General features: G+C 45.5%; 1 protein-coding gene and 3 long non-coding RNA genes across 5 annotated transcripts; 3 read left to right on the top strand and 1 right to left on the bottom strand.

Annotated features, from left to right (window-relative positions):
- Nucleotides 1-1695: 1695 nt before the first annotated feature.
- Nucleotides 1696-6045, bottom strand: LOC141583322 (phospholipid phosphatase 2-like). The gene is made up of 3 exons (XM_074392554.1): nt 5949-6045; nt 2931-3229; nt 1696-2019 (listed from the first exon to the last, which is right to left on the bottom strand). The coding sequence occupies exons 1-3, from the start codon at nt 6043-6045 to the stop codon at nt 1696-1698; spliced, it is 720 nt and encodes a 239-aa protein (XP_074248655.1).
- Nucleotides 6046-28245: 22200 nt separating this feature from the next.
- On the top strand, nt 28246-82105 carry LOC141583315 (uncharacterized). Of its 2 annotated transcripts, XR_012515983.1 has the most exons (5): nt 28246-28348; nt 29458-29504; nt 75237-75332; nt 77634-77768; nt 80985-82105. It is a non-coding gene; the product is annotated as an uncharacterized LOC141583315 (long non-coding RNA). The 2 variants fall into 2 exon arrangements; XR_012515984.1 differs by lacking the exons at nt 28246-28348; nt 29458-29504 and adding an exon at nt 54797-54842.
- A 1376-nt stretch (nt 82106-83481) lies between these two features.
- LOC141583319 (uncharacterized) lies at nt 83482-85897 on the top strand. Its single transcript, XR_012515986.1, has 3 exons — nt 83482-83522; nt 84218-84242; nt 85847-85897. It is a non-coding gene; the product is annotated as an uncharacterized LOC141583319 (long non-coding RNA).
- A 1863-nt stretch (nt 85898-87760) lies between these two features.
- Nucleotides 87761-91487, top strand: LOC141583314 (uncharacterized). Its single transcript, XR_012515982.1, has 3 exons — nt 87761-87812; nt 88311-88335; nt 91421-91487. It is a non-coding gene; the product is annotated as an uncharacterized LOC141583314 (long non-coding RNA).
- The last annotated feature ends 52692 nt before the right edge of the window (nt 91488-144179 follow it).

Below are 144179 nucleotides of genomic sequence, written 5' to 3'. Positions count from 1 at the left end.
GCCGCCTGGCCTTGGGCGGGAGAACCCAGGTGCGCAAGGTTCAGAGGGGCTTTTCGTGTCCAGTTTCCCACACAGAGCTCTTCGTACTAGTCTCTGACCCTCAGCAGTCAGGAATGCAAACAGGAAGGATTTTACTCACCGTGGACACGGCCCAGAGTTGTCCCAAACCGAGGCTGTGCCCGCTACGTCTGTGCCGTGGAGAACGCAGCTCCGCAGATTGCCCTGAAGCGATGCGATGCACGCTCGGGCGCCCCCTGCTGGTGGTCAGGCGGTGGGGGCCCTCTTGCTTATGGTCCTGTGTCTGCACCCCTCCTGATGGCAGCTGGGGCCACTGCAAGCCCCTCTTGGAGTAAGAACCCCACCCTAAGGTCTGTGCTGAGGAGGACGCAGTTCCACCCTCACAATGCCCCCCAGTTCTGTAAGGAGGAGAACGCAACTCTGCAGACCGTTGTGACTCAATGCACGCTGGTGGTGTGACAGGATGTACATCGGTGGAGGAGCCTCAAGAATCTGAAAGGTGGGTGTGGGGGCCCCTACTGGGGGCCTGCACTGCAGGGCCCTCTTGCTCATGATGCTGTGCCCACGCCCCCTTCTGGCTAGATCCACTGCAGGGCCCTCTGACAGTGTGGTGACTGGCATCACCTGCTGGCAGCTGGAGCACTGCAGGGCCCTCTTGCTCAGTGTAGTGGCAATATGCCCGCTGCTGGCAAACAGGGCAGTGCTACATCCTCTTGCTCACAGTGTGGTGCCTGTGCTGCTGGGCACTCTTACTCTCGGTGGAGTGGGGTCACGCCCCCTGCTGGCCGCTGGGGCACTGCAAGACCCTCTTGCCCATAGCGTCCTGGCAACACTCCCGTGATGGCAACTAGAGCACTGCAGGGTTCTCTTGCTCATGGTGTGGTATTCGCTGGGATTATAAGTGTGTGCCACCATGCCTGGCTAATTTTGTATTTTTAGTACAGATAGGATTTCTCCACGTTGGCCAGGCTGGTCTCGAACTCCCAACCTCAGGTAATCTGCCAGCCTCAGCCTCCCAAAGTGTGGGGATTATAGGCATGAGCCACCTAGCTCGGCCTAATTTTTTGATTTGTCGTAGAGACAGGGTTTTGCCATGTTACCTATGCTGCGGGGTTTCCTTCTGATGAGATGAAAATATTCTGGAATTAGGTAGAGGAGATGGCTGTACAGCATTGTGAATGTACTAAAAATGAACTGTACACATTAAAATGGAAGAAATGGTGACTTATACAAATTTTATTTTTATTTATTTATTTATTTATTTATTTATTCTGGTCCGACATTACCCTAGGCTTGTCAGTCAATATTTTGATTTTTTTAAAAAGGACAATGATGAGTTGAAATGTTTAAGGGCCTATCAGTAGAAATGGTAAGAAGACAGCGCATGGCTGGGTGCGGTGGCTCACGCCTGTAATCCTAGCACTTTGGGAGGCCAAGGTGGGTGGATCACCTGCAGTCAGGAATTCAAGACCAGCCTGGCCACCATGGTGAAACCCTATCTTTAAAAAGAAAAAAAGACAGTGCAGAAGAGGGCAGGGCTGAGACTCAAGGGAGTCAAGGGAGACAGCACGTTCCCCGCGGCCTCCTGCTGTCTGTGGGGCGCCTGGAGCCCTGAGGCCCCGCTCCTGCCTGACCCCCCGCCTGCTGGCTGCTAACCATCTGGCTTCTGCGGCTTCTTCAGCTCCCACTGCCCTCAGAGTGAAGGCTGCTCGTCCACACCCACCTGGCCTCGGTGACGTCAGCAGCTTTTCCCCTGCACACGCTCTCCAGCTGCACATAGACCGAGCAGTTGACCCAGCTCCACTCGGGGTCACAGATGGCCAGGAAGCTGGGGTGCAGGTGGCCGATCGTGTACTTGGCCAGGTCCGTCAGAGACTGGCTCACAGCCGCCCCGAAGAGGAAGGTCCCCAGCACCTTGTACATGGCAGCCACATAATTATTGAAGTCAGAGCAGGAATAGAGCCTGTCTGTGAGCACCAGGTAGGCTTCTCCTGCCGAGACCTGCGTGTGGGGCAGCCGCGGTGACCAGAGGGGGTCCTGGTCAGCCCATGGGCCCTTAGTGGGCCTCAGTCCTCCCCACGGGCCTCCCCAAGGCTGCTGGAGAGCTGGGGACTCTAAAGGTGCCCAAGCTGGGCTCGGTGGCTCACGCCTGCCAGCCCAACACTGTGGGGGGCTGAGGCGGGAGGATCACCTGAGGTCGGGCATTCAAGACCAGCCTGACCAACATGATGAAACCTGTCTCTACTAAAAATACAAAAATTAACATGCCTGTAATCCCAGCTACTGGGGAGACTGAGGCAAGAGAATCACTTGAACCCAGGAGGCGGAGGTTACAGTGAGCGGAGATCCTGCCATTGCACTCCAGCCTGGGCAACAAGAGCAAAACTCCATCTCAAAACACAAAAGGGGGTTCCTCCTATTTTGTTGTTGTTGTTTTTTGTGTTTTTTATTTATTTATTTTTATTTTTATTTTTTTGAGAGGGAGTTTCGATCTTGTTACCCAGACTGGAGTGCAATGGCACGACCTCGGCTCACCGCAACCTCCGCCTCCTGGGTTCAGGCAATTCTCCTGCCTCAGCCTCCTGAGTAGCTGGGATTACAGGCACGCACCAACATGCCCAGCTAATTTTTTGTGTTTTTAGTAGAGACGGGGTTTCACCATGTTGACCAGGATGGTCTCGATCTCTCGACCTCGTGATCCACCCGCCTCGGCCTCCCAAAGTGCTGGGATTACAGGCTTGAGCCACCGTGCCCGGCCAAAAGGGGGTTCCTATTACCCACAAGTACCACTCGGGGCAAGGCTGTGTCCCCTAGCCCCCCACAGACCTCCAGGCCACCTCCATCAGGAACCCAGGGTTAGGCTGTACCCCATCCCGCCCCCTCCCTGTCCCTCTGAATCCCTCCTGTCTTACAAGAATGACAGTGGCTGTGATGGTGACCCCGGCCATGAGCCCAAGGGTGATGGTGTCTGGACGGTAGGGGTACCGGATGGAGTCATCCCCACAGTCAAATCCTCGGTTATACGGGGTGTTCACCAGCGACACAGAACAGCGAAGGACAGGGAGGCTGGAGGGGGAGAAGGGCCTGGGAGCTGTGAGGTTCTCAAACCAGCTGGGCCATGGGGCCCCCACACCCGCCTTGGCCTCGAGGCCTGCTCCCACCAACAAGGAAGAGCTTTTCTCACAGCACGTGGGAGGCCCAAGCGACACTCCTTTCCCATCACCCTCAGATGAGCACGAACTCCCCAGGCCCTCTCCCCGTCACACCCTCCCTCTGCTCCTTGAAAAACCGGGCAAGGACGGGCACCGTGGCTCAAGCCTGTAATCCCAGCACTTTGGGAGGCTGAGGCGGGTGGATCACGAGGTCAAGAGATCGAGACCATCCTGGTCAACATGGTGAAACCCCGTCTCTACTAAAAACACAAAAAAATCAGCTGGGCATGATGGTGCGTGCCTGTAATCCCAGCTACTCTGCAGGCTGAGGCAGAAGAATTGCCTGAACCGAGGAGGCGGAGGTTACAGTGAGCGGAGACCCTGCCATTGCACTCTAGCCTGGGTATCAAGAGCAAAACTCCGGCCCCAAAAACAAACAAACAAACAAAAAAAAAACGGGCAAACACTCACCTCTGGTCCTTTGCACAGGGACTTCTCTCTGCCCAGAATATCTTATTTTTATTTTTAAAAGTAGAGACTGCGGTCTGATGCTGACCAGGCCCGTCACAAACTCCCAGGCTAGAGCGACCCCCCAGCCTCAGCCTCCCAAAGTGCTGAGATTACAGGTGTGAGACAACGTGCTGGGCACCAAAGTGATTCTCACTTCCGCTCAGTTTCATCTCCCCTCCCGGCTGTCCCCACCAGCATCCCTCTCACAAAAGGAAAGGTCTGTTTAGCCATGCGTGGTGGCGTGTGCCTGTAATCCAGCTACTCGGGAGGCTGAGGCAGAAAAATTGCTTGAAACCGGAAAATGGAAGTTGCAGTGAGCTGGTCGTGCCACTACACTCCAGCCTGGCAACAGGGCGAGACTCTGTCTCAATTTATTAAAAGAAAATAAATAAATAAATAAATAAATAAAAATAAAAGGGAAGGTCTGCTCTTTCTCCCTATTGCCCCATGTGGAATTACGCAGTCACCTGTGGGACACTGGACTTAATCTCCCCGCCTCCACCCGCCAGCACCAGGAGGGGCCTATTGTATTCAGGACAGAGACCCTGGAGGCTGCTCAGAGCCTGGCCAGCGCAGATGTTTAATAAACATCTGTTAAAACAGGCAGGACTTATTTCAACCTAAGAGCTGGCCAGAGAAGTCAGGAAAGGGCGAAAGCAGGGGCACAGCGGAGGTGCCTTCCTGCTCGCCCCTGCCCACCACTGACCCTCGTGCCAGGGCACATGCCAGCCACATGGTAACTCAGGGACGAAAAGCACATTATTGTCAATTCCACACTTGCGGAAGGTGTCACACAGCACTGGGGCTCCCGGGGCCCTGCTGGGCTCAGGGTGGCCAGGGAAGCCGGAGTCAGCTACAGAGGGCAGGGCCCGGGGCAGCTCCCTGTTCCACACGGCAGGTGCACAACAAAAGCGCAGGGTGTCTACCCCAGAGAATAACGAAGGCAGGGCGTCTTTGGCCCAGCAGGGTAAGGACAAAAAAGCGTGGCTTTTCTGAATTCTGAGAGCCTGAGGAGGGACAGGGAGCCTCACACTCCTCCCTGCATGCCAGCTGCAAGGGTCCTAGGACATGGCACGCCTTCGATGCTGGCTGAGTCTGGGGAAATAAAGCAGTGAAGACAGCAGAGGTCTGCCTCACAGGGCAGAAAAGGCGGAGGGAATGCAGAACAGAACGGGCAGTGCAGGGGCCCAGAGCCGGGACGGTGCCTGGAGAGGCGAGCGCTGGGGCAGAGCGGGATGCCTTGTAAGAGCCCAGCTTCTGCTGGGGCACAAGGGCGGCTGGCGCTGCTGTGAGTGACGGCAGAGACCAGGGAGGAGGCTCCTGCAATTGCCCCGCGGTGGAAGGTCAGGGTCACAGGACACCAGCCCCTCCCAGGGGCTCTCAGCAGGCGGAGGCTCACACCGGTTGGCCTCCGTTTCCGACCTCCCTGCCCCAGTAACTCCAGCTAGAGACTCAGACACCCCCATGACAACCGGCCCCGGGCTTCCCTCTGCCTGGAAAGCTCACTCTGGGGTCCCCGGAAGAGGCACCTTCTCTTCCTTTGACCCCCGGGAGCCTTCTCGCCCTCACGCTGCCCCCACAGCCCTGTCTGGAACCTGTGGACTGCACTGTGACGGGCGGCAGCTTCCAGATGGAGGTGCCCTCGGCCTGGCCGCCACCCCTGGCACGCAGCAGCCACACCCAACCCCACCCCGGCGGCACCTCCTGGCTGTGCGGCCTCCAGCAGGCGACTCCGCGCGGCTGCCCCTCCCTCACAGGCCGTTTACGGAACCGTTTAGGTTATCTGCATGCTGCTGAGGGCCTGGCAACCAGAAAGTGCCACACACGTTTAAGTAACTGACAGCACAGCTGCTCAGGACATGGCACCCAGGGCTGGCAGACACCCCACAGGACATGGCACCCAGGGCTGGCAGACACCCCACAGGACATGGCGCCCAGGGCTGGCAGACACCCCACAGGACATGGCACCCAGGGCTGGCAGACTCCCCACAGGACATGGCGCCCAGGGCTGGCAGACACCTTACAGGACATGGCACCCAGGGCTGGCAGACACCCCACAGGACATGGCACCCAGGGCTGGCAGACACCCCACAGGACATGGCAACCAGGGCTGGCAGACTCCCCACAGGACATGGCGCCCAGGGCTGGCAGACACCCCACAGGACATGGCGCCCAGGGCTGGCAGACACCCCACTGGACATGGCACCCAGGGCTGGCAGACACCCCACGGGGACCTCGTGCTGTCCCTGGGCCCCAACAAGGGTCTACTTCGGAGTTCAGAGTGCTTGGCCAGAGAACCAGGAAACGCGCTGGGGAGGAGCGCACCCCTGGCCACCCCCCCGCGGTGACAGATCCGCGACGCCATTGTCCCTTCAGCCACAGAGCAAACACTTGGCCTTTGTTTCCGGGACCCTGGCGGGAGGCCTCCGGGCACTGCTTCCCCAACCTGGCCCAATAACCCGCGGGACAGGTTTCAGTCTCCCGAGGTCCCGAAGCGTGGGACTCAGCTTTTCTCTCCAAGTGTCTCCCCCGCCCGAGGCGCAGGGGTTCGAATCCCACCGACGCGCAGGGCCTATGCCTATCTAATTACTATTATTATTTTTGAAACAGAGTTTACTTCTCATTGTCCATGCTGGAGTGCAATCTCAGCTCACTGCAACCTCTGCTTCCCAGGTTGAACCAATTCTTCTGTCTCAGCCTCCCAAGTAGCTGCGATTACAGGCACATGCCACCATGCTTGCCTAATTTTGTCTTTTTAGTAGAGGTGGGATTTCTGCATGTTGGTCAGGCTGGTCTTGAACTCCTGACCTCGGGTGATCCATTCAACTCGGCCTCCCAAAGTGCTGAGATTACAGGGATGAGCTACCACACCGGGTTTTGGTTTTTGTTTGTTTTTTGAGATGGAGTCTTGCTCTGTCTCCTAGGCTGGAGTGCAGTGGGATGATCTCGGCTCACTACAACCTCCATCTCCCGGGTTCAAGCAATTCTCCTGCCTCCGCTTCCCGAGTAGCTGAGACTGTAGGCACATGCCACCACACTGGGCTAATTTTTGTAGTTTTAGTGGAGTGAGAGTTTCACCATGTTGGCCAGGCTTGTCTTGAAGTCCTGACCTCAGGTGATCCACCCGCCTCAGCCTCCCAAAGTGCTGGGATTACAGGCATGAACCACCTCAGCTGGCCACTATGCCTATCTCATTGTATTTCTAAAAGGAGAGGGAAGAAAAATAATTGTATTTCCATCCTCACAGTAACTCCATGAGGGAGATAATAACATTTACCTTTTACAAACGTGAAACAAAAGCTCCAGCTTTTTTTTTCTGAGAGTGTCTCACTTTGAAGCCCAAGCTTGAGTGCAGTGGCATGACCTTGGCTCACTGCAGTCTTGACCTCCGGGACTCAAGTGACCCTCCCACTTTAGCCTCCTGAGTAGCTGGGACTACAGGGGGACACTGCCACATCTGGAAAAATTTTTGAAATTTTTTGTAGAGATGGGGTCTTGCTATGTTGCCCAGGCTGCTCTCAAACTCCTGGGCTCAAGCAATCCTCCCATATCAACCTCCCAAGGTGCTGGGATGACAGGCATGGTCGCTCCAACTTTTTTTTTTTCCCCAAGGCCACATTAAGTTGTTAGCAGCTGAGTCAAAAGAGTCCTGGGGTCTGCTGACTCCTACTTCAGTGTTTCTTCAGCTAGACTACAGCCACTGTCATTCCTGGAAGTTGTCTGACAGTGGACTGAGATGGATTATTTGGGTGTGTAGCACAAACAGAGGAACATCTCTTAGGAGACCGAATCCTGAAGTTCTGATGGGGCCAGCATGTATTCTGGGGAAAGGTTCCATAGCTCCCATCCATGACCAGTGAATAGGAATTAGGTACCAGGCATGGTGGCTCAAGCCTGGAATCCCAGCACTTTGGGAGGCTGAGGTGGGTGGATCACTAGATCAGTTCAAGACCAGCCTGGCCAATATGGCAAAACCCTGTCTCTACTAAAAATACAAAAATTAGCTGGGCCTGGTGGTGGGTGCTTGTAATTCTAGCTACTCAGGAGGCTGAGACAACAGAATCGCTTCAACGCAGGAGGTGGAGATTGCAGTGAGCCGAGATTGCGCCACTGCACTCCAGCCTGGGTGACAAAACAACACTCAGTCTAAAAAAAGAAAATGCTGGGCATTGGCCAGGTACAGTGCGATGGCACACATCTGTAATCCTAGCAGTTGGGGAGGCTGTGGCAGGCAGATCACTTGAGGTCAGGAGTTCCAGACCAGCCTGACCTACATGGTGAAAGCCCATCTCTACTAAAAATATGAATATTAGCTGGGTGTGGTGGCAGTTGCCTATAATTCCACCTACTCAGAATGCTGAGGCAGGAGAATTGCATTAACCTGGGAGGCAGTTTGCAATGAGCTGAGATCATGCCACTGTACTCCAGCCTGGGCGACAGAGCAAGACTTCATCTCAAAAAAGAAAAAAAGTTGCGTGTGGTGGTGTGTGGTCTCAGCTACTTAGGAGGCTGCAGTGTGCAGACCACTTGAGCCCAGAAATTTGAGGCTTCAGGGAGCTATGTTGGAGTCACTGCACTCCAGACAGTGACAAAATGAGACCCCTATTTCTAAAAAACTCATTTAAAAAATTAACAAAGTAAGAGAGAAAATAGGATAGTATTCATCACCAATAAGAGATCAATCACATCACCCACTGAATCTTGCCAACACGATCAAACTCTAATCTAATGGGGTGAGCATAAATCCAGCTGCAAATACGCCACAAATACAAAAGACAGAAATGGGTTCACCTGCACCAGGGAAATCCAGACTTTGAGAAATGCTACAGGCCCAACAGTGTGGAGTCTTCCAAAATTCATAGAAAAGAAAAGGGATAGGCCAGGCAAGGAGGCTCACGCCTGTAATCCCAGCACTTTGGGGGGCCAAGGTGGGCAGATCACAAGGTCAGGAGTTTGAGACCAGCCAGACAACATGGAGAAACCCCATCTCTACCAAAAATACCAAAATTAGCCAGGTGTGGTAGCACATGCCTGTAATTCCAGCTATTCAGGAGGCTGAAGCAAGAGAATCACTTGAACCTGGGAGTCGGAGGTTGCAGTGAACTGAGATTGTGCCATTGCACTCTGGCCTGGGTGACAGAGCAAGACTCTGTCTCCAAAAAAAAAAAAAGGAAAAGGAATAGAGGAGAAACTTGTAGATTTTGTCTTTTTAAAAATTTTAGTTTTTGGCCAAGCATGGTTGTTCACACCTGTGATCCCAATCTTTGCACTTTGAGAGACTGAGGTGGGCAGATCACCTGAGGTCAGGAGTTTGAGGACAGCCAGGCCAACATGGTGAAACCCCGGCTCTATTAAAAGTACAAAAATTAGCTGGGCATGGTCCCATGTGCCTGTAATCTCAGCTACTTGGGAGGATGAAACAGAAGAATGACTTGAACCCAGGAGGCGAAGGTTGCAGTGAGGTGAGATCACACCACTGCACTGCAGCCTGGGTAGGGTAAAAAAAAGAAGAAGAAAATTAGGTTTTGTAGAGATAGAAGTCTCCCTGTGTTGTCCAGGTTGGTTTCAAACCTCTGAACTTAAATGATCCTATCACATCAGGATTACAGGTGTGAGGACTCACCCAGCCAACAAACTTGGGAGATTTAAAGAGGTTTAAAAGACATAACAATGCTGGGGAACAGTTATGGGCTAGAGATGCATACTAGGACGGCTCTACTCTAAAGAAACACAAAGACGCCAGGTGTGGTGGCTCACACCTGTAACGCCAAACATTTTGGGAGGCCGAGAAGGGAGGATCGCTTGTGCCCAGGAGTTTGGGACCAGCCTGGCAACATAGTAAGACCCTGTCTCTACAGGAAAAAAAAAAAAAAAAGTTTTTTTTAAAATTAACCAGGAATGGTGGCACACGACTATAGTCCCGGCTACTCAGGAGGCTGAGGGGAGACAATCACTTGAGCCCAAGAGGTCAAGGCTGCAGTGAGCCATGACCACACCACTGCACTCCAGCCTGGGTGACTGAGCAAGAACCTGCCTCAAAAAAAAGACGAACAGAAAGAAGTAATTACTGTGAATGTCAGGGCTGCGGAACACTTCTGGATAGAAGGGAGGGGCTGGCATTGCGCCCATCTCCAGCCCCTTCTGAAAGTACACAGTCTAGTGGGGAAGACAGCAGCACAAGCAGAGATTCAGGCCGCAGCACGAGGAAGTTCCCTTCCACCTTCCCGCCTCCTTGCCCTTTCCTTTGGGGAACGGGAGCATGATTTTCTTTCTTCTTTGCCTTTCTAACTAGATAGAGCTTCTGATGGGAGAATTCATATACAGGATGTATAGCATCAACATCCACAGCCAGCTGGAATTGACAGCTTTTTTGATACCCCAGTCAGGCACATCCCGGATTCCTCTGCTAAGTACATCTGGATGTTGCAGCTGTCCAGGATTCTCAGCCACATGCTCAGTGGCCACTCTCAGATCCCGGAAATCCCCTGACATTGCCCCCAAAAGGAGAGACACTCACTCACAATTCTGCATAGAAATTGAATCTAGCCGGGCGCAGTGGCTCAAGCCTGTAATCCCAGCACTTTGGGAGGCTGAGGCGGGTGGATCACGAGGTCAAGAGATCAAGACCATCCTGGTCAACATGGTGAAACCCCGTCTCTACTAAAAATACAAAAAATTAGCTGGGCATGGTGGCGTGTGCCTGTAATCCCAGCTACTCAGGAGGCTGAGGCAGGAGAATTGCCTGAACCCAGGAGGCAGAGGTTGCGGTGAGCCGAGATTGCGCCATTGCACTCCAGCCTGGGTAACAAGAGCGAAACTGTCTCAAAAAAAAAAAAAAAAAAAAAAGAAAAAGAAAAAGAAATTGAATCTATGTGTCTTTTTTTTTCTCTTTCTTTTCTTTTCTTTTTTTTTTTTTTTTTTTTTGAGAAAGAGCCACTCTGTTGATCAGACTGTAGTCCAATGGTGTGATCTCAGCTCACTGCAACCTCCACCTCCCAGGCTTAAGCAGTTCTCCTGCCTCAACCTCCCAAGTAGCTGGAGTTACAGGCACCTGCAACCATGCCTGGCTAATTTTGTATTTTTAGTGGAAACGGTTTCACCGCATTGGTCAGGCTGGTCTTGAACTCCTGGTCTCAAGTGATCTGCTCTCCTAGGTCTCTTAAAAAGCTGGAATTACAGGCATGAGCCACCATGCCTGGCCATTTCTGTGTCACCCCCCTAGGCCAGCCTCTGCATGTTCGGGCTTGAGGAGGCGGTGGCTGTCCAGTTGGCTGCCTGTCATCTTTAGTCTCTGTGTCTCCTCGATTTTTCTCAGCTGCCCACAAATTCATTTTCTTTTCTTTCTTTTGTTTTTCTCTTGAGATGGAGTTTTGCTGTCACCCAGGCTGGAGTGAAATGGCATGATCTCGGCTCATTGCAACCTCTGCCTCCCATGTTTGAGCAATTTTCCTGCCTCAGCCTCCCAAGTAGCTGGGACTACAGACAGTAAGTACGTCAGTAAATAAACAAATTCGAGTCTGCCTCTAAATAAATCGATTAATAGATAAATAACTCAATAAATACATAGCCTCGCTTGGAGGCTCATGCTTTTAATCATCCACCCATTGAGAGCTTGAGCCCATTATATCACCTGAGGTCAGGACACCGAGAGAAGCCTGTCCAAGATGGTGAAAGAAACCCTGTCTCTCTTTAGAAAAACAATCAAATGGAAACAATAGATACATATTGTAAGGCCGGTCCCTGCCAGCTCGGACACACCCATCCCTCTCCACACCTGAAAACATCACCACGCCGCGCTCGCCATCAAGCCCTGCACTCAGCATCTAGCCCGGCCACGTAGCTTCCCCAACGCCCGATTGGGCACTCCGCACCCCAATCTGCACTCAACACCAGACGCTGCACTCGGCACCTAGCCCACCAATGGAAAAGCCTGCCAAAATTTGAAAGAAGCACCGCCAAAAGCAGCCCAATAGCATTTTGCCCCGTCCAGCTCCCCCTGGGCAGCCCGGTCACCAGAAATCCCGACTACCAACAACAGCAGCTTGCCCGGTCCACATCCTATTCCCTCATAACCAATCAAGACACCCTCACTCGCTGTAAAAACCGCACGACTGGGGAAGTCAAGGGTGACTTCTCTGGCCCCTCTTTCCCGGACCACAGAACCTCGCCCAGTAGCTGAATAAATTCGCATTTAATTGTTCTCATACTGGCCTCACTTTCCTCATTTTAAACTCAGCAATAACCGTTACGATAAATAAATAAATAAAGGCTACACATGGCGGCTCAAGCCTGTACCCCCAGCACTTTCGGAGGCTGAAACCGAAGCATCATGAGTTCATGAGTTCAAGTGATCGACAACAACCCGGCCAACGCGATGAAACCCCGTCTCTACTAAAAACACGAAAATATTAACCCGGCAGGCGACCACATACTCAGGAAGCTGAGCAGGAAGATTCGCTTTAACCCAGGACGCAGAGGAAAAAAATTTAACTGACTCAGCATTCTGCACGACTGGGGAAGCCTCCGGAGGCCAGCATTCACAGGGACTGATAAAGGGGACGGAGAGCCAGACACCACCTCCCAAGGCTGTCGGAGGAAGACTGAATGAGGGAGGAACCAGCGAACACTTACATACCCATCAGATCTCGCGAGAACTCCCTCGCATACGGAAACTGCGCCAGTGATTTCATTATTACCACCACCTGGTCTCTGGCTTCACAGGTGAACACTATGGAGATCCCAAAGCAAGATGAGAGTTTGGGTAGGAGCACAGCCAAAATAAAGAGGTGGATCTCTTCCAATTAATAAAAAATAACAACGGAGGCACCAGCCAACTGACCCTTCTCCCTCACTCCGCCCCTATTCAGCAGGAAGTAGCCAGAAAGAAGCGACGTCTTGTATCATCAAAAGGGACCGAATGTAAGGCCGGTTGCCTCGCCGGGAGACCGGACACGCCCACCCATTCTGCACTCGGTACCTGACTCCGGACCCGGCACCCACCTCTGCACTTGGCACTGGCCTCTGCTCCCAGCACCTGGCTCAGCACACAGTTCCCCTGGAAAGCCCCAGCTGATGCAACCCTGGCCGGCTCTTGTATTAGAAAAGCCCGCCCCTTCCCAATCCCGCTCCCCTGGAGCCAATCAGAGCACCCAGCTGTTGCTCCTTACTCATAGCCCTAAAAACCCCATACCCCAAGAAGTCAACGCGACTTCTCTGGCCCCTTTCCCAGACCATAGAACCTCACCCAGGAGCTGAATAAACTGGCATTTAATTTTCTACTGGCCTCACTTTCCTCATTTTAAACTCGGCAATAACCCTTACAATAAGTACGTCAGTAAATAAACAAATGCGAGTCTGCCTCTAAATAAATCAATTAATAGGTAAATAAATCAATAAATACATAGCCTTGCTTGGTGGTTCATGCTTTCAATCATCCGCCCATTGGGAGCTTGAGCCCAGTATATCACCTGAGGTCAGGACATCGAGAGGAGCCTGGCCAAGATGCTGAAAGAAACCCTGTCTCTGTTTAGAAGAACAGTAAGATGGGCCGGGCCCGGTGACTCAAGCCTGTAATCCCAGCACTTTGGGAGGCTGAGGCCGGTGGATCACAAGGTCAAAAGATCGAGACCATCCTGGTCAACACGGTGAAACGCCGTCTCTACTAAAAATACAAAAAATTAGCTGGGCATGGTGGCGCATGCCTGTAATCCCAGCTACTCAGGAGGCTGCGGCAGAATTGCCTGAACCCAGGAGGTGGAGGTGGTGGTGAGCCGAGATCACGCCATTGCACTCCAGCCTGGGTAACGAGCGAAACTCCGCCTCAAGAAAAAAAAAAAATATGATAACAATAGATATATATTGTAAGGCTGGTCGACAGGAGCTCCAACACACCCATGCCTCTGCACGCCTGAAAACTACATCACCACTCCGCACTTGACATCAAGCCCTGCCCTCAGCATCTAGCGTCACCATGTAGATTCCTCAATGCTCGCTTTTTTTTTTTTTTTTTTTTTGAGACGAAGTTTCACTCTTGTTGCCCAGGCTGGAGTGCAGTGGCGTGATCTGGGCTCACCGCAACCTCCACCTCCTGGGTTCGGGCAATTCTCCTGCCTCAGCCTCCTGAGTAGCTGGGATTACAGGCACACACCACCATGCCCAGCTAATTTTTTGTATTTTTAGTAAAGACGGGGTTTCACCGTGTTGACCAGTGTGGTCTCGATCTCTTGACCTTGTGATCCACCCGCCTCGGCCTCCCAAAGTGCTGGGATTACAGGCTTGAGCCACCGCATCTGGCAAGATCTCATCTCTTAAAAACAAAAGGCCGGGCGCAGTGGCTCAAGCCTGTAATCCCAGCACTTTGGGAGGCCGAGGAGGTTGCGGTGAATGGAGATCGCGCCATTGCACTCCAGCCTGGGTAACAAGAGCGAAACTCCGTGTCAAAAAAAACAAAAAAAACAAAACAAAACAAAACAAAAAAAAGATTCTTGTTCTCTATGCAGTATAAAACACAAATAATATTTAAGGAAGAAAAAAGAAGAAAGAAAAAGAATAAAGAAGAAGAAAAAAAGATTCACAATGGCAAAAATCAGACATGGCATCAATTAAAAAAAAAAAAAAGAGCCTGAAAAACAACAAACACAATAATCTAGCCCTCCTTGCTTTTTTCATTATTAATGAATGTTCAAAACACTTAGAGAATTGTGGCAATTTGCACATTTTTTTGGTACCTACCTGTCAGAAAAACAAACTTGAGAGAAATGTATTTGCTGTATTATCATGCCATGTGCAACATGTGGCACTGAAACTTGCAAAGTATTTGTTGACTATGCATTCCCTCAATCCTGATACCAATACACAGCTTCCTTGACATGCAAACATATTAAAGCATTCTCAATGTCTACAAAATGAAACAGGAAACCATAAATACAAACTGAATAAATCGAAAGCTTGACAAGTTTAATTTTCTCCCAAATCTCAAATATTAAACCAACTTATACTAAAAATAAATACAATAATGATACAAGCACAAAGTAAAACCATAGTCTGTTACTCAACATTTTTCCTTGATTTACAACACATGGTTTGTTTTTGTTTTTAAGATGGAGTCTTACTCTGCCACTCAGGCTGGAGTGCAGTGGCACCATGTCAGATAACTGCAACCTCCATCCCGTGGGTTCAAGCAATTCTCCTTCCTCAGCCTCCCAGTGGCTAAGATTACAGGCACCCACCCATGACCGGCTACTTTTTATATCTGGAGCAGAGATTGGGTTTCACCATGTTGGCCAGGCTAGTCTCAAACTCCTGACCTCAGGTGATCCACCCACCTCAGCCTCTCAAAGTGCTGGGATTACAGACATGAGCCACCACACCTAGCCAACACATGGTTTTAATAAATACATAACCAAACCCTCGTTAACGTTCACAAAATTAAATTTTACCTAGACTACATTTTGTCTGATTAATTCAACACTTTTCCCTTGTTAAATAGTAAAACAAATGTCTCCATTGACCCTTTCTTCATGTGCTTGCTCTTGAAGCAGAAGGAGACATTGTCCATCCGCACAAACTCCTTCAATAGCATGATACTGAGAGCTATCCACACTGACAATGTTTTTTTTCTGAGATGGAGTCTTTGCTCTTGTGACCCAGGCTGGAGTACAACAGCACGATCTCAGCTCACTGCAGCCTCCACCTCCTGGGTTCAAGCCATTCTGCCTCAGCCTCCCGAGTAGCTGGGATTACAGGCACCCACCACCACATATGCTCATTTTTCTACTTTTTGTAGAGATAGGGTTTCGCCATGTTGGTGAGGCTGGTCTCGAACTCCTAACCTCATGATACGCCTGTCTCGGCCTCCCAAAGTGCTGGGATTATAGGCACCCACCACCACGTCCAACTCATTTTTGAATTTTTAGTTGAGACAAGAGTTTCACCATGTTGGCGAGGCTGGTCTCGAACTCCTGACCCCACGATCCGCCCACCTCTGCCTCCCAAAGTGCTGGGATTACAGGCATGAGCCACCAGGCCAGGCTCACTGACAACTCTGAGTACTGACATCTTATTAAAAATAACCTTTTTGCCGGGCGCGGTGGCTCACGTCTGTAATCCCAGCACTTTGGGAGGCCGAGGCGAGTGGATCACGAGGTCAAGAGATCGAGACCATCCTGGTCAACATGGTGAAACCGTCTCTACTAAAAATACAAAAAATTAGCTGGGCATGGTGGCACGTGCCTGTAATCCCAGCTACTCAGGAGGCTGAGGCAGAATTGCCTGAACCCAGGAGGCGGAGGTTGCGGTGTGCCGAGATTGCGCCATTGCACTCCAGCCTGGGTAACAAGAACGAAACTCTGTCTCAAAAATAAATAAATAAATAAATAAATAAATAAAATAACCTTTTTATTAAAAAGTCGTGCATTTGCTTGGTTTTTTACTGTGCTTTTAACATATGCTACTTTTTTTTCATTCTTAAAAGTTCTCTGTGATGTTAGCAGGCTGTGATTATTTCCATTTGAGAAATGATGAAACCAAGGCTCAGAAATGGAAATAAATTTTCTAAGGTCAAACAGCAAATAGGTGCAATGAACTGACAGCAAGTTTAGTATCCCAGACCCAGATCCCAAATATAACTGACCTCCTTACTAGGCTCTCCAGCTACCAAAAAAAAAGAAAAGAGGAAAAGAAAAAAGATCACACCAAAGCCCACTAGATAAGGAACAAATCTCTCCACTAAAGAATTCAGATCAGTTTTTAAGAAATGTAAGACACACAATCCCATGTTATTTAAGATGTCCCAGACTGGATGGAAAAAAAAAAATAGCACACTTAGAAATCCTTTCTTCATTATCCTAAAATCAGTAACAAAACTTAAAAACCCCAGAAAACTGAAAACCAGATTCATTTGATTCATTTAAGAGTACTGATGATCCAGGAGTGACCAACTTGGAAGAAAAAAAAAAAAAAGAAGTATTATTGATGAAATTCCCTTTCTAAAATAAAGAAACTCCTGGCCAGGCATGTGGCTATAATCCCAGCACTTTGGGAGACCTAGGTGGGTGGTCATTTGAGGTCAGGAGATTGGCCAACCTGGCCAACCTGGTGAAACCCCGCCTCTACTAAAAATACAAAAATTAGCCAGGCATGGCGGCAGGCGCCTATAATCCCAAGTACTTGGGAGGCTGAGGCAAGAGAATCGCTTGAGGCTGGGCGTGGTGGCTCATGCCTGTCATCCAAACACTTTGGAGGCCAAGGCGGGCGGATCATCTGAGGTCAGGAGTTCAAGACCAGCCTGGCTATCGTGGTGAAACCCCACCTTTAAAAAAAAGGGGGTGGGGGGAACCAGATGAAGGAATTTAAATGCCTCTTTAACTTTGCCTAACAGGAGAAAACATGGGGAGACAAGGATGCTCTGAAGGTGGGGCAAAGGGTCACTGCCCTCCACCAGCTCCAGGAGGATGTGCCCCCGACGCTGCTCCATCCCTCCACCCTCTGGGAGGCCACAGAAAAACCTACCCGCGAGTTTCTTCCCCAGAGCCCACGAGAGCAGGGCTGCAGCCGGCAAGGAATCCAACGCAGGAAACTCAAGCGCTCGGGGAGCCCGGCGCGCCCACCCCGCCGGCACAGCGGAAGTTGTGGAGGCCCCCGGCGCGCACACTGACCCAGCTGGACGCCGCGGGTCTCGGACTCACCGTTTCCCGGCTTGGCGCGGCGCTCCCACCTCGGAAACGCTGCGTGGACGTCCGGGTAAACCTTAACTCAGCGCGCCGCCGACGCGCCAGCCCGCGCCTACCGCGATGCTGACGCCCGGTCACGCCGACGCGCCGACCACGTCGCGGAGGTCCCCGACACTCCGCAGATGCCGCGGAAGCCGACCGAGCCGCGGAGCCCGCGGACGCCCCCGACGCGCGAACCTCAACGCCAACGCCGCCGACCCGCTGAACGCGCTGCGGCCGCCCACGACGAGCCTACCACGCCACTGACATCACCGACGTGCCGACTGCGCCGCCGGCGCCATCCGCGCCAGGGACGCCGCCGAAGCGCCTCGGAAGCCGCCGTCGCGCCGCAGACACCGCGGACGTTCCCAACACGCTGCAGACGGCCCCGACGCAGAGCGCGCCGCGGACGCCGTCAGCGCCTCGAACGCCTACCACGCGCCGACTGTGCCACCGACGCCACTCACGGTGTCAGCGCCTGGGCCGCTGCCGAACCGCTAACCGCGCCACGGATATCCCCGACGAGCCTACCGCGCTACCTACACTCCTGACCTGCTGACCGCCCCGCCGATGCTATCCGCGGACGCCGCCGTCGCGCCGCTGACGTCACAGATCCTGTGGACGCAGCCGACGCCGAACACGCCGTGAACGCCCCCACCCCGCCCCCGACGCGCGGACCTCGCGGCCGACGCCACTGACGCTGTCAGTGCCTGGACGCTACCAACGCACGGACCGCACCGCGGTCACCGCCGACCGCGCTGCCGGTGCCATCCGCGCCTGGGACTCCGCCGTCGCGCTTGGGACGCCGCGGACGGGCCAGCCGCGCAGCGGACGTCCCCAACACGCCGCAGACCCCGCGGACGCCCACGACGCTCCGACAGCGCCGCCGACGCCACTGAAGCTGTCAGCGCTTGGGACGCCGCCGTCGCGCCGCTGACGTCACTGACGCGCCGACTCCGCTCCGGACGCCACTGACCCTCTGGACGCGGGGACCACGCCGCTGACGCCCTCGACGCGCCGACGCCCGGGGATGCCGTCGAACCGCTGACCGCGCCGCCGACGCCCTCGAGGAGACTACCTCGCCGCCGACACTCCTGACGCGCAGACCGCGCCGCGGATGCCATCCGCGCCCGGGACGCCGCCTTCGCGCCGCCGACGCCGTTAGTGCATGGGACGCCGCCGACACGCCGAGCGCGGCATGAAGGCCGCAAACCCTCCGGACGCCGCTGACGCCGACCGCGCCGCGACGACCCTGACGCGCTGACCGTGAGTAATCGGTTTGGCTAAGATTCTTTTCTTTTCCTAACTTAATGAAAAAAACAGGCTTGGAATTTCTCTGAAAGGCTGAAGAACTGCCCTTACCTTATGTTGCGTTGAGGTCGTTGCTTTGCGGTCCCGATGTGGCCCAGAGAAGGTCCGTCCTTACTCTCCTCCTCGGACGGTCTGCGGGGATTCGGACATGCAGGAGGTCGCGGTTCGATCCTGCACGGCGGGCCACGTGCCAACAGCGCTTCCCCGTGCCTTTCCGGTCGGGGCCCCTCGCTGGGACGACGTCACCTGCGCGGACCGTCAGGAAGGGCGGCCGCGGGCGCGGAGTGACTCGCCACGCCGGGCCCGTGCGGGGGGTGGGTTAGATCAGTCTCACGAGCAGTCATTCTCCAGTTTGGAAACTTTATACTAATCGAAGAGTAAAATAATGTTGGGTTTGTTTTATTTATTCTTTATTTGCCTTTTTTAAAAAGTACTTTCGTCTAAGTTTTGTATTTTGGAAATTTCAAACCTACAGAAAAGGGGCAAGAATGGTATAGTGAAGACTCATATACATTTTTATTCAGACCAGTTATTAACATTCTGCCACATTTGCCTTATTTCTTTGTATGTACAGAAACATACGTGTGGATGTATTTTCTGAACCGTTGGAGAATTTCTTACAGAAATCATGACACTTTATGCTGCACACGTCGGTGTTTCCTAAGAACAAGGGCACTCTCCCACATAGCTACAATATAATTATCGTACTCAGAAAATTTAACTTCGATATAGGCTTAGTATCTACTATGCAGTCCACATTCAGAGTTCCTGTTGTACCAATAACGTTCTGTATAGCTACTTTGATTTCCCCCAATCCAGGGCTTATGCATTGTGCTCAGTTGTCATGTCTCTTAGTCTCTAATCTAAAACAGTTGTTTAGCTTTTATTTCTTTTTCTTTTTTTCTTTTTCTTTCTTTCTTTCTTTTTTTTTTTTTTTTGAGACAGAGTCTTGCTCTGTCACCAGGCTGGAGTGCAGTGGTGCAATCTAGGCTCACTGCAACCTTTGCCTCCTGGGTTCAAGCGATTCTTCCACTTCAGCCTCCCGAGTAGCTGGGACTAAAGGCGCGTGCCACCACACCGGCTAATTTTTGTATTTTTAGTAGAGACGGGGTTTCATCATAGCCAGGATGGTCTCGATCTCTTGACCTCGTGATCCGCCCACCTCGGCCTCCCAAAGTGCTGGGATTACAGGCGTGAGCTACCACGCCTGGCCTAGCTTTTTCTTTTCTTTTTCTTTTTTTTTTTTTTTTTGAGACGGAGTTTCACTCTTGTTACCCAGGCTGGAGTGCAATGGCGCGATCTCGGCTCACTGCAACCTCCGCCTCCTGGGCTCAGGCAATTCTCCTGCCTCAGCCTCCTGAGTAGCTGGGATTACAGGCACGCGCCACCACGCCCAGCTAGTTTTTTTTTTGTATTTTTAGTAGAGACGGGGTTTCGCCATGTTGACCAGAATGGTCTCGGTCTCTCGACCTCGTGATCCACCCGCCTCGGCCTCCCAAAGTGCTGGGATTACAGGCTTGAGCCACCGCGCCCGGCCCTAGCTTTTTCTTTTTAGCGAGACTGGCATTTTTGAAGAATTCAGGACGAATATTACTTTTTTTTTTTTTTTTCTTTTTGAGTCAGAATCTGTCATTGCCCAGTCTGGATTGCAGTGGTGCCATCTCAGCTCACTGCAGTCTCTGCTTCTCGGGTTCAAGCGATCTTCTCACCTCAGCCTCCCAAAGTGGAGCTAGAACTACAGGCATGCGTCACCATGCTTGGCTAGTTTCTTTGTTTTGTTTTGTTTTGTTTTGTTTTGTTAGAGATGGAGTTTCACTGTGTTGGCCAGGCTGGTCTAGAGCTCCTAGCCTCGAATGATCCACCTGCCTCAGCCTCCCAAAGTGCTGGGATTACAGGTGTGAGCCTGGATGACATCTTTCTTAGTGCATCACATCAGTGCATGATAATCAGTTTGTATCATCCGTGGTGATATGAAATTTAGTCATTTGGTTAAAGTTGTAGCTGCCAAATCTCTCCATTGTAAAAGTTTCATTTCTTCTTTATATGTAAGTCATCTGCTGGCTGAATTTGAGATGTTGACAGTTCTGTTTTCCAACAATCATTCACTCAGTGGCTGTAGTATCATTTGAGCCTTGCTTGAACCAACTCTTACATTGGTAGCTTAAAAATAGTGATTTTTTTCAGGGCTGAGAATGGTGGCTCATGCCTTTAATGCCAGCACTTTGGGAGGCCCAGGAAAGTGGATCACTTGAGCTCAGGAGTTCGAGGCCAGCCCGGGCAGTATGATGAAATTCCATCTCTACTAAAAATACAAAAATTAGTCGGGTGTGCTGGCACATGCCTGTAATCCCAGCTATGCAGGAGGCTGAGGCAGGAGAACCGCTTGAATTCGGGAGGCAGAAAGATTGCTCCACTGCATACCAGCCTTGTCGACAGAATGAGAGTCAGTCTCAAAAAAAAAATTACAATTTTCTGTTTGTAAAATTTCTTCTTTATTTCTTTGTGGATATTATTTTATAAAGAAGAGCTGTCCTTTCCCTGTCTGTGTACTCCATTTGTTTTTATCAATATGGATTTTCAAAAATCATTATATTACTGATTTTGGTCATTATTTCCTTGACTCCTTAAATTAACCCAGATTCGGTCAGTGGGAACCTCATCGAGCTGTTTCTCTGACCCTTTGCCATATCCCCATCGGTTTTTTTTGGTTTCTTTATTTTTTGTCCTTTCATAGTTTCTGGCACAGTAAGAAGTTCTATGATTACCTTTTACTTTACCTGCCTCAGTCCCAGGATCAGCCATTATCCTAAAGAGCTCCCTGGTTCCTTTTGGTGGGTAATGGCATTGACAAACTGTAATCTGGGCACAAGATTTCTTCATTGCCACATGAATACCTTTTGCTTCTAGGCCCTTTTAAGTGAACAGAGCTAGCAGTGAGTATTTTTAAGTATATATGTATGTACTTGTATACACATGAAGATTTGATACTGACTTCTCTAATTCGAATTTAACAGTATAGGTTCTTTTTTCCTTCATTTCACATTCGTATCTTCTTGAGAGCCCTGGTTACTTATAACGTCACTATATTTCAAAATATTTACACGTTTGCGGAGCAGTATACTATGCAAAAGTAGTTTCAGAATTACTACATAAATACCACTTATCAACAGTAAATGTATTCTGTAATGTTTACCTTTTTTTGTAAATCTTCTCATTCTTAAGGTAGTTTTGTGATTCTTTTTATCCTTAGGGTATTTTGCACTGACAATGTTCAGTTAGTGAGTTCAAAAATTATTTGGATTAATTTGTTTTATCTTCTGGGTGGCTTTATTATCTGTTTACCATATAGATTCATTTGTTGATGTTAGGATTGAATTTCGGTTTTTTATGTCCCATTAATTGACAAGCTGACTTACTTATTAGAAATTAAACGTTAACACAGTTCAAAACTCCAGTATATAAAATGATATACTCAGATGTCCCATCTCTTTCCCTATTCCCTCTCTCCTGTTTCCACTCATCTCCTGAAGGTAATCAGTTTCATTTCTGGGTTATTCTTCCTGTGTATCTTTTTGCAAAAATCGGCAAATGAATCATCTGTATATATATGATGTATATGTGTATATTCTTATTCCTCCTTTTCCTAATATAAAACCTATTACCTTACATGTATTCTTGAGCATGTAGCTTGTTTTCCTTAACATAGTCTCAGGATTTCTAAATCACTCCATATATGTTGATAAAAGATTGTCCTTACTCCTTTTTTACATCAGTATATAGTTCCATCTGTGAATATACTATACTTTATTCAATCTTTTCTTTATAGACTGCAGGATGACTGTGGTATTTAGCTCTTAGAAATAATGCTACAAAGAACAACCTGTGTATATGTTTTACTTTTTTCTAATTATTGGAATGTGTCCTCAGTAAATTCCTCAAAGAAGGCAGCTGATAACCACATTATATTCATAGCAGTTAAAACTAACACTCTATTTTCATTTTAGGAGACTTGAATACAGTGGCAGGGCTGGAAAAAGAACTGAGTAGTGCCAAAGAGGAACTTGAACTCATGGCTAAAAAAGAGAAAGTCAGGTGAGTTTTCTAGTCAAGTCTTAATTTTTAAATCCCTATTATTTTTACTTTCAAAATAGTTTATGTTTAAAAGTGTCTAATTCTCCAAGTAGAATATCTGAGTCCAAATGCCAGGTATGACTTTTTTCTTTTTTGGGAAAAATATGTTATTTTTTATATACATTATCTTAACAAGATGCTCCTGTTTTTGTATTGGGACCATTAAAACTTACTAAGTGCTGGAAAAACACAACTCTCACTCCCCATTGCTAATTGGGCTAAAACAACTGTAAAGGACGGGTGTGGTGGCTCGCGCCTGTAATCCTGGCACTTTGGGAGGCTGATGTGGGCTAATCACTTGAGGTCAGAATTTGGAGACCAGCCTGGCCAATAAGGCAAAACCCGTCTCTACTAAAAATACAAAAATTAGTCGGGTATGGTGGCAGGTGCTTGTAATCCCAGCTACTCAGGAGGCTGAGGCAGGAGAATCACTTGAACCTGGGAGGCAGAGGTTGCAGTGAGCTGAGATCATGCCATCGGACTCCAGCCTAGGAAAGGAGCAAAACTCCTCCTCTAAAAATAATAATAATGACAGTAAATAACTGGTATAAATAGGAAGGATTGTGTGATTGCTGCTTAGAGTTATGACATTAGACCCATGAAATTAGTTTTAGAAACATGAAAGGAGAAACTTGAGTATAGTCAATGTTTATTGAGTATTCATATGCAATGTACCGTGCTGGGTATTTAAATTAGCACTAATGCTTACAACTCTACATGAAGTAAATGATGTCGGCCCCATTATTACAGATGAAGAAGCTGAAACACTGATTTTGCTTATAGAATGAGAGTGGAGAATAGTCATGTAACTAATAAATGCCAAAGCTTTGATTCAAACTCCTGTCTTTTGTGACTTCACATAATTCCTAAGATTTATTTTTCCCATCTTATGCTTTAACTCTCTCGAGCATAGACTTTTCGTCAGTTATTTTAGAAGAGGCCTTTCAGCCTTAGAGATTCGCACCCTCCTACCTTTCCTATATATATATATTTTTTCTGTTCCTAGAACAGAAAAAGTCTGGTGTACCTACAGAGTCATGAGTGAGGAGTAAAATGGCTGATATTCAAGTTGGAAAAGCAGGCAGGAACCAGATCACTAGGTTTGTTAAAAGAATTAAATAGACAGGAAATATATATTTCCTAAATGTCTACACAGCTGGTTGCATATTCATCTGTGATGTTGAGGAAATAGGGCCACCGTGCAGAGTTACAGACTGAAACTAAAAGCTTGTTTGTTACTCTGGCATCTCTTTTAGAAGATCAGTCAGTGTCGTGGCTTCCTAAATTAACTTTAGCTAGCTAGTCTAAATAGCTCCTTAGATTTTTTTTCTACCTTTTGTCATAGTTAGATCTATAATATAGAATCTGTGTTTGTATTTGTGATGGAATTAATGTATTTTATCTTTTGATTTTATTACCATATTTCTGCTTACAAATAGACTCATGTTTTTGACTCAGTTTTTAGGATATGAGAATGTGTGGCACTGAAGAGATACCAGGTTTTAAATTCCCCTAGTCTCTTTTCCTTTTTGTGGTTCTGCCTTAGCCGTTATCTGATTATTCATGTCAGGTATTTTAGTTTCCACTTGCTATTCCTGTGTTTCTCACATATACCAAATCCAGAGTAATGTTACTTTTTGGTTCTGTCCTGTTTTCAGGATCATGAAATTCTAGTGCCTATGAATGGGTATTTTGAGGGGCTGATACTTAGCTATTGCTAACTAGCTTTAGTGGGTTTATTTAAAATAACTTGCCCTTACCATAAAGACAGTATGGATATGCAACATCTATTGAGAAGACGTGATAGCCTAGTGGCTCTGAGTCAGCTTCCCTGAGTTCATATTCTAGCTCACTAGCTAGCCCTGTGATTTGTGTTTTGTTTTGTTTTTTTTTTTAAAGATGGGGTTTCACCATGTTGGTCAGGCTGGTCTTGCAATGCCGACCTCAGGTGATCTACCTGCCTTGGCCTCCAAAGTGCTTGGATTACAGGCGTGAGTCACCATGCCTGTTCTTTTCTTTTCTTTTCTTTTCTTTTCTTTTTTTGGTAGCCCTGTGATTTTTGAACAAGTTTCTTAGTTTCTCTCAGTCTCAATCACCTTGTCTGTAAATTGAAGAGTAGAAGTCACCTTATGTATAAATCAAAAAGGAGTTACCTCAAAGGATTGTTGTGAGGATTCACTCCTTCATTCATTAGCTATGTGGGAACCTTCTCTCAGCTTGGGCTCGTGTTGGGGACGAGGTAGTGAATGAAATCTGCAAAGTCGCTGGCTCTATGTAGTTAATTTCCACTGGGGAGATACAGACAATAAACAGATATAATTATAGATGATAATAAGTGATAGGAGGGAAATGATAGAAAGTAGCGTGGATGGAGACCATCTTAAATAGGGGAGCCGAAGAAGGCTTCTCTGAGCAGATGACATGTAAACTGAAACCTGGGAATCAGAGACAGCCCTGGGAAAGATATTTCAGGCAAAGGGAGTAGTAGTTGTAAAGCCCTGAGTTAAGAGAACATCTGGTGTTCCTAGAACAGAAAAAGTCTAGTATACCTACAGAGTCATGTGTGAGAAGTAAAGTGGCAGATACTAAAGTGGGAAAAGTAGGCAGGAACCAGAGCACTAGGTTTGTTAAAAGAATTAACTATATACAAAGCATTTGTTAGAGAGCCAGTGACATAGTAAACGTTAGCAGGTATGGTTATTTGATTTTTTTTTTTTTTTTGAGACAGTCTTGCTCTGTCACCCAGGCTAGAGTGCAATGGCATGATCTCCGCTCACTGCAACCTCCACCTCCCAGGTTCAAGCAGTTCTGCCTCAGCCTCCTGAGTACCTGGGATTACTGGCATTCACCACCATGCCTGGCTAATCTTCGTATTTTTAGTAGAGATGGTGTTTTACCATTTGGGTCAGGCTGCTCTTGAACTCCTGACCTCATGATCCGCCCGCCTGGTTTTCCCAAAGTGCCAGGATTACAGGCGTGAGCCATGGCACCCAGGCTATGATAAGTTTTAATGAACTTTGTCATAACCACGTATTTGTCATTTTCTGTTGAGAACACTGAAAGTTCAGGGCATGTAGCACTAGCTTTTGGCAGGATTCCTTCAGAGGTGGTGGCATGTTCTTCCATCTGGAGGCATGTAATGTTTGGTGATCTCTTGTGATGTTAGCAGCTTTTGTGGTTTGATGCCTAATCCATTAATTCGTTAAGGGTTGCAAAATGGAGATATCCTAATGCTATCATTTTTTCCTCTATTAGCTGAAGTACTTATATTAAAAACTTCATCTCTTCTTGCTTCTACTAATGGTCACCATTCTTTTTAAGTAACATAATAAGCATGTTAAACAAATTTGGTGTGTTTTATGGTGCCAGTTAAGGTGGAAGATATCATTAAAAAGAACTATTACATCTTCCCGTAAAACATCCTTTGTTACCATACTACATGAATTTTTTTATTTGATCCTGTAGAGCCCTATTCTTGTCTCATTTTCTCTTGCATTACTGGCTGATAGTGATATGATATGCAAAAGCATTTGCCTCCGTGTTAAAATGTAAACATGCCAGATATTGTTCCCTTTATTCACAGTTGGAACTTTCTGCTCTACAGGCCATGATGGCTGTGCAAGAAGAAGAGCTGCAGGTGCAGGAAGAAGAGCCCCAGGTGCGAGAAGAGCCCCAGGTGTAGGAAGAGCTTCAGGTGTGGGAAGAAGAGCTTTAGATGCGGGAATTAGAGCTGCAGGTGTGAGAAGAAGAGCCCCAGGTACGGGAAGAAGGGCGCAGGTGCGGGAAGAAGAGCTGCAGGTGCAGGCTGCTGATACAGAGCCTCTGACCAGGAAAATACAGATTAAAGAAGACCTCATTAAGGTCCTTCAAAACTTTTTACAGATCACTGGAAATGTTCACATCTCAGATTACCTGTAGGGCATCTTCAGACACTATGCACACATTGAATCCCTTGCCCAGTGCCTATCAGTATCCCACTTGAAAGTACAGGCAGACTGTCCCAAGAACATTTGTTCCTCTGCTCCTCAACTGAATAATACTTTTATTACTATTTTCATGTTTACACTTACTTTTTGACTTCCAGGATCTGCAAATACAACTGGTTATCCTGAAGACATACCAGCTGTAGAACGCCTGACCAAAAAGTATTACTTCTTTGGCAAAAAGTTGCTTCAGTAGAATCCCAGGATCAAGAAATTTCAGGAAAACAAAGACAACAGGTAAGTCATTGGAATACAGACTCTCTCTCTCTCTCTCTCTCTCTCTCTCTGTCTCTCTCTCTCAATGTCTCTCTCTCTACACACACACGTGGAGTCTCACTGTGTCACCCAAGCTTGAGTGCAGTGGTACGACCATGGCTCACTGCAGCCTCAAACTCAGGCTCAAGGCATCTTCCTGCCTCAGCCTCCTGAGTAGCTGGAGCTGCAGGTGCATACCACCACACCCAGCACAAACCTTGTTTTTCTACTGTGAAATAAACCGTGGTATTGGTTTTTCATAAATGTTATTTCATCGGGAAACCTCTAAAGTTTCCTACTTTGATCAGTAGCAGTTGTAGATGCCTCTTTCTGATGTGTGGTTCTGTAAAGAGCAGTAGTTCTTCTGGACACATACCAATGGTTATCCCTCACACTCATGCATAAGTCATCTCCCTCTCAGCTGAATCTTTCTCCTCTCTGCATTTTACCATGTTAAAATCTCTCCCAGTTAAAAAAAGAGAAAGAAGCCCCTGCCTTTGCCCCAACTTTCTTCGTAGCTCCAGCCCTGTTTATCCTTTCTTTTCCAACAGACTTACTTGCTTGTACTTCCTGTCTCCATTAGCATCTCTCTCACTAACTACTCACCCCTCTCCGTTGTGGCTCTCAACTCTGCCTTAAACAACTCTGTTGGTTATACATGATCGTAGCTCGTTATCTTTATAGCACTGTTACACTCACAATGACACACGTCTATGATTAATGAATGTCTTTTTCCTCCACTAGATAGTAGGCTTTCCCTTAGAACATGGAACAGAGTCTTTCCCATAGAAGGTGCTCAATAAATATTGATTGAATGAATGAAGAATACTGGTAACCCCTATTATGTATGTTTCCCTCCTGCCTGTCCCGTTTCCCTCTTACTCCTTTCTCTCAGCTGCTTTCCTGTGCTGCTAGCTTCTCTCTCCTTTTTGTCCTTTTTGCTCCCATGTTTGAATTCCACCTTACAGGGTTTTAAAGATTTAAAAAATAGTGAATATGATATTGATTTGAAAACTGTACAATACTGTCAAAAGCTTAAGTACTAAGATAGCGGGCTTTTTATGTCATGGGATGTGCTGATGCATTTTCTTGTTTCTCAGGATGAACTGTGGCTTCCCGTCTCACTGTGCCATTTTTGTATTGCTTCTTCTCTCTTCTTCTCTCAGTTGCTGCTGATGCTAGAAGGACTAGTAGATGAACAGAGTCAGTTCAGTGAGGACTTAGAAGCAGAGAGACAGCTCTCTAGCAGTCTGGTGAAGTTCCATGCCCATCCAGAGAGGTAAGAGAATGGCTATTTTTCCTTTTATTCTTTGTTGAAATTTTTATTTATTTTACTATTGTATCCTTTTTATGCCTTTTCTTTTTTCTGAAGTGTAGATGATTATAATACTGAACAGGTTATAAAAAACAGGGACAATTACTGGGGCTACCCACATTGTCGTTTGTTTTATAGATTGCTCTGAGCCTCAGTGTCAAAATAAGTCAGGAATAGTGCCTGTTTCACACAGCGATTGCAGAGATTAAATGAGAAGACAGCTTTGGTGTCTAAAACAATGTGTTGCATATAGTCAGCACTCAATGTATGTTCCTTTCCTTTTGTGATCCATTTCCTGTTAAAGGCTGTTCTATTATAAAAGTAAGGCTACACCCTGTCTCTACTGAAAATACAAAATTTCGCAGGGCATGGTAGTGTGTGCCTGTAGTCCCAGCTACTCGGGAGCCTGAGGCAGGATAATTGTTTGAAACCGGGAGGCAGATGTTGCAGTGAGCCAAGATCCCGCCACTGCACTCCAACCTAGTGCCTGGTGACAGAGCAAGACTCTGTCTCAAACAAACAAACAAACAAACAAAATGAAAATGATACCCTAGGAGTATTTCTGGGAGCATTTAGGTTACACCTGTTGCTTTGGAACCTAGGAAGGGGGCTATGAAGCCAGAACCAAAAAAAAAAACAAAAACAAAAATAGCTGTAGAGGTCTGACTTGTTCCTGTTGTGTTTTAATAAAATAGAGATGAGAGGATGTGTGTCCATGGGCTTTATGGGCTGCATTTGTAACCATTGTTTCTTGCTCTGGTATTTAATGATTACTTTTCCCAGGAGACCAGTTTTTCCTGACTGTATCACAGCAAACATCTAAGCCTTGCTTTTTGATTGGTTAATATCTTTTGGGAATTGGGAATGCAAGAGTATTATCAGGTTTTGGCATTGTCTAAGATGAAAGATAACTGGTGAGACTCCCTCATGGTACTCTTTGACCATAGTTGTTTCTCTGAGACCGTCTCAGAATCTTCAGTCCCACACTCCATATGCCACACCCAGCAAAGCTTCCTGAGTTACTCACAGTCTTCAGCCACCAGGGGACTGACTTTTATTCTGTCTCCCTCCAGCTCCTCCTGAGGATTTCAGGAGCACCACCTCTGAGGATGATGACGAGGTAAGAACCCCTTTTTCTGTCCTGTAAAGAATGCCGTGTCAGGTGGGGATCGGGGAGGGAGAGCATCAGGATAAATAGCTAATGGATGCAGGGCTTAAACCTAGATGATGGGTTGATACATGCAGCAAAGCACCATAGCACATGTTCACCGATGTAATAAACCTGCACAGTCCTGCACATACATCCTGAGACTTAAACTTCAAAAGAAAACAAAATTAAAAAAGAATTGTTTCTTTCTTGATTTCTTTCCTTCTGTTAATTGTGACAGTCTGAGAAGGCACATTATGTACCACATGTCCAATTCTCTTTGTGGGAGTGGAATTCAGTGGGAGTGTCTTCCCATTGGATACGTGATGTATCTGAATGTTTTTAAATGACAGCATCCATTATCAACTCTAATGCAGAGGAATTTTCCTCAACACCAGTTTTCCTCTTCGGTTTAGGCATTGTGTGTTTGCCAATGTAAATAAACTTCATAGATAAATTCTGTGGGAAAGGGTCTTGTCTTTTCCACAGGTGTCCTCTGTACTACCATTTTTGATTCTTGGCCTTTGACTCAACCATTGTCTTACAACTAGTTTTCTGAAGTCATCAAGAGACTAACAGATCTGGGCAGGGGGCGGGGGTGCACAGAAGAATTAATCTGATCCTCATGGCGTCTTCTTTTGTCTAATTGCAGAGTTCATAACTCCCTGGTTATGGTATGTACCCTGAAGTAGCTCACTTGCTGAGGAACAAACTTGTTCGTTGTAATATATAGAAACCTGATTCTGGGTTCTGGTTAAAGAATATTGGGAGTCTAGTGAGAGCTAATAATTGTGCAAGTGTATAACTCTGATCAGAGGGGCTGTATGACTGCATGTGAACCCAGAGGACCAGCCAGGGGATGTGTGAGCCAACGTGGCTTCAGCTGGAGTAGAAGTGAGTGTACCTCTCTCTGACTTACTCTGATGTTGGTGGTTCTAAAGAGTGGATTCTGGAAAATCTCAACAGTGAAGAAGATGCCTTTCCAGGTAGGCAACAAGATTACAGGTGGAATCTAATAAAGCAGGTGCCCAGGAGACTTCAGCTTCTGCCTGCTGCTTGGGAGGCTTAGTGAACATGTAGAAAGAGAAGAAAAAGAACACATGGATGAAGTTTGTTCTTGTCAGAGATTAATGTCATAGTGGTGAGAAGTGCGAGTACCCTGTCTGTGATCACCTCTTCTTGCTTTATTATTTAAAGATGGTCTTTCTGAGGACACCTCTTTTCTGCCTCTGCTTCTGCCACTGCAAAATGTTAAAGCCTTTGGTTTGGGACACAGTTCTGTAGTTACTTAATCCTGGAGACAACAGTTCTTCCACAGTGTGCCCAGATGCTTGGGAGAAACTGATCCTCACCTTCTGAACTGTTAGGTTTCATGGCAGCACATTCATTTGTCTGTCCTTGCTGTTTACTCCTGATATCAAGGACTTTCTCTGGGCATGGGGGACGGGATGAAGATTCGCTCTGGGCTCATTGCAAAGCTCCAGTGTCTTGTAAATGGAGGAAGAAGCACAATCTTGAGCACACTGCTCAGTTTGTTTATTCAAATGAGGATATGCAGTTTTACCGTCATTTGTTAAAGAGGCCTTCCTTTTCCCATTTCTCGGCACCTTTGTGGAAGATCAGTTGACTGTGTATGTGTGCATTGGATTTTGGGCTCTCTATTCCGTATCTCTGATACTTACGGGTGCCCCCATGCTAGGACCCTGCTGTCTGAATTTCTCTATCTTTTCCTCTTGTAGATTTCAATCTCATGAATGCGTATCTTCCAACGCTATTCTTTTTCAACATTATTATGATTATTTGAAACATACGAGAATTCATAAAAAAATTTGGGTTATCTTTTCCGTTTCTGCACAGATGGCTGTTACCAGTTTGATAGTAGTTGTTGTGCATCTTTGGATCATTTTGTAGTATTGTGTATTAGGTTTTGTCTTCCTGTCTATGAATACAGGATGCCTTTTCATTTATTTGTACCTTCTCTACTTCTTTTCAGTCACATTCTGTTCTTACCAGGTTACGAGTATTTCATCTCATTGGTTAGATTTATTTCTAAGTATTCAATGGTTTCAGAGGTTATTATCCATGGAATTACATTTGTAATCTTACTATTGGATTATTTATATTGAATGCATATTAACACAACTGCCGTTTGAGTGAGTGTTAACCTTGTACTCTGCAATTTTGATGAATTTATTAGCATGAATAGTATTCTTGTAGACTATCTCTGATTTCCCATATGCAGAATGTTAAAGAAGTTCTCAGCTTCATACCTCTCTTCGCAAGTATATTTTTACTGTGAAGGCCTTTGAAATGTGAAGGAAAATGCACAAGAAAGAAACCTAATGTTGCTATTCCCATGGCTTCCCTCCTTTCATCAACCTAAATGTATGTTTAGTTCACAGTATTTGAGAGTGTGTTGCTTCTACTCATATCACAAGTTTTCCCAAATATCTAATAATAATATGTGTGTCTAGGCCAGTTTACCTACCAAAGCATAGACTTAAACATCCTTTTGAGGATTATTCAAAATTCCCTATGTACAGAGATATGAATAATATGCTTTCACCCAACCTATTACCCACCCTCCTTGGAAGGAAAGAATGCACAAATCAGGTCTCCCGTGACACTATCCAGAGCACTTTTCCAAGGCTAAGCTACAGTCATCTCCATAACTTGGCAACAGCCTCAAGTTTGAGCCACTTTTCATTTAAGAGAAAGAAATCATACAGGATTTGATATCACATGCTTAGAACCTTCCATTATGGTAGATAATTCTCCTCCCCAAGTAAACTGGTTACTATAGTGAAGTCAGTTAACATATCTATCATCTCATAGTTACCCATTTTTATTTGTTTTTGTGGCAAGAGCAGCTAAAATCTACTTATTTTGCAGGAATCCCAAATATAGTATAGTTTTATTAATTATAGTTGTCATGTACATCAGATCTCTGGAGTTGTTTATCCTATGTATCTGCTACTGTATAACTTCTAACATACATGTCTCCATCTCTACCTTTCCCATGTCCATGTTAACTCCTGTTTTATTCTTTCTGTATATTTGACTCTCTCTCTCTCTCTCTCTCTCTCTGGATTCTACCTACAAGTGAAGTGATGCAGTATTTGTCTTATGATGCAGTATTTGTCTTTCTGTGTCTGGGTTGCTTCACTTAGCAACATGTGCTCCGTGCTCTTCCATGTTGTGGCAAATGGCAGGATGTCTCTTTTTATAAAGATTGGATAATATTCTATTTATCCATTATTTCTCTGTTGACAGACACCCAAGTTGTTTCCATATCTTGGCTACTGTGAATAGTGCTGCAATACACATGGTAGCACAGATATATTTATGGCATGGTGATTATATGTCCTTTGGATGTGTGCCTAGAAGAGGGATTACTGGGGTACAGGTAGTTTTGTTTTTAATATCTTTTTTTAAATATGGAGATGGAGTCCCATTATGTTGCCCAGGCTGGTCTTGAACTCCCAGCCTCAAGCAGTCTTCCCACCTCAGCCTCCCAAAGTGCTAGAATTATAGGTGCAAACCAACTCACCTGGCTTATTTTAAACTTTATTTAGAACCTCCATATTCTGTTCATAATGGCTACACCAATCTACATTCCCACTAAAAAAATATATATATATTGTTTTGCAATGTATTTTTGGAGCAGAATAATATCTGCTTTTTGTGGCTTTGGGGAAACACAGCTGTTTTCTTTTTATTTTGCTGATGTTATTTTCAGCAGTATTAGGAGAGCAGTCTAGTTTCATTAACTAGCATCAAGAGTAAAAAGCTCAGTAATTACCATTTGCCATCTGTTAATCTCCTTCACTGAAGCATCTGTTTAGAACTATTTATCATGTGCAGTTGGGAATGTAGGGGGTTTTTGTTTATAGGTAAATGTTCTTTGTTGAATGTGGGTTTTATGAGTAGTGTTTTTATCCTTGGCTTGGCTTGCCTTTTTGTGTCTTTTGAAGAGCAAAAGTTTTACATTTTTGTGATGTCCAATTTATTTATTTATTTTTCCTTTTACAGTTCAGACTTTTAGTGCCCCGTTTAAGAAATCTTTGCCAAATCCAGGGTCATTAAAATTTCTTCTTACAGTTGCTTTGAGCAGTTTGGTGATTTGTTAGATTCATGATGTTGAGTTAATTTCTGTATATACAGCAAAGTAAGTGTCAAGGTGTTTTTGTTTTATTTTGTTTTATTTGTAGATGACTATTCCATTGTTCCAGCACATTTCATAAAAAGATTATTCTTTTCCTCATTTAGGGGATTTGTCATTTCAGCATTGCAGTTTTGTTGAAAATCAGTTGATTCTATATCTGTTGTGGCCTCTTTCTGGACCCTTTATTCTTTTCCATTGATCTAGATGTGTATTTGTACCAATACCATCAATACTGTAGTTACTGTAGCTTTGTTAACAAACCTTGAAACCCAGGTATTGGATATCCTCCACCTTTTTCTTTTTTAAAGTTGTTTTAGCTATTCTAGGTCTATTACATTCCCATATACATTTTTAAATTACTATGTCAATTTCTAAAAGCCCCGATAGAATTTTTATCATAATTGCATTGAGTGTATCCATCAGTTTTGTGAAAATTGACCTATTAGCAATATTGAACCTTCAAATCCAGGAATGCAGTATATCTCCCCATTTACTTCTTTAGTTCCTCTGTTTAGTTTCTCTCATTTCTTTACTGATATTTGGTGGCTTTCATCCTGTACATTTTTTTCTCAAATTTATCCCTATTTTTTGGTGCTATTATAAATAGTATTTTAAATTAAGTACGTGGAAAGATGTTCATCATTAGCCACTGGAAAAGGTAAATTAAAATCACAGTTAGATACCACTCCACTAAGGTTTCCCAGCTTCAGCACTGTTGACATTTTGAGCCTCACAATATTTCCTTGGTTGCAGGAAGGTGGGGGTTGGGGTGCTTGTCTTGTACATTGTAGGGTGTTTAGCTGCATCCTTGGTCTACCCATCAAATGGCAGTATTATTTCTTCCCTTACTCAAATTGTAAAAACCAATATGTCTCCAGACATTGCAAAGTGTGCCCTAGGAGGCACCCATTCACTACAGTGGTTAAAATTTTAAAAACTATTGGCAAGACTATGGAGCAACTGAAACTCACACAAGCTGCTTTTGAGAATGTAAAATAGTTTCAACTACTTTGAAAACAGCTTGGCAGTTTCTTTTTTTAATTTTGCTTTCAATTGACACTTAATTGTACACATGTATGGGGGTACTCTGTGATGTTTTTATACATGTATGCATTGTGCAATGATGAAATGGTATTTAAAATATCACCTCACTTATTTCTTTGTTGTAAGAATATTCAGAATTCTTTCTTCTAGTTATTTTGAAATATACACTGTGATGTTATTACTGATGTCTTCCTACTTTTGTGCTAATCAAAGCAGTTTGAAACTCAGCTCTATGCCCTTGAGCATGGCATTTAATTTTTCAGAGCTTTCTTTTACCCAAGGATAAAATAAGGATAATAACACCCACTGCACAGGGTCGTTGTGTGAGGATTAAACATGCATGTAAAAGTGTCTGTGTCAGGACTTGAACATGAGATAACCTCCGTCTAGGGGTCCTGATGTTCTCTGGTTCAGCCTCACCCTCGACTTACTCTCTGACCTTGAACAAGTGTCTGGGTCTCTCTGGGCCCTGTTTTCTCATCTGTAAAATGAATGAGGTTGGAATAAAGGATCCACAAGGTCCCTCTAGCCCTCTTGAGCTGTATGCTTTGAATCAGTCCCTTAAATGAAATGGACAGGTTGGGACTGGCAGGAGGGATAGGAGGATCTGATTGCTGAAAAGGAGCCCGGGGAGAAGGGAGGGCTTGCAGAGGTTCTGGCTGAGTCTGCTGTGTGCTTCACTGGAGAACATCCTCACATGTCAGGCAGCTCACACCTCAGCCATCTTAATGTTCCCTGCACCTCCAGGTTGATGTTGCCCCTGGCAACACCGACACAGTCTCTGTTCCCTTTGATGTGCTCACTCCCAGCATGGCTTAGTTGACAAGAAGTAGCAGGAGCGGCATTTTCCTGCACACAGTGATCCAGACGAAAGGGGGCCTTAAATCTATCATGAAGGTTAGGTTTGCAAGCCATGGGGCCCGTGAGGGACCTGAATGCCTGAGCTTTGAGAATCTTCCTATTTTGGCTGGAATTATGAGTTTAAACCTGCTGGAACTCAGGAGGTGCTGAGATGCCTGCAGAGGCCAGTATTCCTGGGAAGCACTGCTGTCCATGGACTAAAACATGGGGCACTTTTGTTCAGCAGAGAAGGGTTCAAGGGTCTATTGTGCCACTTGCTAATTTATGCCAATTTCTTAGTTTCTCTGAGACTCAGTTTATTTATTTATAAAAGGAAATCATAATATCTCCTGCAGTTTGCATTTGGGCTGCTTTGGTTCATCCAGCATCTCTTTCCCCCTCTGTTTTTGGCACCTATCACTCCTGTCTCCCTTCCTTTGGGAAAGTAAGCTTCCTGCACTCAGGCCCTGATAGTCTGACCAGATAGTCAGTGACTATCCCACCTCTCTCCTCAGAGAGAGGTATCAGCTTAGACTAAACCAATCACAGCAATCCATTCTCCCCAGGAAATAGTGATTGGTCCAAGAAGAACATGTGACCAAAATCAGCCTAATAGAATCCTTGACTGAAACTTTATCTATGGCTATAAGAGAGCGGTTCTTTCTTCCCTCTGGAGTCAGTAGATGGGATGAGCTAAGCTTGGAGCTGCCAGTAGTTATGATTTCCCTTCCAGCTTCCCTTTCTTGCCTCATGAGTAAATCCCATAGCAAAGAGAAAGATGCTCCTGCACAGAATCAAAATGTTGAGAAACATAAGGAGTATGAGCGATCCAGTGATATCATTGGAGCCTGTGAGTCCAACTGTGCCTGAGGCTATTCCCTGGTGACTCTCCCAGCTCTACAAGCAACTATATTCCGTCTTAGGTGAAAGCAGCTGGACTCTCTTGGTTGAAAGTCGAAGGCCCAGGGAATTTGGTAGCTTAGTAAATATTGCTTTTACTCTGGTGGCAGTCACTGCGTACCCTTCCACAGCTCTTTTCTCCCTAATCTCAGTTTCCTAGGGGAGTATCTGTCCCTCCCATTTGACCGAGAGCTCCTTTGGGGTGGTACAGGGTCTGACATGCCCAGCATTTACTTCCATCTCAGTGCCTGGGGCATAGAAGGTATAGGAAGTGCCCAGGACAAAAGAATCACTTGAACCTGGGAGGCGGAGTTTGCGTGAGCCGAGATTGTGCCACTGCAGTCCAGCCTGGCAACAGAACGAGACTCCGTCTCAAAAAATAACAAAAGAAAGTGCCCAGAGAATGTCTGATGATTGAGGGAGGGAGGAAGTGACTGAGTGTTGACCCAGGTCTGCCCCTTCCCATCCTGCATTCTGCTCAGGCCTCTCCTCCATGACTTCTCCCTAAACCACCCCTGTACCCATAGGATGGTTTACTGAGTGTTTGCCGTCCTCCTCCAGTATCCTCCAGCATCCTCCTCCAGGTTTGGATCTCTGCATTTGTCCCATCATCCTTAACACAGTTATTTATTAAGCACCTAGAGGTGCCGATCTAGGAACTTGGAGTACACTTGTGATCAAGATAGACTCCAGCCTACCTTCATGGAATTTGCAATGTGGCTGGGGATACCTATGAAGAACAAAGAAATAGACAATGCCAGGTCCTGAAGAGTCCTCTGCAAAAGCTAATGCAGGGGAAGGGGAGGGAGGGTGGCATGTTGGGGAGAAGCTGAGGAGTGAAGGAGACATCGCCTCCCCTGACCATGACTACATGCTCCTTGCATAAGCCTGCACCTGCGAACATGAAGTTGAATCCAGGAAAAAACAGGAGGAAATACCCTGACCTTCTCTCCTCCTGTCTTTTAGTCTCCTGGCAGCACCTCCCATTGGCTGAACCCAACAGAAGCCAGCTGTCACGAGAGTCCCTGACATAGTGCACACAGGGCAGCCTCCTTGGTGCAGAGCTGGACAGGAAGAGATGGGGAATGAACTAGGGTGTGAAGAACAACCAGCCAGGGATGATTAGCAGAATATTTCCTCCAAAGCTAGTGGCATTGCTTCAGCATGCTCATTACAGTCGGTTCCTTTGTATTTTGGTATGAATTGAATGTTTCACAAACGGTGTGAATCATTTATTTTATGAAACTATTTTAAAAAATAATCAGATGGCCTGGTGCTCAGGGGCAGAAAAAAGGTGACCTTGACATCATGACCCCACCTGGAAATTGGGTCTCAAAGCCACATTTGAGGCTAAGCAGGTGCAAGCTCCAGTGAAAGAGCAGAATTCAGGCACCCAGACACCCGAGTTCACGTTCTGCTTCAGCCACTCACCTGCAAGGTGACCTAGAGAAAGTCCCTCCTCTCCCAACCTCAGTTTCCCCAGCATACTTTAGTGATCGCTCATGGGCTTCTCAGCTCTGATGGGCCAAGAGCCCTCTGAGAAGTGAGAAGACACTAATACTGTCAGAAGCCCAGCGTTCACTGATTGTGGAAGACAGATGACTGAACGTACTTATACGGAGGAAGAAATTCAAATAAATGGCTCCTGCAGAGCACTTCAGGAGCATTTCCAAGATGATTAAAAGGCGATGATGAGCACTCTTATCAATGCCTGCCGGGACATGAGGGAAAACCAAGGGCAGGTGCTGCCACAGCAGTTTGTAGGGGGAAGGAAGGATCCCGGGAGCGGCAGCAAGTTGGGGAGGTGAGAGAGACTCAGCTGGCAGCTGGGCTGTGATACCAGCTGTAACCTTACTTCAGGATGTGACCTTTTGGCAAGCCCCTTTGCCTCTTAGGGCTTCAGTTTTCCCAGCTGTAAAATGAAGGGGTTGAACATGTCACTGCTGTGGCCCCTTTCAGCCCTGTGCGCATATGGGCCAATGGATCCAGCAGTAGGCAAAATGCTGGGGAACTGAAGTTTCCAGGTCTTTAGCCAGAGGGAAAGCTCCCCACTGGGTGAGGAGCACAGGCCCCCACAGGCTGAGCTGAAGGCCAGGCCCACTCCACGTTTTCTCCGTAACTTTGGGCAGGCTCCTTTCCTTCTCTGGGTCTTTGTTTCCTTCCCTGGAAAAGGAGATCATCATGGCGATATGATTGGGTTTGGATTTAGATCTCGTTGTACTTCTGTTTGTCCTATCTGTTATTTGTATACCTTTGTCCCTTTCTCTGCCTTCTTTTAGACTGAATATTATTTATGATTCCACTTTGTCTTCTGTGTTGGCTTGTTAATTATAACTACGTTTTGCATTTTAGTGGTTGCTTGAGTGTTTATAGTAGACATTGTTAGCACAGTCTGCCCAGGAGACATTATACTGTTTCTCACTTTAAGAACATTTACAGCAGTGTAATTCCACTTCTCCTTTCCCACCTTTGTACTATTGTTATATGTTTTACTTCTACGTAATTTGTAAATATTACACTACATTATTAATTTTGTTCAACAGGTCAGTATTTTTGTGTGTGTGCATGTGTGTGAATAAAAACTTGTTACTCTATATAGCTGAGCAGTATTGTATTACATGGCTATATTACCATTTGTATTCACCTATTGAAAGACATCTTGGTAGTTTCCAGTTTGGGGCAATTATGCATGTAGCTGCTATAAATATTTGTGTACATATTATTGTGTGAACAGAAGTATTCAATTTACTTGGGTAAATATCTATAAGGAGGATTTCTGGATTACATGGGAAATGTATGTTTAATTTTATAAGCAACTTGAAGACCCTCTTTTGCACACAGCCTTTACAGGATTTCAAATTTATGTATAGACTATGATAACTTTTAAAAGAGATGGCCAATTTTGCTAAAATTCAACACAGAATACAAGGATACCTTGACGTACTTTAACTGAATTTGATTTGGGATTTCAGGATATCTCCATGAAACAAATGTTATCTATTAAAATGTGCAAATGGCTATATTTTTGATACATAAATACATCTTTTTGTGAATGAATGAATGACAGTGGGAATGGAATGGACATGGTAATGAAGTTGAAGGAATGGATGTGAATAAGAGCTGAAATAGACACCTAAGGCTCTTGTATTAACTGAAGTAAGGAATATAGTGATAAAAGTAGAGTGGAGACTGTAACATGTGCCACCTGTGTAGTTACCTGAGAGTACTCTTGATTTCATGTGGATTCAAGTCACTGTTTAGGGTCATTTTGTTTCAGTTTAAAGGAATCCCATTTTACAGTAGATCTGCTAGGAATAGATTCTCTTCATTCTTGTGTATCTGGGAATGCCTTTGATTCCTCTTCATTTTTGAAGGTTAGTTTTCCTGGACATAGAATTCTTGATTAACCTTCCTCTTCTGTTCTTTGTATATGTCATCCTATGTCTCCTGAGATTTGTAGTTTTTTATGAGAAGTTAGCTACTAATCTTGTTGAGGATACTTTTGGCATGATAAATCATTTTTCTCTTGTTTTGAAGATTTCTTCTTTGTCTTTAAGCAGTTTGACTATGCTGTGTCTGTGTGTGTAGCTCTTTGAGTTTATCCTACTTGGAATTTGTTGGGCTTTATTTGATGTGTAGATTAACATTTTAAAATCAGATTTGAGAAGTTTGGGCCATTATTTCCATATATATGTGTGTGTGTGTATATATATATATATATATGTGTGTGTGTGTGTATATATATATATATATAGAGAGAGAGAGAGAGAAAGAGGAGAGAGAAATATGTATAAAGATATATATAAAGAAATATGTATAAAGACGTATATAAAAAGAAGTAAAGATATATAATATAAAGAAATATATAAATATATATGAAGATATATAAACAAATTTATTCTTTATATAATGTATATATTTAATATATATTTTAAATATGTATATTTATATATATAAACAAAGATTTATATAAATATACATTATATATATAAGTATATATTTATGTATGGTGAAACCCCATGTCTATATATAGTGAAACCCCATCTCTACTAAAATTATAAAGATTAGCTGGCCATAATGGCATGCACTGGTAATAATTGGGAGGCTGAGACAGGAGAATTGCTTCAGCCCAGGAGGTGGAGGTTGCAGTGAGTCGAGCTCATGCCACTGCACTCCATCCTGGGTGACAGACCGAAATTCTATCTCAAACAAAACAAAACAAAACGAAACAAAAACAAGACCAAAAAACCATGAGCCATCATTTAAGGTGCTTTGTTTTTTGTGGTGTGTTGTGCAGAGATTTCAGATGAACTTTGAACCAGTCAAGGTTTTTATGACTGCATTGTCCTAGCATGAAGACCAGAGGGCCAGAGCAGCCTGCTGACATGTGCTGAGTATTAGTTGATGAGCCTCTTTGAGGGGGCAGATTGTGCTGACACATGATGGCAAGAGTGGGTGAGAAGTGGGTTAGGCCATGCTCACACTTGGGAGCAGGACAGATATCAAGTGTTTTGTGAAAATGGAATGTCTACGAACTGGATTCTTGAAAAGTGAGCAGAGACAGGAGGGTACTTCCAAGTGTGGGGCATGCAGAACACAGGGACACCTACACAGTGTGTGGGCAGGGAGATGCCATGGGGGCAGCAGGAATGACTGAGTCCAGCTGCAGGATGGCCTTTGGCAAGCAGAGAAGAAACCCCTGCTCCTCAGAACCTGCTACTCTCACCTCAGTGTGATCCCACAGCCCCTGAGGCCAGGTCTGCACTGACAGATGACCCAGGGTAATCAGCCCAAGGCTGGCCTTGGACTTCTTGCTTTTTAGGTGTAAGGAATGAGGGTGGGGGAATCTGGGGCCACCCCTCTGTCAATCATCTGCCCTCAGAGACCCTGTCTGAGTCCCCTGACACACTGGTACCCCAACTTGTTCTCCATTCTTCTTTTCATTAAACTGCTAATCCGGACTCTTCACAGAGCCTGTTCTAGGCTTCCAGGAAAAGGAGGCAATTGGTATGGTCCTTGCCTTTCAGGTCCTCTGAGATCAATGCAGGAGCCTTTGCAGAAGCAGACGGGCATCCACAGTGTGGCGTGAGCAGCCCAGCACCAGAAACACTCTGGAGCACTCGCAAAGTACTAGGCAGTGTTCGCTGTGTGCTCATTATTTCACAGAACCCTCACTACAACATAGGTGCATCACAGAGCTTCCTGGGCCCATCCTCATTTGTAAATCGAGGTTATTTTATTTCTCCACATGGCCAGACTTTTTATCTTATACCTGCATGAGAATGCACTTCATCCATGAGAATATGCTCACAATGCAATACTTGGCCAATGCAAAAGGAAAGAAAAAGTGAGTGTATTAATGGTGTCTTCGAGTCCTGATTGACCAAAGCTCTTTGATTCTGGACTTTTCAGGAGTGGACAAAGTTGGGTCTCGGTCTGGGGAGAAGTGAGGCTCCTGTGGATGGCCCTGGAGCACATCTATCCAAGGAAACTGGAAGTTGTCTCGCTGAATACATTGAGTAATTTAGCTTCCACTTTGGTCGTCACCCCTTACCCAGCTTACAGCAAGGCTTCTTGGCCCCGAGTGTGATACACAGAGGCTCATCTCACCTGGTCCACCATGCTGCAGGCTTACTGCCATTATTTGGGGCTTTTATGAATCTTCATTCCAAGTCTTCTCCTTTGGCCACGAATGTGCTTTACTTGTTAGTACAGTTTCAGTTCCAGGGATGAAAATCTAACCCCTACAGGTTTAAACAAAAAGGAGAAGGAATGAGGCATATATTGGCATATTCAACTCTAACGTACAAGGGTTGATGACTTTCAGCACAGCTGAATCCAGTGGCTTGAGGGATATCATCTTATAACCTTGTCTTCCCATGTCTTGACCAGTGCTTCTATGTTGAGATATCCTCAGCCATGCTCTCCCCTCTGGTGAGAAATGCCATCCTATGGAAACCCCCACATTTATGCCACACTGGCTTCACCTTTCTCTTTCCCGATAATTTTATCAAAAGTTCTTGGTATGTGATATGGTCTGAGTGTGTGTCCCTTCCAAATCTCATGTTGAAATGTGATCCCCAGTTTTGGAGATGGGGCCTGGAGGGACCATGGAGGTGAATCTTCATGAATCACTTAGCTCCATCCCCATTACTGTGAGAGCTGATTGTTAAAAAGTCTGGGACCTCCTCCTCTTTCTCTTGCTTCCTCTCTCCATGTGACATATCTGCTCCCTCTTCACCATCTGTCATGAGTCAGAGCTTCCTGAGGCCTCACCAGAAGATGAGTAGATCGTGGGGCCATGCTTGTACAGCTTGCAGAACTGTGAGCCAAATAAACCTCACTTCTTTGTAAATTACCCATTTGCATTGCTCTTCCTTTATAGCAATGCAAAACAGATGAACAGAGTATGACTGTCCTGGCTTGGATCTTCTGCCTACTTCTCCATCCTTGCATTAGGCAGGGTGGTGGAATCACCAATGGGATGGGCAGGGGTGGTGAGCCCACTCTGGAGTCACAGGGTTGCATCAGCTCCACCTGGATGGATTGAGATCGGGAGTCATTTGTTTCACAAAGGAACATGAGAGTGATGTTCTACAGAGAAGGAGAATATATTGAGGATGCAAACAAACAAATCAAAAACAAATGCCCAAGGCATCTATTCCTTCTTTCTTCTTGACATCTGGATAAACCCTCGGGTCTCAAGTAGCTTTTATCACCATTCCTTCTGCCCCTGACTGACCGTGAGTTGTGGGAATGGTGGCAGGCTGTTCACACAGGCAAGTGCTCAGAGAGGGTGATTCATTAGTATTTGTCCACCTCAGGGTGGCAGGGGAGGGGGTAAGGTGACCAGCCATCCCAGTTAGGTCATATCTGAAGGGTTCTCTGGGATATGAAACTCTCAGTGTTAAAACCTGGACAGGTGGCCATCCTAGTTGGGGTGGCAGTGTGGTAACCTGTCTGGTGACAGGGCATGACCTGTGGGTGATGATGTTACAGGATCCTTGGGGTGTTGCTTTTTTGGGTGGAAACCTCTGTGGCTGATGGCACCTTTTCCCAAGTTTTGCTCAGGCCAGATGGACTCATTCCATCCATTCAGCCTGGCAGGCTGCACTTGGCTTATGCTATCAGCCTGGATCCCATGCCTGCCATCCCACTTGTCCCAGATACCTGCCAAGGGTGAGCCAGATGTGGAGCAGTGAGGAGTGTGTGAGCAACTGAGCATGGGGTCCAGCTGCTGCACAGAGTCAGGCATGCCAGCTGCTACAGTGAGGTGGGTAGCTCTAGGTGCCAGCACAGGTGCCCGCTCTTTACGAGGCTACAGCTGGACCGGGTGCTCCACAAGCAACTTCTACAGTTGCCACTGGGGAACATGGTGCTGTCCAAAAGTGTGGAGACTCCAGGAATGGCAGGGCCCCAAAGAGGGAGTCACAGCCCTTGCTCAGGGAGCTCCCAGATCTGGGCTCCCAAAAGGGCCAGCAATACGACAAGCAAGGAGTGTGTTTCAACCTTGTTTCTGTTAATAGCTCTTTCAGCTCTGCCATTTGGCAGGTCCTGAGTTCTTGTCCTGTGTCCAGGAAGAATGGGGTATGTGGACAGGTAGAGGGCGAGCAAGGAGAGAGGAGCTTTATTCAGTGGCAAAACAGCTCAGAGGAGGCCCTGGAATGGGTAGTCCCTCTCTGCAGGCAGGGTGGTCCTCATGTGTGTTCAGCTCTCAGTAGAGAGGAGGCCCTGGAGTGGGTAGCTTCTCTCTGCAGCTGGTCATTCCAATGTCTGCTCATCTCCAGCTGAGCCTGGGGCTTTTATGGGCCTCAAAGGGGAGAAAAGGCATGCTGATTGATCCATGGGTGACCATGGGTGGGCCTGAAAAAGGGACCACAAGTTTTTTTTCCAATCCATGTGACTGGCAGCCCATCTCTCAGCCTTCATGCCCTCATTGGCCTGAAGGTAGAGCCTCACCAGGGACCTGCCCCCTTCCACCCAGGAACCTGTATGCCTTCTGAAATTGGAGCCCAGGCTGTAGGTGCCAGGGGATGCCCTCAGGACAGTGTGAAGCTGCTCTCAGCCCCTCTCAGCTTCCCTCTTATGCTCTTTAGTGCCCAGAGTCTGGAAGGGGCCTAGTTGGCAGGGGTCTGGTGTGTCAGCACTGCCCTAAGCATGTGCACACCCAGTCAGGCTGTGACAGTGCCCAGGCTCAGGTTTGAACTTGCTCTGAGGTCAGAGTGGATGCTCACAGCAGGGAGAAGCCAGGCAGCAGGAGCAGGCACTTCTCAGTCTGCAAGAGCAGGGGACCTTCCCAGGCCCCCAAGAATGCAGAGATACCTGGGTCTACAACTGCGGTTTTGACACGGGCTCCTGCCTGCTTCATTGAGTGAGGCTTGGGTCTGCAGCTCTGACTTGGGAGGCCAGCTGCACCCAGGAGGGTGGGGCCTCTGCCAGCTTCCAGCCCCCTAAGAGCACAGGGAGGCCCAGGTCTGCAGCCATGACTTGGGTGGCTGCAGCTACACCTGGGGAGCTCCCCCCCCACCAACTGTGAAGGGGTGGGGCTCCCACTTGTCCCAGGCTCTTGCCAACTCCACAGAGTGTGAAACCCCAGCCATGCCTCTGCCTCAGCCTCCTGAGCATCTGGGGTTACAGGTGTGCATCATAACAGCTAGCTTTTTTTTTTTTTTGTATTTTGAGTAGAGATGGGGTTTTACCATGTTGACCAGGGTGGTATCAAACTCCTGACTTCAAGAGATCCTCCTGCCTCTGCCTCCCAAAGTGCTGGGATTACAGGCATGAGCCATTGTGCCTGGCCACTTGTCTCAAAACAAAACAAAAATACTCCCTGGGCTTTTCTTCAGGGAAGGCAGGAGAAAACTGTAAATTTTAGTTTTGCTATAATGTTCAGCTAAATTTAAAAATAAAATCATGGGCCGGGCGCGGTGGCTCAAGCCTGTAATCCCAGCACTTTGGGAGGCCGAGGCGGGTGGATCACGAGGTCAAGAGATCGAGACCATCCTGGTCAACATGGTGAAACCCCGTCTCTACTAAAAATACAAAAAAAAAAATTAGCTGGGCATGGTGGCACGTGCCTGTAATCCCAGCTACTCAGGAGGCTGAGGCAGGAGAATTGCCTGAACCCAGGAGGCGGAGGTTGCGGTGAGCCGAGATCGCGCCATTGCACTCCAGCCTGGGTAACAAGAGCGAAACTCCGTCTCAAAAAAAAAAAATAAAATAAAATAAAATAAAATAAAATCATGGAGCTAAAAAGATTGTTTCTGATGAATTCTGGTACAAAGCGGAATTACAGTGTTAAATGTTTGGTTTTAAAATATTAAGAGGCAAATAACCACACATTCTATCATTCCATTTGTTTATTTGTTTATTTTTGAAGTGGAGTCTCATTCTGTCACCTATGCTGGGGCACAGTGGCATGATATCAGCTCACTGCAACATCCAATTCCTGGGTTCAAGCAATTCTGCCTCAGCCTCCCAAGTAGCTGGGATTACAGGTGCCTGCCACCATGCTTGGCAATTTCAAACTTTAAAAATTTGTTAAGACTCATTTTATGGCCCAATGTATGATCTGTGTTGGAGAAAGTTCTTGTGCTCTTGAGAAGAATGTATTCTGCTGTTGAGTGAAATAATGCCTATTGGGTCTATTTGATCTATAGTTGATTCACATCTACTGTTTCCCTACTTAATTTCTGTTTGGATGGACTATCTAGTGTTGAAAGTGTAATATAATAGTCCCCTGCTGTTCCTATACTGCGGTAAGTTTCTACCATCAGTTTTGTTAATATTTGCTTTATATATTAGGTTCTTCAATGTTGTCATATATTTTACAATTGTGATAACCTCTTCATGAATTGCTCTCTTTATTATTATATAGTGATCTTGTCTCTTATGACAAAATCTGACCAAAATCTAATTGTCTGCAATAGGTATACCTGCCCTGTCCTCTTTTGCCTATAATTTGTGTGGAATATCTTTTCTTTTTCCTTTTTTTTTTGAGACAGAGTCTTACTCTGTTGCCTAGGCTACAGTACAGTGGCACAATCTCGGCTTGCTGCAATCTCTGCCTCCTGAACTCAAAGAGATTTTCCTGCCTCAGCCTCCTGAGTAGCTGAGACTACAGGTACCTACCACCATACCTGGCTAATATTTTTTGTATTTTTAGTAGAGACAAGGTTTCAGTGTGTTGGCCAGACTGATCTTGAACTCCTGACCTCAAGTGATCTGCTTGCCTCAGCTCTCCAAAGTGTTGGGATTACATGTGAGAGCCACCGCACCAAACTATCTTTTTCTATTATTTCATTTTTAGTCTAAGTATGTCCTTAAGGCAAAAGTGAGTCTCTTGTAAGCCACATATTGTTGAGAATTGTTTCTTTCTTTCTTCTGCTACTTTGTGTCTTTCGATTAGTGGGCTTAATCTATTTCCTTTTCCTTTTTCTTTCTTTTTTTTTTTTTTTTCTTTTTTGAGACAGAGTTTCACTCTTCTTGTCCAGGCTGGAGTGCAATGGCATGATCTTGGCTCTCCACAACCTCTGCCTCTCAGGTTCAAGCGATTTTCCTGCCTCAGCCTCCCAAGTAGCTGGGCCTACAGACATGTGCCACCACGCCAGGCTAATTTTTTGTATTTTTAGTAGTTAGGTTTTCATTGTGTTCGACAGGATGGTCTCAATCTCTTGACCTTGTGATCACCTGCCTCGACCTCCCAAAGTGCTGGGATTACAGGCATGAGCCACCATGCCCAGCTTATTCTATTTACTTTTAAAGTAATTTTTATAGATAAAGACTTACTATTATAAGTTCATTAATTGTTTTCTGACTGTTTTGTAGTTTCTTTGTTCCTCTCTTTGTCTTCCTTCGTGATTTGTTAGTATTTTTGTAGCGGTATGCTTTGATTTTTTTCTTTTTTGATTTTTGCTCTTGTCATCCATGCTGGAGTTCAATGATGCAATCTCAGTTCACTGCAACCTCTGCCTCCCTGGTTCAAGCAGTTCTTCTGCCTCAGCCTCCCAAATAGCTGGGATTGCAGGCATGTGCCACCACTCTCAGCTGATTTTTTATTTTTTTGAGATAGAGTCTTATTCTGTTGCTCAGGCTGAGTGCTGTGGTGAAATCTCACCTCACTGCAACCTCCACCTCATGGGTTCAAGTGATTCTCCTGCCTTAGACCCCTGAGTCCCTGGGATTACAGGGACCTGCCATAACTCCCGGTTAATATTTGTATTTTTAGTAGAGATGAGGTTTCATCATGTTGGTCAGTCTGGTCTCAAACTCTATCCTCAGATAATCCACCCACCTTGGCCTCCTAAAGTGCTGGGATTACATGTGTAAGGACCGTGCCTGGCCAAAAATCCCTTTAACTTGAAAAATAGAAAAGTCCTATCAATTTAGGAGGCTAAGGTGGGAGGATCTGTTGAGTCTAAGAGGTTGAGGCTGCAGTAAGCTTTGATCACTCCATTGCATTCCAGCATGGGTGACAGTGAGATCGTGTCTCAAAAATAACAAGGCTGGGCATGGTGACTCATACATATAATCCCAGCACTTTGGGTGGTTGACGCGGGTAGATCATTTGAGGTCAGGAGTTGGAGACCAGCTTTGTCAACGTGGTGAAACCCTGTCTCTACTAACAATGCAAAAATTAGCCAGGCATAGTGGCAGGCACCTGCAATCCCAGCTACTCAGGAGGCTGAAACAGAATTGCTTGAACTCGGGAGGTGGAGGTTGCAGTGAGCAGAGATCATACCATTGCACTCCAGCCTAGGCAAGAGTGAGACCCTGTCTCTAATATATAAAATGCTAGTCAGCCTTAAAAAGAAATTTTGTCACATTCTATAAGGATAAGCCTTGAGAATATTATGTTAACTGAAAGAAGTGAGTAACCAACTAACACATATTTTCAGTAGTGAAACACACAGAAACAGAAAGTAGAAGTGTGTTTGTCCAGGACTAGAGAGAAAATAAAATGGGCAAATGTTGATGTGCTTGAGTTTTAGATTTGAAATATGTAAGTCTGAAGGTCTTTTTTATAATAATGTAAATATGCATACCACTAGTGAAACATATAGTTACAAAAATTAAGATGGCAAATTTTGTTTTCACTGCAATTTTTTTTGGGGGGACAAAGTTTTGCTGTCACCCAGTTTGTGGTACAGTGGTGCAAGCATGATTCACTGCAACCTCAGGCTGTAGTACGGTGGTTTAATCACAGCTCATTGCAGCCTTGACTCTGCAGGTTCAAGCAATCCTCCCACCTCAGCCTCTAGAGTAACTGGGACTAGGCACACACCACCACAACTGGTGGGTTTTTGTATTTTATCTACATAAGTGGGGTTTCGCCATGTTGCCCAGGTACGTCTCAAACTCCTGAGCTCAAGTCATCTGCCCACCTCTGCCTCCCAAAGTGCTGGGATTACAAGTGCAAGCCACCGTGCCCAGCTTTCCTTTCTTGTTTTAAAGGCTGAAGCTGGGCGTGGTGGCTCACACTTGTAATCTCAGCACTTTGGGAAGCTGAGCTGGGTGAGCACAGGAATTTGGGGTCAGCCTGGCAAACATGGTGAAATTCCATCTCTGCTAAAAATACAAAAATTAGCCAGGCATGCTACTTAGGAGGCTGAGGCAGAGTTGCCTGCACCTAGGAGCTGGAGATTGCGGTGAGCAGAGCAGGCACCACTGCACTCCAGACTGGATGACAGGAGCCAAACTGCATCTCAAAAACAAAGAAACAAACAAACAGAGCTAACAAAAGCCTTACATTTCCAAGTAAAGGAAAAAATACCAGTGTCATAAAATGAGACTCTATACAAAATATTTTGGAATAAATCATATTATAATTTTGATATATGATGAAGAAAGTTGATGAAATTCTCATCACACCTTTTTGCCTGCAATAAACTTGAAGTTGGAAATGATTTTTTTTTTACTTTGAGGAAATTTATATTTTATTTAAAAATTAAATTATGTTAACATGTAATGGGTTTATTATTATTTTAAAGGAGTGAATAAAGTTTTTTTTAATGTCTCAGTTTCAATTGCTTTTTCAAAAAATTATACTTTTAAGTTATGGAGTGCATGTGCAGGTCATGCAGGATTGTTACATAGGCATACACATGCCATGGTGGTTTGCTGCATCTGTCCCCCCGTCACCTATATTAGGTATCTCTCATGATGTCATATCCCCAATCCCCCCCATCACCTGCTTTCCCTCCTCTAGCCCTCTCCATGCCCAAACAAGCCCCAGTGTATGATGTTTCCCTCTCTGTGTCCATGTGTTCCCATTGTTCAATACCCACTTATGAGTGAGAACATGTGGTGTTTGGTTTTCTGTTCTTGTGTCAGTTTGCAGAGAATGATGGTTTCCAGCTTCATCCGTGTCACTAGAAAAGACATGCACTCATCCTTTTTTATTGCTGCATAGTATTCCATGGTGTATATGTGCCACATTTTCTTTATCCAGTTTATCATTGATGGGCATTTGGGTTGGTTCCAAGTCTTTGCTATTGTAAACAGTGCCACAGTGAACATACGTGTGCCTGTCTTTATAATAGGATGATTTATAATCCTTTGGGTATACGCCAGTAATGGGATTGCTGGGTCAAATGTTGTTTCTATTTCTAGATCCTTGAGGAATCACCACACTGTCTTCCACAATGGTTGATCCAATTTACACTCCCACCAACAGTGTAAAAGTGTTTCTATTTTTCCACATCTTCTCCAGCGTCTGTTGTCTCCAGTTTTTTTTTTTTAATGATCGCCATTCTAACTGGTGTGAGATGGTATCTCAATGTGGTTTTGATTTGAATTTCTAATGACAAGTGATGATGAGCATTTTTTCATGTTTGTTTGCTATATAAATGTCTGCTTTTGAAAAGTGTCTGTTCATATCCTTCGCCCACTTTTTGTGGGGTTGTTTTTCTTGTAAATTTGTTTTAGTTCTTTGTAGATTTTGTATATTAGCCCTTTGTCAGATGGGTAGATTACAACAATTTTTTCCCATTCTGTTTGTTACTGGTTCATTCTAATGATTGTTTCTTTTGCTTTGCAGAAGCTCTTCAGTTTAATTTGATCCCATTTGTCTATTTGGCTTTTGTTGCCAATGCTTTTGGTGTTTTAGTCATGAAGTCCTTGCTTATGCCTGTGTCCTGAATGGTATTGCCTAAGTTTTCTTCTAGGGTTTTTATGGGATTTTTAGATTAAAATTTCCAAAATAAGATGGTAGGGGGAAAGTGTTTAGTAGATATAGTCTCCCAACACTGTATTCAAGGCATTGGCAATCATCAGTGTCTACATTTTATTTATTTAATTTTTTTGAGACAGAGTCTTTCTCTGTTGCCCAGGCTGGAGTGCAGCAGCACAATCTTGGCTCGCTACAAACTCTGCCTCCCTGGTTCAAGCAATTCTCCTGCCTCAGCCTCCCAAGGAGCTGGGATTACAGGCGCCCACCACCATCCTCAACTAATTTTTTTATATTTTTAGTAGAGATGTGGTTTCACCATGTTGGCTAAGCTGGTCTTGAACTCCTGGACCTCAGGTAATCCACCTATCTTGGCCTCCCAAAGTGCCAGGATTACAGGCATGAACTGCCGTGCCCAGCCTGGTGTCTACATTTTAAAACAAGTCTTCTTCTGATTATAAAAGAAATGTGTGCTCATTTGCAAAACTGTAAACTCACTCTTAATGCCAACACCTTTGGACAAGCATTGTTAACATTTTTGGCCCATTTATTCCCATTGTTCTTCTGTACCATGTTTTTAACCAAAACTGAAATCATACTATGATTGCAGTTTTGTTTGTATCTGCACTTAACTGGTACATTAGAAGTCACCAAATTAAGGTCACCAAAGCATTTTTTATCTGTTACCCTTAAACACTACATTTTATTTTACACTCTGATGGATAAAGACTTACTTTATTATACCAAGGTAGTAAAGGCAGAATGGGAGTGGAGACAGCATGATCTTTAGAAAATGTAGACTAAGTCACATCACTCACCTGTTTAAAACCCTTCAGTGGTTTCTATTAAATTCAGTATCAAACCCAAACTCCGCAGGGTGGCCCGTATGAGGTAGGCCCCAGCTCTCTGAACTCATCTCCTGCCACACCAGCCTCCTTCCTTCTCCAGTGAGCCCAGTTCATTCTGCTTTGAGGCTTTTGTACTGGCTGTTCCCATGCCCTGGCAGTTTTTCCACAGGTATTTCTCCATCTTATCACTTCATGTCATTCTGGTTCAGCCTAAATATAGCTCATCAGTGATATCTTTCTCAGTTGGGCATGGTGGCTCATGCCTGTAATTCCAGCAGTTTGAGAAGCCAAGGCAGGTGAGTCACTTGAAGTCAGGGATTCGAGACCAGCCTGGCGAACATGGTGAAGTCCCATCCCTATTAAAAATACAAAAATGAGGCCAGGCTCAGTGGCTCACACCTGTAATCCCAGCACTTTTGGAGGCCAAGGTGGGCAGATCACCTGAGGTCAGGAGTTCAAGACCAGCCTGGTCAACATGCTGAAACCGTCTCTACTAAAAATGCAAATATTAGCTGGGCGTGGTGGCAGGTGCCTGTAATCCCAGACCTCTCAGCCTTGCTGTTCTGTCACCACGCCCAGTTTAGGATTCATTCCTGGGGTCCAGGAACTGCATAACTGCTAGTTCCTCAGGCATTGGTGGGGTCCCTGACCAAAGCCCCAATGATGCCCTGGGCTGTGTGTCTGCAGTGGCCTGCCCTGGTGGAAGCCCAGTGGAGGGGCTCTGTTTCTTCAGTTCACTGCAGACCTGGGTGTTTCATGGTAGATAAAAATCAAGACTCCACATTCTTCTTCCAACACTTCCTCCTACCCCACAAAAATGAAATGAAACCACGAACAAGCCAAGGAGGAGAGCTGGAATCTGGCATCTATGAAAGACACACCTTGTTCTAGCCTCAAGACAGTTTCACACCAAATGGCTTTAAATTCCTTTCCAAAGCTCTGATGTCCAAATTGAAAAATAATTTTCCTTTTTCATCAAAAGCCAGCAGTTAAAGATGCAGAACCTGAAACTCCTAGGAGCTCATGAGTTCTCACATGTGCGCAAATGTTGCATGTGTCTGAACACACGCAGAGCAGAAATCTACCCATTATTTCTGGGAAGGTCATCTCAACTCTGTTGCAGAGGTTACTGTGGGTCACTTTAGAATGTAGTTATTACCACTAAACAGACTTCCAGCCACACACAGCTGGCGCTAAGCTGCTGGTCTCTGAGCCCAAGAAAGGCTCCTTTTTTTGCAGAAAACCGGCTCAGGGCCTGGGGGCGGCTGGTGCCCCAGTCTTGGCACAGAGGGAACTGCAGGCACTGCTTCACCCAGGAGCTAAGGGCTTCGACCCAAATGGAACAAAGGCACCTTCCTCACACAAGCCTCATCCAAGAAAAAAGAGCAGTGGGAAATGGTGGTGGGGTGGTGGCCGTGGCGCATGTGGACGAAGGCTAGGACACAAGCCCCTGCTCTCAGTGCCCTAGCCCATCAGGTTGGGAAGTCCCACGCTCTCCCTCGCTCTGAGGCCATCCCAGAACTACCTTTTGCTGCTTAGGCGCCTTCCGACCAAGTCTCTGATTTGCTCTAGTCGGGGGAGACCGCACCCAGGCAAACCCAGACTGCCCAGCGAAGACGGAGCCCACCCCTGCCTGGGCGCCAGACTCATCAGCTGCTTGGAGCTCAGGGACTAGGTCCCAGCCGGACTGCAGAGGCCTGTCGAGTTACACCTTGCATCCCAGCGCCCCAGGACCCCGGGTGGGTGGCAGCAAGGAGCAGGCGCCCAGGTAGGCTAGCACTCCGCGCTGAGGCCGAGATGGACAGAACCCAGGACTACTGCATGGAGGGCAAGGTGGTCGGGGCGGCCCCCAAGGTGCCCGGTGCTGGAGCCAACAGGTACCGGAGTCGTCTGCCGATTGCCCTCTTGAGTCCGAACACCAACACCGGGGCCCGCAACACCCGGAATTTCGGGCACCCTGGAGAGGGGCGAGGACCTAAGGAAGAGGAGAGGCGAGGGAACAGCGGTAAGCAGGTGAGCGGACGACCCTGCGGCGGCACTCACCTTTCGCTGGGCCGACACCCCGCAGCCCCGCGGTGAGGCACCTCCGCACCGCTCGGGGGGCTTCCTCCTATGCCCGCAGGGAGGGGGCGGCTCAGAACGGAGCTGGCAGCCCTCAGCCTCTTGCTCACACCCTCAGCCGGCAGCCGCTTTCCCATGGTGGCATCCTGGCTGCCACAGCGCCCCCGGGCCGCTCCCCACGCGCCCTCCGGTACCAGCACGAGACCCCTCGTCCACTCAGAGCGCGATCTGGGCTCGGCCTTCCTGTCCTCGTTCTCTGCTTCCGTCTGGGGACGTGTGCCCAGCACCCCCTGCACCCCGCGCTCCTCTACCTCCCCTGATCCCGCTGGCCGCTAGGGCTCAGCCCTTGTGCGCGGCTGCCTCGCTGAGCCCCGGAGCCCAATGGCCGAGGCCCGCCGGAGTTGCCTGCTTAGAAACTCCCTGCAGCTCTGGTCTCATCCCTGCAGCTCTGGCCCCGGGACCTTGGCGACCGCCGCAATACCGTCCCCGCTCTGCCTGCGCCCGAGTTCAGGAGCCGGGCTTCTGGGCTCACCTGGGCCGCCTGCGGTGGAGCCCCCACCACCACCCTCCGCCACTCCAATGGCTCCTTAGGTTTCAAAGCTGCACAACCTGAGGAACGCCTTGGCCGTGCGCACACACACAAGCACGCACGCACGCCCTTGCACAGCACACACAGGCAGACACGCGGGGGCGAGCAGACGGTGCTCCTTCCTTCCCTTCCCAAAGGAGCTGCCTACATTAACTCCAGTAAACTGCTCCTTGGCAGAGGACGACTCAATCCAGCGCCTGCTGCCTTCACTGCTTCGTCCCAGGAGCCCACACCCTAGGGTTGCTATCAGAACCTGAGCCCAGGAGGGAAAGTGGGGAGCCGAGGTGGAGGAGTCAATGGTCAAAACTTTGTGTGGGGGGGGGAGGATTCTGCGTGACCGCCCTGGCGACATCCAGGAGGCACGGCTGCCGCAGGGCATCGTCCACCCACCATGGATCCCATTCCCCCAGGACCTGAGAAGATGTGGCGGGGCCCCCACGGATGGGAGGGAGAGGGCTCTTGGGCACAGGTGTGAGCTACAAATTCGCAGACTGTCAACAGCCAGTCCTTGTGCCGACCTCTGCTGAGTCTGCCCAGACAGACCTCTCTCCCCCCTGCCCCAGGTCTCAAGAGCAACACATTTGCTTGGAGTCAGCAGTCACCTTTCCTAGTCCTCACTTGTCTGTCTCCCAGGAGCTGATGGAATACACAGTGCAACCAAGGTCTGTCTTGGGAAGAAAAAGAAGCAAGCAGCAAGGTGGGTCTCAGACTATTCCGTAGGCAGGTTAGACGCTTGCCAGTCTTTATCTGCTGCTCCCAAAAGTGTGCCAATAAAGAAGGAACAACAAACGTGGCTGAAGCAGGCTAGCTCTTCCTTACAGCACCCTCCTTTCCCGGGTCCCCAGTTTCTTGTCCCCTCTTGTGACAGAGAGACTGCTTACCAGCTCAGAGGCCTCCAGTTCCCAGAAGCAGAGAAAAGATACATGCGAAAATTCTCGCAGCAATCAGGAACAAAAGCAGGCAATGCTGCTCAAAACCTCTTATCCAAAGAGCTCAGCAATCACCTCTCCACTGTTTGGTTCAACTGCCAGGGAAATTTGGGCATTTTTTTCCTGCAAGCCCGCAGCACAATCAGGATCGTGTGTGTGTGTGTTTGTGTGTCTGTGTGTGTGTGTGCGCCTTTTGGCTTGACTTGTCGCCTGGGGGTAGTTTCACAGTCCCTGAAGCACTTGTGAGTGCCATGCCTTTGGCATTTAGCATTTGCTAACATATATTATCACCATCTTATATGGACCCTACTTCCCTAGTAATCTTTTTAAATGTTTTTTATTTGTTATTTTTGTAGGTACATGGTTGGTGTACCTACTTGTGGGGTACATGAGATGTTTTGATACAGGCATAAATTTGTAGTCATATATGTATATATTCATATATAAATTATTTTATATGGTGTTAATATAAATATTTATGAAAATAATATATAATAGGACATATTACATAATATATATTATATTCTATTATGGCACATGTATAATATAGGTTATAGTATATGTACTTTTTTTTTTTTTTTTTGAGACAGAGTTTCGCTCTTGTTACCCAGGCTGGAGTGCAATGGCGTGATCTCAGCTCACCGCAACCTCTGCCTCCTGGGCTCAGGCAATTCTCCTGCCTCAGCCTCCTAAGTAGCTGGGATTACAGGCACGCACCACCACGCCCAGCTAGTTTTTTGTATTTTTAGTAGAGATAGGGTTTCACCATGTTGACCCAGGATGGTCTCGATCTCTGGACCTCGTGATCCACCCGCCTTGGCCTCCCAAAGTGCTGGGATTACAGGCTTGAGCCACCGCGCCTGGCCTGTACTATTAATATATTTATACATAATATATGTAATATACATATATTGTATAATTATTATGATTATATTATATAATTCATCCAAACTAAGGAATCAGAGGGAAAGATCTTATGAAAAAGCTCATCATGGAGAACAGGATATCTATCCCCTCAAGTGTTTATTCTCTGAGTTACAAACAATCCAATTACACTCTTTAAGTTATTGTAAAATATACGGGTTATTATTGACTATAGCCACCCTGTTGTGCTACCAAATAGTAGGTCTTATGCATTCTTTTTAACTTTTTTTAACCTATTAACCATTCCTAGCTACCCAAGATCCTTGTCCCCCACCATACCCCCCCTCCACCCTTCCAGCTTCTGGTAACCATCTGTATGTCCATGAGTTCAATTGTTTTGATTTTTACATCCCATGAAGTGAAAACATGTGATGTTTGTCTTTCTGTGCCTGGCTTATTTTACTTAACATAATGATCTCCACTTCCATCCGTGTAGTTACAAATGACTGGATCTCATTCTTTTTTATGGCTGAATAGTGCTCCATTGTGTGCATATACCACATTTTCTTTATCCATTCATCTGTTGATGGACACCTGGGTTGCTTCCAAATCTTAATTATTGTAAACAGTGCTGCAAACAAACATCAGAGTGAGATGCCTCTTTGACATGCTAATGTCTTTTCTTTGGAGTGTACATCAGCAGTGGGATTGCTGGGTCATATGTTCCCTAGCAATATTGTAACTGAGATTTATCAGGCACCACTCTTAGGGACTTGCTGAGTGTCACTCCCCTACCCCAGCATGAAAACAGAAAAAATCTTTCTTTGAGTTCCTTCAAAGAAATTCCAGGTACCTAGCTAGTCCTGAGAAGTAAACCAGCAACTTTGCAAACAATAAGGTCATTGTAGCTTAAAACAATAGCCAAGGAAGTTAGAGTCAAGAAATGTTTTTGTTCCCTGTATCATTCTGTTCTCATGCTACTAATAAAGACATACCCAAGAGTGGGTAATTTAAAAGAAAAGGGGTTTAATGGACTCACAGTTCCACATGGCTGTGGAGGCCTCACAATCATGGCAGAAGGTAAATGAGAAGCAAAGTCACATCTTACATGACGTCAGGCAAGAGAGCTTGTGCAGGGGAACTCGCATTGATAAAACCATCAGATCTCGTAGGACTTATTCACTACCATTGGGGACACCTGATTCAATTAGTATGATTCAATTATCTCTCACCAGATCCCTCCCATGACACATGGGAATTACTGGAGCTACAAGTCAAGATGAGATTTGGGTGGGGACACAGTCAACCCAAATCACTCCCTATAGAATCTAAACATAACATCTTAGTGTGTGTCCTTGAGTTGTTTTTCAGAAACCTAGACTCCCATTAAACCGATCAACTAGCACATAGACCTCCGATAAAAAGGAAATGAGGACTAAACTCTGTGATTGGAGTTCTTGTTCTAAATTTCTTCCTGAGGGATCTGGAGGAAGCCACACTCACAGGCCAGAGTGAACATTCTTTTCTGCAGACCCCATATTTTTAGACAAAGCTTCACCTCCTTAACTAATCACAAATCAGAAAATCTTTTAACTCACCTGTGACATTTGTAGAGATGGGATCTCCTTATGTTTCCCAGGCTGGTCGCAAACTCCTGGCCTCAAGAAATCCTCCCTCCCCCACCTTCCAAAGTATTGGGATTACTAGTCCTAATGTGAGCCTAAGTGGGCCTCTGCTTCCAATTGTCTGCTTTTTTAGGTCAAACCAAATGTAGAGGCTTCATGTATTGATTTATGGCTTTGCGTGTCGCCTCTGCCTCCCACCTTTAAAAATCTTTCCCTGTAAGCCAACTGGGTGGTTGGAACTTGAGCATGAGCTGCCTGATTCTCCTTGCTTGGTGCCCTGCAAATAAATGCCTTCCTTTCTCCTCCTGCAAAACCTTGATGTGGATAGCTAGTCTTACTGTGCTGGGTGAGCAGCCCCAGTTCCTCTGAACAATGTGACATGCTTGAGCCACTGGTTGAGTTTTATGTACCTAGTTCAGAGATGTGCATAGAAGGTGATATGGTTTGGCTCTGTGTCCCCTCCCAAGTCACATCTTGACTTGTACTCCCATAATTACCACATGTTGTGGGATGGACCTGGTGGGAGATAATTAAATCGTGGGGGTAGTTTCTCCCATACTGTTTTCATGGTAGTGAATAAGTCTCATGAGACCTGATGGTTTTATAAGAGGAAATCCCTTTCACTTGGCTCTCTCACTCTGTCTCTTGTCTGCCGCCATGTGAGATGCACCTTTCACCTTCCACCATGATTGTGAGGCCTCCTAGCCATGTGGAACTGTGAGTTCCAGGGCCCCAATTCCGGCACCTGATTTAGAAGTGGCCAGCAACCTGGGGTGCTACTTGGTGGAGGGGAGCTGGGGCGACTGCAGCTGCATCTCTGTCTTCCAGTGCTGCCTCCAGATCTTCATGCCACAAACAGTGACCTGGGCCAAGTCACTTTCCTGAATGGTGTCTTTAGGAGGGCATGTTCCTGAACTGTGAGGGGTGGTTGTACGGCAACTCTCCACAAACTTTTCCTAGGAATAGGGTAGAGTGCATTGTGCCCCTTCTGGGTAGACGTAAGGCCCCAAGTGAGAATCCAGGCCTCAGTCAATATTCATGACCCAAGTGGAGACCTGGGTTCCAGGCAGACATCAGGTCTTAAGTGGACAGTCCTAGGTGAATGTTGGATATTAAACACCATGTTGACACTATGTCTTAGGTGTATACCAGTTCCCAGGTGGATTCCAGTTTCCAAATGGACATCAGGCACAAGGTGGACATCAAGTTCCCAGTTGACAAATAGGTTCCAGGTGGACACCAGGCTCCAGTTGAACATCAGGCCCAGGTGGATGCTCATGCCCCGTGCTCATACCTGGGCATCAGGTATACATGAGGCCCCAGGTGAATACTTGTGTTCCTCCTGGTAAACATTAGACCCCAAGTGGACACCCTGGCTCCAGGTGGATATATGGCCTCAGGTGGCCATCAGGTCTCAGGTGCACCCTGGACTTGAAATATACATCAGGCACCAGGGTTTATACCCAGGCCTCAGTTGGACAGAATGTCCCAGATGGACTCAGGCACAAGGAGGATACCAAGGCTTCAGGGGTATACCCAGGCCTCATGTGGCTATAAGGCCTTAGGTGAAAATCAGGCCCTAGTTGGGTACCTGGTCTTCAAGTGGACATAGTAATGCCCCAGGCAGACCCCAGGCTTTGGATGGATACCAGGATCCAGGTGAACACGAAGGCTCCAGGTGAACACCAAGCCCCAGGTGAACCCCAGACCTCAGGTGGACATTAGGCCTCTGGTGGAGACCTATACTACAGGTTGACATCAAGCCTCAAGTGACCACCAGACCCCTGGTGGTTATGTAGGTCCCAGGTGGATATCAGGCATCAGATTGATTCTCAGGGCTCAGGTGAATACCAGGCCACAGAATAATAATAGTCTCAAGGTGGATATAGCCTCCCAGTGAACACCATATCCCAGGTGGATACCCAGTCTGATGTCCACCTGCAGACCAGAGTTCATCTAGGGACTGATTTCTCTTTGGGGCCTGGGTATCTTTCTGGGACCTATAATCTGCCTGGGGTCTGGTGTTTACCTGGGGATGAGTATTTATCTTGGGTCTGATGTCTACCTGGGGCCTGATGTTCACCTGGGGCCTTCTGTTTACCTAGGGCCTGATTTCCATCTTGAGATTTGGTGTCTACCTGGGGCCTGTGTGACTTGGTGTCAACTGGGATATGGTGCCTGATGTACACCTTGAGTCTAGTGTTCCCTTGGGGCCTGATAGCTACCTTAGGCCTGTTGTTCACCTGGGGCCAGGTGTTGTGCTTGGCCCTAATGTCTGCTTGGAGCCTGGTTTACCAGGGGGTTTTGATTCCCACCTGGGGCCTGAGTCTGTAACCCTGCTGTGGCTTTGGATTCAATCTGCAGCCTGTTGTTCACCAGGCACCTAGGTACCACATGAGGCCTGGTGTCACCCTGGGGCCTGATGTTCATCTGGGGCCTGGTGTCGACCTGGGGTGTGGGTTTTTACCTGGACCCTAATAATTTAGATGTGCCCCGGTGTTTACCGAGTTCCTAGGTGTCAATTTTTGTGTTAATTTCCACCATGAGCCTGGTGTCCACCTGAAGCCTGGGTGTCACCTTAGGGACTGAAGTCTACCTGGGGTCTTGTGCTTATCTGGGGACTAGATGTCCACTTGGAGCCTAGGTATCCATCTAGGTCTGAATTTCACTTGGGGTCTGATGTCCATTTGGAGTGAAGTGTCCACTTGAGTCCTCATGTAAACCTGGGGCCCAGGTGTCGGCCTTAAGCCTGATATTCACCTGGGGGCCTATGTCCACAGTGGGACTGGCTATTCACCTGGTGCCTCATGTGCACATGGGGCCTGAGTGTTTACCTGTGGCCTGATACCTAGTTGGGGCTTGGGTATCCTCTTGGGGCCTGATGTGCCCCTATGACCTGGTGTGTAACTGGGACCTGGGTGTCAGCCTGGCACGTGAATTCAACATCCATTGGGGGCCTGGCATTTAGCTGGGCTTGATACCCACCTGAAGCCTGGGTGTTTAGGTGTGGCCTATTACCTTTCTGTGGCCTGGTGTTTATCTGGAGCCTGATGTTTACCAGACTACCTAGGTATCCACATGGGGTCAAATGTCTCTCTGGGTCTGATGTTAATTTGTTGTTTGGTGTTCACCAAGGGCTTGGGCATCCACCTGTTGACTGATGTTCAGCTGGGGCATAGATATTCACCTGAGGCCCAAGGGTCCACCTGGGGCCTTGTGTCTACCTGAGGCATAATAATCCCCATGGAGCCTGGTTTTTACTGGAGGCCTAGGTGTGAACCCATATCCTGTTCACCTTAGGCCAGGTGTTAACCTGGAGCCTGGGTGTCAACCTAGGGCCAGACATCCTCCTGGGGCACTGTATCCACTTGTAGATGGGATGTCCAGTTGAGTTCTGATGTCCACCTAAGGCCTGGTGGTGAAATGTAAAGGAGAGCCTGAAAAGCTATCAAGCCAAGTGAAACAAGGAGAGGAAGGTTATTCCATTCCGGCAATGAGAAGAATGTGAGCCCAGAGATGGAGCAATGAACAGCTCAGTATACATTGAAATCTGCAAGAGGGATGTAAGTTGTGCATGCACTGCAATACCAGACCAGGGACGGGAGGATGCATTTCAACCTGCCTTTCGCTTTCTCCTCTAACATCACAGGAAGTCAGACTTACTCTTTGTAGGTCAGAGTTGAGTGTTATGTAACATAAACACTTGCGGGAAATGAAGTGGAAACACTTTTCGTAGATATAAGAAGCAGCACTTGCAAAATTTAGAAATGTGAGGGAACATAAATTGGGAATGATTTTGTCTTTAAAACAATTAGTTCGTAATACTTTAGTTTCTTATTTATTTATTTATTTATTTATTTACTTTTGAGACAGAGTCTTGCTCTGTTGCCCAGGCTGGAGTGCAGTGGCATGATCTTGGCTCACTGCAACCTTCACTTTCTGGGTTCAAGTGATTCTCCTGCCTAAGCCTCCTGAGTAGTTGGGATTACAGGCACAAGCCACCACACCCAACTAATTTTTGTATTTTTAGTGGAGACAGGGTTTCCCCACGTTGGTCAGGCCTTGTGATCACCTGCCTTGGCCTCCCAAAGTCCTACGATTACAGGCGTGAGCCACTGTTCCTGGCCAATACTTTAGTTTCATACTGTTTATTTTATGCTATGGTTTAGCTTTTCATGCATTTATTTAACAAACATTTAAAGGAACAGTTAATATTTTTTCAAGTCAGGGATTATAGATAATGAAGAAAACATTTGTGTTGGATAAATACTTACATTTTTGTCTGTGTTACAAACCAGTTTTCCTTTCTTTCTTTCTTTTTTCCTTTTTTTTTTTTTAGACGGAGTCTTGCTCTGTCACCAGGGTGGAGTACAGTGGCGCAATCCCAGCTCACTGCAACCTCCGCTTCCTGGTTTCAAGCGATTCTTCCACCTCAGCCTCCCTAGTAGCTGGGACCACGGGCACATGACACCACACCTGGCTAATTTTTGTATTTTTAGTGGAGATGGGGTTTCACCATGTTGGCCAGGATGGTCTCGATCTCTTGACCTCCTGATCCACCCCCCTTAGCCTTCCAAAGTGCTGGGATTACAAGCGTGAGCCACCGCACCCAGCCCAGTTTTTCTTACTTTGTAATATATTTTTTTCAATTCTGTTTCAGACCACACATAAATTTCAGTGTTAGAACTAAGCGTATGTCTGATGATGATGAAAAGTGTGCAGTATTTAGCAATTCCTGGAGATCTAAAAGACATACAGGTTTTTGTAAGCTGGTTGGTTATTACATGAGTACTTATATTTGATGTGTTTAGATGAAGTGATTCTGCTTATGGCATGAGAACCAAGATCTTGTAGGGATAGCATTTCCAGGTGTCTAGTTACAATATATATGTATTTTTTTGCTTGGAGAACTGTTGTGTTCAGCTTTATCCGAGATATCTTTTCTGGGTTTATACCCAAAAGCACTGTACTGGGGTCTACATTACTTCAACACATGCAAGTGACGTGATAGGATATTTAATCTTTTTCATGTATGTTTACTAGAAGTCATTGAGTAGAGGAATTTTACCTCTCTGAATGGAAGGGGATTACAATATGAGCCGCCTTTAACTGTCCAGACTGGTGAGGATAACCACTTTCTGGTAACCACTTCATAGACTTCTGTTTCTTTCGTTCAGAGTACAATCTTAATTTGTAAATATATTTCAGTATATTTACTTTATTATGCCTGCTTACCCTACTAGATTGTGTAAGCTCCCTGAGATCAGGATCCATGCACATCTCTTGTCTCTCTTGTATCCCTGGCACAGTGCCTACCTCATAGTAAGCCCTTAATAAATACTTGTTGAATCAAACTCAAGTGATTACATAAACTACACACCCAATATGTGCCAAACATTTTATGAATGAAAGAGAAACATTGAGACAGCATTTTGTAATTGTATTGGTGTTTGAAGGAGTACTTGGTGAACACAGGTTTTGCTAGCACAACTTTCAGCACATACTGCATGAGTAAATCTGGGAGTATCTCTGTTTTCTCTCTCAGACATCCCCTAAAGCTATAGTGAAAATGTGCCTGTGGCAGAGATGCTAATTCCTCTTCCTGTGCTATTACTATTCCTCTCTTTCCCAGTACCTGCCTCAGTGGAATGTGTGTGCAGTTCAAGGTGTATGGGGCTGAGGAAGGTGGCACAACTTGTTCCATGAATGCAGTCTTCCAGCAGTCTCTATGCAGCCTGGGCTCCCTGAGGGGATTCCCTTCCTTTGTCCTGTTTGGTGTGATAGATGTGTATAGATGTGTATGTGTATTGTCTGAAAATTGTTTCAAACATTATTACTTTTAGAGTTTGCTAAAACTAGACATAACTTAGAAGTACTCTAGTAGTTTCTGAAATCTGTATAGACATGTTGTTCATGGTCACACATTTCAATAAATCTGCTGTTGTGATAAGCTGCCTGTATAACAGATGAACTTGACCTAATGTGATTTTTGAACTCCAGAGCTACTCTCAAATTAAGTTATATAAAATTACTAACATCGTATTTTTGAAGTATGTTCCAGCCTGGGCAACATAGTGAGACCTTATCTCTACAGAAAAATTAAAAAACTGACCAGGTGTGGTTGGCATGTCCCTGTAGTCCCAGCTGCTTAAGAGTTGGAAGGAAGAAGATTTCTTGAGCCCAGGAGTTCAGGGGCTGCTGCAGTCAGCTGTGATTGCACCACTGCCTTCCAGCATGGGGATCAGAACAAGACCCTGTCTCTAAAAACAAGAAAGTAATGTATAGGCTCGATCTCAGAAATTTTAAATGATGTGATAATAGCTTATGATATGGCAGTCAGTGATACTGAAAGTTTCTCATTTATGTTGTGTTGCACTTACCTGTTGAGGAGATCCTGGTATTAGACTGATTTTTCCTAATTGATCAGAGGCTCAAAGACATGATGCATTCATAATTATACCAGCTAGGAAGTATTGAAACTGAATATGTGTAGTTGTTGTCATGTTTGAGCATACATGAGCATTCCAAGAAAGCAATGTGGGTGCTCACGAGTACATCTGTCAAGGCTTTCTGTGAAGTCTGTGTACATACTTCTAACTTAAGTTTTATTATTCCTTATTAGTCATTACTTTTAGAGGATGATGACACAGACAATCCAGAGGACAGCATGTCCTACCACATGCAGTGTCCCTTTTGAATCTTCGATGGAAAGCAAGCTGCAGTGTAATGTGTCTGAGAACTTCTGGAAGGCATTTCACCTCATTACTCTTTAGATTTAAGGCTGCTGTATATTTTGAGTTTGGCTCCACTGTTTCCCTGGTGATAATCATTTTTGGTCTTTAACTCCAGACTAATTCCATCACCAAGAACCTATAAAAAGATTGTCTCTACCACTCTTCTTGAAATTGGTAGTTGGTTTCAAATGACTAGAATGTTGAGAACGGTCATTCATAATTCCTAGGGATTTGCTAATAGTAATTATATTCAGTATTTTTTATGATTTTTTTTTAGCTCTTGGAAATATTTGTTCAGATCTTTCCTCTAAAAGAACATTAATTTTCAATGCTGCTTTACTGTGTTTCACACATTGAAGGATGACCTTATGTTTTATTTCATAGGTTGGTTAGTTTCTAAGAGAGAAACCCCGCATCTCATGGCCTTAGATCTCATGCTCTACCTACTTATGGTAAAGGGTCCAGGGAAAAGCACAGATGGCTGAATAGAAGTACATCTTTCTTCAGTAAAAGCTTTCACATCCTAATAGTGAACTTGGTTGTGAGAAGCATTTAAGTGCTCTTTCACATTACCTTTCTATTGCATTTGGGAATTATTACTTTTTGTTTGTTTGTTTTCTTTTTAAAGTGTTTGCAGTTATCCACTTCGGGCCCACTCCAGGCCTTCACAGCTGTTCTCATTAGGCCCAGCCCAGTTATTCATAGCTGTTTTCCTTGGGCCCAGACAAATTGTACACATCAATCCTTTTGGGATGGAAGAAGTACTTGACTGTAACTGGGTTCACTGCCTCAGTGTGAGATGTCTTTGGGACCCAAGCTTCAGTGTCCTGCTCTGTAGCCATGTAACTAGCTGGCAGGTGAACCCCTAATCACAACAAAAAGAAGTCTTTCAGAAAACCAAGGTTTTAAGCTGAAAAAAGAAACCAGTCCACCCTGCTGTGCAACAGTGTAACCAGAAATCACATCTCTCATCTAGTTCTGATTTTGTACCCATTTGGAATCCTCCCACGCAGCCTCAGGTAGCCACCATTGAAGTTTCTGCATCTAGGAGATTGACCTTGTTACATCCCACATGCCATCTTTCTTTCTGTGCATGCTGATTTCATTCCACCTGGTGTCCTCCAGGGTTCTCCACCTTGCTGGAGAAGAAAACGAAACCTTCTACACTCACTTTGAAAAGAAAAACACTAGAGAAGACACACTGAAGAAACTCTATAGAAGCTCCCACCTCAGCAATCAGCACTGGGAACAGGAGCTGTTTCTTCCCCAGGATGCAACCCAAGTCACCTAAAAGCTTCCAGTGGCACCTGGTGGGTCCTGAGGGAAGGAGACTGTGAACACCTGAGCTGGACGTAAGAAGGAAAGCTATTTACACTTGGTCTGGGAACCTATAAGCATATCAGTGAACAACTAGGCTGGCCCCGGTTTGGATGGCTATGAAAATCTTGGCTCAACCCAATTCAGACAGCTGTGAATATCTGGGCTTGGCCCAAGAAGGAGAGCTATTGAGCCCTGCGCCGCATCCCCATAAGAAGGAATGTAAGTTCCTGGGCTGGCTCAGATGAGAACGGCTGTGAGCACCTGTGGGCTCCAATGAGGACAGCCGTGAACACCTGGGCTGCCCACTCTTAGACGGCTGTGAGCAACTGGACCGAGCCAGTGAGAACAGCTGTGAACCATGGGCTGTGCCAGCGCAGACAGGTTTGAAAACCTCATCTGCCCTGATGAGGACGTTGTGAACTCCTGGGCTCGGCCCCGTGAGTACAGCTGTGAACACTTGGACTGGCCTCAGTGAGGATGGCAAGGAAGACTTTTTGGAGACCTAGTAAGGACACCTGTGATCACCTGAGGTGGGCCTACTGAGGACAGCTGTGATCACTGGCTGACCCTGATTAGGAAGGCTGTGAACAGCAAACCTGGGCCACAGTAGAACAGCTGTGAATATCTGGTTGTCCCTGTGAGGATGGCTGTGAACACCTTGACTGAGCACAGTGAGGACAGCAGTGAATGCCTCATCTGGAGCTGGCGGGATGGCCATGAACACCTGAGCATTCACACCTTCCCTTCCCGCTGTTAGGAGTGGATGCTAGGTGGTTGTTAATGCCAGTTTACCCTGCTGTGTGACAGTACAACCAGAATTCATGCCTCTCATTTAAGCGTGACTCTCTAGTGATTGGTAGCCCTCCCCCGCAGCCTCAGGTAGACACCATTGAAGTTGCTGATTCTGGGAGATGAACTTGTTTAGATTTGACATGCCTTGTTTGTCTTTCTCTGCCTGTCTCATTTTGTTTGACCCAGTGTCCTCGTTTCTCTGCCTTGCCAGAAGTGAGGTGATGTTCTGAAGTTCGATGACTGAAGGGTACTCCGTGTGCATACATCCTGCAGTTTCTGCGTCCCTCCACCTGGGGAATGAACAGGTAGGCTGACCCCATTCCTTGGCTCTTGTGAGCAAATGCTTCATGAAACAGAGGAAGGCAGACATCTCCTTAGGGACTGGTTTCCTTTTCTGTAAATTTCTACCCAGTGCTGAGGTGGCTAAATGAACTGGTATTTGTAGTTTCAACTTTGTGAGAAACCTCCTACTTTATTTTTCCACAGCATATATAATACTTTACACTGCCCACAAGAGTGAAGTAGAGTTTTTCTTTCTGCAAGTCTATCCTGGCCCCTGCCTTGAAAAACTTGCATTGCCTTTTGGGTAATACTTATTCTCAGTGAGGTTTGCCCTCAGTGGGGCATGTGAGTGTCGCTTTGATTTCTTGGGGGATGACTAGTGATGTGGAGAAAATTTTCTTTTCCCTGTGAGTCAGTTTTATGTCTTCTCTTCAGCAATGCCCCTACTGTTCCTTTGGGCACTTCTGACTTGTGGATTGGGTTTTATCTTGTGGCTCAGTATCCCTTGTTTCTTGTGTATGTTAGTTAAGGGTTCCTTTCAGAGACCTGATGTTTCATAACGTTCTCCCAGTCGGTAGGAGGCCTTCTCATTGGGTTTATTGTTTTGCCTCTTTTGCAGAGTCCCTAAAGTTGTCCTTAGTTTCAGGTGTTTATATTTTCTTTTTTTTTTCCTCTTTCCTTTCTTCATTCACCATGTATCTTGCTTCTTAAAGCAGTGATTTCTGGGTCCTGTGAGGGGAAAGAGGAAGATGGCGAGGCTGTTGAACTGTCTGTGGGTATATTTTTCATAATTTGTTTTTGTTGCAGCTTGGGTGCTCGCATTCAAGTTGCCCCCAACTAAATACTCAGTGTGTTTTCCTTGGAGTTTTCTGGCTTCAGGATTTGACTTAAGTGTTCAGTTTATTGTGTGTTGATTTATTGGGTTCTGTGCAACACAAGGGTCCTGTTTCAGTTCTTTGCACATGAATACCCATGTTTCTCAATGGTTGTGTCTTTGGTGTGCTTTTGAATAATGTGTTGACTGTCTGTTGTTTTGGGTGTGTGTTGTGGCTCCCTTATTTTTTCCATTTGGTTATGGCTCCACTGAGAATGGCTGTGAACACCTGGGCTAGGCCCAACATGAATGGTTCTGTACGGTTGTGTGATAAGGATGACTGTAAACTGTGACATTCACCCAGACCAGGATGGCTATCAACACATGGGCTGGCCCTGGTGAGGACAACTGTGAATACCTCTCTTGAGCCCAATAAGAACAGCGATGACCACCTGGGCTAGGCCAAGTGAGGACAGCTGTTGATACCTGGACTAGCTGTAGTGAGGACCGCTGTGAAAACTTGAGCTGGAGGCTGGGCACGGTGGCTCATGCCTGTAATTCCAGCACTTTGGGAGGCAGAGGCAGGCAGATCACAAGGTCAGGAGTTCAAGACCAACCTGGCCAATATGGTGAAACCCTGTCTCTACTAAAAGTACAAAAATATAGCTTCGCATGGTGGCACATGCCTGTAATTCCAGCTACTCAGGAGGCTGAGGCAGGAGAATCACTTGAACCCGGGAGGCGGAGGTTGTAGTGACCTGAGATTGTACCACTGCACTCCAGCCTGGGTGACAGAGCGAGATTCAGTCTCAAAAAAAAAAAAAAGAAAAGAAAAAAAGAAAACAAACAAACAAAAAAAGAAAACCTGAGCTGGGCCCAAAGAAAACAGCTCTGAAAACCTGGATTGGACCTAACTGAGGATGGCTGTGAATACCTGAGCCTGCCCCAATGAGGACAGATGTGATCACCTGGGCCGTCCTCATGAGGGTAGCCCTAATATTATACCTTGGCTGGATTCAGAGAGCAAAAATGTGAATGTCTAAGGTGTCCCTGACAAGGTCTACTGTGAACGCCCAGGCTGGCTCCCGTAAGGATGGCTGTAAGTACTTGAGCAGGGCACAATAAGATGGCTATGAACACTTGGACTTGCCACGAAAAGGACCACTATAAACGCCTGGGCTGGGCCCAGCGAAAATGACTAGAAACACTGGAATTGGGTCAGCTGAGGACGACTGTGAATGCTTAGGCTGGACCCGGTTAAGAGCTGGGAACTTCTGGCTTGGGAATAATGAGGATATCTATGAAAACCTGGACTTTGCCCAGAGAGGATGGTCATGAAAGCCTGGGCTGACCCCTAGCAGAAGGGCTTGGAACACATTGGATGGCCTCTATGAGGGTGACCAGTAATACCTTGGCTAGCCCCGATTACCACAGTTGTGAACAAATTGACTAGTTCTGATGAGGATGACTATGAATATCGAGGCTGCTGCCAATGTGGATGGCTGTGACCACGTAGGCTGGCCTTAATGAAGACCACTGTGAACACCTGTAAAGGCCCAGATGCGAACAGCAATGAACACCTGGGCTGCTCCCAATGAAGCTAGCTTTGAACAGCTGGGCTGGGCCAAGTGTAGACAGTAGTGGAAACCTGATTTGGCTCAGATGAAGATGGCTATGAGCACCTTGCCAGGCCCAGTGAGAGTGACTATATAATACCTTGGCTGGTACCAATTATGATTGTGAACACCTTGGCTGCCACCAGTGAGGATAGCTGTGAACACCTCAGCTGACGTCATGTAGATGGCTGTGACCACCTAAACTGGCCCTCGTGAGGACCTCTTTGAAAACTTAAACTTGATTCATTAAGGCCAGCTGGAAACACCTGGGCAGGTCCTCAGGTAAATGGGTCTGAACAGTTGGACTCTCCCCAGTGAGGACCGCTATAAACAACTGTGCCAGGACTATTAAGGAAGACGATTAACACCTGAACTGGGAACAGATGATGGCAGCGAACACTTGTCCTGATGAGGACAGCTGTGGTGAGCACCGAGGCAAGGCACAATGAGAACAGCTGTTAACACCTGGTCTTGGAGCCTGTGAGCATGACAGTGAACACTTAGCCCTGGAGAGGATGGCTGTAATCTTCGAAGCTTGGCCCAATGAGGACAGCAGTCCGCGTTTAGGCTGGCCGCAGTGAAGACAGCTGTTAACGCCTGGGCTAGGTCCCCATGAGGAGGACTGTCAGTAGCTGGCCTGGCTCAGAGGAGGACGGCTGTGAGGACCTGTGCTGGCTCCACTGAGGACAGCTGTGAACACCTGTGCTTAGCCCAGTGAGGCTCGCTCTGATCACCTGGGCTGGCCATTGTTAGAACAGCTGCGATCACCAAAACTGGGCTGAAGATGGTTGAAAACACCTCAGCAGAGCTAATGAGGACGGCTATAAATACCGGGTTTTGCCCAGTGAGGATGGCTGTGAGTAACTGGGCTGGCCCTGATTAGGACGGAGTGAAGACCTGGGCTGGGCCCAATGGGAACAGCATTGAACACCTGGGCTGACCTTGATGTGGTCGGCTGTGCACACCTTGGCTGGGTCCAGTGAGGATAGCTATTGACACCTAAGCAGGGCCTCAGTGAGGACCATGATGAACACCTAGATCAGGACAACTGAGGATAGCTGTGAACATCTGGGCTGAAGGCAATGTGGACAGCTTTTAACACCTGGGCTGGTCCCAGTGAACATAACTTTGAACACCTGGGCTGGCCTCAGTGAGGATGGCCCTGATGAATATCTGGGCTGCCTCCCATGAAGATGGCTAGGATCACCCGGGTTGTGCCCTGGGCTTGTCTGACCCCTAGTCTGTGTTGGGCTGGAACCTTCTCTAGAGGCTCCCAGCTCTCTTCCCTTCACCTTCCACCCCAGCAGACCCTCAGGCCTTTTTTGTGCTCACTCCTTAAGCTCCCCTTGGACTCTGCTACAGAGGCTTGGCTTGGCTGCCTTGCGAAGGTGGAGACACATCTGATCCAGTCACTGCGGGGGGTGCCCCATGTGGCAACTGCTCCGCTGGGGCTGTTTGGGGCCCAGGACCCTCAGAGCAGAAGACTGGGCTTGTGTGCAGAAGGCAGCCTTGGGGTGCTGACTCCCCCAGTGCCCAGTTTCTGACAAAACTTAGCCATGCCCTGATACCTACCCACCCATGTCAGAGGGTTCTGTGACTTCTAAGGGTGTCAGAGGCAGGTCCTGGTCATGGTTCCACCATGAGTGTGAGAGGAGATTTCTGGGTCTCCATTTTTTGGCACAGAATGGGGAGAGGGATGTCTGTGTTCGCCAGTGGGTGGCTCAGGTGGCGTCTTGGGGGAAGAAGCCTCCACGAAAAGAGGACTATGCAAAGATGGTGCCATCCAGGCCACCTGTCCTGGCTGGTGGCTCAGGAGGAGAGGTGACTGAAGAGTCCCTGCACCCCACATTGGTCCCCCCTGCTCTACATTTTGGGAAGAAGGAATTTGTCTGGGACTCACGCTGCACTGTCAAGATCATGACAGTTGTCCTCATTGGACACCAAGGAGGTAGCTGCCCTTGGCATTTATCGAGTGTCCAGTGTATGCACTAGGCTGTCCACGCATCTTCAGAAGCCAGCGTTTTCTTGATGGTTTGACAGAGAGGTGCTCAAACTGAGGGCACTAAAAATGGGACAGGCTGTCAGATTTTCCAGATGGAGGGATTGACTTGTTAGTGAAGTTGGGCTGTGGGGCCATGAGTTGAGGCAGTCGGCTCTCCAAATGAGGCTCCTGTGGACCACTCAGTCCAGCCTGCCCTAGGCCTTTGCTCCTCACTGGCTCAGTGCTGGGTATCAGGCCATGATAGGATGGGCAATCTGATGCCTCGGTGTGCCCCTTTTCTTTCATGGTTTAGACACAACTGCGCTGTATGACTGCTCCAATAGACATCATAAGACTGACAGAATGGAAGCTTTGTGACATCAAGGTACCAAATTGTAAACACCAGGCAAGGGTTGAGTCCCACACCCCTAAACTTAAGGAATAAACTGTTCTGACTGCCACAGGGTTTTCTTTTTCTTTAGCAGCTAAATAAGCACCGTTAAAACCATGATAGCTCAGCACCAGACACTGACTAACTGGCCCCTAACCCATGTTCTAGCAGCCATAACTATAGCTCTGATGGGACAGGAGATTGTTTTTAGTAACGTTCTTGTATGAAGAGACTACCCACCACGGACTGGCTGTGGCCAGTTGATAGAGGCTGTGCACTTGTGTGCCTTGTGTCCCGAAAAGACCTTTTGAGGTAGAGAGCCTAATTGTAATACATTTAAACACTGTCTTTACCTCAAAGCGAACATGGGTCATATGTTACATGCATGTTTGGTCTGTACATGTGCATCAGGACCACTGTCATGAATATTCATAGCTCCTCCTGTAACCTGCCGAAAGTTTCTATTTAGCCAGATTATCCAGAGTAAAGCTCCTGCCCCGACTCCCTTCCATGTGCTGTGCCAGGCTCTTCCCTTGGTGGGAGACGTGCTTCCCAGCCTGTGGGATGGCCCCTTTGTGGGCCGTGTGTAACCTTTTATAAGAAATAAAGTTTCTTGCTGAGCAGAAGCTCTTTAGTTCAATTAGGTCCAATACCAAGCCTCAGCAACACATGATTTACCCACATAGCAAGCCTTCACTTAAACTTGTGAATCTAAAGTAGAGGGAAAAAGCCCCCTCTCCATTTCCAAATTCATACATCATGTGATTGTTTAAGTTAACAGAGTGGGTGAAACGGTTTGTTCATAGAGCAACATTTCAGGTCTAAACTACCTTTTGTTACCTGTTATCCTGTAACACTGGTTAGTTTCCCTGAATGTTTGTATGTACTTGTCAGTCAACTTACAGTGGCTGTTGCAGAAGTAAAACCCACAGTTATCTTACCCTTGGCCTGTGCCATAAAATGACAGGCCCTTTTTCACATATTTGAGAGGTATTTTGGGATTTTTAAACTGGAATATGCATGTGGCTTTTAAAACATGTTTGCAGTTTTCATGCTATTCTCCTTTTGAGAAGTGGAGTCTGTGCTCTCACTCACTGGTTAACCAGACTTGACACTAGTGCTTACTTTTCACTGGCAGATGATGTCGAAGTGATGTTGTGTAACTTCTAAAATTATGTTAAAAATGCCATGAGCATCTGCCTGCTTCACTTGGGACACGCGCCAGTGTCTGAGTGTCCCGAGACTGCCTGCTGCTGGGAAGTCTGGTAAGTTCTCCAGCCAAGCCCAAGTTCCTCTGTGGACCTGAGCATGACGTCACGTCCAGATGATCAATCCCCTGTTGTGGATTCCATCCCAGTCCGTGAGACTTCTCTGCAGTCTCCAGGCATCAACATGCACCAATAAGCTATCTTTTCTGTGTTTTGCCTGAATTCCTGTCCCTGTGAAGCATTAGCAAATTGAAATGTTTGTTTTCTACCAGCATTTGGGGTATTAGTTTTTTGTTTAAAAAAAATCACAGTAAAGACATCAGGAATAACACACTTGCAGGTCATTCACTAGGTACAGAAGAATGCACACTGAAATCTGGACTTGTCTTTCCCTCTTCTGCAGCCTACCAGCTTCTGCGTCTGGAAGTAACAACAATGAAGTTTCTGCACATCTTTCTAGATTTATTAATTGAACGATCATGTAGCACTGACACCAAGACAAAACTTTGTAAAAGGGCTTTGACTATCAATGTAAAAGACTCATTTATTTTCATATACGGTGAACACTCAGGTGGCAGCAGGAAGGAAAGCCTTATGCTCATTCTTTTGTATTCTTCCTAATATATTCTGTTTTTAAAAATTTCCTTCCCATTTTGGCATTAAGAGATATAAATCTGTTGTCTAGATTTTTAATTAAGTTTTCTCTCTCACACACACAAAAGTGTATATTTATAAATGCACACCCCATTTTTCTATTCAGTTGTTGATAATTAAAATTCTCTATTTTCACAGGTATGTTCCTTCCCAAATCCTGTTAACCATCCCCTCAGTGAGATAATCTCTGAAAAAAAATTTCAGTATTGGCCGTGCATGGTGGCTCACACCTGTAATCCCAGCACTTTGGGAGGCTGAGGTGGGTAGATCACGAGGTCAGGAGTTCAAGACCAGCCTGACCAACATGGTGAAACCCCATCTCTACTAAAAATACAAAAATTAGCCAGATGTGGCGGCACACACCTGTAAACCCAGCTAATCAGGAAGCTGAGGCAGAAGAATCGCTTGAACCCAGGAGGTGGAGGTTGCAGTGAACTGAGATCGCACCATTGCACTCCAGCCTGGGTGACAGAGTGAGACTCTGTCTCAAAAAAAAAAAAAAAAAAGTATATCAATGCAGGTTTTTTTTTTTTAACCTAATCTATGACCCATTTGATTTAATAATTTTTAAAACCTATGATGAATCAACACTGATGGAAATTTATACTGCATTATTTTACATCTATTTTTTTTTTCTTTGAGACAGTCTTGTACTGTTGCCCAGGCTGGAGTGCAGGGGCGGGATCTCTGTTCACAGAAACCTTCGCCTTCTGGGTTCAAGCTGTTCTCCTGCCTCAGCCTCTGAAATAGCTGGGATTACAGGTACTTGCCACCACACCCAGCTAAATTGTGTGTGTGTGTGTGTGTGTGTGTGTGTGTGTGTGTGTGTGTATGTGTGTGTTTATTTTTAGTAGAGATGAGGTTTCCCAATGTTGGCCAGCCTGGTCTCGAACTCCCGACCTCAGGTGATCTGCCTGCCTTGGCCTTTCAAAGTTCTGGGATTACAGGTGTGAGCCACCATGCTTAGCCTCATTTCATATCATAATGGGTAGTATCAACCATTTTTTAAAAAAATTACAATTCTCATTTTCCAAAAATTTTATTTCTATTATGTTTTGGGAGTTTTTCAATTGCCTTCAAAGTGCTAATTCCCATGGCCAGAGCATAGGAATGTGTGTGATCAGGTGTTGACTGATGAACCAGAATGCATATTTGATCCTGGAGTTTGAGGTTATCAGAACTCTCCATTTAGAAAAGCATTCTTTATATATTTTCAAACAACCCATGCTGAACACACAGTGCCAATTTCTTATTCATCTGTCAATGAATATCCTGCCATATATATATACGTATATATGTATGTATATGTCAGAGAAATCTCTAGATAAACTTGAGATTCAGAAATCAGTATGCAAACTTAGTTGCACACAGAGAAAAAAGAAGGTGTTATATATGTAGTAGAAAAGCTTTTATACAATTACTAAGAATTACATTATCAGAGATTAACTTTAAAACTGAACTTACACATTTTAAATTTAATTTGGAGCTAGTTTAAAATTGTTGAACCTAGGACTGTGGTGACTCAAGAATAGTAGAAATGGGTAGGAATGACATTTCATATCAAACATGGAATCTCCCCTTATTCTCAGTGAATTAGGCTTTCCTCTCTTCACCCTGAAATTTTCACCATCAAATATATATTGGGAGGCAGATCTTTTTTTTCCTTTAATGTTTATTTCATACACACAGAATAATGTTGTGGGTCTGGGATTCAGTTTTGAAATGAAACATGCAGTCCAAGTGACCCCCCTGTCCATGTGAAAATGGTCTGGTCTAGATCAAGCAGTTGCGCCCCTTATTGTTACATGTATGTTTGCAAAAATTCTATGGTGATCTGTTGCTAAGGTGATCTGATGATGTAGGTCTTGCCTTTGATTTCAGGTGCTATTCTGGCAATCAAAGGTTGGCAGGTAAAAGCAACTTGGAAATTTTCTCTGGCTCGCAAGATGGGGAATGTTTCTAACTGTTGTCTCAGAGGTATGTATGTTCATTTCGGTCTCCTGACTGTAATTTCTTCAGGTGGGCCAGTTTTCCTGTATGTTAAATGTCATTCTGATTTTTAAAAATTTCCCCAATTCCTATTTGTCTACAGGTTTATAAATATGTTTTAGAGTTTTATTACTCAGTTTATATTTTTGATTCTATCAAGATATTTTATATATATTTTTCTCTAGGAATAAGTACTGTTTCCCATGCCAATTTTTTTTTTTTTTTTGTACACATGCTTCCATAGAGTAGATAGAGAAGACACACAATAACACCGCCTTCATCAGGATCTTGATACCAAATACAGTATGAGACATTCCATGAAACACCAAAGTCTTCTGAATACAGATGTCAAAATCTGAAAACAAATATTAGAGCAGTTTAAAATAGGAGATATTTAGAAAATACAAATAAATTTCATGATGGGAAACACTTTTGCCTAATTTAGAAGTTTTGAGGAATTCTTTTAATTTAAAATTTTTTTAAAAGATAAATCCAATCAAAAGGACATAAAAAGTTAAGAAATAGGAAACATTATTAGAAGTCATGTAAGATTTATGAGAATTTTACCTTGCAGTGAAAACTGCCTGGCATTAGATAAATTGGTTCATAAGGTCTTATTAAAATTAGCTATAATATTAAAAATACACTAATGCAAAACTAAACTTTTAGTTAAAAAAACTATTCTTAAGACAATAATTTGTTCTCAATGAGATTACAAGAGGTAATAATTTTTCATTCTCAAATCTGTTTCTTTTTAAAACTTCTCAGATTTATGCCTCAGAATTTCAACTTGTACCACATCCCTTTATAGATGTTTTACAGGTCACATATCATTGCCTTCTGTTTCTCTTCCCCTTAAAAACCTTGATCTTTTTACTTGGCTAGGATAACTGTCTTCTTCAAAGTTTCAGCAGCAGCTTTAACTTCCTTCCTCCACCCCACAGCCTTTTTGATAACTATGAATTGTTTCCTATGAACAGAAAACATCTCATGCTGATAGTAAGAGCCATGTATCTTTCTGTTGAAGCTGCTAAATTTTCTGTTTACATTCCTCTAATGTCAACCCATGGCTGAACACTATGTCTAAATAAGTTTGAGTACTCTTTTCATCATGTGTGACTTCTACATTATTTCAATATATTTTCTTGAGACACTGCCTACTCTCAGGTAGTCCTTAGTCCAGGCTGCTCAGATCATTGTGCAGAACAATAGCCAGTGAGACATTGGGGGTTAAATATTTAATTCACTAAATCACTGAAAAACCAACTTGGGTGGCCACATTTTCAGTTAATTCCCATTAACTGCTTGTGCAAGGTTGGTTAGTTGAAAGGAAGTTGATTCTTGGCACAGCCATTAGGTGGCAATTGGTTTGGAATGTCCTGAGATCTGAACTAGCTTGAGAGCCAAGCAGAACTTGGTACCTTGGGGTGGTCAGTTGGTTATGGAGGGGTGCTCACTGCCAGGCAGCTGATGGTTCTGGGCCCTGGGTAGGATGAACAGACATTTAAATTTGTTCCTCAGAAAGGCTTTGTTTGCAGAAAAGTGCCATATTTTAGCCCAGGAGTTAAAACCTAGAGACAGGAGTTTTGTTTAATGACTTGAGCTCTTCTCTGGACTCAGCCACCTCTTCTAGGACATCAGCCTTCCCGAAGAGTCCTTGGTGCAGAAGGATTGGGAAAGGGAGTGGAAAGAGCTCCAGGTTCAGGGTCCAGGCCATGATTTAGAGGCCTTAGTTGTTCAGGAATCTCTGTCCCGAGAAAACCAACCAAATACTTGTCCCAGATCTATCTTTCATCAGTGTCATGACTCTACACAGGTCGCTTCCAATCTCTTTATTTTACTTCCTTAAACTGTCAGCTCTGGGTGGCAGTTCCCCAAGTGCCTTCTCTATATTTACCACTACCAAGGGCTTGGCTTATTCTTCCAGACATAAAATAGTTGAACACTTTATGGCACTTAGAAAGCACTCACCTTCTTAAGGCTTTATGTCCATGTCACTATTTTTACCCTTTTAGCATAACATAGGCCATTACCAAGATTTCCCCATGCAGACCAGGGAGTGGAGGCACAAAGGGGTCTATAGAATTTCCTCAGGTTTGAGCAGCTTCTCAAAAGGCCTTGAGCTCAGATCTTATGTACCAGACCCTATGCTCTTGGTCACTCCAATATACTACCTTTCTATAATGTCTCATCTCAATACAGGTAATGCCTGTACAGTTATATGTGCAGCTTCTCTGATCTTCTGCAGCAAGATATCAACAACTGTCTTCATTTTAATTCCTTTCTTAGCATGTTGCATCGAGGAACAGGGAATGGATCCTGGGTTCACCGGAAAATCCACTGTCTGCTGCCACAGCCCTAAGAAGAGAATCCTTCGTCACTGGCCTCCCATCCGTTTACGCCGTAGAGTTGCATCAATGGAAGGTATTGTGGAAATTCATTCAATTCATTCGTGATATGATTTCTAGATTCTTCAGTGTCTCATGTTTAAGAAAATTATAAAATTGCTATGCTATATTCTTTATGTCATGTGTGCAAATTTAAATGTATTAAGACAATCACTAGGCTGGGCCCAGTGGCTCATGCTTATAATCCTAGCACTTTGGGAGGCTGAGGAGGGTGGATCATGAAGTCAGGAGTTCGAGACCAGCCTGGCTGATAAGGTGAAACCTTGTCTCTACTAAAAATACAAGAAAAAAAAAAATCTAGCTGGGTGTGGTTGTGTATGCCTGTATTCCCAGCTGCTCGAAAGGCTTAGGCAGAAGAATCGCTTGAACCCGGGAAGCCTCTTCCCGAGTTCCAGTGAGCCTAGATCATGCCACTGAACTGCAGGCTGGGCGACAGAGCAAGACTCAGTTTAAAAAAAAAAAAAGAAAAAAAAAGACACTTACTAGTACTACAGCTACAGGAATAAAAGTGCATTTCCATTCCAGGACTGGATTTCCTTTTAATAGTAAAGCACATCTCAGTGCAACTTGTAGACATTTTGCTGATTGTTAAACATCAAGTAAAAAGGACCTTTTCCTGAGACAGTGTTGCCAGGTATTTTAATTGATGGATGTCAGTTCAAACTGTTTTGAATTAACCTAAAAATGAGAGAAGTAGTACAGGAAATTTCCATATACTCACCTTCCTCAGTTTTCTTTTGTGATCACATCTTAAGTGAATGTGATAACACTTGTTACAATGTTACAGCTGAACCAATAGTTATACATTCTTACTAACGGAACTCCAGAGTTAGCATCTACTTTCACTCTGTGTTGTCCTGTCTGTGGGTTTTGACAATCTCATGATGTCATTTATCTCCCTGACAAAATAGTTTTATGTCCTAAACATGACCTGTGCTGCACCTATTAATGCCTGTCTTCTGAGGACTCCTGACAACCATGGATGCTAAGTTTCTGTTCTTAACCTATCTCCTTGACAGACACCAGCCCCCTGTCCCCAACACCCCAGGTTGCCTAAGGGATTTTTTTTTGGTGGAACCAACATATGGACAGTCTGTGTTTCCTAGATCACTAGAGGAAAAGTTTGGTTTCTACCAGTATTTGGGGGTATTAGGGGTGTGTTTGTGTGTGTGTTTGAGATGGAGTCTCACTCTATCGCCCAGGCTGGAGTGCAGTGGTGTGATCTTGGCTCACTGCAACCTCCTCCTCCCAGGTTTAAGCAGTTATCTCTCTTAGCTTCCCGAGTAGCTGGTATTACAGGAGTGTGCCACCATGCCTGACTAATTTGTTGTTGTTGTTGTTTTGTTTTGTTTCATTTTGTTTTTGAGATGGAGTCTCTCTTTGTTGCCAGGCTGGAGTGCAGTGGCCCAATCTCGGCTCACTGCAACCTCTGCCTCCCAGGTTTAAATGATTCTCCTGCCTCACCCTCCTGAGTAGCTGGGACTACAGGATTCTGCCACCAAGCCCCACTAATTTTTGCATTTTTAATAGAGATGAAGTTTCACCATGTTGGCCAGGATGGCCCTTGATCTCCCGACCTCGTGATCCGCCCACCTTGGCCTCCCAAAGTGCTGGGATTACAGGCATGAGCCACCACGCCTGGCCTTTTTTTGTATTTTTGGTAGAGATGTGGTTTTACCATCTTGGCCAGGCTGGTCTTGAACTCTGACCTCATGATCCACCTGTCTTAGCCTCCCAAATTGCTCAGATTTCAGGCACCCACCACCACTTCCGGAAAACCTTTTGTATTTTGAGTAGAAACGGAGTTTAACTATATTGGCCAGGCTGGTCTTGATCTCATGACATTGTGATCTACCAACCTTGGCCTCCCAAAGTGCTGGGATTACAGGCCTGAGCCACTGTGCCTGGCGTTTTTTTGTTTGTTTGTTTTTTGGTTTTTGTTTTTTTTTGACTTCCATAGACTAGATACTGAAGAAACCACTGAAACACCAACTTGGGTGCCACATTTTCAGTTAATTCCCATTAATTGCTTATTCAGTTGAAGGAAAGTTTATTCTTGGCACGGCCATCAGGTGGTATTTTGTTTGGAATATCCTAAGTTCTGAACTGGCTTGAGAGTCAAGCAGAACTCAGTCCCTTTGTGTGGTCAGTTGATCATGGAGGGGTGCTCATTGCCAGACAGCTGATGGTTCTGGGCTCTGGATGAACAGACATTTGAATTTGTTCCCCGAAAAGGCTTTGTTTGTAGGACAGTGCCGTATTTTAGCCTAGGAGTTAAAACCAAGAAACAGGAGTTTTGCTTAAAGAGTTGAGCTCTTCTCTGGACTCAGCCACCTCTTCCAGGACATTAGCCTTCCTGAAGAGCCCTTTGTGCTGGAGAATTCAGAAAGGGTGTGGTAAATGCTCCAGGTTCAGGGTCCAGGTTGTGATTTAGAGGCCTCAGGTGTTCAGGGATCTCTGTCCCCAGAAAACAAACCAAATACTTGTCCAAAATCTATCATTCATCAGTGTCGTGACTCAAGGCAGGTTGCTTCAAATCTCTTTATTTCACTTTCTTGAACTGTCAACTCTGGGTGGCAGCTCCTGCTCTGCCCATCTCTCTGGGCTGATGTGGACATCACAGGAAAGAACATAAATTTTTCACAATTTCTAAAACATGGACCCATGTCAAGAATGAAGAGAATTTTACCCTCCACTGTCCCGGAGTCCCCCAGGTGCCTTCTCTGTGTTTACCACTATCAAGGGCTTGGCTTATTCTTCCAGACACAAAATAGTTGAGCACTTTATGGCACTTAGAAAGCACTCACCTTCTTAAGGCTTTATGTCAACGTCACTATTTTTACCCTTTTAACATAACATAGGCCATTATCAACATTTCCCCATTCAGACCAGGGAGTGGAGGCACAGAGGGGTCTATAGGACTTCCTCAGGTTTGAGCAGCTTCTCAAAAGGCCTTGAGCTCAGATCTTATGTACCAGACCCTATGCTCTTGGTCACTCCAATATACTACCTTTCTGTAATGTCTCATCTCAATACAGGTATTTGCCTGCAGTTATAAGTGAAACCCGCAGTGCAAGTTCTTTCTGAAGCACAACTCAGATTCAGGGGGCTTTACTCTGCAGAAGATGAACAATGGGATTAAACATTTAAGCTGTGAATAAGTAAATGCTCATTTATTTGATCTTCTGCAGCAAGATATCAACAGCTATCTTTATTTAAATTCATTTCCCAGCATGTTCCATCCACGATGGGAGAGTGGATCCAGGGATCAGTGAAGAATCCACTATCCGTCACTGCAAGCCTAAGAAGGGAATTTTCTGTTGCTGGCTTCCCTGGTGTATGCGCCCTAGAGTTGCACCAATGGAAGGTATAATGGAAATTCAGTCACTCAGTTCATTCATGATACGATTTCTAGATTCTTCAGTGTCTCTCATTTCAGACAATTATAAAATTGCTACACTATATTCTTTATTTTATGTGTGCAAATTTACATGTATCAAGTCAATAACTAGTGCTACAACTACAGGAGTAAAGGTGTATTTTTTTTATTCCTGATTTGGGTTTACTTTTAATAATAAAGAACACCTGAGTTCAACTTGTAGACATTTTGCTGATTGTTAAACATTAAGTAAAAAGAATGTTTTTCTGAGACAATGTTGCCAGGTTTGTAAAATAATGGATATCGCTTGAAACTGTTTTGAATTAACCTAAAAATGGAGGAAGTGGTACATAAAATTTCCATATACTCACCTTCCTCAGGTTCCTTTTTGTGATGACATCTTATGTGAGTGTGATAACACTTGTGACAATGACTGTACCAATAGTGATACATTCTTATTAGTAATAGTCTAGGATTAGCATCAAGGTTCGTTCTGTGTTGCCTGGTCTATGGGTTCTGACAAACTCACAATGTGCTTTGTTACCCTGGCAGAATAATTTCACATCCTAAGCATAACCAATGCTGTACCTATTAATTCCTGTCTTTTTTCCTTATGATTCCTGAAAACCATGGATGATTTTACTGCCTGCATAGGTTTCCTTTTCCAGAATTTTATAGAGGTGGAATCATAGAGTATGTACCTCCTCATGACTAACTTACTTTACTTAGCAATGTACATGTAAGATCTTGTATATCTTTTTGAAACTTAACAGCTTAAAATTTGTTGTCAGTGAATAATATCTTATTGGGTTTGTCGAACAGTGTCAGTTGGTTCATTTACCTCCTGAAGACCATCTCAGCTGCTCCTTCCAATCTGGACAATTATGAATAAAGCTGCCCACATTCTTGGGCACATTTTATGATGAACATAATTTTTAAATTCAGCTGGGTAAATATGTAGAATTTTGATCACTTGCTGGTAAGACTATATTTTCCATTGTGAGAGTTAGGTAGAATTCAACTGTAAAATTGTATGGGCATGTTTTCTTAAAGTTATTACTTAGCGATTTAATTCTGTAATAAATCGAAGCCTACCCAGACTATCTATCTCTCCTTTGGGTGGTTATGGTAGTTGCTTCCTTTGAAGGCATTTGTCCATTTCATCTAAGCTAGAAAATCTGTGGGCATAGAGCAGGCATCCCCAAACTTTTTACACAGAGGGCCAGTTCACTGTCCCTCAGACCATTGGAGGGCCGCCACATACTGTGCTCCTCTCACTGACCACCAGTGAAAGAGGTGCCCCTTCCTGAAGTGCGGCGGGGGGGCCAGATAAATGGCCTCAGGGGGCCCCATGTGGCCCACGGGCTGTAGTTTGGGGACGCCTGGCGAAGACACTTGAAACTCGCCAGTGGCCTGCTTGGTTCTCTTCCAAGGGTACTGCGCTTCCTGTCAATCCTTCTGTAAATGTTTTTAATAAAGTTTCACTCCTACACTAAAAAAAATTGCAGGCATAGATTTGTTGAACTTATTCTGTTGTTATTTTCTTAATGTTCATGGGATCATCAGGAATATTAGTTATATTATTTGTAAATTGTGTCTTCTGTCTTTTCTTTGTGATTAGCCTGGCTGGAAGTTTACCAATTATATTGATCTTTTCTAAGAAGCACCTTTTGGTTTTGTGTTCTTTTTAAATTAATTCTATTACATTGATTTCTGCAACTACTGCTATATTTTGGGGGGGGGGGGTTGCCTGGTTTACATTACACTACACTTTTTTCTCTAGTTTCCTAAGGTGGAAAGTCAGACATCTGGATATGGATTATTTTTAGTTTACTGCACAGAATTGTGAATGGCACTAATGCCACTGAAGTGTGCACTTGATTATCAAAATAATAAATATTATGTATTTTGGCCACAATAATGATTTTAAAGCCAATAAAATGGATGATAAGTGCAGGAGGAACATATGTAGACCCAGGAAAGATGAATGACATAACATTTCAAGAACAAAAAAAAATGGACATTTACCAGGCCTCAAAATGCACAGGGGGATGATGGGACACTGTCCTGGAATCACCAGCGCATTTGTGTGTCGCCCTGTGTGAACACTGCCTACTTCACAGTGGTGAGGGGGCCAGAGAACCAGGCCCTGATCTGTGGCTTTCCTGATGGTCTTATTTACCTTCCCTCTTCACCAGGAATGGCGTCCCAGTGGCAGCCAAGTTTCTGTTCTTAACCTACCTCCTTCACATACACCGGCCCCCTGTCCCCAGCACCCCAGGCTGCCTAAGGGAGTCCTTCAGCGGAACAGACATGCTGACAGTTACTCTGTGTTTCCTAGATCACAATAAACAGGAGCCTTCATCTGAGGCTACCCCAGGCATTCACATGGTAAGTTCTTTTGTCTAAGATGGAAATTTTGTTACTCTTGCTTTTTAAAAATTTTATTTGATTTGACATATGAAAATCTTAACAAGTACATTATAGATGACTTACAGAATTTTTTAGTGGGAAAATGTGAGGGTTCATTACCAGGTAAGAAATGACCTCAGATGACATTCTTAGATAACACCTTCAGTTAGGAACTGTATGGCAGCAAGCATTTTTTTTTAGGGGAAATCATTCTTCTTAAATAATTGTAACTGTACAACCAAAACAGTCTTGAAACTTGCCTAAAAATCTTGTGCCTTTCCAGTATTATGTTGTAGGCTTTAATTTGCAGTCATTGCCTCAACCACTGTCTCCCATATGCTTTTCTTTTTTCCCCATATGCTTTTCTAATGCCAACAAGTAAAGAAAAGATCTATATGGTGAAACCCAATCTCTACTAAAAATAGAGAAATTAGCCAGGCATGGTGACCAGCAGCTCTCATCTCAACTACTGGGGAGGCTGAGGCACAGCAGGTTCACTCGAGCCCAGGAGTCAGAGGTTGCAGTGAGCCTAGTTTCTGACACTGCACTCCAGCGTGGGTGATAGAGTGAGATTCCATCTCAAGAAAAGAAAAGAAAAGAAAGAAAAACCCAATGCATACAGGACACAGCATGGTCTTAGCCTTATACTGTTTTTATTTCTTCTCTAAATGCAGGTGGATACAGCCACACAGACAAGCAGTACGTATTCTGGGATCACCCTGATGCTAAGGAAAAATTCTAGTGTTGAGAAAGGTGACACTTCCTTGCCCCCTTTTTCTGGAGAGCCACTCTGTTTTGAATTTCCTGCCAGAAATGAGTTTCAAGCAGTTTTGCCTTAAAAATTGTAGAATCCAGTCAAGAAATGGGACCATCTACTCTAGTGCCTGGAAGGAACAGTGCGTTTAGATAGAAGAGGGTGGTTGGTGTGCATCAGGGTTGGTAAGTATGGAGGATAGAGTCAATGCGGAGTGATTGTGACTGTCTCTGCAAGTTTGTGTGCTTTACCCAAGAAAACATGTTCTCATGTGCAAAGCACAACACAAAGATTAATATTCTAAAAACAAAACTTAATCACCACTCTATTTTTCCATAAATCAATCCATTCATTCTCCACCATAGCTGTAGCTGAAGGTGAGTTTAATATCCCCAGTCCTCATATGAAGATGATGTAGAGATGATTTTTTTTAAACTTTTGCTCACCTAAATGGAAATGGCAAAGATAAACTCGGGAATAGGTGGGAGACTGATGCTCTGGGCTGCTAGTTTGAAGTTATCACATGGCCCTGGTGTCACTTGTCAGAAGATCCTAGCATCTATGCGTGTTTGTGGAGGTATGTTGGCCTATAAAGATCTCAAGCACTGTGAATCACAGTAGAATGTTCTCAATGGTCAGGTGACCCAGAGTGTGAGTAGGTTCGTTGTACAGTGGACTTTGGTGTGGTCATTAATATGAAACACACAGAGACAGCTGCCAGGTCATTGGTCTTAAGTGATGGGCTATTTCTTAGTTGCTGGTGAAAAAAGGAGAACACATAGGGACATATCCTGTTGTATTTAGTGACATCGTCATCATGAAAACTAGAAATGCTCTAATTCAATAGTACACATACCCAAGACACAGCACCCAAAAAGATCTCAAGGAGAACTTTGGCTGTTAGCCTGATGCCAACCTCCTCTGCTGGATTCTACTGCACAGCTAGGTTAGAGGGGATCAGCGCCCCACCTGCTGCCACTCGTGAAGGGCTGTCCCAGTCCTGGAACCAGTGTGAGCATCAGCAGCAATGGACCCCATATCACGCCCAAGTGGTGATGAAAATAAAGGTAAAAACACAAATATCACCAGCTGAGTAGGGGTTATCTTTAAATGATAGGCTAATTGACTTACCAACTTTTGGCTTAACTTTTAAAACAAAGGGTTAATAAATACAATAGCAAATGTTGGCTAGAATTTGATATTCTATCTGAAAGTACAAAATCTTTCAGATGGGGCAATAGCCAGAGCAGCACCATTTGTGGATTCTAGGAGAAAATGACCCTATAAGGGATGAAGAAGGGAGGGCAAAATAGCTTAGGTCAGATTAGAAAGGAAGAGCCCTGAGAAGCTACAGGGAAGCACAGTCTACCATGTGTGCTGTTCTGTGGCTATTTAATACTGTGGTGGTCTGGAGCTACAAACCCAAAGGCCCAGATTCCCTTTCTTTCTGCTCCTGTCCTTTCCCTCCTTCACCAACATTATGGCAGGCCGCTGAATAGTTAATGAGCAACACCGCCAAAGTGCTGATGGTCACTTTGCATCCTTCTAGGGACTGCTCTTCAGCAGGAAGACACTTCCGTGAACGCTGCAGAGGGCCAGGTAAAATGGGATATGCATGACCGGCCACAGGATGTGTCTGAGTGAAACAGTTGCTTTCTTGACTTTATCTTCTTGAATTAGAATCAGAGAATCTTATATAAGATGTGAGAATTTTACAGTATAAACTGTACGTGACTTACAGAATTTCCCTTGTTGGAGGAGTTTTGAGTGACAGTCCCTTCTTGACTGAGAATCGATTTAACAGTGGGAGAAAATGATAGCATCAACCACACACTGTGAGGTCGCAAGTTTTTGCTTTACCTGGTCTGTTTTCTTTTGCGACAAAAATCACTTAATGGCCAAGCAATGTTGTTGGAAGGAAACATCAGCCAAAAAAACCTTGTCCTTAGCATGAGTCGGTTTGCCCTGTTCTTTTTGGTTTCATTGGTTCAACACCGGTTTCCATCTTGTTTTTTAATGTCACCAAGTGCAGGCAAGTCAGGACACAGCATGGTCTGATGCTCACAGCAATTTATTTTCTGTCATTACAGGAAGCTGCAGGACTGCAGCAAGCAGGTAAGTATTGGGGAACCAACGTCATACTGATGAGTAATCCAGAAGATGAGGAATGTGGCAGTGTCTCACTGGCTTTCCTGTAGTCAGGCAGCCTGAGTTGAGCTTCCTGTTGTAAATGAGGACTTAGACAGTGATGGGAGAAATGATTTTTCCAGATAAGACACAATGGCCACATTCTGCAGTCCCTGGGAGCAACTGCATTCTCTGAAGGTGGGGTGGGATCTTGTCCGTGGGGATGGCCCACATCTTTGTGAATTCATGTGGTGCCATGGTCACTGTGTCTTGGAGTGTGGGTGTTGGTTTCTGTACATACACATCCCCAGATTTGCTAGTGTTCACATTCTCCACAGGGATTCTCATCACTGTTGCAGTCTTAGTATAGGTACAGGAAAAAATCAACTTGTAAGCTTATGATGTGTGCACTTGATTGCATGCAAAGGACACTTTAATTAACCTAAAAGAAATTCTGTCAACAACAAGGCTGATTCCAAAGGCATACCAAAAGAACAGAGCTGTGTCAGGATCTCTGCTAATTTTATTTTTTTCATTCACGATTCCCTACTCTATTTGGTTTTCAAATAAACCTCACCTGTTTACAGGCCTTCCTATTTCCTCCTGGCATTGCAGTGGCTCACTCTAGCCATTTCCATTCTTCACAGGCCTTTTATACCAAAGCCCTCAGAATCAATCATCCGTGGCCCATCTTGAGCAGGGAGAGTGGGCTGGGACTCCTTTCTGTGCATTTAGACCCCGGTACAGCCTCATGCTATGGCCAGTTCTGTTGGGAAAGTGATAAGGCAGGAGCCTGAAGGCAGGGTTAGGTTGAAATCACAACAGCGTTCTTCACTGGGGCCTGATACTGCCCAGCAGCTAACGTGGCCCAGAATAGATAGTGCCCAGGTCATGCAGAGTTTGGGCCTTTTTTCCCTCAGCCTAGTCATGGTTGCTGTGTGCTCAGCTCAGAAACACAGCAATGAGAAGAGAACAAAGGAGTCTTCCCAGGGGCAGGGTGAGCAGAGTCACAGCCAGAGCACCACGACCTGTGGATTGCGGGTGGAAATGACTTTGAATGCGATGAAGAAGGGATGGCAAGATGGCTAAGGTCAGCTTAGAAAGGAGGAGACCTGAGAAGCTGCAGGGAAAAATAGCCTGCCCAGTGTCATGTGCTGTGTTTGCGATGGACTCTTTCATGTGGTGGTGGCCTGGAGCTACAGACCCAAAGGCCCTGATTCCCGTTTCTGCTCCTGTCCTTTTCCTGCCACCCTCCTCCTACCCCACATCATGGCATGCCCCTGAATTGCTAATGAGCAACAACATCAAGGTGCTGACGGTCGCTTTTTATCCTCCTAGGGCCTGCTCTTCAGCAGGAAGACACTTCTGGGGATGCTGCAGAGGACCAGGTATAATGGGATATGAATGTTGGGCCACATATTGTGTCTGAGTGAAACACTTGCTTGCTTGACTTTATCTTCTCAAATTAGGATCAGAGAATCTTATATAAGATAGGAGGATTTTACCATATAAATTGTAGATGACTTACAGAATTTCCTTGGTTGGGGGAGTTTTGAGCGAGAGTCTCTTCTTGACTGAGACTTGATTTAAGAGAGTGGGAGAAAATTACAGCATCAACCACACACTGTGTGGTCTCAAGTTTTTTGCCTTAGCAAGTCTGTTTTCTTTTTGGGACAAAAATCACTTAATGGCCAAGAAACATGGTTGGAAGGAAACATCGTCCAAGAAAAGCTTGTCTTTAGCATGAGTCGGTGTGCTCTGTTCTTATTTTGGATCTCTCTGATTGAACACTGGTTTCCGTCTAGTGTTTTAATGTCACCAAGTGCAGGAAAGTCAGGACACAGCATGGTCTGATGCTCACAGCAATTTATTTTCTGTCATTACAGGAAGGTGTGGGACTGCAGCAAGCGGGTAAGTATCGGGAACTAATGTCATACTGATGAGTGATCCAGAAGATGAGGAATGTGGCACTGTCTCACTGGTTTTCCTGTAGACAGGCAGACTGAGTTGAGCTTCCTGTTGTGAATGACGAATTAGGCAGCGATGGGAGAATTGATTTTTCCAGATAAGGAACAACGGCCACATTCTGCAGTCCCTGGGAGCAACTGCATTCTCTGCAGGTGGAGTGGGATCCTGTGCACGGGGCTGGCCCAGGTTTTGAGAATTCATGCGGTGCCATGGTCACTGTGTCTCGGAGTGTGTGTGCTGGTTTCCATATATACATATCCCCAGATTTCCTAGTGTTCACATTCTCCACAGGGATTTTCATCACCATCGTAGTCTTACTATCAGCAAGGAAAAAACTTGTAAGCTTACAATGTATGCAGTTGATTGCATGCAAAGGACACTTTAATTAACCCAAAAGAAGTTCCATCAACACCCAGGCCAATTCTCAAGGTGAACCAAAAGAACAGAACTGTGTCAGGGTCTCTGCTAACTGTATTTTTTCATTTACTAATCCCTGCTGTGCTTGGTTTTCAAATAAACCTCACGTGTTTATAGGCCTTCCTGTTTCCTCCTGGCATTGCAATGGCTCACTCTAGCCATTTCTGTTCTTCACAATCCTTTTCTACCAAAGCCCTCAGAATTGATCATCTGTAGCCCATCTTGAGTAGGGAACATGGGCCAGGGCTCCTTTCTCTGCATTTAGACCCTGGTACAGCCTCATGCTATGGCCAGTTCTGGTGGGAAACTCAGAACAGAGGAGCCTGCAGTCAGGGTTACGGTGAAATCACCCCAACTTTCTTCACTGAGGCCTCATACTCCCCATCAGCTAATGTGGCCCAGAATAGATTGTGCCGAGGTCATGTGGAGTTCCGGCATTTTCCACCTCAGCCGAGTTGTGGTTCCTGTGTTGTCAGCACAGAAACACAGCAGCGTGAAAGGAGAACCACGTGGTGTGCACAGGGTATGAGAGGCCGGGTGAGCACTTGCCATCCTAGTAAGATGAAGGGTGGGCATGCATTTCAGGTGGGGCAAAACAAATATGGCTGTGGAACTGCAGAGGCTCTGTGAGGTCCCCGTTGAACCCACTCTTGACAAAGGTTCTTGTTTACCTCTGAAGGCGCTTGGAAAAACCAGTCAAAGCAGTGGGTTTTCTTTAAATATGAATATCAACTGAGCCAAAGTATAGCTTGAGTTCTTTTCTTGGAGTATACATTTGGTGGAAACTTATTGTATATAAATCGACTTTGATGGTTGTATGGGTGTCAGTACCTATCCTACATTTTAAAACACTGAGGCTTCTGTGATTGTAAAATGTTTTACGTTAACCTCAGAAGCCATCTCCTCATAACCCAATTCCCCTAGTCCTCTTTAATCTCTAGAATATTCTTTGCTGTTTTTGTTGTTGTTGTTGTTGTTATTGTTGTTTGGTACACAGTGGGCTTTCTGCTGTGAGTGATTAAAGCTTGAGATCAGAGTTAGCAACATTATGGCTCTAAAAATTCATAGACAGCTGCGCAGGTTGCTCTATGAGAGAGAGAGCAGACTACGGCCTTGGCCTGGGTCTGCCAAGAAAAATGATTTAGAGAAATAGAAGGAAGGCGTGAGGGCAGCAAAGCCATGAAGGTGGAGGGGAAACAAAGGTGCAACATTAGGAGGGTGAGTTCTACACCATCACTTGAGCACAGCCGGAATGTTCAAACCTCATCTGAAGGCAGAGGTGAGATCCGACTTCATGGCGGGCCTGAATGGTGGGCATCTTCCTAAAAGCCTCAAAAGAGGAGCTACTTTGTTTCTTGTCTTCTCCATGTTTCTGTGTGTTGATGCAGGGGCACCACCAGAAATTACTGAGACAGTGAAATGGAGTGAGTTTATGAAATGTTCAACTTAGCCCAGAAATCAACGATCAGCAGGGGTGAACTTGAGGGTTAGGCCAGACACTTTAGGGTAGTTGCCCGGCTTGATCTCCCTGTGGTGACAAAGAATAACTTCTGGCAGTCACCTGACAGGTGGTCCTTGTGTAGCTAGATTCTTCTGCACAGCTGGGTTAGAGAGGATCAGTGTCCCACCTTCTGCCCCTCACGAAAGGCTGTCCTAGTCCTGGAACCAGTGTGAGTATGATCAGCAACGGACCTCATGTAACACAGATGAGTTGATGGAAATAAAGAGTGGAAAGACAAATATTACATGCTAAGTAGGGGTTTTCTTCAAATGATAGGATCATTGAATATTTTCATATTTTGTTTTAACTTTTTAATAAGGATTAATATATCACTGTTAGCTCTTAAAAATTGTTAGAAAGTGTAAATAAATAAATAAATACCATAGCATATGTTGGCCAGAATGTAGTATTGCCTCTGAATCAAGGTTGTTCCTTATCAAGTACAAAACGTTAGAGATGGAGTCATAGCCAGAGTCACACTACTTGTGAATTGTGGGAGGAAATGACTTTGGAAGAAATGAATAAGGGAGGGCAAGATGGCTCAGGTCAGATTAGAAAGGAGGAGCCCTGAGAAGCTGCTGGGAAACATCACCTGCCCTGGGTGGTGTGCCATGTTTGAGATGGACTATTTCACATTGTAGTGACCTGGAGCTACAAACCCAAAGGCTCTGATTCCCTTTCTTTTCTGCTCTTGTCCTTTCCCTGTGACCCTCCTTCTTCACCCACATCATGGCATGCCCCTGAATTGTTTTTTTTTTTTTTTTTTTTGAGACAGAGTTTCACTCTTGTTACCCAGGCTGGAGTGCAATGGCGCAATCTCGGCTCACTGCAACCTCTGCCTCCTGGGTTCAGTCAATTCTCCTGCCTCAGCCTCCTGAGTAGCTGGGATTACAGGCACACACCACCATGCCCAGCTAATTTTTTGTATTTTTAGTAGAGACGGGGTTTCACCATGTTGACCAGGATGGTCTCGATCTCTTGACCTCATGATCCACCTGCCTCGGCCTCCCAAAGTGCTGGGATAACAGGCTTGAGCCACCGCGCCCGGCCCCCTGAATTGTTAATGAGCAACACCACCAAGGAGCTGATGGTCACTTTGCATCCTTGTAGGGCCTGCTGTTCAGCAGGAAGAACCTTCTGGGGACTCTGCAGAGAACCAGGTAAAATGGGATATGAATCTAAGGGGTCTCAGTGAAACAGTTACTTTCTTGACTTTGTCTTCGAGAATTAGGATCAGAAAATCTTATATAAGATATGAGATTTTTGCCATATAAATTGCAGAAGATTTACAGAATTTCCTTGGTTAGGGGAGTTTTGAGCGACAGTCTCTTCTTGACAGAGACTCGATTTAAGACAGTGAGAGAAAATGACAGCATGAACCACACACTGTGTGGTCACAAGCTTTTTGCCTTAGCAAGTCCATTTTCTTTTTGGGACAAAAATCACTTAATGGCCAAGCAATATTGTTGGAAAGAAACATCGTCCAAGAAACCTTGTCTTCAGCATGAGTTGGTGTGCTCTGTTCTTTTGGGTTTCTTTGACTGCAGAAAACTCAGGACACAGCATGGTCTGATGCTCATAACAATTAAGTTTCTGTCATTACAGGAAGCTGTGGCACTGCAGCAAGCCGGTAAGTGTTGGGGAACCCCTGTCATAGCGGTGAGTAATCCAGAAGATGAGGAATGTGGCACTGTGTCGCTGGCTTTTCTGTAGACAGGCAGGCTGAGTTGAGCTTCCTTTTGTGAAAGCGGATGTAGGCAGCCATGGAAGAAATGATTTTATGAGATAAGGAACAACGGTCCCATTCTACAGTCCCTGGGTGCACCTGTGTTCTCTGAATGTGGGGTGGGATTCTGTGCATGGGACCGGCCCAGGTCTTTTGTGAATTCATGCAAAGCCATGGTCAGTGTGTCTCGGGGTGTGTGTTTTGGTTTCCATACATATAGATCCCCAGATTTTCTGGTATTCGTGTTCTTTACAGGGATTTTATCAGCACCGTATTCTTACTATAGTCACAGAAAAAGGTCAACTTGGGAGCTTATGATGTGTGCAGTTGATTGCATGCAAAAGACACTTTAATTAACCCAGAAAATGTTCTGTCCATGCCCAGGCCAATTCTCAAGGCATATGAAAAGAACAGAATGATGTAAGGATCTCCGCTCATTTTAATTTTTTCATTCCCAATTTCCTGCTGTGCTTGGTTTTCAAATAAACCTCATCCATTTACAGGCTTTTCTGTTTCCTCCTGGAAACAGAAATGGCTCACTCCAGCCATTTCCATTCTTCTCAAGCCTTTTCCACCAAAGGCCTCAGAATTGATTGATTGTCCACAGCCCATCTTGAGCAGGGAGAGTGGGCCGGGGCTCATTTCTGTGCAGTTAGACCCTGGTACAGCCTCATGCTATGGCCAGTTCTGGTGAGAAATGGGGAAGAGTGGAGCCTGCAAGCAGGGTGAGGGTGCAATCACCCCAACTTTCTTCATTGAGACCTTATACTGCCCATCGGCTAATGTGGCCAAGAATTGAGAGTGCCAGGGATATGTGGAGGTCCAGACTTTTCTCCCTCAGCCTAGTCCTGGTTGCTCTGCTCAGCTCAGGAACACAGGAAAGAGAGGTGACAGCCATGTGGTTTGCAGAGGGTCTGAGAGGCAGGGTGAGCAACTTGCCTTCCTATCAGGATGGACGGTGGTCATGCCTTGCAGGTTTAGAAAAAGAAACATGGCTGTGGAACCGCAGAGGCTCCATGAGGTACCCATTGCACGCACTCTTGAGAAATGTTCGTGCTTTCCTCTGAAGGCCCTTGCAAACAACAAGGGGAAGCATTGGGCTTTGGTTAAATATGAGTATCTGCAGAGCCAAAGTATAGCTTGAGTTTCTTCTAGGAATATGCATTTGGTGGAAACTTATTTTCTGTAAATTGGATTTGATAGCTGTGTAGGGATAAGTATTTACTCCACATTTTAAAACCCTGAGGCATTTGTGATTTTAAAATGTTTCTCACTAACCTCAGAAGCCATCTCCTCATTACCTCATTTCCCTATTCCTCTTTAATCCGTAGAAAATCCTTTGCTTTCGTTACATGTTGTTGTTGTTGTTGTTATTGTGGATGTTGTTGTTTGACATCCAGTGGGCTTTCTGCTGTGAGTGATTAAAGGTTGAGATGAGCGTTAGCAACATTGAGGCTCTAAGAATTCATAGACAGCTGCCCAGCTTTCTCTGTGAGAAAGAGAGAGCAGGCTGTGGCCTTGGCCTGAGCCTGCCAGGAAACATGATTTAGAGGAATAGAAGGAAGGAGTGAGGGCAGCAAAGCCATGAAGGTGGAGGGGAGGCCAAGGTGCAACATCAGGAGAGTGAGTTCTACACCATCACCTGGACCCTGCTGGAATGTTCAATCCTCATCTGAAGGCGGAGATGGGCTCTGACTTCGTGGCCAGTCTGAATTTCAGCTATCATTCTAAAAGCAGGGAGAGAGGAGCAGCTTTGTGTCTTGTCTTCTCCATGTTTCTGTGTGTTGATGGCAGAGTCCCGGCCAATAATTAGTGAGACAGTGAACAGAAGTGTGTTCTTGAAATGGACAGCTTGGCCCAGAGACGACATGATCAGTAGGGACAAACTTGAGGGTCATGCCAGACACTTGAGGGTAGTTGCCTGGCTTGATCTCCCTGTGGTGGCACAAAGAGTAGCTTCTGGCGGTGACCTGACTGGTCATCCTTGTGTAGCTAGATTCTTCAGCACAGCTGGGTTAGAAGGGATCACTGTCTCACCTTGTGCCACTCAAGAAAGGTTCCAGTCCTGGAGCCTGTGTACGAAAAGAACAGAATGATCAGCCACACACCCCTTGGAACACCCATGAGCTGATGAAATAAAGAGTGGAAAGACAAATACCACATGCTGATTAGGGATATTCTTGAAGTGATAGGATCATTGAGCATTTTCATATTTCAGATTAACTTTTTACTTAGGATTAGTAAATACAATAGCACTATTATCTTACAAAATAAAATTGTTAGAAAGGAAATATAAATAAGTAAATGAATATATAAATAAATACTGTACCATATGTTGGCCAGAATGTAATATTGTCTCTGAAGCAAGGTTGTTCCTTATCAAGTACACAATCTTGTAGGTGGGGTGATGGCCAGAGCAGCACCACTTGTGAATTGTGAGAGAAAATGACTTTGCGAGGGATGAAGAAGGGAGGGCAAGATGGCTCAGGTCAGATGGTCCTGAGAAGCTGCAGGAAAGCAGTGCCTGCCCTGGGTGGTATGCCATGTTTGAGATGGACTATTTTACATTGTGGTGGCCTAGAGCTACAAACCCAAAGGCCCTAATTTTCTTTCTTTTCTGCTCCTGTCATTTTTCTTCCACCCTCCTCCCTCACCCAAATCATGGCATGTCCCTGAATTATCAATGAGCAATGCCACCAAGTTGCTGATGGTCACTTTGCATCCTTCTAGGGCCTGCTCTTCAGCAGGAAGACACTTCCGTGGATGCTGCGGAGGACGAGGTACAATGGGATGTGATTGTCAGGCCGCAGGATGTGTCTGAGTGGAACAGTTGCTTTCTTGACTTTATCTTCTTGAATTTGGATTAGAGAATCTTATATAAGATATGAGAATTTTGCCATATAAACTGTAGATGACTTACAGAATTCCCTTGGTTGAGAGAGTTTTGAGTGAGAGTCTGTTCTTGACTGAGACTCGATTTAAGATGGTGGGAGAAAATGACAGCATCAACCACACACTGTGTGGTCACAAGCTTTTTGCCTTAGCAAGTCTGTTTTCTTTTTGGGACAAAAATCACTTAATGTCCATGCAACATTGTTGGAAAGAAACATCGTGCAAGAAACCTTGTCTTTAGCATGAGTCAGTATGCTCTGTTCTTCTTTTGGGTTTCTTTGAGTGCAGTAAAGTCAGAATACAGCATGGTCTGATGCTCATAACAATTTATTTTCTGTCATTACAGGAAGTTGTGGCACTGCAGCAAGCCGGTAAGTGTTGGGGAACCCCTGTCATAGCGGTGAGTAATCCAGAAGATGAGGAATGTGGCACTCTTGTCACTGGCTTTTCTGTAGACAGGCAGGCTGAGTTGAGCTTCCTGTTGTGAAAGCGGATGTATGCAGCCATGGGAGAAATGATTTTACCAGATAAGGGACAATGGTCACATTCTGCAGTCTTACAGTGCACCTGCGTTCTCTGAACGTGGGGTGGGATCCTGTGCATGGGACTGGCCCAGGTCTTTTTGGAATTCATGCAGAGCCATGGTCACTGTGTCTTGGGATATGTGTTTTGGTTTCCATACATACAGATCCCCAGATTGTCTAGTATTCACCTTCTCCACAGGGATTTTATCTGCAGTCCATTCTTATTATAGGCACAGGAAAAAGTCAACTTGGGAACTTAACAATGTGTGCAGTTGATTGCATGCAAAAGACACTTTAATTAACCCAGAAAAATGTTCCGTCCATGCCCAGGCCAATTCTCAAGGCGTACCAAAAGAACAGAACTGTGTGAGGATCTCTGCTCATTTTATTTTTTTCATTGAAAATTCCCTGCTGTGCTTGGTTTTCAAGTAAACTTCATCCATTTACAGGCTTTCCTGTTTCCTCCTGTCACTGGAGTGGCTCACTCTAGCCATTTCCATTCTTCACAAGCCTTTTCCACCAAAGCCCTCAGAATTGATCGTCCATAGCCCATCTTGAGCAGGAAGAGTGGGCCAGGGCTCTTTTCTGTGCATTTAGACCCTGGTACAGCCTCATGCTATGGCCAGTTCTAGTGGGAAACTGAGAAGAGAGAAGCCTTCAAGCAGTGATAGGGTGAAATCACCCCAACTTTCTTCACTGAGGCCTTATACTGCCCATCGGCTAATGTGGCCAAGAATAGAGAGTGCCAGGGATATGTGGGGTTCCAGCCTTTTGTCCCTCAGCCTAGTCTTGGTTGCTGTGTGCTCGGCTCAGGAACACAGCAAAAAGACAGCTACGTAGTTTGCACATGGTCTGAGAGACAGGGCAAGCACTTGCCTTCCTAGCAGGATGGAAGTGGTCATCCCATGCAGGTTTAGAAAAAGAAGCATGGCTGTGGAACCGCAGAGGCTCCATGAGGTTCCCGTTGAATCCACTCTTGAGAAATGTTCTTGCTTTCCTCTGAAGGTCCATGCAAACAAGAGAAAGCAGTGGGTTTTGTTTAAATATGAATATCTGCTGAGCCAAATTATAAATTGTGTTTTTTCTTGGAACATGCAATTAGTGGAAACATATTGTATTTAAATCAAATTTGATAGCTATGTAGGTGTCAGTACTTACCTCACATTTTAAAACACTGAGGCATTTGTGATTTTAAAGTGTTTCTCATTAACCTCAGAAGCCATCTCCTCATTACCTCATTCCCCTATTCTTGTTTAATCCCTAGAAGATTCTCTGCTTTTGTTACATTTTGTTGTTGTTTTTGATGATGTTGTTTGATACCCAGTGGGCTTTCTGCTGTGAGTGATTCAAGGTTGAGATGAGCGTTAGCAACATTGAGGCTCTAAGAATTCATAGACAGCTGCCCAGCTTTCTCTGTGACAAAGAGAGAGAGCAGGCTGTGGCCTTGCCTGAGCCTGCCAGGAAACATGATTTAGAAGAACAGAAGGAAGGAGTGAGGGCAGCAAGCCATGAAGGTGGAGGGGAAACCAAGGTGCAACATCAGGAGAGTGAGTTCTACACCATCATCTGGGCACTGCCAGAATGTTCCAGCCGCAGGTGAAGGCAGAGTTGAGCTCCGACTTCATGGCTGGCCTTAATGGTGGACATCTTCCTAAAAGCCTGGAAAAAGGAGTTGCTTTGTGTCTTTTCTTCTCCATGTTTCTGTGTGTTGATCTTAGGGGCACCAGTGGAAAGTAATGAGACAGTGAACAGGAGTGTGTTCCTGAAATGTTCAACTAGGCCCAGAGAGGACATGATCAGCAGGGATGAAGTTGAGGGTTAGGCCAGACACTTGAGGGTAGTTGCCCGGCTTGATCTCACTGTGGTGGCACAATGAATACCTTCTGGCGGTCATCTGACAGTGGTCCTTGTGTAGCTAGATTTCTCTGCTCAGCTGGGTTAGAGCGGATCAGCATCCACCTTGTGCCATTCAAGAAGGGCTGTCCCAGTCCTGGAGCCTGTGTGAGTATGATCAGCAACAGACCCCGTGTAACACACACGAAGTGATGAAAATAAAGTCTGGAAAGACAAATATCACATGCTGATTAGGGATATTCTTGAAGTGATAGGATCATTGAGCATTTTCATATTTTGGCTTAATTTTTACTTAGGAGTAGTAAATATAATAGCACTATTATCTTATAAAATAAAGATTGTTAGAAAGGAAATATAAATAAATAAGTAAATTGTTAAATACCATAGCATATGTTGCCCAGAATGTAATATTCCTCTGAAAGAAAGGTTGTTACTTATCAAGTATACAATCTGGTAGGTGGGGTGATGGCCAGACCAGCACTACTTGTGAATTGTGACAGGAAATGACTTTGCAAGGGATGAAGAAGGGAGGGCAAGATGGCTCAGGTCAGATGGTCCTGAGAAGCTGCAGGGAAACATCTCCTGCCCTGGGTGGTGTGCCATGTTTGAGATGGACTGTTTTACATTGTGGTGGCCTGGAGCTACAAACCCAAAGGCCCTGATTTTCTTTCTTTTCTGCTCCTGTAATTTTCCTGCCACCATCCTCCCTCACCCAAATCATGGCATGTCCCTGAATTGTCAACGAGCAATGCTACCAAGTTGCTGATGGTCACTTTGCATCCTTCCAGGGCCTGCTCTTCAGCAGGAAGACACCTCCATGGACGCTGCAGAGGACCAGGTAAACTGGGATGTGATTGTCAGGCCACAGGATGTGTCTGAGTGGAACAGTTGCTTTCTTGACTTTATCTTCTTGAATTGGGATCAGAGAATTTTATATAAAATACATGAGAATTTTGCCATATAAACTGTAGGTGACTTACAGAATTCCCTTGGTCGAGAGAGTTTTAAGTGAGAGTTCCTTCTTGACTAAGACTCGATTTAAGACAGTGGAAGAAAATGACAGCATGGACCACACACTGTGTGGTCACAAGCTTTTTGCCTTAGCAAGTGTGTTTTGGGACAAAAATCACTTAATGTCCAAGTGACATTGTTGGAAAGAAACATCGTCCAAGAAAACTTGTCTTCAGCATGAGTCGGTGTGCTCTGTTCTTTTGGGTTTCTTTGACTGCAGAAAACTCAGGACACAGCATGGTCTGATGCTCATAACAATTTATTTTCTGTCATTACAGGAAGCTGTGGCAGTGCAGCAAGCCGGTAAGTGTTGGGGAACCCCTGTCATAGCGGTGAGTAATCCAGAAGATGAGGAATGTGGCACTGTGTCGCTGGCTTTTCTGTAGACAGGCAGGCTGAGTTGAGCTTCCTGTTGTGAAAGCAGACGTAGGCAGCCATGGAAGAAATGATTTTATGAGATAAGGAACAACGGTCCCATTCTACAGTCCCTGGGTGCACCTGTGTTCTCTGAACGTAGGGTGGGATCCTGTGCATGGGACCGGCCCAGGTCTTTTGTGAATTCATGCAGAGCCATGGTCAGTGTGTCTCGGGGTGTGTGTTTTGGTTTCCATACATGTAGATCCCCAGATTGTCTAGTATTCACGTTCTCCACAGGGATTTTATCAGCACTGTATTCTTACTATAGTTACAGGAAAATATCAACTTGGGAGCTTATGATGTGCGCATTTGATTGCATGCAAAAGACACTTTAATCCAGAAAATGTTCTGTCCATGCCCAGGCCAATTCTCAAGGCGTACCAAAAGAACAGAATGGTGTGAGGATCCCTGCTTATTTTAATTTTTTTCATTCCCAATTTCCTGCTTTGCTTGGTTTTCAAATAAACCTCATCCATTTACAGGCTTTCCTGTTTCCTCCTGTTACTGGAGTGGCTCACTCTAGCCATTTTCATTCTTCATAATCCTTTTCCACCAAAGCCCTCAGAATTGATTAATTGTCCACAGCCCATCTTGAGCAGGGAGAGTGGGCGGGGCTCCTCACTGTGCATTTAGACTATGGTACAGCCTCATGCTATGGCCGGTTCTGGTGGGAAACTGAGAAGAGAGGACCTGCAAGCAGGATTAGGGTGAAATCACCCCAACTTTCTTCTTTGAGACCTCATACTGCCCATCGGCTAATGTGGCCAAGAATAGAGAGTGCACGGGATATGTGGAGTTCCAGCCTTTCCTCACTCAGCCTAGTCCTGGTTGCTGTGTGCTCGGCTCAGGAACACAGCAAAGAGAAAAGACAGCCATGTGGTTTGTGCACGGTCTGAGAGGCAGGGTGAGTACTTGCCTTCCTTGCCAGATGGACGGTCATCATGCCTTGCAAGTTTAGAAAAAGAAACATGACTGTGGAACCACAGAGTCTCCATGACGTCTCCGTTACACCCACTCTCGAGAAATGTCCTTGTTTTCCTCTGAAGACCCTTACAAACAACAAGGGAAAGCAGTGGGCTTTGGTTAAATATGAGTATCTACAGAGCCAAAGTATAGCTTGAGTTTCTTCTAGGAATATGCATTTGGTGGAAACTTATTTTATATAAATTGGATTCGATAGCTGTGTAGGGATAAGTATTTATCCCACATTTTAAAACCCTGAGGCATTTGTGATTTAAAATGTTTCTCACTAACCTCAGAAACCATCTCCTCATTACCCAGTCCTCCTATTCCTCTTTAATCCCTAGAAAATTCTTTGCTTTTGTTACATTTTGTTGTTTGTTGTTGTTTTTTTTGATGTTGTTGTTTGGCACCCAGTAAGCTTTCTGCTGAGTGATTCAAGGTTGAGATGAGCGTTAGCAACATTGAGGCTCTAAGAATTCATAGACAGCTGCCCAGCTTTCTCTGTGAGAAAGAGAGAGAGCAGGCCTTGCCTCAGCCTGCCAGGAAACATGATTTAGGGGAATAGAAAGAAGGAGTGAGGGCAGCAAAGCCATGAAGGTGGAGGGGAAACCAAGGTGCAACATCAGGAGAGTTGAGTTCTACACCATCACATGGGCATGACTGGAATGTTCAAGCCTCATCTGAAGGCGGAGATGGGCTGTGACTTCATGGCTGGCCTGAATATTGGCCATCATTCCAAAAGCAGGGACAGAGGAGCAGCTTTGTTTCTTGTCTTCTCCATGTTTCTGTGTGTTGATGGCAGGATCCCCACCAACAATTAGTGAGACAGTGAACAGAGGTGTGTTCTTGAAATGGACAGCTTGGCCCAGAGACGACATGATCAGTCGGGACGAACTTGAGGGTCATGCCAGACACTTGAGGGTAGTTGCCTAGCTTGATCTCCCTGTGGTGGCACAAAGAGTAGCTTCTGGCAGTCAGCTGACAGGTGGTCCTTGTGTAGCTAGACTCTTCTGCACAGCTGGGTTAGTGAGGATCGGCATCCCACCTTGTGCTACTCAAGAAAGGCTGTCCCAGTCCTGGAGCCTTTGTGTGTATGATCAGCCACAGACCTTATGTAAAACACATGACGCGATGAAAATAAAGAGTGGAAAGACAAATACCACATGCTGATTAGGGATATTCTTGAAATGATAGGATCATTGAGCATTTTCATATTTTGATTTAATTTTCTACTTAGGATAAGTAAATACTATAGCACTATTATCTTATAAAATAAAAATTCTTAGAAAGGAAATATAAATAAGTAACCAAAAAAATAAATAAATACCATAGCATATGTTGGCCTGATTGTAATATTGTCTGTGAAGCAAGGTTGTTACTTATCAAGTACACAATCTTGTAGGTGGGTGATGGCCAGAGCAGCACCACCTGTGAGAGGACAGGACTTTGCAAGGGATGAAGAAGGGAGGGCAAGATGGCTCAGGTCAGATAGTCCTGAGAAGCTGCAGGGTAACATTGCCTGCCCTGGGTGGTGTGCCATGTTTGAAATGGACTGTTTTACCTTGTGGAGGCCTGGAGCTACAAACCCAAAGGCCCTGATTCCCTTTCTTTTCTGCTCCTGTAATTTGCCTGCCACCCTCTTCCCTCACCCAAATCATGCATGTCTCTGAATTGTCAATGAGCAATTCCTCCAAGTTGCTGATGGTCACTTTGCATCCTTCTAGGGCCTGCTCTTCAGCAGGAAGACACCTCCATGGACGCTGCAGAGGACCAGGTAAACTGGGATGTGACTGTCAGGCCACAGGATGTGTCTGAGTGGAACAGTTGGGATTAGAGAATCTTATATAAGATATAATAATTTTGCCATATAAACTGTAGATGACTTACAAAATTCCCTTGGTTGAGGGTGACTTCAGTGAGAGTCCTTTCTTGACTGAGACTCGATTTAAGACAGTGGGAGAAAATGACAGCATCGACCACACACTGTGTGGTCACAAGCTTTTTGCCTTAGCAAGTCTGTTTTCTTTTTGGGACACCAATCACTTAGTGTCCAAGCAATATTGTTGGAAAGAAACATCGTCCAAGAAACCTTGTCTTTAGCATGAGTCGGTGTGCTCTGTTCTTTGGGATTTTTTGAGTGCAGGAAAGTCAGGACACTGCATGGTCTGATGCTCATAACAATTTATTTTCTGTCATTACAGGAAGCTGTGGCACTGCAGCAAGCCGGTAAGTGTTGGGGAACCCCTGTCATAGCAGTGAGTAATCCAGATGAGGAATGTGGCACTGTCACTGGCTTTCCTGCAGACAGGCAGGCTGATTTGAGCTTCCTGTTGTGAAAGTGGATGTAGGCAGCCACGGGAGAAATGATTTTTACCAGATAATGGACAACAGTCACATTCTGCAGTCCCTGGGTGCACCTGCGTTCTCTGAACGTGGGGTGGGATCCTGTGCATGGGACCGGCCCAGGTCTTTTGTGAATTCATAAAGTGCCATGGTCAGTGTGTCTCGGGGTGTGTGTTTTGGTTTCCATACATAACAGATCCCCAGATTGTCTAGTATTCACATTCTCTACAGGGATTTTATCAGCACTGTATTCTTACTATAGTCACAGGAAAAGGTCAACTTGGGAGCTTCCAATGTGTGTAGTTGATTGCATGCAAAAGACACTTTACTTAACCCAGAAAATGTTCTGTCCATGCCCAGGCCAATTCTCAAGGTGCGGTAAAAGAATAAAACGGTGTGAGGATCCCTGCTTATTTTAATTTTTTCATTCCCGATTTCCTGCTGTGCTTGGTTTTCAAATAAACCTCATCCATTTACAGGCTTTCCTGTTTCCTCCTGTCACTGGAGTGGATCACTCCAGCCATTTCCATTCTTCACAAGCCTTTTCCACCAAAGCCCTCAGAATTGATCATCCATAGCCTATCTTGAGCAGGGAGATTGGACGGGGCTCCACTCTGTGCATTTAGGCTATGGTACAGCCTCATGCTATGGCCAGTTCTGTTGGGAAACTGAGAAGAGTGGAGCCTGCAAGCAGGGTTAGGGTGAAATCACCCCAACTTTCTTCATTGAGGCCTTATACTGCCCATCGGTTAATGTGGCCAAGAATAGAGAGTGTTAGGGATATGTGGAGGTTCAGCCTTTTCTTTCTCAGCCTAGTCCTGGTTGCTGTGTGCTCGGCTCAAGAACATAGCAGAGAAAAGACAGCCACGTGGTTTGTGCGCGGTCTGAGAGTCAGGGTGAGTACTTGCCTTTCTAGGAGGATGGACAGTGGTCATGCCTTGCAGGTTTAGAAAAAGATACATGGCTGTGGAACTGCAGAGGCTCCATGAGGTCCCTGTTACACCCCCTCTTGAGAAATGTCCTTGCTTTCCTCTGAAGGCCCTTGCAAACAACAAGGGAAAGCAGTGGGCTTTGGTTAAATATGAGTATCTGCAGAGCCAAAGTATAGCTTGAGTTTCTTCTAGGAATATGCATTTGGTGGAACCTAATTTACTATAAATTGGATTTGTTAGCTGTGTAGGGATGAGTATTTATCTCACATTTTAAAACACTTAGGCATTTGTGATTTTAAAATGTTTCTCACTAACTTCAGAAACAATCTCCTCATTTTCCAGGCCTCCTATTCCTCTTTAATCCCTAGAAAATTCTTTGCTTTTGTTACATTTTGTTGTTTTTGTTGATGTTGTTGTTTGACACCCAGTGGGCTTTCTGCTGTGAGTGATTCAAGGTTGAGATCAGCGTTAGCAACATTGAGGCTCTAAGAATTCATAGACAGCTGCCCAGCTTTCTCTGTGAGAAAGAGAGCAGGCTGTGGCCTTGCCTGGGCCTGCCAGGAAACATGATTTAGGGGACTAGAAGGAAGGAGTGAGGGCAGCAAAGCCATGAAGGTGGAGGGGAAACCAAGGTGCAACATCAGGAGAGTGAGTTCTGCACCATCACAGAATGTTCAATCCTCACCTGAAGGTGGAGATGGGCCCTGACTTCATGGCTCGCCTGAATATAGGCCATCAGTCTAAAAGCAGGGACAGAGGAGCAGCTTTGTTTCTTGTCTTCTCCATGTTCCTGTGTGTTGATGGCAGGTTCCCCACCAACAATTAGTGAGACAGTGAACAGAAGTGTGTTCTTGAAATGCTTCAGGTTGGCTGAGAGATGACATGATCAGTAGGGATGAACTTGAGGGTCAGACCAGACACTTAAGGGTAGTTGTCCAGCTTGAGCTCCCTGTGGTGGCACAAAGAGTAGCTTCTGGTGGTCACCTGACAGGTGGTCCTGATGTAGCTAGATTCTTCTGCACAGCTGGGTAAGAGAGGGTCAGCGTCCCACCTTCTGCCACTCAAGAAAGGTTGTCCCAGTCCTGGAGCCTTTGTGAGTATGATCAGCAACAGACCCCATGGAACACCCATGAGGTGATGAAAATAAAGAGTGGAAAGACAAATACCACATACTGATTACGGATATTCTTAAAATGATAGGATCTTTGAGCATTTTCATATTTTGGTTTCACTTTTTACTTAGGATTAGTTAATACAATAGCACTATTATTTTATAAGACAAAAATTGTTAGAAAGGAAATATAAATAAGTAAATAAATGTATAAATAAATACCATAGCATATATTGGCCAGAATGTAATATTGTCTCTGAAGCAAGGTTCTTCGTTTTCAAGTACACAGTCTTGTAGGTGGGGTGATGGCCAGAGCAGCACCACTTGTGAGAGGTAAGGACTTTGCAAGGGATGAAGAAGGGAGGGCAAAATGGCTCAGGTCAGATAGTCCTGAGAAGCTGCAGGGTAACATTGCCTGCCGTGGGTGGTGTGCCATGTTTCAGATGGACTGTTTTACCTTGTGGTGGCCTGGAGCTACAAACCCAAAGGCCCTGATTCCCTTTTTATTCTACTCCTGTCATTTTTCTGCCACCCACCTCCCTCACCCAAATCATCGCATGTCCATGAATTGTCAACAAGGAGCACCACCAAGTTGCTAATGGTCACTTTGCATCCTTCTAGGGTCTGCTCTTCAGCAGGAAGACACTTCCATGGACGCTGCAGAGGATGAGGTAAATTGGGATGTGATTGTCAGGCCACAGGATATGTCTGAGTGGAACAGTTGCTTTCTTGACTTTATCTTCTTCAATTGGGATCCGAGAATCTTATATAAGATATGAGAATTTTGCCATATAAACTGTAGATGACTTACGGAATTCCCTTGATTGAGAGAGTTTTGAGTGAGAGTCCCTACTTGACTGAGACTCGATTTAAGACAGTGGGAGAAACTGACAGCATGAACCACACACTGTGTCGTCACAATCTTTTTGCCTTAGCAAGTCTGTTCTCTTTTTGGGACAAAAATCCCTTAATGTCCAAGTGACATTGTTGGAAAGAAACATCGTCCAAGAAACCTTGTCTTTAGCATGAGTCGGTGTGCTCTGTTCTTCTTTTGTGTTTCTTTGAGTGCAGGAAAGTCAGGACACAGCATGGTCTGATGCTCATAACAATTTATTTTCTGTCATTACAGGAAGCTGTGGCACTGCAGCAAGCCGGTAAGTGTTGGGGAACCCCTGTCATAGTGGTGAGTAATCCAGAAGATGAGGAATGTGGCACTCTTGTCACTGGCTTTTCTGTAGGCAGGCAGGCTGACTTGAGCTTCCTGTTGTGAAAGCAGACGTAGGCCACCGTGGAAGAAATGATTTTACCAGATAAGAAACAACGGTCACCTTCTGCAGTCCCTTGGTGCACCTGTGTTCTCTGAACGTGGGGTGGGATCCTGTGCATGGGACCGGCCCAGGTCTTTTGTGAATTCATGCAGTGCCATGGTCACTGTGCCTCGAGGTGTGTGTTTTGGTTTCCATACATATAGATCCCCAGATTTTCTAGTATTCACACTCTCCACAGGGATTTTATCAACACTGTATACTTAATATAGTCACAGGAAAAGGTCAACTTGGGAGCTTACGATGTGTGCAGTTGATTGCATGCAAAAGACACTTTACTTAACCCAGAAAATGTTCTGTCCATGCCCAGGCCAATTCTCAAGGTGCAGTAAAAGAATAAAACGGTGTGAGGATCCCTGCTTATTTTAATTTTTTCATTCCCAATTTCCTGCTGTGCTTGGTTTTCAAATAAACCTCATCCATTTACAGGCTTTCCTGTTTCCTCCTGTCAATGGAGTGGCTCACTATAGCCATTTCCATTCTTAACAAGCTTTTTCCACCAAAGCCCTCAGAATTGATGATCCACGGCCCATCTTGTGTGGGGAGAGTGGGCTGGGGCTCATATCTGTGCAATTAGACCATAGTACAGCCTCATGCTATGGCCAGTTATTGTGGGAAACTGAGAAGAGAGGGCCTGCAAGCAGGATTACGGTGAAATCACCCCCACTTTCTTCATTGAGACTTTATACTGCCCATCGGCTAATGTGGCCAAGAAAAGAGAGTGCACGGGATATGTGGAGGTCCAGCCTTTCCTCTCTCAGCCTAGTCCTGGTTGCTGTGTGCTCGGCTCAGGAACACAGCAAAGAGAAAAGACAGCCATATGGTTTGCACAGGGTCTGAGAGGCAGGGTGAGTACTTGCCTTCCTTGCCAGATGGACGGTCGTCATGCCTTGCAAGTTTAGAAAAAGAAACATGACTGTGGAACCACAGAGTCTCCATGAGGTCTCCGTTGCACCCAATCTTGAGAAATATTCTTGCTTTCCTCTGAAGGCCCTTACAAACAACAAGGGAAAGCAGTGGGCTTTGGTTAAATATGAGTATCTGCAGAGCCAAAGTATAGCTTGAGTTTCTTCTAGGAATATGCATTTGGTGGAAACTTATTTTCAATAAATTGGATTTGATAGCAGTGTAGGGATAAGTATTTATCCCACATTTTAAAACCCTGAGGCATTTGTGATTTTAAAATGTTTCTCACTAACCTCAGAAACCATCTCCTCATTACCCAGTTCTCCTATTCCTCTTTAATCCCTAGAAAATTCTTTGCTTTTGTTACATTTTGTTGTTTGTTGTTGTTGTTTTTGATGTTGTTGTTTGGCACCCAGTAAGCTTTCTGCTGAGTGATTCAAGGTTGAGATTAGCGTTAGCAACATTAAGGCTCTAAGAATTCATAGACAGCTGCCCAGCTTTCTCTGTGAGAAAGAGAGAGAGCAGGCTGTGGCCTAGCCTGAGCCTGCCAGGAAACATGATTTAGGGGAATGGAAGGAAGGAGTGAGAGCAGCAAAGCCATGAAGGTGGAGGGGAAACCGAGGTGCAACATCAGGAGAGTTGAGTTCTACACCATCACATGGGCATGACTGGAATGTTCAAGCCTCATCTGAAGGCGGAGATGGGCTGTGACTTCATGGCTGGCCTGAATATCGGCCATCATTCTAAAAGCAGGGACAGAGGAGCAGCTTTGTTTCTTGTCTTCTCCATGTTTCTGTGTGTTGATGGCAGGTTCCCCACCAACAATTAGTGAGACAGTGAACAGAGGTGTGTTCTTGAAATGGACAGCTTGGCCCAGAGACGACATGATCAGTCGGGACGAACTTGAGGGTCAGACCAGAAACTTAAGGGTAGTTGTCCAGCTTGAGCTCCCTGTGGTGGCACAAAGAGTAGCTTCTGGTGGTCACCTGACAGGTGGTCCTGATGTAGCTAGATTCTTCTGCACAGCTGGGTAAGAGAGGGTCAGCGTCCCACCTTCTGCCACTCAAGAAAGGTTGTCCCAGTCCTGGAGCCTTTGTGAGTATGATCAGCAACAGACCCCATGGAACACCCATGAGGTGACGAAAATAAAGAGTGGAAAGACAAATACCACATACTGATTACAGATATTCTTAAAATGATAGGATCTTTGAGCATTTTCATATTTTGGTTTCACTTTTTACTTAGGATTAGTAAATACTATAGCACTATTATCTTATAAAAATTATTGGAAAGGAAATATAAATAATCAAGTAAGCAGAAAAATAAATACCATAGCATATGTTGGCCTGATTATAATATTGTCTGTGAAGCAAGGTTGTTACTTATCAAGTACACAATCTTGTAGGTGGGTGATGGCCAGTGCAGCACCACCTGTGAGAGGACAGGACTTTGCAAGGGATGAGGAAGGGAGGGCAAGATGGCTCAGGTCAGATAGTCCTGAGAAGCTGCAGGGTAACATTGCCTGCCCTGGGTGGTGTGCCATGTTTGAAATGGACTGTTTTACCTTGTGGTGGCCTGGAGCTACAAACCCAAAGGCCCTGATTCCCTTTCTTTTCTGCTCCTGTAATTTGCCTGCCACCCTCTTCCCTCACCCAAATCATGCATGTCTCTGAATTGTCAACGAGCAATTCCTCCAAGTTGCTGATGGTCACTTTGCATCCTTCTAGGGCCTGCTCTTCAGCAGGAAGACACCTCCATGGACGCTGCAGAGGACCAGGTAAACTGGGATGTGACTGTCAGGCCACAGGATGTGTCTGAGTGAACAGTTGCTTTCTTGCCTTTACATTCTTGAATTTGGATTAGAAAATGTTATATAAGATATGAGAATTTTGCCATGTAAACTGTAGATGACTTAAAGAATTCCCTTGGTTCAGGGAGATTTCAGTGAGAGTCCCTACTTGACTGAGACTCGATTTAAGACAGTGGGAGAAAATGACAGCATCGACCACACACTGTGTGGTCACAAGCTTTTGCCTTAGCAAGTCTGTTTTCTTTTTGGGACACCAATCACTTAGTGTCCAAGCAATATTGTTGGAAAGAAACATCGTCCAAGAAACCTTGTCTTTAGCATGAGTTGGTGTGCTCTGTTCTTTGGGATTTTTTGAGTGCAGGAAAGTCAGGACACTGCATGGTCTGATGCTCATAACAATTTATTTTCTGTCATTACAGGAAGCTGTGGCACTGCAGCAAGCCGGTAAGTGTTGGGGAACCCCTGTCATAGTCGTGAGTAATCCAGATGAGGAATGTGGCACTCTGTCACTGGCTTTCCTGCAGACAGGCAGGCTGATTTGAGCTTCCTGTTGTGAAAGTGGACGTAGGCAGCCATGGGAGAAATGATTTTTACCAGATAATGGACAACAGTCACATTCTGCAGTCCCTGGGTGCACCTGCGTTCTCTGAACGTGGGGTGGGATCCTGTGCATGGGACCGGCCCAGGTCTTTTGTGAATTCATGCAGTGCCGTGGTCAGTGTGTCTCGGGGTGTGTGTTTTGGTTTCCATACATATAGATCCCCAGATTGTCTAGTATTCACATTCTCTACAGGGATTTTATCAGCACCGTATTCTTACTATAGTCACAGGAAAAAGTCAACTTGGGAGCTTATGATGTGTGCAGTTGATTGCATGCAAAAGACACTTTAACCCAGAAAATGTTCTGTCCATGCCCAGGCCAATTCTCAAGGCATACCAAAAGACCAGAATGGTGTGAGGATCCCTGCTTATTTTAATTTTTTCATTCCCAATTTCCTGCTGTGCTTGGTTTTCAAATAAACCTCATCCATTTACAGGCTTTCCTGTTTCCTCCTGTCACTGGAGTGGCTCACTCCAGCCATTTCCATTCTTCTCAAGCCTTTTCCACCAAAGCCCTCAGAATGGATCATCTATGGCCCATCTCGAGCAGTGAGAGTGGGCCTGGCTCCTCTCTGTGTAGTTAGACTATGGTACAGCCTCATGCTATGGCCAGTTCTGGTGGGAATCTGAGAAGAGAGGGCCTGCAAGCAGGGTTAGGGTGAAATCACCCTAACTTTCTTCACTGAGGCCTTATACTGCCTATTGACGAATGTGGCCAAGAATAGAGAGTGTGCGGGATATGTGGAGGTTCAGCCTTTTGTCCCTCAGCCTAGTCCTGGTTGCTGTGTGCTCGGCTCAGGAACACAGCAAAGAGAAAAGACAGCCACGTGTTTTGTGCAGGGTCTGAGAGGCAGGGTGAGTACTTACCTTCCTAGTAGGATGGACGGTGGTCATGCCTTGCACGTTTAGAAAAGAAACCTGACTGTGGAACCGCAGAGTCTCCATGAGGTCTCCGTTGCACCCACTCTAGAGAAATATTCTTGCTTTCCTCTGAAGGCCCTTACAAACAACAAGGGAAAGCAGTGGGCTTTGGTTAAATATGAGTATCTGCAGAGCCAAAGTATAGCTTGAGTTTCTTCTAGGAATATCCATTTGGTAGAAATTTATTTTCTATAAATTGGATTTGATAGCTGTGTAGGGATAAGTATTTATCCCACATTTTAAAACCCTGAGGCATTTGTGATTTTAAAATGTTTCTCACTAACATCAGAAACAATCTCCTCATTACCCAGTTCTCCGATTCCTCTTTAATCCCTAGAAAATTCTCTGCTTTTATTACATTTTGTTGTTGTTGTTTTTGATGTTGTTGTTTGACACCCAGTGGGCTTTCTGCTGTGAGTGATTCAAGGTTGAGATCAGCATTAGCAACATTGAGGCTCTAAGAATTCATAGACAGCTGCCCAGCTTTCTCTGTGAGAAAGAGAGAGAGCAGGCTGTGGCCTAGCCTTAGCCTGCCAGGAAACATGATTTAGGGGAATAGAAGGAAGGAGTGAGGGCAGCAAAGCCATGAATGTGGAGGGGAAACCAAGGCACAACATCAGCAGAGTTGAGTTCTACACCATCACATGGGCATGACTGGAATGTTCAAGCCTCATCTGAAGGCGGAGATGGGCTGTGACTTCATGGCTGGCCTGAATATTGGCCATCATTCTAAAAACAGGGACAGAGGAGCAGCTTTGTTTCTTGTCTTCTCCACGTTTCTGTGTGTTGATGGCAGGTTCCCCACTAACAATTAGTGAGACAGTGAACAGAAATGTGTTCTTGAAATGTACAGCTTGGCCCAGAGACAACACGATCAGCAGGAATGAACTTGAGGGTCATGCCAGACACTTGAGGGTAGTTGCCTGGCTTGATCTCCCTGTGGTGGCACAAAGAGTAGCTTCTTGCAGTCAGCTGACAGGTGGTCCTTGTGTAGCTAGATCAGGTGTCCCCAAACTTTTTATACAGGGGGCCAGTTCACTGTCCCTCAGACCATTGGAGGGCCGCCACATACTGTGCTCCTCTCACTGACCACCAGTGAAAGAGGTGCCCCTTCTTCAAGTGTGGCGGGGGTCTGGATAAATGGCCTCAGGGGGCTGCATGCGGCCCGTGGGCCATAGTTTGGGGACTCCTGAGCTAGATTCTTCTGCACAGCTGGGTTAGAGAGGATCAGCATCCCACTTTTTGCCACTCAAGAAAGGCTGTCCCAGTCCTGGATCCTGCATGAGTGTGATCAGCCACAGACCTTATGTAACACACATGACATGATGAAAATAAAGAGTGGAAAGACAAATACCACATGCTGATTAGGGATATTCTTGAAATGATAGGATCATTGAGCATTTTCATATTTTGGTTTAACTTAGGATTAGTAAATACAATAGCACTATTATCTTATAAAAATTCTTAGGAAGTATAAATAAGTTAGTAAGTAAGTAAAAAATAAATAAATACTATAGCATATGTTGGCCAGAATGTATTATTGTCTGTGAAGCAAGGTTGTTCCTTATCAGTACATAATCTTGTAAGTGGGGTGATGGCCAGAGCAGCACCACTTGTGAATTGTGACAGGAAATGACTTTGCAAGGGATGAAGAAGGGAGGGCAAGATGGCTCAGGTCAGATAGTCCTGAGAAGCTGCAGGGAAACATCGCCTGCCCTGGGTGGCGTGCCATGTTTGAGATGGACTATTTCACATTGTGGTGGCCTGGAGCTAGAAACCCAAAGGCCCTGATTTTCTTTCTTTTCTGCTCCTGTCATTTTTCTTCCACCCTCCTCCCTCACCCAAATCATGTCATGTCCCTTAATTGTCAATGAGCAATGCTACCAAGTTGCTGATGGTCACTTTGCATCCTTCTAGGGCCTGCTCTTCAGCAGGAAGACACTTCCACGGATGCTGCAGAGGACGAGGTAAACTGGGATGTGATTGTCAGGCCACAGGATGTGTCTGAGTGGAACAGTTGCTTTCTTGACTTTATCTTCTTGAATTTGGATTAGAGAATCTTATATAAGATATGAGAATTTTGCCATATAAACTGACTTAACTCCCTTGGCTGAGGGAGTTTTGAGTGAGAGTCTCTTCTTGAGTGAGACTTGATTTAAGACAGTGGGAGAAAATGACAGCATCAACCACACACTGTGTGGTTACAAGCTTTTTGCCTTAGCAATTTTTTTTCGGGGTAGGGACCAAAAAACGCTTAATATCCAAGCAACATTTTTGGAAAGAAACATCGTCCAAGAAACCTTGTCTTCAGCATGAGTGGTGTGCTCTGTTCTTTTGGGTTTCTTTGAGTGCAGGGAAGTCAGGACACTGCCTGGTCTGATGCTTATAACAATTTATTTTCTGTCATTACAGGAAGCTGTGGCACTGCAGCAAGCCGGTAAGTGTTGGGGAACCCCTGTCATAGCGGTGAGTAATCCAGAAGATGAGGAATGTGGCACTCTTGTCACTGGCTTTTCTGTAGACAGGCAGGCTGAGTTGAGCTTCCTGTTGTGAAAGCGGATGTAGGCAGCCATGGGAGAAATGATTTTATGAGATAAGGAACAATGGTCACATTCTACAGTCTGTGGGTGCAACTGCATTCTCTGAACATGGGATGGGATTCTGTGCATGGGACCGGCCCAGGTCTTTTGTGAATTCATGCAGTGCCATAGTCACTGTGTCTCGGGGTGTGTGTTTTGGTTTCCATACATACAGATCCTCACATTTTCTAGTATTCACGTTCTCCACAGGGATTTTATCAGCACTGTATTTTTACTATAGTCACAGGAAAAGGTCAACTCGGGAGCTTACGATGTGTGCTGTCAATTGCATACAAAAAACACTTTAATTAACCCAGAAAATGTTGCATCCATGCCCAGGCCAATTCTCAAGGTGTACTAAAAAACAGAATTATGTGAGGATCTTTGCTCATTTTCTTCATTCCCAGTTTCCTGCTGTGCTTCGTTTTCAAATAAACCTCATCCATTTACAGGCTTTCCTGTTTCCTCCTGTCACTGGAGTGGCTCACTCTAGCCATTTCCATTCTTCACAAGCCTTTTCCACCAAAGCCCTCAGAATTGATCATCCACAGCCCATCTTGAGCAGGGAGAGTGGACCGGGCCTTTTTTCTGTGTATTTAGACCCTGGTACATCCTCATGCTTTGGCCGGTTCTGGTGGGAAACTGAGGAGAGAGGAGCCTTGAAGCAGGGTAGGGTGAAATCACCCCAACTTTCTTCATTGAGTCCTTATACTACCCAACAGCTAAAATGGCCCAGAGTAGATAGTGCCAAGGTTATATGCAGTTCTGGTCTTTTCCCCATCCACCTAGTCCTGGTTGCTGTATGTTCAGCTCTAAGCTACAGCAATGTGAAAAGAGAACCACCTGGTTTGCACAAGATCTGAGAGGCCATATAAGCTCTTTTCCTCATAGCAGGTTGGAGGGTGGTCATGCATTGCAGTTTTTAGAAAAGGAACATGGCTGTGGAACCTCAGAGGCTCCATGAGACCCCTGTTGGACCCAGTCTTGACTTTTGATTGCCCCTGAAGGCCCTTGCAAAAAACAAGTGAAAGCAGTAGGTTTTGGATAAATATTAATATCAACTTAGCCAAGTATGACTTGAGTTTTTTTCTTGGAGTATGCATTTGGTGGAACCGTGGCATCAGTAGTTATTCCACATTTTAAACACTGAGGCTTTTGTGATTGTAAAATGTTTCTTGTTAACCTCAGAAGCCATCTCCTCATAACCCAATTTCCCTATTCCTCTTTTATCTCTAGAATATCCTTTGCTTTTTTAAATTTTGTTTTATTGTTGTTGTTGTTGTTGTTGAGTTTTGGTACACAATGGGCTTTCTGCTGTGAGTCATTAAAGGTTGACATGAGAGTTAGCAATATTGGGGCTCTAAGAATTCATTGAGAGCTGCCCAGTGGGCTCTATCAGAGCAGGCTATGTCCTTGGCCTGGGCCTGCCAAGAAACATGATTTGGAGGAATAGAAGGAAGGAGTGATGGCAGCAAAGCCATGAAGGTGGGGGGTGGGAAACCAAGGTGCAACATTAGGGGATTGAGTTCTACACCGTCATCTGGGTGTGGCCGGAGTGTTCCAACTTCATCTGAAGGCCAGATTGAGCCCCGACTTCATCGCTGGCCTGAATGGTGGCCGTTTTCCTAAGAGCCTGTTAAGAGGAGCTACTTTTTTTCTTGTCTTCTCCATGTTTTTGTTTGTTGATGGCAGGGACACCACCAGAAATTAGTGAGAGACAGTGAACAGGAGTGAGTTCCTGAAATGTTCAACTTAGTCTAGAGAAGACATGATCAGCAGGGATGAACTTGAGGGTTAGGCCACACACTTGAGAGTAGTTGCCTGGTTTGATCTCCCTGTGGTGGCACAAAGAATAGTTTTTCACAGTCACCTGACAGGTGGTCCTTGTGTAGCTAGGTTCTTTTGCACAGCTGAGTTAGAGAGGATCAGCGTCCCACCTTGTGCCACTCATGAAGGGCTGTCCCAGTCCTGGAGCCAGTGTGAGTATGATCAGCAATGGACCCCATGTGACACACATGAGGAGATGAAAGCAAAGAGTGGAAAGACAAATACCACATGCTAAGTAGGTGTTATCTTCAAATGATAGGATCACTGAATATTTTTGTATTTTGGTTTAACTTTTTACTAAGGGTTAAAAATACTATAGCACTGTTATCCTTTAAAATAAAAACTGTTAGAAAGGGAAAATAAATACTTACATACATACATACATACATACATTAGCTTATGTTTACCAGAATGCAATATTGTTTCTGAAGCAAGGTTGTTACTTATCAAGTACAAAATCTTGTAGATGGGGCCATGGCCAGAGCAGCACCACTTGTGAATTGTGGGAGGAAATGACTTCGCAATGAAGAAGGGAGGGCAAGATGGCTCAGGTCGGATTAGAAAGGTGGAGCACTGAGAGGCCGCTGGGAAACATCGCCTGCCCTGGGTGGTGTGCCATGTTTGAGATGGAATGTTTCACATTGTGGTGGCCTGGAGCTACAAACCCAAAGGCCCTGGTTCCCTTTCTTTTCTGCTCCTGTCATTTTCCTGCCACCTTCCTCCTTCACCCACATCATGACATGGCCCTGAATCGTTAATGAGCATTTGCTGATGGTCACTTTGCATCCTCTAGGGCCTGCTCTTCAGCAGGAAGACACTTCCATGGATGCTGCAGAGAACGAGGTACAATGGGATGTGATTGTCAGGCCACAGGATGTGTCTTGAGTGAGACAGTTGCTTTCTTGACTTTATCTTCTCGAATTAGGATCAGAGAGTCTTATATAAGATACGAGAATTTTACTATGTCAATTGCAGATGAGTTAGGGAATTTTCTTGGTTGGGGGAGCTTTGGGCGAGAGTCTCTTCTTTACTGAGACTCGATTCAAGTCAGTGGGAGAAAATGACAGAATCAACCATGCACTGTGTGGTCACAGGTTTTTTGCCATAGCAGATATGCTTTCCTTTTTGGACTAAAATCATTTAGTGGCCAAGCAAAATGGTTGGAAGGAAACATGGTCCAAGAAAACCTTGTCTTTAGCATGAGTCGGTGTGCTCTGTTCTTCCTTTGGTTTTCTATTATTGTACACTATTTTCCATTTTGATTTTCATTGTCACCAATTACAGGAAAGTAAGGACACAGCATGGTCTGATGCTTGTAGCAATTTATTTTCTATCATTACAGGAAGCTGCAGGACTGCCACAAGCTGGTAAGTATCGGGGAACCAATGTCATACTGATGAGTCATCCAGAAGATGAGGAATGTGGCAGTGTCTCCCTGGCTTTCCTGAGTTGAGCTTCCTGTTGTGAATGAGAACTTGGGCAGTGGTGGGAGAAATGATTTTTCCAGATAAGAAACAATGACCACATTCTGAAGTCCCGGGAGCAACTGCATTCTGTGAAAGTGGGGTGGAGTCCTGTGCATGGGGCTGGCCCAGGTCTTTTGTGAATTCATGTGGTGCCATGGTCACTGTGTCTTGGGTTGTGTGTGTTGGTTTTCATACATATAGATTCCCAGATTTACTAGTGTTCACATTCTCCACAGGAATTTTCATCACCATTGCAGTCTTACTATAGGCACAGGAAAAAATCAACTTGTAAGCTTACAATGTGTGCAATTGATTGCATGCAAAGGACACTTTAATTAACCTAAAAGAAGTTCTGTCAACACCCAGGCCATTTCTCAAAGTGTACCAAAAAGCAGAACCATGCCAGGATCTCCGCTCATTTTATTTTTTTTTTTCATTGTCAATTTCCTGCTTTACTTGGTTCTCAAATAAACCTCACCTGTTTACAGGCCTTCCTATTTCCTCCTGGCATTGCAGTGGCTCACTCTAGCCATTTCCATGCTTCACAAACCTTTTCTACCAAGTCCCTCAGAATTGATCATCCATGGCCCATCTTGAGCAGGGAGAGTGGGCCGGGGCTCCTTTCTGTGCATTTAGACCCTGGCACAGCCTCATGCTGTGGCCAGTTCTGGTGGGAAACTGAGAAGAGAGGAGCCTGCAAGCAGGGTTAGGGTGAAATCACCCCAACTTTATTTATTCAGGCATCGTAATGCCCATCAGCTAACATGTCTCAGAATAAATAGTGCCAGGTTATCTAGAGTTTCTGCCTTTTCTCCCTTAGCCTAGTTGTTGCTGTGTGTTCCGCTTAGAAACCCAGCAACAGGAAAAGGGAACCACATGGTTTACACAGGCTCTGAGAGGCCCGATGAGCACTTGCCTTCCTATCATGATGGAGGGTGGTCATGCATTGCAGGTGGTGCAAACAAACACAGCTGTGAAACTCCAGAGGCTGCATTAGGTCCCCGTTGAACTCAGTCTTCACAGTGGTTCTTGTTTGCCTCTCAAGGCCCTTGCAAAATACAAGGGAAAGCAGTGGGTTTTGGTTAAATGTGAATATCAACTGAGCCAAAGTACAGCTTGAGTTTTTTTCTTGGAGTATGCATTTCGTGGAAACTTACTGTGTATAAATCGAATTTCATTGCTGTATAGGTATCAGTACTTATCCCACAATTAAAAACACTGAGGCTTTTGTGATTTTAAAATGCTTATTGTTAACCTCAGAAGCCATCTCCTCATAACCCAATTCCCCTGAGTCCTCTTTAATCCCTAGAATAGCCTTAGCTTTTGTTTTTTGTTGTTGTGTTGTTATTGTTGTTGTTGTTTGGTACCCGGCGGGCTTTCTGCTGTGAGTGATTAACGGTTGAGATCAGAGTTAGCAACATTGTGGATGTATAATTCATAGACAGCTGCCCAGGTTGCTCTGTGACAGAGAGAGCAGGCTGTGGCCTTGGCCTGGGCCTGCCAAGATACATGATTTAGAGCAGGCGTCCCCAAACTACGGCCCTCGGGCCGCATGCAGCCCCCTGAGGCCATTTATCCGGCCCCCCGCCGCACTTCAGGAAGGGGCACCTCTTTCATTGGTGGTCAGTGAGAGGAGCACAGTATGTGGCGGCCCTCCAACGGTCTGAGGGACAGTGAACTGGCCCCCTGTGTAAAAAGTTTGGGGATGCCTGATTTAGAGGAATAGAAGGAAGGCGTGAGGGCAGCAAAGCCATGAAGGTGAAGGGGAAGCCAAGGTGTAACACCAGGAGAGTGAGTTCTACACTATTACCTCGGCATCTCTGGAATGTTCAAGCCTTATCTAAAGGCGGACTTGAGCCCCGACTTCATGGCTGGCCTGAATGGTGGCCGTTTTCCTAAGAACTTGTTAAGAGGAGCTACTTTGTTTCTTGTCCTCTCCATGTTTCTGTGTGTTGATGGCAGGGGCACCACCAGAAATTACTGAGAGACAGTGAACAGGAGTGAGTTCCTGAAATGTTCAGCTTAGCTCAGGGAGGACATGATCAGCAGGGATAAACTTGAGGGTTAGGGCAGACACTTGAGAGTAGTTGCCTGGCTTGATCTCCCTTTGGTTGCACAAAGAATAGCTTTTGGCAGCCGCCTGACAGGTGGTCCTTTTGTAGCTAGATTTTTCACATCTGGGTTAGAGAGGATCAGCGTCGCACCTTGTGCCACTCATGAAGGGCTGTCCCAGTGCTGGAGCCAGTGTATGATCAGCAATAGACCCCATTTAACACACATAAGGTGATGAAAATAAAGAGTAGAAAGGCAAATACCATACGCTATATAGGGGTTTTCTTCAAATGATAGGATCATTGAATATTTTCATATTTTGGTTTAAGTTTTTACTAAGGGTTAATAAATACAATAGCACTGTTATCTCTTAAAATAAAAATTGTTAGAAAGGCAAAATAAATAAATACAATAACATATGTTCACCAGAATGTAATATTTTATCTGAATCAAGATTGTTCCTTATCATGTAGAACATCTTGTAGATGGGGTCATAGTCAGGGTAGCACTACTTGTGAATTGTGGGAGGAAATGACTTTGGAAGGGGTGAAGAAGGAAGGGCAAGATGGCCAAGGTCTGATTAGAAAGGAGGAGCCCTGAGAAGCTGCGGGGAAACATAGCCTGCCCTGTGTGGTGTGCCATGTTTGAGATGGACTATTCCAGGTGGCCTGGAGCTACAAACCCAAAGGCCCTGTTTTCCTTTGTTTTCTGTTCCTGTCATTTTCCTGCCACCTTCCTCCTTTACTCACATCGTAGCAGGCCGCTGAGTTGTTAATGAGCAACACCACCAGGTACTGACAGTCACTTTGCATCCTTCTAGGGCCTGCTCTTCAGCAGGAGGACCCTTCTGTGGATACTGCAGAGGACAAGGTACAATGGGATATAAATGGCAGGCCACAGAATGTGTCTGAGTTAAACAATTGCTTTCTTGACTTTATTTTCTTGAATTAGCTTCAGAAAATGTTACATAAGATATGGGAATTTTCCCATATAAATTGTAGATGACTTACAGAATTTCCTTGGTTGGGGGAGTTTTGAACGAGAGTCTTCTTGAGTGAAGCTCGATTCAAGACAGTGGGAGAAAATTACAGCATCAACCACACACTGTGTGGTCACAAGCTTTTTGCCTTAGCAGGTTTGTTTTCTTTTGGAGACTAAAATCACTTAATGGCCAAACAACCTGGTTGGAAGGAAACATCGTCCAAGAAAATCTTGTCTTTAGCATGAGTCAGTGTGCTCTGTTCTTCCTTTGGGTTTCATTGGTTCAACACTGGTTTCCATCTCGTTTTTTAATGTCACCAAGTGCAGGAAAGTCAGGGCACAGCATGGTCTGATGCTCACAGCAATTTATTTTCTGTCATTACAGGAAGCTGCAGGACTGCAGCAAGCAGGTAAGTATTGTATCAATATGCTGGGATTACAGTCATTAGCCACCTTATCCTACCTTCTGTGTGTGTGTGTGTTTTAAGTTGTGAGATACATGTGTGGAAAGAGCTGGTTTATTACATAAGTATAAATGTGTCATGGTTGTTTGTTGTACCTATCAACCCATCATTGAGGTTTTCAGCCTCGCATGCACTAGGTATTTGTACTAATGATCTTTTCCCTCTTGCCTTCACTCCCAGGGATTACTTTTTTGCTAGGAAAATACCTTTGCTTTTCAGAATGATTACCCTTTTTACCCTGCTTTTGTTAGAGAATTTCTCTGGTTGAAACTCCTAACAGAAAACAGGTTTTAGGCAGTTTTGTATAAAAATCACTGAGTTTGGTAAGGAATCATACCATCTTTCTGTAGTGTTTTCATGAAGATGCGTTGCTTACATGAAAGAGGGTGGTGTGCATCAGGTTCAGGAGGTGTGGAGGAGAGAGTCTATGTGCAGTGATTGTGAATGTCCTTGGGAATTTTTATGCATGTTCAAAGTACAACACAAGTATTAATTTTTAAAATAGTTGATGTATGCACACTTTACGTACATCAACCCATTCATTCTCTACCACAGCTGTAGCTTAAGGTAAGTTCCTCAGATACAGTTTGTACAGAGATAAATTTTCCAAACTCATGGCCTTCTCAATAGAGGAGGGAAGTGCAAAATCAGGAATAGATGGAAGGTTGATGCTATGGGCTACTATACTGCATTCATCACACAGCCCTTGCGTAACTCATCACCCTAGCAGTGACTTTGAGAACCTAGGTGTGCATGTGGAAGGACAATAGCCTATAGAAATTCTAAGCACTCTCTATCATTATGGGATGGTCTTAATGGTCACATAACCCAGGATTAGAATAGGTAAACTTTACAGTGGACTTTCCTGTGGTTAGAAATGTGAAACACACATGGAGAGGTTACAAGCTTTTGCTGCTGTGATTGGGTTAGTCCTCAGCTCCTGTTTAAAAGCAGAGAACAGGCTGGGTGTGGTGGCTCATGCCTGTAATCCTAGCACTTTGGTAGGCTGAGGTGGGTTAATTACTTGAGGTCAGGTGTTTGAGACCAGCCTGGCTATCATGGTGAAACACCGTCTCTACTGAAAACACAAAAATTAACTGCGTTTGGTGGTGGGTGTCAGTAATCCCAGCTAGTTAGGGGACTGTGGCAGGAGAATCGCTTGATCCTGGGAGATGGAGGTTGCAGTGAACCTAGGTCATTGCCACTGCAGTCCAGCCTGAGCAACAGAGTGAGATGAGGAGGATGGGTCTACAGCTCCGTCTGCTGTAATTCACCTTCATCATAAGCCAGCCTCATGTCCACACCACCCAATACAACCCAAGGGACTTCCTCAGTAGAATACGTGTGGTGACACTTGCCCTATTGTCTCCTAGATCAACAAGAGTATCCTGCAGCAGCATGTCCCCGTAGGGAACAATTACAGAGATTCCTCTCGCTTGTCACAGTAAGTTCTTCATTTGTCTGAAAGGGGAATTTTATTTTCCTACGTTTCTTTTTATTTTACTTGAATAAAGGTATGAGAATCTTACGACATACATTATAGATGACTTAGTGAATTTCTAGGTAGGAAAATGTAAAATGAGAATTCATATAAACTATGTCAGCAAGCATTTTCCTCAGGAGAAAATCTTTCTTGAAAATTATGAATTTACACCCAAAATAAACTTTAAAATCCTGCCCAAAAAGCTGGTGTCTTTCTACAAGTGTTTTCTAGGCTTTATGTTTGGGGCTGTAGCTTCCACCACAATTTTCCATCTGGTTTTCTAATAGCACCTGTTAGGAACAGTTAGGAAAAAGACCTGTGTACACAGGACACAGCATCATCTTACCCTCAGTGTTTTTCTTTCTCTTAATACAGGAAGAGTCATTTTCACTTGGCAAGTGGAGCTGTACGTATTCTGGGATCACCGTTTTGCTTAGGAAAAACCTTAACGTTGAGAAAGGTGACACTTTCTTGCCTGTGTTTTCTGGAGAGGCACTGTCATTGGAGCTTCCTTTTGGAAAACACGATTTGGGCAGAAATTGAGAATGTACTGATGAGTGGTGGCTCTCCTCCATAGTTCCTGTTAGCTGTAGTGTCATTTTTATGAAATAGGACGGGATGCCTCAAGATGGGGGTTATAAGGTGAGAGTCCGTGTATAGTGATTGTGAATGTCTTTGGGAGTGTGTATACATTTCTCCAGAAAGCATGTTTCCATGTGCAACACAAAGGTGAATGTTGTAAACAAAAATTTCATCACCACTGCACATCTTATGTAAATCAGCCCATTTATCCTCCACCACATCTGTAGCTGGAGGTAAGTTCAGTATCTCCAGTCATCAGATGGAGATGGTGCAGAGATGACATTGCCAAGCTCTTTATCTCTTCAGTGGAAGAGGCAGAGGTGAACTCAGCAGTGGGTGGAAGGTTCATGCCATGGGCTACTACTATGAAGTAATCACATAGTTCTGGTATAATCTGTCATTATGTGTGAGAGTTTTAGCACCTAGGTGTGCATATGGAAGTTTGATAGCCTTTAGAAATCCCAATCAGTGTAGGAATAGGTACATTTTATAGTGGACTTTGGTGTGGTCAGAAGTGGAAAACAGACATTGAGAGGTCAGGATTTTGGCTGCAGTGCTGGATTATTTTCTCAGCTCCTGGTCAAAAGCAGAAAATAGTCAGACATATTATGTTATATTTAATGAGATAATCACCACAAGCCCTACATATGCTGCAGTTCAGCACACACGTCCACGACACAGCACCAAATAAGAACTGAAGGAAAGTCCAGGTGCAGTGGCTCACACCTGTAATCCTAGCACTTTGGGAGGCTGAGGCAGGTGGATCATGAGGTCAGGAGTTCGAGACCAGCCTGGCCAATATAGTGAAACCTGGTCTCTAAAAATAGAAAAAGTAGCCATGTGTGGTGGCATGTGCCTGTAGTCCCAATGACTCAGGGAGGCAGAGGTTGCAGGGAGCCGAGATTGCAACACTGCACTCCAGCCCAGGTGACAGAGCAAGACTCCATCTCAAAAAATAATTGAAGGAAAAACTTGGGTGTTATCCTGGTACTCATCTCTGCTGGAATCTTCTGCACAGCTGGGTTGGAGAGGGTCAGAACTCCCACCTGCTGCCCCCCATGATGCACTGTCCCAGTGCTGGAGTCAGTGCCAGCAAGATCATGGTAGGATAATTGAGTATTTTCAAGTCTTGATCTAGTCTTCTTTAAAACAAAAGTTTAGTGAATACATAGAATATTTTGGCTGGAAATAAGTCTCCTCTTTGAAGAAAGGTTGCTTTTTATCTAGTATAAAATGATCTAAGAGGGACACAGCAGTAGCACATGTGGATCCTGAGGAGGAAATGACCTTGAGGGGATCACAAAGGGAGGGCAATTTAGCTCAGGTCAGTTTAGGAAGGAAGAGCCCTGAAATGCTGCAGGGAAGCACGGCCTGCCCTGTGTGGTGTGCCCTGCTTGAGATGGGCTATCTCACGTTGAGGAGCTTGCTTTAGCTAGAGGACCAAGGCTTCATTGTCCACGGCTCTTCTCATGATCCAATTTGCCTGCCTTTACCACCAAGCAGGATGGGCCAGCAGCAGCTCAGCCTGTGCTGTTAACTCAGCTTCACCACACATGGCAGGCCATGCTTCCCTGCAGCACCCTCTTCACAGCACCCAAGGCCACCAGAGTGGCTCCTTCAGTGGAACCAATGTGTTGATTGTTACTCTGTTTTCTAGTTGCAGAATTATTTCCAACAGTAAGCCTTCCTGGGATAAACTCGGTAGAACAACTTGTAGCCATTTACAAGGTAAAGTCTTCTTTCTTTGAAATGGGTATTTTATTGTTCATTTTAATTAGAATATGGTAATCTTACACCATACATTATAGATGACCCTTTCTTGGTGGGATAATGCAAAGTGAGTTTTTTTCCAACTAAGTACTGATTCAAGATGGCATCCATAAGTTGACAGCTCCTTACAAACTGTGTGGCAGGAAGCATATTTTTTCAGGCAAAATACTTTTTATTTAAAAAAGTGAATTTGCATGAAAATAAGGTGGAAACATCATGGCATCATGGGCAAAAACATTGTGCCTTTCCACAAACATCTCCTAGGCATTGGAGCTATTGTCTCCACCAATATTTCCTACCTGGTTTTGTAATGTCCCCAAGTGAAGACAAAACCTTTGCACACAAGACACAGCATGCCTGACCCTCAGAGTGTTTTGTTTTTGCTTTTTTCCTAAATACAGGGGAACTCATCTTTATCGGTTGATGGTATGTATTCTGGGGTCACCCCTTTGCTAAAGAAAAATCTTAGTGTTGACAAAGGTGGTACTTTCTAGTCTACATTTGCTGGAAAACAAATCTGGTTGGAGCTTCCTGCTGGAAATGAGATGTGAGCAGTTTGGTGTAAAAAAGATGGAGGGTCCATTAAAGAACTTGAGATGATCTCTAGTTTCTGGAAGCAGCAGCGTCATTTAGATGGAATAGGATGGTGTGCATCACGGTTAGGAGATTTAAGGGAGAGGGTCTCCATGGAGTGATTATGGATGTCTTTGAGAGTGTGTGTGCTTTTGCCCAGAAAACATGTGCAATGCACAACACAAAGATTAACGTTCTAAAAACAAATTTCATCACCACTGCACTTTTCATAAATGAGTCCCTTCATCCTCTACCACAGCTGAATGGGAAGAGTAGTTGTATATTTCCATCCTCAGAGATGATGCAGTGGTGAACAATTTATGTTCTTATCTCCTCAATGGAACAGACAGTTGTGAACTCAGGAGTGGGGGAAAAGATGATGCTATGTTCTACTGCACTGGAATCATCATCATGCCCTGGTATTCTTTGTTACTATGCCAGGGAGTCCTAGCATCTCTGGGTGCATGTGAAAGCGTGAAAATGTATAGAAATCCCAAACACTGTCTATTGTTGTTAGATAGTCTCAATGGTTGTGTAACTCAGTGTTGGAGTAGGTATATTGTACAGTCAGCTGTGGTGTGCTTTAGCATAATTCCTCACTATGCCAAGTTGTTCCAGCACTTCTATCTGCATGCAGAAGAATGCAAACCTATTCAGATCCCAGAAATGATCATTATTGGATGGTCTGAATGGTCAAGTTGCCCAGGGTTTGTTTGAGTAGGTACATTGTACAGTGGGCTTTAGTGTGATTGTCAATGTAAAACATACAGAGTTCAGAGGCTTTTGGCCTACAGTGGTGGAGTCATTCCTCAGCTCCTTTTCAAAATCTGAGAACAATTAGTGACATATTCTATCATATTTAAAGAGATAACAACTGCAAGCCTTAGAAATTCAGTAGAACCCAATCCCAAGACATAGTATATTTTAAAACCTTAAGGATCAAGTTGGGTGTTAGCCTGGTCCCATTTTCCTGGCTGGAATCACATGCAGAGCTGGGTTGGAGAGGATCAATGCCCCTCCTCTGCACTGCTCACCTGACAGACTGTCTCAGTGCTGGAGTCAGTGTGAGCATGAGCAGCAGTGAACTCCATGATGCACACACATTGTGCTGAAAAGGAAAAGTGGAAGAACAAATATCACATGCTAAGTAGGGGTCATCTTTAAATGATAGGATAGTTGAGTGTTTTCAAGTCTTGTTTTAATTGCCTAATAACAAAAAGTTAGTTAATAAAATCTTGGCTAGAATTAAATCTCCTCTTTCAAGAAAGGTTGCTTCTTATTCAGTGCAAAATCTTCTAAAGGAGATGTTATACAGAGCAGCAGCACTTACAGATTCTGAGGAGGAAATGACTTTGGCAGGAATCAATAAGAGGACGTGAGCTCAGGTGAGACTAGGAAAGAGGAGCCCTAAGAAGGGGCCAGGGACACAGCCTGCACTGTGTGGTGCGCTGATTGAGAGTGGCTAGTTCATGTTTACGAGGTGGCCTGGAGCTAGAAACCAAAGGCCCTGATTCCCTTTCTTCCCTATTTCTCTCCTGTGCCTGCTTCTCTTCTCCCACATCCACCTCTAGACACTGCTTTAAATGTGTCCCAGAGATTCTGGTATATTGTGTCTTTGTTCTTATTGGTTTCAAAGAACATCTTTATTTCTGCCTTCATTTCATTATTTATCCAGTAGTCATTCAGAAGCAGGTTGTTTAGTTTCCATGATGTGTGGTTTTGAGTGAGTTTCTTAATCTTCAGTTCTAATTTGATTGCACTGTTGTCTGAGAGACTGTTTGTTATGATTTCCATTCTTATACATTGACTGAGGAGTGATTTATTTCCAAATACCTGGTGAATTTTAGAGTAGGTGTGATATGCTGCTGAGAAGAATGTATATTCTGTGGATTTGAGGTGGATAGTTCTGTAGATGTCTATTAGGTCTGCTTGGTCCAGATCTGAGTTCAAGTCCTGGATATCCTTGTTAATTTTCTGTCTTGTTGATCTGTTTAATATTGACAGTGGAGTGTTTAAGTCTCCCACTAGTATTGTGTGGGAGTCTAAGCTTCTTTGTAGGTCATTAAGAACTTGCTTTATGTGTATGGGTGCTCCTGTGTTGGATGTATATATATTTGGGATGGTTAGCTCTTCTTGTTGTGTTGATCCCTTTACCATTATGTAATGCCCTTCTTTGTCTCTTATAGTCTGTTTTATCAGAGACTAGGTTTGCAACCCCTGTTTTTATTGTCTTTTTAAATTTTGTTCTCCATTTGCTTGGTAAGTCTTCCTCCATCCCTCCATTTTGAGCCTATGTGTGATTTTGCATGTGAGATGGGTCTCCTGAATATAGCGCAACAATGGGTCTTGATTCTTTATCCAATTTGCTAGTCTGTGTCTTTTGATTGGGGCATTTAGCCCATTTATGTTTAAGGTTAACATTGTTAACGTGTAAATTTGATCCTGCCATTTTGATACTAGCTGATTTTTTTGCTCGTTAGTTGATGCGATTTTTTCCATTGTGTTGATGGTCTTTACCATTTGGTATGTTTTTGCAGTCACTGGCACTGTGTGTGCCAGTCACAGGAGTTCTTGTAAGGCAGTCCTGGTGGTCATGAAATATCTCAGCAATTGCATAATGTGGTTGAATATATTTGTAATTTGTGCCTTTATCTTGATTATATGCATCAGTTCACCATCATCACCTGGGCACAACCGGGATGTTCATATTTTGACTTAGGGAGAACGAGTTGAACTTTGACTTCAAAGCTGGATTTAGCACTGTCTGGCAGTCTTCCTAAGACCCTGGACAGAGATGCTACATTCTTTTTTCTTGTCTTCTCTATTTTTCTTTATGTTGATGGCAATGGCACCACCAGAAATTAATGAAAGGCAGAGAACAGGAGTGAGTTCCTGAAATATCTGACTTGGCCCAGAGAGAATATGATCAGCAGGGTTGGACTTCATGGTCAGGCCAGACACAGAGTAGTTCCCAGGCCTGATCTCCCTGTGGCTGGGACAGAGAGCAGCTCTTACTTTTCACCTGCTTCTGGGAGTCACCTGACAGCCAGTCCCTGTGTAGTTGCTGTTGACCAAGTGTGGTTTGGCCCAGAATCATGTGTGACTGAACGGAGTGTTAGCTTTCAGGCAGGGAACCTGCCCACACTAGTTGCAGGGGAAGTGAGAAGGGACCCCGCTTCAATGCAGGGTGAGCTCAGCAAAGGGAGAGATGCTGCTCCAGAGTCCAGATGGTCCTTGCAGCTCTCCTGTGTGACCTATATCAGTTTGCCTGTTTCTCTGAGATAGCCTTGGAATTATTAGTCCCAAAATTTGTTTGGTTTTACTCATGTGTGGATGAATCCTGGCCATGACTAGTCACTGAGAGCGCAGGGACTATGTCCTCATCATGCCTTCTCATTCCAGAGCTCAGCCCTGGGCAGCCGATCTTGGCCTCCAGTAATGTTCCAATGCTTATAGCTCCTTTGCTGAGATCCAGCACAAGTGTGAAAAGGTGTCCTGTTCATATTCTGCAGTCTGTTCTTTCTCATGGTAATCAAGAAACCTGAGTGGGTTCTGATCCAAGGCTACAGGAGAATAGGGTTTTCTCTGAAGTCAACGAAGTATCCTCCTCATCTCTATTCTGGCTGCTTTGGTTCAGGTTTTCCCCTTGAAGATGCCCTTTTTTCTGTTTATGAGTTCTCCTTTGGTGGACCAGGCTTTTTATTTTTGTTGTGGCCTCCCTGCGCTACACAGGGGTCCTGGAGCTTGTTCGTGTGCCCTTGAAATACCCATCCATGAATGATCATATTAGAGCAGCAACCACTCTGCCAGGAATCACTGGGGGGAGAGTCCTGTCTTCCTCATCTTTGGGTTTAGACCTGTGCATTCCAGTGTGGTCCTCAGTGGCATATGTGCCCATTCATATTTAAATAAATGAAAAAAATTGTAATCTTCTCACAAGAGCCATGCTACAATGACTAGTTGCCAAATGTCTACTCTTAAGAGAGCATCGCCATTCTCCCACAATCATTTAGGAAGCAGCTGCTGTGAGTCTGACCCAGGATCTGTTCACTGCACTCACCTTACTCAGTGCCTGTGCATCAAGGCTGGAATCTCAGGGTTCTCAGATTGGAAGTAAGAGATGCTATGAGCCAGTGTCAGTGAACAGTTGAAAGAGATTATTTCATGTCCTGTGTCTCATCTGAAGGCTCACAAGTGTGAGCAGTGCCTTCATAAAGGCCCCCAAGTTCACAGAGCCCAGGGACAATCACAGTGGACAGAGCAGCAGTGCTGATGTTTGTGTGTCTGTACATGGGCTCATGAATCTATCCAGGAGGAAACAGACTGATTAGGGAGGGACCAACACTCCAGGGTTGAACAGTGAGAGAGAGTTCTTGGGGACAGTTGGGTTACACTTGTTTTGAAGCCTAGGATGGGATCTCTGAAGTCAATAAGCATAAAAGGAAAATAGGCGGAGAATTCTGACTTAGTTTGTTTCGTATCTTAATGAGAAAGCCGTAGGAGTTTTGTTCTCATGCGCTTTGTGAATAGAGAACAGAAGATTAGTATGCAGGTGTAAAGTTGAGTGTGGGGTGGGACACAGCCCCTCGCAGGCGCTATGTGATTCTGAAGACAAAGTCCTTCATACATGTGCCAGGTGAAAGGAGTCTACTCTCTTTCTCTACATTCTCGGAACCTGCAACAACACCTTCCTGTACTGTCCTCACCATCTGCTCCTGCTCTAAGGGTGCTTCCTGGGTTGGATGGCAAAGAGAATCTTTCCTCTGGGATTCCTACATGTGCCCCTGTGGTCCTGAGGGCAAAACACATGACTGAGCACATTTTTGGCTTCCACTCCTCACCCAGTCTTATCCAATTCCAAATCCTTGGGCTTTGAATGAAAATGGAATTGGTTTTCACTTGAGAGGCCTGAGGCCAGCTTTTGCTCAAGGCCCTCAGTGGCTGGCAGGAATCCTAGGGGCTTTGTGTGGAGGGGTTGCTGTGTTTCTGTAGACAGTGGCTCTCCCTCTCCCTGTAGCCTAGTCCCTGGACTAAACTGGGCTCAGGATGAAACTGCTGGGCAGCTGGCATAGGGGTCACTTGTCTTGTCACATTCTCCTCTCTGGCCCAACATTCTTGACCTGCTTCCCACACTCCAGTCAGACCCAGCTTGTTCTCTGTGTCAGGCCTGCCAGGTACCTTCCCTACTGGTCTTTGCATAGCTCAGGCAAACCCTGAGAGGGCCTCTCATTTATGTGCTGACAACTGCTGGCCTCACCTGCAGATTAAGGCAACTGGGCAAGAGGCTTTACCTCAAATTCTGGTCCATTGTTTCCAAGTGTTCAGAAGATACTGGGATTCTTTTGAGGGATGAATATTTTCCAAGTCTCTAAGGCCATTCCAGACATGGAACGGCCACTCTACCACTCTAACTGTGACATCAGACATCATCACCTTCCACAGGCCCCAGCACAACCCCAGGCCGATGGCAGGTGCTGCTGACCCAGGGTGTGATCCATAGGTTTATTGGAGGGCCTGACAATGCAGCCTTGACCTTTCATTCTGATGTCTTGTCTTGGAGAGCAGTAGGACTGGTGGAGGTTGACAGAGAGAAAGGAAATGGGATTGATGAGGAGAACAGAAACAGGCCCTACAGGCGGAGGAGGAGGGAATTCCACATTATACACAACATTGTGAAGAGGGTGGCTGCCTCTTGGAGGAACAGAATGACATGGTTTCCCCTCCTTTTCCTCAGTTATGGAATGTGAGGGCTAGAAAAGTATGTGGGAAGTCAGTGGTCCCTCCCTCATAGCACAGAGGAAATACAGGCTGTGGAGAAGGCTCTAGAAATGACCATGTCAGAACCTTTGGGGTTGGCTCCACAGCTCCAAGACAGTGGGGTCTCAGTGGTTCTCCCAACTCTCTAAGTCTCACCTTTCCTTCTTATGGCTCCTCATCACTGCTGCTTCTCTGGACACTCTGATACTTGCTTCCCAGAACTGATAGACTCCATTGCAGGCAGCCATCAGCAGGTAATTTATCTCTTTTTTATATCTTCTTCCTCTCTTACCCTCTTTCTGACTCGTGACCTTCTTTTTTTTTTTTTTTTAGCACTGGTCCTTTTCCTCTTTCCCTGTCATGTGATTGTTCTCCTGAAGGGCTTGGTTTGATCCACAGTTGAGGTCCTTGGGTCTTCAGTGTTGATAAAATCCCTCTCCAACCCTCCTGCCCACTGCCTTGGCATTGTTCTGTTTACTGACCCCCAGGTTGCAGCTTTGAATCTTGCTGAACAACCCTACAGGGTCCAGGGAGGGAGCCAGGCTGGGGATCAGAAGACCTGGACCCCACCCTGCTGGAGGACCCCCCCCCCCCAGTGACATCTGAATCTGCTCTGGACACTTCCTTCACAGTGTCCTGCACAGGTATCTGTGGACATGCGCAATTGTTCTCTTTCTCCCAGGTGGGAGAAAGTTCTAAACCTGCAAGAAGAGCAACAATGAATCTGGAGGAAAATGAAAGTGGAGAGTTCAGCCTGCAGGATGATGAGGAGGAAGGAGACAAGTGCCTGTGTTTTTCATGGCCGTGCTCACTTTCTTGTTTCATCGGGAAAACCAGGAAGCCCAGGAAGAACACCAGATCGTGTGCCCAGAACATTTTGGACATTTGTAAAATAAGTTAGAAACCTCTGAAGGCAAGTAAAGGATGCCCTGGGAACATCCTCCAGGAACAGGTACCCACTCCATAGGGAACGTCCTCCAGGAACAGGTACCCACTCCATAGGGAACGTCCTCCAGGAAAGGTACCCACTCCATAGGGAACATCCTCCAGGAACAGGTACCCACTCCATAGGGAACGTCCTCCAGGAACAGGTACCCACTCCATAGGGAACATCCTCCAGGAACAGGTACCCACTCCATAGGGAACATCCTTCAGGAACAGGTACCCACTCCATAGGGAACGTCCTCCAGGAACAGGTACCCACTCCATAGCATCAGCCTGCTGGGCTTAGCCCTCCACAGGCTGCTTAGTGAGGGAGATGCTGAGGTGCTGGTGGGGCCACCATGTGTGGGATTCTGAGGGCTGTGCACTGTGTTATTTGTCTGCAGTGACACTTAAACTCACCAGCATCTCATTTGGGGGGACCCAGCTCTGTCCTCACAGCCCCTTGAAGCCAATAGGGAGCATCACTAGTTCATTCTGAGGAGATAGTAGGATTGACCATGAATATCCCTGGTTCAGACCTCCTGGGAAAGGTGTGAGAGGAGTGGAGGCACTCCCAGGCTCCTTGTCACACAAGCAAGCAGCCCACCCAGCCCAGTATTGCAGGCCAGCAGGCACTCAGTAGGCCCTGGCATGAAGCAGTGAACATGGTAAAATCCAAGAGACATTGAGATATGATCAGTCCCAGGAGTCCTTCAGCTTCTGTGGAGCCCTAGGGGCCTGTGGTGACCTCATTGCTTTCTTTTTCAAGATGAGGTTGGAGGCTTCGATATGTAGAGAGCAGGGGTTTGAGCACTGACATTTCTGTATCTGTGTCAGATACCAGCAAAGCAAAGCCCTGAAGACATTTCAGGGCCATGCTCACTTGGGAGGGGTTGAGGGAGGGATTCAGGGAGCCTTTGTTTTTAAAATACATTTTCCAATCTTGAAATAAGGTACACATATGAATGTGTGTTTGTGTGTATATATATACTGTTTTTTACTCTTTCAAATGGATGTCTTCTGTAACCCTTTTATGCTAGAATATGCTAAAGTGAGAAATTTATGTCTTAACAAAGTATCACGATTTTAAAAATGACAATGCAGGCTGGGTGCGGTGGCTTACGCCTGTAATCCCAGCACTTTGGGAGGCTGAGGCAAGCAAATCACAGGGTCAAGAGATCAAGGCCAGCCTGCCCAACATGGTGAACCTCAGAGGTGGAGGTGGTAGTGAGCCAAGATGATGCCACTCTACTCCAGCTTGGTCAGACCGAGACTGCCTCAAAAAAAAAATTACAATACAAAGACAGGTCTGCTGGGAATGTTAGAAAGACCAGGTCTTACTAGGCAATAACAGTGATGTACTCCAGGAAGCTATGCATATTTGATGTGCAGCTCTTCCGTCTGGATGGCACAGAGGATCTGGGTGACAAGGCAGGGTGACCCCTCCACCCTGTGTCATGAGACCTGCTCCTTCTAGGGTTCAGAGGCATGAGACTCTGCATGTTGATCCTGGAGTCCTTGAAATTCCCCCATTTCTCTGTCTATTTTACTCTTTGGGGAACCAGCCCCCTGAAGGTGCCCATGTGAGTGCCCAAGTTCAGTTCTTCCTCCATGACACTTACAAACACTCTCTGTGGACAGGTAACCCCTCATAAGAGAGCAGCACAGAAGGCTCAGTGCCCTGGCATCTGAGTAGATCTGACTGTGGGGAGCTCAGGGCCCCAAGGTCACCTTGCAGGGCCTGAGAAGCTCTCTGAGACCTGCACAGCCATCCTAGGGAGCCCTTTCTCCCTCCACCTCTGTGCCTCCCCAGTAACCCTTGCATCTCTGTGTTGCAGATTCCTCGAACACCAGGAAGAGCCCTGATGAGATGTCAGCATCGTTCAGACTTGATGTGGATTCTGATCATTTGAAATCTGTTACTCTGAAAACTTTTATAATCTTTGCTTAGTTTGTTTTTAAATATTTTCCTGATCTTAACCTCTGTTTTTTTAGAAGGCATAAATTGTTCTTACGTTGTTTCTGTTTTACGTTTTTTGACAAAGTCATTTTTCATTTGTTTTCAGCCTTTCTGAAGTTTTGTTCATCCAGTTTTGAGTTTTTGTAATTTTGATAGATATTTTTGTGTGTGCTTTATTTCATTTTCTTAATGGCTTTTACCTCATTTTTAAAACAAATTCATGTTACGGTAAGTTACATAAAGATGAGTATGTTTATGTTTTGTAGTGGTTTATATTCTGTATGTATTTGACATATATAAGTGTTAATGGCCTGGTGCAGTGGTAACTGCCTGTAATCTCAGCAGTTTGGAAGACCAAGTCAGGAGAACTGCTTGATTCCAGGAGTTTAAGATCAGCCTGGGAAACATATTGAGATCTCATCTCTACAATAATAATTTGTTTTTTTAATTAGCTGGGTGTGGTGGCATCCATCTGTAGTCCCAGCTACTTGGGAGGCTGAGGGGTGAGGATTGCTTGAGCCCAGGAGGTCGAGGCTGCAGTAAGCCATGACTGCAGTACCACTGCATTCCAGGCTGGGTGACAGAGCAAGACCCTCTTTTAAAAAAAGTTTTAGAAAGCAAGGACATTACCCTAGTCTCAGAGGCCAAAATTCCCTTCAAATCCTCCTCCTGCAAAGCAGTTCTGTGCCAGTTGATGTATTCATCATGGGAATGAAGGAAAGTCTAATGGGATAATTGATACTTCCCAGAGGAAGCTAAATGATATGAATCTCTAATTTTGAGGAGGGATAAGGGGAAAAGAGATGAATGCATAGTCAAACTGGAAAAATGCCTGGAGATGACTGTAACAAAACTTATTGTAAAAACATCTGCCTGGAAAGTACTATTTAAAAAAAATTAAAAATATAAATATAAAAACATCAAGCAGCAACACAAAAAAAGTATTTATTGATATCAGTTATAAATCTAGCTGTTCATTGAGGAACTAACCCAGTTTATAACAGAAATAAGTACTTGGAGGGAAATGTTGCATTTTCACTACAGGCCTTGAAGTCTTAGTTACCAGCTGTGGTCCTTTCAGCGTTCTGTGGTTCCTAGTTCCAGAGAAATCACTTGCTCCAGTGTAACGAGTGAAGAGTTCTTTAGGTGATGGCTGCTGGGCTCAGTTTACTGTTCTCTTCACTTTCTTGTAAGCCTTGTGTTGATCAAGTTAAGTTGTGTATTAGTGTACTAACTGTGTTTTGAGCTTCTCCATGCATGTGCAGGCAATTTGAGAGGAGCTTCATGTGTGCAAGGAATTTGAGAGAAGCCTTTTAAGGATGTTTTATTGGGTGGGTCAGGTGAGCAAGATAACATGGGGGCAAGAAGAAAAGTTATTAATTAATGTAAAACCACCAGCGCTTCATCACCTAACTTATGATTTACAGACACTGAGCACATTGCAGGTTGAGAAGGTACTTGGTCCTTTTTGTAGCCTTGTGCTGTGCTCTTTGGAGCCATGAGTGTGTTGCTTTTTCTCACAATTTTGTTTCTTGATTGTTGTTCTTGATGCTGGAAAACATTTTGAAGACAAGACTCTAAACAGTGACCTATGCCACACTACTTTATTAGAAAATGAGAAACTTAACATTACTGAAAAGCTTGGAAGATTCTTCTGCTCGGCAGTGACCTGTGTTTCCCTGGTCTTTACCTTGCTACTCTGCTTTATTCTTTTTGTTGTTGTTGTTGCAGTAGTTAAAATGCCAACTTCTGGGACTTTCTTGTCCTCCACTTTTCTTTCTATCTACCAGCATTCAAATGGTCATCTCTATTAAGGGATAAAATTCAAGAACTTATTTCTATACATTAATCCTGATATGATTTCACTCATCCCTCAGTTTAACATTTAGAGTACAAAGTCATCACCTAGAGGTGCCACTCAGTATACAGCACTGTGTTTAGAAATTGGGGAAGCTGTGAAATATTTAGCTTCTGCTCTCTGAGACCTCAGCCAGGTGCAAAGAAGAGATGCAGAACTGCATTTCAGATTGTGTTATATACACCCAGGAGTACCAGAGTGTGCCTGGGAATCATGGGAGTCAGAAGTTATCAGAGTTATCTGAGGAAGGTATGGCTGAAGCTTTATGAAATGAGATGGGGCCTGTGTAGGCCTTAGATGTGGGAGAAGCAGCATGTGTCAGGAAGCAGAAACAGTATCAGCAAAGGTGCTGCTGTGAGGCAGGTGGGCAGTGTTCGGGGAACAGCCAGGGGTTTTGTGTGACAGGTTTACAGCACCTGTGGGAGACTGTGTTGTTAAATAAGCCCAGAGAAGTAGGTTGGAGCCTACTTAAAAGTATGCATGGCTTTCAAGGCCAGCTGAGTGGTATAAATAGAAACTACAAATAGTAACACATTTATTAAGGACAACTTTTGTTACCAAAGAGCTTTTAAACTTTTTTTTGATTGCGTAATAGGTGGATAAAGAATTACTGATCTGAATGTATTCAATCTCCGAGTGTTTTAGTATGCTAGATTATTGGAGGTGAAAGGGCTAAGTCAAAGGCAATGAGTGTTTTTGAGACTTTTAATGTTAATTGCAAAATTAACCTGTAAAAAGGCAGTGCCAGCTTAGACTGTGACTAAGAGTTCTTGTTTTATTTTGTCCTTGCTAAGCTGGGTGTTACAACATGGAAACCCTCTGCAGTGTCCCCTGCTCTCCCCCTTCCTCTCTTCCTTTTACTTCTCTTAGGATGGGGTCATCTATATGTTTCTGATAGAGGTAATCAATTGTCACACCATTTTCCGAAGGGCTACTCTCTTCCCATTTATTTGTGATGACACATTTATCCTACCCTAAGCTTTGATAACATGTTAGGATCTTTCTGTACTGTCGTATTAAAGAGGTTAATTTTTTTTTATGACTTATACCTGACAAGTTATAATAGTTTTCTCATGACAAATATAAAAACAAGCCAGGTGTGGTGGCTTATTCCTGTAATCCCAGCACTTTGGGAGGTCAAGGCAGGTAGATCGCTTGAGTCTAGGAGTTAGAGACCAGCCTGAACAACATGGTGAAACCCCATCTCTACAAAAAAACAAAAATTAGGCACAGTGGTGCATGCATATAGTCCCAGTTACTCAGGAGGCTGAAGTAAGAAGATGGCTTGAGCGTGGGAGGTAAAGATTGCAGAGAGCTGAGATCACACCACTGCACTTCAGTCTGGGCAACAGAATGAAATTCTATCTCAAAAAAAAAAAATGTATACGTTATTGAATCATTTATATATGATTGTTATTTTTGATTACAAATTGTTTAGTTCACTACTTTAAAGCCTGCTTTATTTTTTCTTAATTTTATTGACTTATTTGTGCCTTGGCCTGTTTCATTACAAATTATTTATTGTTTACCCACTACCTTAGAGCCTGCTTTCTTTTTTAAAAATTCTATTGTACTTTAAGCTTTGGGGTACATGTGTAGATCTTGCAGGATTGTTGCCTGGGTACACACATGCCATGGTGGTTTGTTGCTTCCATGTCCCCATTACCTACATCAGGGATTTCTCTTAATGTTATACCTTCCCAACCTCTCCACCCCCCACTATCCCTTCCCTAGCCCCACACCCCCCAACAGACCCCAGTGTGTGATGTTCCCTTCTCTGTCCATGTGTTCTCATTCTTCAACACCTACTTATGACAGAACATGCAGTGTTTGGTTTTCTGTTCTTGTGTCAGTTTGCTGAGAATGATGGTTTCCAGATGCATCCATGTCCCTGCAAAGGACATAAACTCATCCTTTTTTATGGCTGCATGGTATCCCATGGTGTATATGTGCCACATATTCTTTATTCAGTCTATTATTAATGGGCATTTGGGTTGATTCCAAGTCTTTGCTATTGTAAACAGTGCTGCAATGAACATATGTGTGCATGTGTCTTTAACCTAGTCCTCTTGTGTAACTCCAGGTCCAGCTCCTGCCTGTGGTAGACACCTTTCCAGGCTGGCATTGGCTTTTTGGCATCCTCTTCCAGCTCAGAACATTTTCAAGTCAGCCTCTCCGGTCCCAGCTCTTCCTCCTGGCTGCATCTACAGGCCCAACTCCTTCCTCACAACAACCACATTTGGCCCAGCTCCTGCTCAGCTCCTGGCAGCCTGTGTAGGCCCCAGCCTTTCTCAAGTTGGGCTTTCCAGGCCCACCTTTGGCCTCCCAGTGGCCTGGACAGACTCACCTCCTGCCTGCCAACAGCCTCTCCAGGTCCAGCTCTTGCCCTCGATGTCGGCCTCCCCAGGCTGTTTCTGCCTGCCTGCCTGCCTCATGGAAGCCCGGAAAGGCACAGCTCCTGGCTCTCTGATGGCTTCTTTAGGCACATGTCATGCCTCACCATGGCCTCCCCAGGCTGACAGGGGCTCCTGCTTTTTGGCAGCCTCTGTAGGCCCAGCTCCTGCATTCTACCGACCTCTGTGGGCCCAGTTTGTTCCTCACTAGACCTTTCAGGCCTCCGGACCCACTTCTCGGAAGCTTTTGGTGGCCTCTCCAAGCCCAGCTCATAAGCTCATGTCTCTCGTGGACTCTCCAGGTCCAGGTGCTGCCTTCCGGCATCCACTCTGGGCCAAGCTTTTCCACATGGCTGCATCTACAGACCCCCCACCTACCTTGCAACAACGTCTGTGAACTCAGCTCCTTATAGCATTTGTAGGCCTGAAAGGTACTTAAATCAAGCTCTCCAGGCTCACGCAGCTCATGCCTCACGATGGCCTCTCCAAGATCAGTTCCTGCCCTCCGAATGCATCTTGAGGACCCAAATATGTTCAAGTCAGCTTCTATTGGCCTGGCTCCAGCTTCCTCCTGGTGGCCTCAGAGGTCTACATATTCCTAAAGTTGGCCAGTTTAGGCCCAGGTCCTGCCATCCCGGTGCCCTCTCTGGTTGCAAAACATCCTCACGTTGGCCCCTCCAGGGTGAGCTCCTGTCTCCCAGTGACCTCATTGGGCCCAGCTCCTGCCTCCCGTTGGCCTCTGCAGCACAGCCTCTGCCTCCCTCATGGGGACCTCCCCAGGCCCAGCTCTTCTTCCTGGCCACGTCTGCAGGCCCAAGTCCTGCCTCATGACAGCCTCTTTTGTCTCCTCTGGGCTCCTGCCCAGCTCCTGGCGGTCTTTCCTTTGTAGGCCCAAAGCTTCCTGAAGTAGAGCTTTCCAGGCCTACTTTCTGCCTCCTGGTGGCCTTGAAAGACCCAGCCAGTGCCTGACAGTGTCCTCTCCAGGCCCAGCTCTGGCCTCTGCACAGCCTCCCTGGGAGCAGCTGTTGCCTGGCAGTGGCTTCCCCAGGCCAAGTTTCTGCCTGCCTCCTGGCTGCATCCACAAGTCCAGCTCCTCCATCTCGCTGGCCCATTGAGGCCCAGCTCGTGCCTTTGGCAGCCTCTCTGGGTCCAGCTCTGGCCTCACGCTGGCCTCCAGTGTTGGTCCCGGTCCTCCCTCGCACTGGCCCAGCTGTCTAGGCCCAACTCATGCCTCTGATGGATTCTTCTGGGCTTGGTTCTGCCTCCCAGAAGCCTCTGCAGGCCCAAAACTGCCTCTCTTGGGCCTCTCCAGGCCCGGCTCCTGCCTGTGCCAAGCCCCTCCAGGCCCAGCCTCTACCACCCAGTGGACCCTCCAGGCCCAGCTCTCGGCCTCACCATGGCCTCCTCTCAGACCCAGCTCCTGCCTTTTGGGCAAGCTGTATCTCCCCGTGGCTTCTTTAGGCCAAGCTGGTGCCTCCCAGTGTTAGCTTTCTGGCATCCTCTCCAGGCCCAGGATGTCCTCAAGTGGACCTAGCTGGGTCCAGCTCTTCTTCCTGGCTGCATCTACAGGCCCAACTCCTGCCTTACAACAACCACATCCAGCCCAGCTCCTGGCAGCCTGTGTAGGCCCCAGCCTTCCTCAAGTTGGGCTTTCCAGGCCCACCTTCGGCCTCCCTGCAGCCTGGACAGACACAGCTCCTGCCTGCCAACCGCCTCTCCAGGCCCAGCTCTTGCCTTGGACGTTGGCCTCCCCAGGCCCTTTCCGTCTGCATGCATGCATGCCTGCCTGCCTGGTGGCAGCGTGGACAATCCCAGCTCCTGCCTTTCCGATGGCCTCTTTGGCACATCTCATGCCTTGCCTCAGCCTCCCCAGGCCAAGGGAGGTTCCTGCCTTTTGTCAGCCTCTGCTAGCCAAGCTCCTGTGTCCCAGTGGCCTCGACAGATCCAGCTCATTCCTCACAGCAGTCTTCCGGACCCACTTCTTCGAAGCATTTTGGCAGCCTCTCCATGCCCAGCTCATGCCTCTCCAGGCCCAGGTGCTGCCTCCCAGCATCCTCTCTGGGCCCAGCTCTTCCTCCCAGCTGCGTCCACAGGCCCAGCTCCTTTCTCACAACAACCTCTGTGGACTCAGCTCCTGCCCATCTCCTGGCGGCCTCTGTAGGCCTGAAAAGTCCTCACATCAAGCTCTCCAGGGCCACCCAGCTCATGCCTCATGGCCTCTCCAGGCTCAGCTCCTGCTCTCTGATGGCATCTTCGAGCCCCAAACTTCCACAAGTTGGCTTCTGTCAGCCCAGCTTCGGCCTCCTCCTGGTGGCCTGGGCAGGCTCAAAGAGTCATGAAGTTGGCCTCTCCAGGCCCAGCTCCTGCCATCCCATTGGCATCTCCGGGCACAAAATATCCTCACATGGGCCCCTCCAGGGCCAGCTCCTGCCTCCCAGTGGCCTCCTTGGGCCCAGCTCCTGCATCCCATCGCCAAATCTAGGCTCAGCCTCTGCCTCCCTCATGGTGGCCTCCCCAGGCCTAGCTCTCCTTTCTGGCCACATATACAGGGCCAAGTCTGGCCTCACAGCAGCCTCTTTTGGCTTGGCTCCTGGCCAGCTCCTGGCTACCCTTTCTTTGCAGGCCCCAAGCTTCCTCAAGTGGAGCTTTCCAGTATTACCTTCTGCCTCCTGGTGGCCTTGACAAGCCCAGCTACTGCCTGACAGTGGCCTCTCTGGGCCAGCTCTGGCCTCTCTGCAGCCTTTCCAGGATCAGCTGCTGCCTGGTGGTGGCTTCCCCAGGCTGAACTCCTGCCTCCCTGCCTCCCAGCTGTGTTTACAGGCCCAGCTCCTCCCTTACACTGGCCCATTGAGGCCCAGCTCATGCCTCTCCAGGCCCAGCTCCGGCCTCATGTTAGCCTGTAGTCTAGGCCCAGGGCCTCCCTTGCATTTACCTTTCTAGGCCCAGCTCATGCCTCTGAAGGACTCTCCTGGGCCAGCTCCTGCCTCCCAGTGGCCTCTCTAGGCCCAGGGCCTCCACTTGTGGGCTTCTCCAGGCCTGGCTCCTGCCTGTGGTAGGCCCTTCCAGGCCCAGCCTCTGCCTCCCAGTGGACCTCTAGGCCCAGCTCTTGGCCTCAGCATGGCCTCCTCTCAGGCTCAGCTCCTATGTTTTTGGCAGCATGTATGTACAGGCCCAGTTCTGGCCTCCCAGTGGCCTCTTTAGGCCAAGCTGGTGCCTCCCTGGCGACCGTATCATGCTCAACGTTGGCTTTCTGGCATCCTCTCCTAGACCAGAATGTTCTCAATTGGACCTCTCCAGGCCCAGCTCTTCCTCCTGGCTGCATCTACAGGTCCAACTCATGCCTGACAACAATCACATTTTGCCCAGCTCCTGCCCATCTCCTGGCAGCCTCTGTAGGCCTCAGCCTTCCTCAGGTCTGGCTTTTCTCACCCACCTTTGGCCTTCCAGTGGCCGAGACAGCTCCAGTTCCTGCCTGACAACAGCCTATGTTTTGCCTCACTCTCGCCTTTTCAGGATTATCTTCTGCCTCACATTTGCCTCTCAAGATTCAGCTTCTTTTTCATGGTAGCCTTTGTTAGACCTTCTGCAGCCTCACCATGGCCTCTCCAGGCTTATCGTCTACTTTTAGTGACCACTCAAGGTCATCTCCTGCCTTATGGTTGCCTTTTCTGATGCTGTACTTGTCTCACAGTTGTCTCTTCTGGATTCAGCTTTTTAGGTCATTGATGGTTAACAGCAGTCAAAAGCTTAAAGCTTCCCTGGACTCTCATTCGTTTACTTCACAGCAGTGTGTGTTTGCAAAATGCCTGTCTCCACTTGTAACCTTGACAGTGCATTTCTGCCAGATTTGTAATAAATTCTGCCTTTGTTTTTCACAGTGGTGTCTGTTTTATTTACTGTCTCATGGTTTGTCTTGTCTTCTGGGGGTTCAGTGGGGAATGAGCCTCTGCTTGGCCTGTTAGTCTTTGCCCTGGATATAGCACCTTCTCATTTCATGTCTTCTGTTTTTATATTTTTTACAGTTGTTTTTTTTTTTCTTAGCCTCTTGTTCTTTCAACCAGGCTGGAGTGTCATCGTGTGACCATGGCTCACTGTGGCTTTGGCCTTTTGGCTTCAATCGATCCTCCCAACTCAGCATCATAAGTAGCTAGAGACTACAGGCACATGCTAGCATCCCTGACTAATTTCCGACTTTGTTGGAGAGATTGGTTCTCACTCTGTGGCTGGCCTTAAACTTTTGGACACAAGGAATCCTCTTGCCTGGGCCTCTCAACATGCTGAGATTACAAACTTGAGCCAACATGCTGAGATTACAAACTTGAGCTGCTGTGGGCTCTGCCCAGCTGTCCTGTGAACTTCCCTGCAGTCCTGGTTATATGGGTGTAGTTAGAACTGTCTCAGCATTGGCAGCCCACCTCTGTAATGGTGGACTCTCACTGTAATGGCAGGTTGCCTTGGCAATGGCGGGCTGCCTTGGCAATGGTAGACACCCCTCCCTCACAGAGCTGTACAGTCCCGGGTTCAGCTGTGCTTGCTATGAAACTCTCAATCCAAAGAGTTCCTGATTGCTGTTCTTCTGTGGGGGTGGGACCATCCAAGCCTGATCATCTGACTCTCTGCTTCAGAGCCTTTTGCTCTCCAGTTGAATGGTCAGTCGACTCTCTCCCAGGTGTTCCTGTCACCTGTCAAAAAGGCGCTGGGGTCTATGTGATTTCCTCTGCGGTGACTCACTGCGCCAGCTGAAACAGCAGTGCTGAGATTCATGGGGCCTTTTTGTTTGTTTGTTTTTGCCCGGGAATCTCCTAGCCTGGCTCCCTGCCTCATACCCCACTTTAGTCAGATGAATGGGTGACTGCACCTTCCCAGGGCTCCAATCGCTAGCCAAAAGGGCACCCAGACCAGTGTATTTTGTATGGAGAACTGCCGTGCTGGGGCGCCGCAAACAGCCATGTGAGCCAAAACAGCCGCGGGGACCGAAACAGCCGTGCCGGCCAAAACAGTTGCGCTGGCAACCCGTGGGGCTTCTCCATCTGGGAATCTCCTGGTCTGTGGGCAATAAAAATCCATCTGGAAATGCGGCATCCACTCACGTTCTGCACTTTCACTGGGAGCTGCAATCCCGAGCTGTTCCTAAATGGCCATCTTGGATCCGGATCCCAAATACCCTTTATTTCTTTTTCTTGCCTGATTGATCTGGCTAGAGTGAATCGGCAACCAACGGAATGGGAAAAAAACTTGTGCAATCTACCCATCTGACAAAGGGCTGATATCCAGAATCTGCAAAGAACTAAAACAGATATACGAGAAAAAAACAAGCCCATTCAAAAGTGGGCAAAGGACATCAACAGACACTTTTCAAAAGAGGACATATATGAGGCCAAAAGACACATGAAAAAATTCTCATCATCAATGGTCATTAGAGAAATGCAAATCAAAAACACACTGAGATATCATATCAACTCATGCCAGTTAGAATGGCGATCATTAAAAAATCTGGAGACAACAGATGCTAGAGAGGATGTGGAGAAATAGGAACACTCTTACACAGTTGGTGGGAGTGTAAGTTAGTTCAACCATTGTGAAAGACAGTGTAGCAATTTCTCAAGGATCTAGAAATAGAAATTCCATTTGACCCCACAATCCCATTATTGGGCATATACCCAAAGAACTATAAATCATTCAACTATAAAGACACTTGCACACATATGTTCACTGCAGCCCTGTGTACAAGAGCAAAGACCTGGAACCAACCCAAATGCCCATCAGTGATAGACTGGACATAGAAAATGTGGTACATATACACCATGGAATACTACCCAGCCATAAAAAACAATGAGTTTGTGTCCATTGTAGGGACTTGGATGAATCTGGAAACCATCATTCTCAGCAAACTGACCCGAGAACAGAAAGCCAAGCACCGTCATGTTCTCACTCATAGTTGGATGTTGAACAATGAGAACACGTGGACTCAGGGAAAGGAGCATCACACACAGGGGACAGTTGTTGGGGGGTAGAGAAAACAGGGTTGGAGAGGGAGGGGAGGGTGGGGACGGATAACATGGGGAGAAATGCCAGATACAGTATGCACCTAAAGTAAAATAAATTTTTAAGAAGAGAAAAAAAATAGGATTCAGGTCACTTTAATCCAGAAGGACTCAAGGGAATCCAGAGGCAATTATGATAAAGGGTGGTGCTGTGCCCTTCACTGCCTATAGAATCTGAAAACACTTTAAGGGGCTTCCAACTTAAAAAAATACATACTTTCTTTTTCATTTGTTAATCAGGAAAAAGAAATCCAAAAATAATTTGAGATTACATGTAACAATGACAAAAGCAATTCTGTGACAGAATTGTTGTCTGATGAATGCCTGAGATTTCTGATTTCAGAACACAAATATTCATAGGCTGTGAGAACACATCTCACTACCACTGGTCAAGTCAATGTTTCTGACTTTTTATTATCAGTAAAGAGTGCTTTTTGTTATACTTTTATTCATTTATTTGGTTCTCAAAATTGCCTCAGACAGGGATTAATGTCAGGAGCTTTCAAGGAGAGAAATTCATGAATGGGGGCCCCCAGGGTGCAGGTGACAAGAGTCACAGGTATGGGAGAAACCAGGAAGTCTGTATTTAGATGAGAATATCATGCAGAAGCACAACATGTTACTTCTTGTGAGTCTTACTATTCCACAAAAGGTGCAAGCTTAAAAGCTAGAATGGGAATTAGACTTCAACAAATAATTTAGCCAACTTCAATATCCAAGAAAACTGTACAAATATATGCCACAGCGTTATTTCAAACAGAAAGGCAAGCCTTTGCTGATGGTACTTCCCACTTGATGAGGCTGACTGCTCTTTACCAGACAGGCCTTGGGTTCCTGAAATATGATACTTGAGAAAAACTGGACTAAATCTACTCAATATTGTATTAGAGATCAATTCCAGTAAGTTTGAGATATGTCCATTAAGTATTTTCTGTGATATTACTGCCTAAAAAACATAATTGCAACACTAAAAAACTCTTTACAAGGTTCGTAAATAAATCTGTTCACTTTAGGTGTAGTAAAATAGTTAAACACGCTATACTAAAGATTTTGTTCTTAAAAAGCATTTACTTTCTTGGCTGACCACGTGCTTGTGAAGCTGGGAAAACATCTAGATAGATTCACCTGGGTGGAGAGAAGCTTCCTTGGCAAAAGCTGCTCACAAGGCCAGGCCACACACAGAAGACACTCACTAAATTACCCATGTGGGTTGGGCTTTGAAGCTGGCTTTATACAGGGCCTCAACAACCACGCAGAGACTTTTGGGGTTTATTTACCTGCCAAATAATAAAGCAATAAAAAGAGATTTGGTTTTGTTTACTTTTTTGACTTTCTAGTATATCTTTCATGCCAGGAGTAGGATTCTGAGAGTGGTTTTTCCTCCTTTGGCTGAACCATTCCCAGCATCACAGCAGCAACCACAGCATTCAGATGAGAAAGCCATCTCTTTGATGGATTTCTTTTAGGAGCACACTTGCTACTGTCCCAGAATCCCCTGAAAGCATCTCCCCATGTCTCTAGGCTTCATGAACCAATCACTACAGAAGGGGAGATGGGATTAAGTTTTACCCAGGAGTAAGGGGGAAAGTCACAGTACATATGGGAACAATTAGGAAAGAGTGAAGAAAAATGGATGTCGGGGCAACCAAACATGCCCTTACACCACAGACCTTAACCTGAAAAAATGTCCTCTCCTGACCCTAGGCAGATTCCTACTCTTAAACTCTCAACCTCCAGAGACATTCTCAGCTGTAAGTATCTTCAGTATACCATCTTCTCCTTTAACACCCAATGAGAGGTAAAACATTCTAATAGAGTCAT

The sequence above is a fragment of the Saimiri boliviensis genome (genome assembly GCF_048565385.1).
Source record: "Saimiri boliviensis isolate mSaiBol1 chromosome 19 unlocalized genomic scaffold, mSaiBol1.pri SUPER_19_unloc_3, whole genome shotgun sequence".
Classification (NCBI taxonomy): domain Eukaryota; kingdom Metazoa; phylum Chordata; class Mammalia; order Primates; family Cebidae; genus Saimiri; species Saimiri boliviensis.
This window is presented reverse-complemented; position numbering and strand designations above follow the sequence as displayed.

What these genes read in the sequence shown, in the direction of transcription:
- LOC141583322 (XM_074392554.1), bottom strand. Translation starts at nt 6,045, where the DNA reads ATGGCGTCGCGGATCTGTCACCGCGGGGGGGTGGCCAGGGGTGCGCTC. An exon ending in CAAGCACTCTGAACTCCGAA is followed by an intron (nt 3,230 to 5,948) that starts GTAGACCCTTGT and finishes GTGATGGGAAAG; the next exon opens with GAGTGTCGCTTGGGCCTCCC. An exon ending in TCACAGCCACTGTCATTCTT is followed by an intron (nt 2,020 to 2,930) that starts GTAAGACAGGAG and finishes CCCCACACGCAG; the next exon opens with GTCTCGGCAGGAGAAGCCTA.